This window comes from Arvicola amphibius, chromosome 8 (assembly GCF_903992535.2).
Source record: "Arvicola amphibius chromosome 8, mArvAmp1.2, whole genome shotgun sequence".
Classification (NCBI taxonomy): domain Eukaryota; kingdom Metazoa; phylum Chordata; class Mammalia; order Rodentia; family Cricetidae; genus Arvicola; species Arvicola amphibius.
The window spans coordinates 54,862,136-55,006,314 of record NC_052054.1 but is presented as its reverse complement, the minus strand read 5'-3'; the positions used below and the strand labels follow the sequence as shown (position 1 = coordinate 55,006,314).

Genomic DNA, 144,179 nt, shown 5'->3' with positions numbered 1-144,179 from the left:
TTTAAACATTTCCTCTATTGAAATATGTGGATTTTCCATTTGCCCTCTATTATTTAAAACGACAACTACAACAATAATTTCCCATAAAATGTTTTAACCTGCTTGTAATAATGAGAAAAATTAAATAAATATACATTATGGGGGTTCTAAAGCGACTGGCAAAGCTGCTTCAAATATATTTGTATAAGGGGGCAGAAGAATGGCTCAAAAGGTTTGAAAGTACTGGCTGCCCTCGTAGATGACCCGGGGTTCAATCCCTATCACCCAACCGGTGGTTCACAACCGTCTCTAACTCTAGTCCCAGGGGATCTCTTTCTGGCTCTGAGGCCCGGAAGCACATAAGGTACACAGACAGCATGTAGGAAAACACCCACACACACATAATAGACGGACAGTAATTTTCAAAAGATGTCTGTATGCGCTAGTCTGTAGCTCCAGTGACAAAGCATCTTAACACCATGCAGGAGGCCCTGGGTTAACCCAGCATCACCAAAAGGGACAAACAAAAGCAAGCGGAAAAAAGGGTATCTGTGTGATGAAAACAAAGACAAGGCAAGGACAGATGGAATGTTCTGGATTTAAGGAGACTAGAAAGATAATACAGTGAAGGATAATATATGATCCTCAATCTTGGCAGAGGAAAAAAACAACCTGTAACAGAACGACTGGCTAGCCAGGTGGTACAACACGTTTAATCCCAGCACATACGCTAGAGGGAGAGACAGGTGAATCTCTGATCTCTGTGAGTTTGAGGCCAACCTGATCTACAGAGTGAGTTCCAGGACAGCCAGGGCTATGCAGAAAAACCCCTGTCTTGAAAAACAAACAAACAAACAAAATGAACAACTTGTCTATACTTAGGAAAAGTGTAAAGTGTGTGTGTGTTTTTGCATGTGTGTGTGTGCATGCGTGCATTTGTGGTATAATATCCTATAGATGTCAAATATTACAGTATGGCAATGTGTTTATAGAACTGAATATTTTTGTTATTAAAATATGTATGCTTATTAATGGAAGATGGCTCAGTGGTTAAGAGCACTGGCTGCTCTTCCAAATGACCCAGATTCAATTCCCAGCACCCACATAGCAGCTCACACCTGTCTGTAACTCCCGTTCCAGGGGATCTGACACTGTCACACAGACATGCATGCAGGCAAAACACTAATGCATATGAAATTAAAACTAAATAAATGTAATAATAAAAAGATAGAATGCTGAAAGCATGAAACCCTGTGCTCCATTTCCAGAACTACATACAATGGTGTGTATGTAGCATATCACCATGACTACATAGCATAGTCATAAGGCCATCTTAGGACACATAAGACTCTTGTCTCAAAGAAAACAATGAAGAAGAGGAAAGGTTGATGAAAGGAGGAGGAAGGGAAAGAGGAGAGGAAAAGGAGAAGTTGGAGGAGAAGGAAGGGTGAGGCATGATAGTCCATAACTGGAATCCCAGGACCGTAAGACTGAGGTAGAAGACTAACACAAGTTTCAGGCTCTCCTGGGCTATATAATAAGTACTGGCTCAGCTAGGGCTCTATATCAAGTCTCACCCTGCAAAAAGTTGAGGATGGAGCTGGAGAGATGGCTCGAAAGTTAAAGCATGTACCTGCTCTCTTGAAGACCCTGATTCGTTCCCAGTACCACCGTCAATTAACAGGAAAACAAAAGAAATCTTTACAAGAAATTTGAAGTTGCACTGGTCGCAAGTGAGAGGTGCTGTTGAAGACAGTGCAATGTCAGATGGGGAGGTCAAACTTGAGGAAGAATAGTAGGCCAACCAGTTTATAATTAATGTAGGCCTCTGTGTGTTTCTTTGGGCTGAATTGGCTGCTAGGACCAGGCGGGACAGGACAACCTCTGTCAACAGAATAGGGTCTCTGGAAATGTGCCCTTGAAGAGTGTGTCTTGTTTCCAGACTTTTGTTGTCTGTCTCTTGCTTCCTGTCCACTGTGAGGTAAGCAGTCTTGCTGACCCTGGACTAACTAACTATACAGCTACATAAGTTCTCTCTCTCTCTCTATCTCTCTACTCTCTCTCGGCTCTCTCTTCGCTCGCTCTCTCTCTCGTCTCTCTCTCTCTCTCCAGGGTCTCACTATGCACCCTCACTGAATTTAAATTCTCTTTGTAGACCCTGCTGGCCTGGAATGCATAGGGAGTCCACCTGCAATCTGCCTCCAAGTGCTGGGATTAAAGGCATGAGCACCTAGTACCACAATTACTTTTTTAAAACCCAATTAACTGTGTGCTGTACATCATTTACACAACATATTTAGAAATGCCATTGCCCACGTGTATATGCATATGTATGTATATGTGTGCTTCTCTCTCAGTCACATACAGTAATGAGCAGATTGGTCCGGGCGGAGTCACAGTCACGCTCCTGCTGTATACCCCTCCACGTTTCCTCAGTCTTTTGTTGTTATATCTGTTTTGTTTTTTAAGGACAGTCTTACAGTGTAGCCCAGGACTCCCCACTGTCCTCACACCTCAGGTCCTCCAAAGTGTTTCCTCAGGCAGGTTATGGTTCAGGCTGCGTGGGACACAGGGCCCAACAAGGTTGAAGATGGGAAGGCAGAAGGGAGAAAGAATACCTTCCGTGTTAAGATGCGGGCCCAGAAGTAGAATACGCCACTTCCATTCCCTTCCCATTGGAAAGAACACAGTCGAGTATCCAGCCGGTGGTCAGCATAGCATTATGGCCCACAGATGAGGCAAGGGGATTTCAGCACATAACTATTCAGTTTTTCTCATTTATAGATGAAGAAATTGAAAATCAGTGATATAGCTCATGAAAACAAAGATAACTAACTTCATTTGCATAACGCTACAATTCCAAATGTTAGGGTTAATGAGTAAATGATTTAATGAGTAAATGATGTCTACCCACATCATGAGCATTCATCTACTTTATTCAAAATCAACTATTTAAATATAAATATCATAAAGAAAAAAATCACCTTCACAAAAATACCCTGAAAAATGCTTGACCAAATATCTGGGCATGGTGGCCCAGTCAAGCTGACATGCAAAATTAACATTTAACAATTGCATAGGTCTTAGATCGCCTCTTCCTCTTGCCCTCCTACAGGAAGTGTGCGCCTGGTATCTTTTACCACTTCTCTCAGTGACATTCTTGTTTCAGACCCACCAGCTCGCTCACACTGAGAGACCATCACAGTGGCCACTGGGGACTCTCCATGGATGAGGCAGCTTGCAGAGCAGCAAAGCTAAGTAAAAAAATTGAGTCTTGGTCCTCAGGACCCACATAAAAAGCCAGCATGGCTGTATCATGTCTGTAACCCCAGAAAATGTTGGGAACCCAGAGACAGAGGGTTTCTGGAATTTGGCTGGCTGTCAGCCTGGCTCCAGATTCAGGACACTGTCTCACGGAGATAGGATGGAGCGTGGCAGAGCAGAACACATGCCGACCTCTACATCAGCACACACGTGTGCACACAACACACACACACACACACACCGGAGAGGTTATCAACATTTCCTCACACTGAAAACACAACGGGAAGTATACATGTGTGGCTGTGTGTTGTTTAGCTCTTTTTGAGCTCCACCAGTGCACTATCTCCCACAGAAATAGCTTTAGAAGAAGGGAAGGAAAAGGGGTGAGGGAAGAATAGCAAAGGTAGAGCAGGGGCTCACTGGTTCCCTCCCTGGCAACACAGTCTCCTGCCCGCTTTTCAAACACTCCCGAGAAAGCCCTTCATACATTTGGCCCAGTATACGCTCATCACAAAAATTTACCAAGTCCCTTCAAGCTATCAGTTGCTGTATCCAGCTGAGCTGTGGACAAATCGACTAAGGCAGACTTGAAGTCGGAGCGCTTGAAGGCACTGGCTGCCAGGTGTTTTCACTAGCCAAGCAAACAGAATATTTGAAATCAATGTCAATAACTTGCAGTCATGTCCTAAAATACCACTTCCATCTGCACACATCATGGAGTCCTAGAAGTGGTGTGCCGTGTTCTAGCCTATTCTGCTGCGAAGGGCTAAAAGCTGCATGCTCATCTAGCAGGACTGTCTAGCTGTGATGTGACTATCTGTATGTCCTTGGCTTAGGTCCCTCTTCCAGCCTCCCTGCTCACCCCACCCCCAGAAGTTCTTGGTTCTTCTTCCACTACGGATTAGCGCCTTATAATTCACAAAATAATTTGAAGATGTCTAATCTGTTTTTTAAAACAAGTATATTATGACAAATGCATGGTGCTTACTTCACCTTTAAAAAAAACAATATATTTTATTTTATGTTCATGTATGCTAAGCCTGCATATATGTCTATGCACCTTTTGCATGCCTGGTGCTGGCAGAGACCAGAATTGGACATCAGATCCTCTGGGAACAGGAGTTATAGGCGGTTATGAGCCTGTCGTTTGGGTTCTGGGATTTGAATCAAGTCAGTTCTCTTAACTACTGAGGCATCTCTCCAGACCCATACTTCGTGTTATTGTCTCGAGTATTCCCTGGTTTGTGGTGACACATGTACCTGAACCAGGCCCGCCACAGGAAGCTCGACTGTCTGCTGAGGCAGCCCCACCATTCTCTACATCACACAGACTAATCTTTCTGTGTTTGTGCTGATTCATCAGGGAGCTGATTGTCCTACAGAGTCTCTGTCTACACAGAATAGAAAAGCTTTTCAATATTTCTGTTTACCAATTTACTATTAGCACAACACAAAATATTATAATATAATACCCCACAAATCTGAAAAGAGCAATGTGTGTATGTGATCAAGCTCTTTGAGTGATTGTTAGTTTTAATAGTTTAGTATCAAATGATTGAAAGCTAGAAAATAGCAAAAAAAACTCTATAATAACATTCATGCAATTTTTCCTTTCTACCATTTGAATGGGATGCCATGGTACTAGTTTTCTTGTGTGTCTTCAGAAGCTTTTCTACACAACATAAATGTATGTGGTGCCTTCTCTTTCTTAACAATTGAAAACATGCCATGCGCACACTCTGCGACCTTTTCCTAATGGTACATGGGGAAGATTCTTCCCTATAGAAAAACAAGGGCAGGGCTTTGTTTTCATTCCTCCTGGTTTTTCTTTATTCTGTCTTGATTTTGAGCAGGGTCTCACTGTGTAGACCAGGCTGCTGGAACTCACAGTGTGGACCAGGCGGGCTTGGGAATTCACTTTGCCACAGACAGACTGGCTTCTGCTTTCTGCATGCTAGGATTAAAGGCGTGTGCCCTCACACTCAGCCCTTTTTGGCCTTTCTTTATAGCTATATTGTATTCTATGGCACAGATATGCTATGAGACTTAGCACACTGTCTTTCCATTCTATTGCAATAACCAATACTGCATAGACATCACTTTGAGTTGCCCAGCTATATCTACCAACTAAACCTATAAAGTAGTTCTATGTCAAAAAAAGGTGTGCATTTAAAGCCAGCAAGAAGGGTCAGCAGTTAAAAGAGCTTGTCACTCAGTCCTACAACCTGCATTTTGATCTCTAGAACCCAGAGGGGAAGAAGAAAACTGATTCTGGAAAACTGTCCTATGACCTCCACAGGCACACGTTAGCATATGCTTGTGCATGCGTTTGCACACATGCACGCAGACACACACAGATACATTTTTTAAGCTATGCATTTAAATTTTGATAGGTTTTCCAAGTCATCCTCCATACACGTTTTACCAGAAAATATCTCACCAGCAAATTAAGGAGGTGCTTTACAACTCATTTTTTTTAATAAATATCTGATTTTTCCTATACCAAATGAGAAAAGTGATATTGAGTATTGTCTCAGTTTACCTATCTTCTATTATGAGTGGTATGGAGAAATGGCTTAGAAATTAAGAGCATGCACCACTCTTGCAGAAGACCAGAGTCTGATTTCCAGAACCCATATCAGGTAGTCTACAACTGCCTGCAGCTCCAGCTCCAGGGCATCTGAGGGCTCGCTCCTTCTCCGGTGCCTGTAGATCATATACCCCACACACAGGGACATATACAGATACCCACAATTTGAATAAACAAAGAAAAATACTTAACCTAAACCGTATAATGATAACCAAGTCCATGAGAAGATGCTCAATGTTATAGTCAGGAAATTGTAAGACAAAACCATGATAATATATCACCCTCACCTTGCTTAGAAGGACTTGTACCAAAAGATAAAAAAACTGGCAACTGCAGAGAGAGAGAGAGAGAGGAGAGAAGAGAGAGAGAGAGAGAACTCTTGTGCTGTTGAGGGGAGTAGGTGGCCCGCCCATTACGGGGCACAGTGAGGAAGAGGCTCAAAGGCTAAAGTGGAGCTGCCAATTCAAATACTCCGGTCCGGGCTGTAACCCCCAGGAAATGTGATCAAGCAGAAAGACACCACTGCACCGTCACGTTTACTGTGGCCCCATCCACAAACTAGGGTCACCAACAAATAAATGGGAAAGAAAATGTGCGTCTACACACTGGAATATATTCAGCAACACAATGAATTAAATTATGTAACTTTCAGAGACATGGTGGAACTGGAAGACACCGTGGTAAGTGAAACAAGCCAAGCTCAGAATGCTATATTTGTATCTTCTCACTGATATATAAAACAATTGACCTCAGTCCTAGTCACTATCCTACGGCTGTGAAGAGACACCATGACCAAGGCAACGCTTCCTCTAAGAGAAAGCTTCCCATTGGGCCTTTCTCACAGCGGCAGAGGTTTAGTTCATTATCATCATGGTGGGGAGCAGAGTGACAAGCAGGCCTGTTGTTTGAAAGTGGCTGAGGAATGCTGCACCCAGATACCCAAGCAACAGGAAGGACAGACTCTGGGCCTGACTGGGCTTCTGAAAACCTCAAAAACTCCCCCACCCCCAGTGACACACTCTTCCTCCAAAAAGGCCACACCTACTCCGACAGGCCCACACCTCCTAAGTCCTTCTAATGGTGCCACTCCCTGATGGACCCATCATTCAAGACTATGAGTCTATAAGGGCCACCATTCTTCCTCAAATCACCACAGTCTCACAGCAGATAACCAAATATAGACAACTACAAGCATGGGAAGACCAGAGGGAAAAGAGATAATCTCCTAGTTTAGTTTTCTACCGCTGGGGATAACCACTATGACCAAAAGCAACTTGGGGAGGAAGCGTTTATTTAGCTGACAGCTTACAGCCCTTCATGAAGGGAAGTTAGGTCAGGACTCTCAAGGCAGGAGCCAAAGCAGGAAGCGAGGCAGAGGCCATGGAGGTGTTGCTTCCTGGCTTTCTCCCCACAGTTTGCTCTGTGTCCTCTTTTATTATTTCCAGAACCACCAACCCAGAGGAGACATTCACCCACATTGGCCTAAGCCCTCCCACGTTAATTATTAATCAAGACCCTACCCCTACAGACTTGTCTATAGGGAATCTTATGAAGGTATTTTCTCAGTGGAGAATCCCTCTGCCCAGCTATGTCTATGGTTTGTGTCAAGTTGACAGTGCACCCTGCTTTGCTCATTACACCTGCTGTGCACATATTGACGTTAACATGTTCAACTCCATCAGTGTGTACAAATTCTGTGTATATAAGTAAAAGCTTTACATGGGAGACAATCAAAATTACCTGCGGTAAACATGATCAATTACTTTATGTATGCATATATACATATATGTACATGCATGAAAATGTCACAATGAAACCCACAATTATGTATAATTGATTGTGGTAGCGGATTGAATGACAGTGAGCCCCTAGGAATGTGTGTTTAATACTTGGTCCCCCAGTTGGTGGAACTGTTTGGAGGATTAGGAGGTGTGGTCTTGATGCAGGAGCTATGTCAAAGCCCCATGCCATTCCGGGTAGTGCCCTCTCTGCTTCCTGTTTGTGGATAGAGAGGAAGGCCTCAGCTAACAAACTCCATTGCTGTTGTTTGCCTGTCTGCTGCCATGCTCCCTAACATGTTCACGTTCATAGATGCCAACTCTCTGGAACTGAAGGTCCCCAATTAAAAGATATCTTTTATAAGTTGCATTGGGCATGGGTGTCTCTTCACAGCAGTAACTAAGGCATTGATATATGCTAATAATAATCATTTTACAGTTTTTAAGTATTTAATAACTGTGTATACTCTTTATGGTCTCTGATCATAATAATATTAGCATACCTTTCATCAATATGTCATTGTATATTGTATGAATGAGTAAATATTTTATAGTTTATTGTTTATCTTTTGTTTATAATTCAGTAGAGTAGGTCCTGTGCAAATGTTTGCCTTTAGTTAGGTTGGGGTTGAGGTGATGGCTTCATAGGTAAAAGCACTTGCCACCCAGCATGAAGATTGAGCTCGGATACCCAGCATGCAAGTGAAAGCGTGGGAGCCCCACTTAAGTCCTGTGCTGAAGACACAAGAGACAGGATATCCCTGGGGCTCACAGGAGAACCAACGTAGACTAACTGGCATGCCGCGGACCCCAGTGAGAGATCGCTGTCTCAAAAAAATAGGAGAATGGCTCCTTAGCAGGACACCACACAAGGGTGTCCTTTGTCACACACACAGACCAAACACACACACAGAGAGAGAGAGAGAGAGAGAGAGAGAGAGAGACGAGAGAGAGACGAGAGAGAGAAAGAGAGAATATGTAAGTTTAGTTAGTTTCGATCCTATTTTGAAGTGATCAAATAAATTCACTATTTTCTTTTCTGTTGTCATTATTGCTTTCTTTTCATCAATCTCTGAGTCTTTAAAAGTGTGAGATTTGCAGACTTCTAAAATATTACTTACTTTTGCCAGGCAGTGGTAGGTAGTACTTGGGAGGTAGAGGCAGGTTGATCTCTGTGTGAGTTCGAGGTCAGCCTGGTCTACAGAGCAAGTTCCAGGATAGCCAGAAAAAAACCCATCTCTAAAAAACAAAACAACAAGATATAGATAGATAGATTAGATAGATAGATAGATAGATAGATAGATAGATAGATAGATAGATAGATGATAGATAGAGATAGATAGATAGATAGATAGATAGATAGATAGATAGATAGATAGATAGATAGATAGATAGATATAGATATAGATACATATGTGTGTGTTATATGTGTGTATGTATATAGGTGTATGTATGTATGTATGTATGTATGTGTGTGTGTGTATGTATATTTATCTTACTTTCATGTTTACCATCATGGTCTGGTTTTGAAAATATAGTTCTTGGAATGTCACTGTTTCCACGTGTGTGAGCATGTTTTATACTGCCAGAGCAGAACAAAGACAGCTGGGCCCACAAACCCTAACATGTTTAGCTTTCTGCCCTCTTACAGAAAATGTTTGCTGTCTCCTAATATAGGAAAAAAAATTCATTGATTTCCCTTGGCATAAACAATACAGAGAAAAAAAACTTTGCTAGAGAAGAAAATATGACCAATATGGTGGGCTTGTTCCTTTAGTACAGTCTTCTCCCCTGGAGGGAGCTGGGTAGTGTGCTTCGTGCTTATGTTAATCACGCTAGTTCTCCTTCCTAAATACCACAACTCTCTCATCGTTTTCCTTCCAGGTTGGCCAGAAGCCTTGTGTCTCCCATTCGTTCAGTAATGAGGTGTGGAACTATCTCTGGGGAGCCCTGAGCTGTGGAGAGCTGCTGTTCTTTGTTTTAATCCAGTCCTTTGGAATCCTGGGTTCTAGCACCTTCCTTCCCCTAGGACTGAGAAGAGCCCCTTCTAAACTGGCATTTGTCATCTTTTTCAATGCATTGTAACAGGACCCTAAGGATTACCCCCCCCAGAATATTAAACAAAGGCATTTCTCCTCCAGGGTTTCCACGGGTTACTCCAGCTTTTTAATGCTCCAGCTGCTTGCCCTTGTTTCTCAGACGCTGCAATTTTCTCCACATTACTAATGAATCTCATCAGGCCCATTGCTGCCATTCAGAGACTGCTTCCCCGGCTTGCAAGGCAGCCATGAAATACTGAATATTAAAGGGGAAAACTTAAGAGATCCTCATGAAGGGAGAGAGGCAATAGGAAGTGTGGGATGAAACACTTCTAGTTGAGCTATATTACAAAGATAAACTCAAAACCACTTCACAGATGTTTAATTTATTTGTATTTTCATTATTTCAGCATACCATTTGGCCTTACATGACAAATTCATGAGGTACATGGAAAACCCGAGAACACGCATACACAACAGAATACTGTGTGGAAAGAGCAGTCACACTGCTCCAAGGAGTTTTACACAGAGTCCTGTTCAAGTCCCATGGCAGTCAAATGGGTAAGACGGTACAAAAGGGGATCATAGAAAATTGTTTTCATTCCTATTTAAATTCATTTATTCTCCTCTTTTCAGTGCTAGAGATGGAACCCAGGATCTTATGTATGCTATGCAGGAGACCACACACCTCTTAGTTATTCAGTTCTTACATAGATGAGTGCTTTACATTTTTCAATATTTTCAATATTCACACATGAAAAGCTTCATGACTATAGAGCAACACCCCTCCCCACCTCTCTCCCCCACCCACCCAGCGCCTCCTTCCTGTTTTCAGTACATCCTGTTGGAGATACCGTATGTGGGTCAGTACACGGATCTACATGTGACCTTCCTTCTTTTTACAAAAATAATTAGATTGATGTATTCATTATTTTGAACTGAAAGTTTTTCTCAGTGGTGTATCCAAGAGATCTTTCAAGTGGTATCTGACGAATTTCTTCTTTCTTATGGTTGATAGGAAATGCCCTTCTGTGTGAAGATGTTTTATTGCCATTGGCTAATAAAGAAGCTGATTTGGCCAATAGCCAGGCAAAATAAAGCCAAGTGGAAAATCCAGAGATACAGGGAGAAAAAGGGCAGAGTTGGGGAGATACTAGCAGCCGCCAAGAAGCAAGATATGAGGTAACAAGCCACAAGCCTCGTGATTAAATATAGAATAATAGAAATGGGTTAAAGTAAGTTGTAAGAGCTTGATAATAATAAGCCTGAGATAATAGGCCAAAAAGTTTGTAACTAATATTAAGCCTCAGAGTGGTTGTTTAGGAAATGATGGGTGGCAGAGAAAGCTCCAGTTACATATGGTTTCATAGCATTTTATGGATAAACTTTGATCTGTTATCATCACAATTCTTACAATTATTGCTATTTTCAGTGGAAGGTATTGAACTCGAGATCTTGGGCATACTCAGAAAGCACACATAGTCTTTCTCTCTCTCTCTCTCACTTTGTTTTATTTCATTTTATTTTATTTTATTGGTTTTTTTGAAACAGGGTTTCTCTGTGTAGCCCTGGCTGCCCTAGAACTCTCTCTGTAGAGCAGCCTGTTCTAGAACTCGGAGATCTGCCTGCCTCTGCCTCCCAAGTGCTGGGATTATAGGCATGCACCACTTCTAACCCAGCCTGATCATGTTTTCTAATAAGAAACCTCATACTTGGGTCCAAACTATGTATGTATTTTAAAAGTTCCCAAGTATTATGAATTTTCCTCCAAACAGTAAGACAGAGCTTTCAGATAACTGACATGAAACTGATCAGTTAATTTTTAAGGACCTAAACTTAGAATGAATATCCTTTAAAGCAGAAAACAGGAGGTGCACACATTGATGTATCTGTACATTACAGAAGCCACCAATCATTTGTGAAATATAACTGAAGCATCTGCCAGAAGAAGAGGAAGAGAAGTCATTGTTCTTGCTGACTCTGTCCTCCATGCTTCCTGTCCTTGTTCCCTGAGCCTGAGAGCCAAGTGATGGCTCTACAGCCAGACAGCATGGGTTTACATCTTGCCAACCTAAGTCTATGTTACTGAGATGTGGGTTCTTCTGCCTGCACTGAAAAGCTGAAGAAATTAATTCCATATTCCTAAAAATAGAAGGTTAGAGAATGTACTAGCTAGTTCATGTCAACTGGGCATAAGCTAGAAACATCTGAGGAGGGAACCTCAGTTGAGAAAATGACCCCATAAAATCAGGCTGTAGGCAAGCCTGTAGGGCATTTTCTTAATGATTGATGGGGGGCAGCACACTGTGGGTGGTGCCACCCCTGGACAGTGGTCTCACATTCTATAAGAAAGCAGCTGAGCAAGCCATGAGGAGCAAGACAGTAAGCAATTCCTTCATGACCTTGCATTGACTCCTGCCTCCAGCTTCCTGCTTTGACTTCCTTCAATGATAGACTTTAACCCTTGACTCCCCAACTTGATTTTTAGTCATAGTCTATCACTGTAACATAAATAACTCTAAGACAGAAATTGGTACCGGGAGAGTGGGGGTGTTGTTGTGACAGGCTGACCATGATGTTTTGGAGAAGACTGTGGAAGGATTTTGGAACTTGGAGTGGGAAAAGCCATTGAGTCTTGAGAGCTCAGCGAGCTGTTCTGTGGGAAATGGAAGATAACAATGTTAAAAGAAACGCAGAGGATGGAGGCCTGGCTTGTGAAGTTTCAGAGGGAAGCTTAAAGACTCTATCAGGGCCATTTATTGTTTTAAATTAAGATTCTGTGGTTATGGTCAGCTGGGGCTGAGGAATCAGACATGATTAATAAGAAACCAGAACTACTGAAGGAAAACCTTTTCGTTACTAGGACAATTGATGCTGATCAACTGGAACTAAGACATTAGTGGTGATTAAGAAGGAATTAAGAGCCAGGAAGTGGTGGTGCACACCTTTAATACCAGCATTTGGGAGGCAGAGGCAGGTGGATCTCTATGATTGCAAGACCAGTCTTGTCTACAAAGTAAGTTCCAGGAGCTAGGACTGTTAAATGGATGGCCGCTCATTCATTCCCAGTCCCCAGCCCTAAAATAATCACACAGAACTGTATTAATTAAAACATTGCTTGATCAATTTGCTCATGCATGTTTCTAACTAACTCTTACATCTTTTATTAACCCATTCCTATTCTTTTGTATTTTACCACAAGGCTCATGGTTTACCAGTAAGGTTCTCTGGAGTCTGTCTCCTTCGGCAGCTACATGGCATCTCCCTGACTCCACCTTCTTTTCTCCTCTATCTCTGCTTGGAATTTCTGCCTTGTTCTATTCTACACTGCAATAGACCCAAAGCAGCTTCTTTATTAACAAATGACCTACAGCATACAGAGGGGAATTCCACATCAAACATTGTTTAAAAAAACTAAAAAGAAAGAGAGATTAATAAGAGCTAGCCTACCACTGTGGCACTCAAGAAGTAGAAGCAGGCAGATTTCTAAATTTGAAGCCAGTCTGGTCTACAGAGCAAGTTACAAGATAGCCAGAACTATACAGAAAGACACTGTCTTAGGAAAAACAAAAGAGAGAGAGACCAGCATCAATGAGGTGAAATCTTCTGAAAAATGTTTCCTTGGAGTCAGGGCTTGCAAGCTGTGTTCAGAGGGGGCCAAGCTTGTATTTTGCACTGGCAGTCAGACTTGGTAATATGTAAGAGTCACCCAGGTACTGGTTTTGAAGGCATGAGAGGTTATGGAAAGCAGCTGAGGCTTGGCACTGTGAGAGGCTAGGAGAGCCCATTGAAGAAGATTCAGCCTAAGTAGCTTAAAGACCTGGGATAGAAGAACTCATGCAGAGAAGTTGATACTTGGCACTATGAAGGGAACCCAGAAGAAGCTATTGGTGAAAGTTCAACCCAGGTGGAGCAGGAGACCCTGGCATTTTGTAGATTCCAGCATCATGGGATGGCCACCAAGAATAAGAGCAGTAGTAGAGTGGACCCTGGTCCATCCTAGAAGATGAGCTGTGTGTGCTGCAGAGGACGGAACCAGATAAGTGGCTCAAGCCCCTTGAAGGAGCTCAGAAGATCATGAGTGGATCCAGTTATGTGGCATTGAGCTATTTTTACTGTTGGAGTTCGGTTTCGCTTTGTTCAGATTGTGACTGTGCCCTCGGTCTTCCCTTTTGAAGTAAGAAAGTATACTTCATTTATTTTTTTATTTTATAGGAGCCCACAATGGACTTTAAACATTTTTTTTAAGATTTTGGATTTTAAAAGAAGCTAAATAATTTAAAAGAGACAACTTTTAAAGTATTTGAAATTGTACGACTGTGGGACTTTTTAAGTTTATAAAATATTTTCAGGTGTGATGTCTTTATTAATATGTGATATTGGGGGTAAACAAGAAAGGAAAGATGTGCTTTTATGTCCAGTCTACAAGGGGTCAGTTGTGCTGACTAGTTTTATGCTTACTTGACATGAGCTATCGACCTCTGAGAGAAGGGAATCCCAACTGAGAAAACAGAGAAGGTAAAGGAGCTTAATGAAGACCTTCCAAGTAGTCAGGTCCTCAGCACCTCTTGACAAGTTGTATCCTCACCAAACACTAACTTTGACCCCAATGAGCCACTGTCCATGGTGCTGACAACAGCCCCACCAGCTGAAGCATAATTGCTTTTCCGATTCTTGGGTGCATAAAACAAACTACATATTAACATCCCAGGGATTATGTACCAAAGGAAAATAAGGGGAATGAAAGAGGCAAAATCTCCCCCAATCCCAGGGGGGAGCACTACTTAGAAAGGATCCAATGGTGAAGGGGAGGGATCGGTGTATGACGTGGTATTGTTTACACATTGTCACAGATAGTAAAAGATAATTCTCCACCTCCATGCTAGGCATGGGGAGCATAGGCATGCCGTCCTGTGCTCTTTGATACAGCATGAACGAGTCCCCTGAGGACTTAAAGAAAAGCGAGGCTATTGAACGTGGCTGTGGAAAGGGTTGTATCAAATTCCTTGAGCAGGCAATTTCAGAAGCAGGATGGATTGCCATCTGCTCGAGCTGGTTTCGCTGTAATCCTGCCAAAGGCTGGGAGTAGGCTGGATAACCTCTTGAGACCCTCGTGGCATTTGAAGTTAGAACTTCAATGAAAACGTTCATCCTGTTCTTGCTCTTTCGCCCTGAGCTTCGGGACACCTTGGAGTTAAGCTAAAGTCACATCACAGGTTATTCTGATCATTTTATCTTCTCCAAAGTCAGTTGTCTTCAAGTGTTGTTTTAATCAAAATGAGACGTTAACAACTTTCTCGCAACCTGTCCTTTATTTCCCTGCCCAGCATAGAAGTATAGTGCAGAATGCAAACCCAATAAATCCATTCCTGCCTCAGTACCACACTGGAATTGAACAATCTCCTTTTCACTCATATGATTATGTTTGAAAATTTTTATATTTCACTACACAAAAAGAAACATTTTGACTTATGCAAGATTCAAATATAAAACATGTTCATTTTTACTTGTCGATGCTTGGTTTCTTATTTTTAAAATGGCAGGTTTCAAACTGGAAAGAGAAAGCAATGTTGAGGAGTGGGACAGATATTCCGCAAATGCTAGGATACATTTTCCAGTCTTTTAAACGGCTTCACCGTCAATAGAGTTGGCTTTGCTTGCATGGTTGAGATAACAGTTATTGTTGCTACAGGAACAGACAGATTTTTAAGCCGTGTGGGCTCCAAGAGTCTTGCCAATGAGCAGTCAAAGCAGAATCCAATAGCAGGGCACTAGACAGTCCTCAGGGACTCCCATCAGTGTATCCTCATGGGGCGAAATTTCCCCACAGCCTCTGGAGAAAGCTCTTTCTCCCGGAGGGTCATCTGATTCTGCACATAAGTGCTGACTCATCTGATATTCCAGGCTTAGGGACCGTATGTAAGTTCTTCTCCAAGCCTCCACTTTGATTCATCTCCAATCTCAGATCCATTTTAGAAAAACTATTTAAGGGTATTAATACTGTCCTCTCTTCCAGATCGCTGCTTCCCATTGTCTTTCCCTATATGCAGGTAACACGTAATTGTTTCTAATGCCACTGTTGTGATCCTCTCTGCCAAAGCATGGGTGGCAAAGACAGGACAACATGTCCCTTTCAACTCTACCAAAGCTTATCAGACCTAAGGGAATGGTGAACCTCACAACGCTTTCCAGTTTTTCAGTAATCCTGTCTGAGTTAGGGTTTCTAATGCTGCAATGAACTACCATGACCAAGGAGCAAGTTGGGGAGGAAAAGGTTTGTTAGGCTTACACTTCAGCATTGCTGTTCATCACTAAAGGATGTCGGGAAAGGCTTGAAACAGGGCAGGATTCCAGAAGCAGGATCTGTGCACTCCACAGAGTGGAAGGAGATACTAACTCCTGCCAAGCCATCCTCTGGCCTCCAAATGTATAGACACACACACAAACACAAGCAGGCACACACATACACCATACACACAACGCACACACATATAGTGGCATTTCATTTGTATTTTAATAAATAAAGCTTGCCTGAAGATCAGAGAGTAAAACAACCCCAATGGTCAGCCTTACTAACAGGAAGTGATAATACACACCTTTAATCCTAGTAACCACACTAGTTTGCCATAGAAGGCATTTATGTGCATGCCTTTAATCCCAGCCCTAGAAAGGAATATAAAATAGGAGGAGACAGCTCACAGACACAGTCTCATTTTGAGATTACTGGAGGCAGGATTGCCATTTTTGGACTGAGGTGAAGGTAAGAGCCGGCCGCTGGCTACTTTGTTTTTCTGGTCTTAAGGTTGGACCCCAATATCTGTCCCTGAGTTTTATTATTTGTGCTTCCCATACGCATCACACACACACACACACACACACACACCACACACACACACACACACACACACACACACACTTTCCCTGCTGGGCCATCTCATCAGCCCAAGTTAATACCTTCTTCATGTAGTACTAATATTTTAAATTCTAAGCAACTCTTTGTTTTTGAATTGGTTTTCATAGCATTGTATTCTTATTTATCCAAGCTGTTTACCAGCTGAGCCATATCCCTGTCCACAAAAAGGAACTTTGAGTAGTCCTCAGAAAGTGATCACCTTCGCTTAGAACCAAAATAAAAATACAAAAATACAAAAGAAATAAAATCACATAGCCACGCCCTCACCTCTAAGACTAACAAGTTCTATGAGCATATGAAGACATAGGTGCTCTCATATAGGAGTATAAATTGATATGGAAATACAAATGAAGATACTTCCTAGTCATAAGCTTCACTTCTAAATATTGTCCCTTTAGATATGTTCTTGTCACTGCAATATTGTTTTAACAGATTAAAATGTCAAACAGCCTATTATAAAGCAGGTTAAATTCATCATAGAATGTGAACAGACTGCTGTGTTTTATAAGACCAAAAAAAAAAAAAAAAGAGTATCCAGGCATGTGTGGCACATACTTCAATTCCAGGACTCGGGAGACTGAGGCAGGAGGATTGCTAGCTCAAGGCTAGCCAGGGCTATATAGCATAATCCTGTCTCAAAATGGGAGAAGAAGGTAGAAGGAAAAGAAAAGGGGGCAGGGGATGGGAGCAGAGGGGAGAGGAGGGGAGGGGAGGAGTATGGGAAAAGAAGGGAGGAGAGGGGAAGGGGAGAGCTTGTATAGGAACTGAAATGAAAAACATGCTAGCTTGAGAAAGAATACAAAGAACAGAATTTGTAACATATATTTTGGTTACCTACTTCTATGCAATAAACCATTCCCCAAGCATAATAGACATCCATTTTATTCTGCTCTCAAGTTCTGCAGGGCAGGGTTTTCAGAAAAGGCACAGTGGGCAATTTGTTCTGCTATGTGTGCGTCTTCAACGGAAAAGATTGAAAGCTGACTTGACACCCAGAGACTGACTCTATCTGGAGTCTTCACACGTCTAGCAGTTAATTCTAGCTAAGACCTTAGATGGACCTACTGATCAGCTCACCCATCATATCTTTTGCTATGTGTCCTGGGCATTCCCAGAGCATGGCAGCTGGGTTTTAAGATTAAGTGTCCAAAGAGACAGGAAACTGGCAAAGGGTTGGCACCACCACATCCTACTTGCTGAGGCAGTCCCTCTATACAAGAGGAAGGTGCATAAGCCTCATTGCTTATTGTGAAAGCTATTGAAATAATAATCACAATAGATGGGATAGAATATATCATAGTAGCTATCTTTGAACAGTACTAACAGTGTAGTTTATGATTTGGATAAGTGTGTGTGTGTGTGTGTGTGTGTGTGTGTGTGTGTGTGTGGCTTTTATACATGGAACTCCTTTAAAATGCAGAGATAGCAAACACCAACTGCTTGGGGACCAGCATGGAAGCTCTCAGCTACTGCTCCAACCCCATGTCTGCCTGCCTGCTGCCGTGTCCCCACCATGATGGTCATGGACTCTAACCCTCTGAAGCTGTAAGCTCCAAATAATCCCTTTTATGAGTTGTTTTGATCATTGTGTTTTACACGGCCATAGAAAAGTAACTAAGGAGCATAGAGCTAGGACACTATCTTCTATAGACCCAGCATTCAAATATCAGGAAGCATCCCAGCAGGATGACTCACACAGTTAATTCTAGCATTTGGGAGCCAGAGGCAGACAGACCTCTGTGAGTTAGAGGCAAACCTAATCTACACAGTGAGTTCCAAGACAGCTAGGGCTACACAGTGAGACTCTGTCTCAAATACAAAGCAAACTAGCAAAATCCAGCGTCATTTGGAAATCTAGAAGACAATAGCAAAACTCAGCAACCTCAAATATTAAAAATGATTGTCTTTTTCTCAGAGAGTCTTATGTGCCCAAGGCTACCCTCACACCCACTAGTTATTAGCCAAGGATTACCTTGAACTTCTGATCCTCCTACCTCTGTCTCCTGAGTAAATCCCATGACCAAGTTATGCCATGCTAGGGTTCTTTGTCTCTTTCCTAGTGCTGTGATAAAACCCCATGAGGAAGGCAACTCAGAGAAGAAAGACTTAGTTTGGGTTTATGATTCCAGAGGAATAGGAGTCTATCACTGCAGGAAGTGTGGCTGCTGACAGCAGGAACAGCTGAGAGCTCACATCTTGATTCAAAAGCAGAAAGCAGAGAGAGAAAACAGAAAAAATTACAAATTCTGAAATCTCAAAGCCCATCCCCAGTGACACACTTCCTTCAGCAAGACCACACCCCCCTAAACTTACCCAAACAACACCAACATTTGGGGAGCCTAATAGGGACATTCTCATTCAAATTACCATAAGCTCCAACCAGGGTTGTTTGCCTTTTAATCTTAGGAGTAAGCAGGGGAAAGAAGAAACAACTTTATCTTTGTAATAAAACCTAGCAAGTTATTCAATGCGTGTGTGTGTGTGTGTGCGTACACATATACTTGTGTTCATCAATAACAAATATATTTAACTTTTCCAATTTAAAAAGCCTTTATTTTTATTTTTCAGTAACTTTTATTTTTCAGTAACATTTTTAGATGCGGCATTACTGTGTTAGTGTATGATGTGTGTCGGTGCACACATGCACACATACATGGTATAGCTCGTGTGTGGATGTCAGAGGACAACTTTGTGGAAGCAACTTCTCCTTCCACCTTTACATGGTGAGTTCTGGGGATCAAACCCAGGTCATCAGACTTGCACGGCAAGTGCTTTACCGGCTGAGCCATCTCACCAGGCCTAAATATAAACCAATGCCGGCATTCAGGATGGTGATGTAGCCCAATGGTTAGCTGCTTGCCTAGCATGCACAAGGTTCTAGTCTCAGAATTAAGAGGAAAATAAAAAAGGAGGCTATAAAAAGAAGAATAGCTATCCAGTAATGATTGCTATTGTCCTTTGTCATCAGAAATCGGACTCTGTTTCTGAAACTTTTGCAAAATCCAGCCTTCACCTAACCAAGCTGGTAACAAAAGGATGTTATCTATAAAGGAATCTACCCCACAGGAGCAGAGCCCATGAGGCAGGAATTTAAGGATCAGCAGTAAAACTGGTACTGTGCCAAAACCAGAGATGAGAAGAGGCAAGCAGGGGACTTCGGGCTGTGCGCACGTGTTACAAAGAGAAGTTATGAGTGTCCCCTCCCTGTGTTTTGACTCTCTGAAGCTCTGTTCACCACATACCCAATGAGCCACTCATGCCTCCAGTCCTCTTTAAGGTAGGAGCAAGTGGTCTAGGGACTGGAGGTTTATCCTTGGGCTGTGAACTCACTGGTACAGAATGGAAGGAGGTTGACCAAAAGCTGGCAGCAGAAGTCACACCCCTGTCCTTCAGTCTGCTTTCCGTAGGCCTGTTCTAGCCCCACTGTCTGCCCCCCCCCCCCCCCTGGCAACTAGAACACTAGTAACTAAGAAGACAATGTGGTTGTGACTCTCAGAGACAAGTCTCTGGAACTGTGGCCTCCTGCAGAGGGCTGCAGCTGCACAGCAGAGCCTCAGGGGCCAGTCAGGCCTGGCTTGGAACCTTGGTTCCAACGTTTGTTACTGGCAGAACCTCTTAAAGTTTACTCTGTTCAGCCCACCACGAGCATCAGCAAAGCTTGTGCTAAGTTCCTACCACAGTGCTGGACCCAGAGCTATTTTCCGTCTTTTCAGCCCCCATACGTATCCCAAGGGGATTGGTTCATCAAACGTTGTCCCTTGCTTCATTCTCTGGAAGGGAGGCACTGCTACTTGGCCATCTTTGTGCTTTGCTCTGCTTCATTTTAATTGCAAACTTCAGAAATAGTCTGAATTTTTATGGGATTGCTTTAAGGTCAGTAGTTTAAATTGCTAGTCATGGGTATGACTTTGAATGATTGAATTAATGATGCATAAATATATACATAATGACCTGCATTTGTTAATAGAAATTAAATAAAACATCCAGAATCCTAGTAGTCTAGGAGACTGCACAGCCTGAGGTTAGGGCCTTACCCCCTGAGTAAACTGAAGCCGGCTATCTCTGGGCCTAAGGAACACATCCTCCCGCAAGAGCTACATTCTCTCCTGGGGAGATGCTTCCAGAAGATTAAAAAGTAAGAGCAAGGGAGCTGGATGCCAGAGGTGCAGTCAGGTAAGGCCATGCCAGGATTACTCAGCCTTTTTCCCCCTCTAAGCAGAACAGAAGTGAGCTTCAAAGTTTCAATTGTGCTAGAAGGTCAGGACTGCATTTGCAAAACAAAATATTAAAATGAGTCATATATTCAAGCGGCCAGAGGACTGTTTACAGCCTTGGCTCTGGGGAGAGACAGCTGACTGACCTTAAGCAAACATCTTAACTCCAACGTGGGCACTGAGAGCAAGAGCTTGTGAATAGCAGGGGTGCCAGCTCGCCTTCCTTGCTCTCTGGGCATTTGCTCAACATAAGGTCAAGCTTCCATCTTCTGTGGCTTCCGTCTGATGGCTGCTTCTCAGTCCATCAGCTGGGTTTTCTAGACCACCAGGGTAGTGGAAGCTCTAGTAGCAATAAACACACAACAAACACATACTCCTTGCTGTGTGTGGTGTGTGTGTGTGTGTGTGTGTGTGTGTGTGTATGCACAGAGATGTGTGTATCATTGAGTTTTCAAAAGTGCACTGACATGAACGCTGTACTCGATACGTGTCTCCAGCCTTGATTTAAAAGCTTTATTTTCCCCAAACCTGGGATCCCTGATGTACCATGAGATATAATCATCAACAAAAGGAAATAAACAATTGGCTGAAAGTTCCAGGACAAGGTGCCTGGCTGACCTCATGTCTATTCTCACTCTGAAGGGTCTACCTCCGTGGTCTGATTAAATGCATCTTGAAGTCTCCTGCTACCATGCCTGGAAGACATTTTGATCTGAAGTCCTTGCCTATAAAGTGGAAGAGGGAAATCTAAGCCCTTAGGAGTATCAAGTGTAATATAAGCTCAGTCACAGACACAATTACAACAAGTCAGGTGGTGACATCATATTATAAATTACAAGTCACTTCTGGTGATATAACTTTTCGTATTGGAATTTTATTTCATTTGCTCAGAAGTTTCATCTCCCTGGCCCCAGAAGCAGCTCCTAAAGGAGCTAGCAGCCAACCTTGCATGCCAGGAACCAGAATCGGAGAGGACTCGCTTTGTCAAGCACTAACTCCCCTCAGAGGTACTCCAGTTGTTCCTTAAGACTTAGAATAGTAAAAATATTCCCATTCAAGTAGGAGCTTGAATCCCACATTCAATCCCATTCTTTGCTTTTTGTTTTTATTTGTTCATTTATTTTCTAAAACGAGGTCTTATTTTATAGTGTAGGCTGGCCTGGAACACATTATGTAGACCAGCCTGGCCTCAGCTCACGACAGTCCTCCCGCCTCAGCCTACGACAGTCCTCCCGCCTCAGCCTCTCATGTGCTGGGATTATAAGCATGATCCTCCATGCGCAGTCTCTTTTCTTTTATAGAGGGCTGCAAATGTGGTTCGTCGACACTTTCCTCAAGTGTTTAAAGTCCTGGGTTCAGCCACTAGCACTAAAAAAGAAATAAATAAATGAAAACGCAAGCATCGTTATGAATTAGTAGTTTAAATTATCTCTCAGTGTGGTCCTGGAAAAATGCTGCGGGATCTTTTTTAAAAATCTTAACTAGCATTGGGCATACAGCAAATACTTTATTTTGAAATGTTCTCCAGCACAAAGCCTGACCCAGACCATGACGGACACAGGGAAAGCAGCTCCAAACCTATCAATACTGAGCTATCGGAAAGCAGGAAACGGCTTTCCCTCTTGTCTGTTTAAATATGTACCTGGGGTTTACAGACACAAAGGTGCCATTGTGAATGACCTAGGGAACTAGCTGACTTTGACAAAGGTCCCCATTTACAGCCAGACTCAGTGAAGTTGTTCAAACACATCACCTAAAGAACGGGAAGGCTCTTAGCAATGAAAACACTCAGGGCTGCTGGCTCTCTGGCCAGGCATACTTCTGCCCTACTACAGAGTCCTTCTTAAAGCCTTTGTGCCATCTGCTTGGGGAGGTTGTTTAGACTAAGTGTGATGATCTCATGCCAAAAGTGCATGGAAGTGCTGCTTTACCCTGACATTTAGTGAGAGAATTCTTGAATAAATTAAAAGACCGCAACACATTCATTTGCAATACATACATTTGTGAATGTTTTTTGCTTTCAAATGCTGCACAGACATATCACATCGGAAAAATCTTAGCAAAGGTCAGCCTCGTCTCCCTGCAGGTGACTCTGCATTATTCACTCCAGTCCATGCCTATCATGGACGCTGGAATAAAGAACCATACTGAGCCTAATAAATTCCAATCCTCACTAAGAAGACCATCCAACAGCAATCTGGAAGCTCCGTGAAGGCAATGGCAATAAAGCAGCTGACTAATACAATCCGTTCTTGCCAGCTAGGAATGCTGCAAATGAGCTTGCTCCCATGATCCAGCAACCTCTTGTCGAAGTAGAAACTGAAAAATAGAGACACATTGAGATGAGCTAGAAGCATCAAGGCAACAGGACTGGAAAAAAAAAAAACCCAAAAGTCTGTCAGCGAGACATGAGACTCCAAATTGCTGTGTAATTAGAGAGTAGAGCCCTCAGAGCAGATAAATACTACCAGCCTAGAGCAGTCTCTCTGACAACTGCTTTTCGGGACAGAAAGATGAGGGAGACCAGAGAGAGGCCTGTGGGATGCTTCTAGCAACACCCTGATCTGGAGCAAATGCTGCAAGTGCTGATACCTTTACTCTGATTATGCAAATCTAAGACAGTCTACCAGCCGCTGTGCCTTCCTGGATTTACTTCCTCCTCTCCTCTCCAAAAGCAACCCAGCATTAAATCTCAGCTTTGTTTTTCCTCCCCTGGAAACAATAAATCTTATTTTTAAAACTCCTCAGCCCTGGGAGTGATGAATTTGTCTTTAAATCCCAGCCCTTAAGGGAAATAGGCAAGACCATCACATGTTCAAGGCTAGCTTACAGCTACTACAAGAGGTGTTCCAGGCCAGCCTCGGCTACAGTCCTAAAAAGAAAAAAAAATGAAGAAAGAAAGAAAAAGGAAACAGAAATGGAAAAGAACAACAATAATAATGAATTTCAAAATAAATAAGTAAAAATCCCTCCATGAGGTGCTGTGGTACATGCCTCTAATCCCAGAACTCAGAGGCTAAAACAGAAAAGTTATGAATTCAGCCTGTGCTGAAAAAAATCCCTCAGTACAAGCACAGTTATCTAAGGATCCAACTAAAAATCCCTGGCAACTACTCTTGATAACCTGACGTTTTTGTTTATTTCATTGTTTTTTTAGAAATTGATTTAAGAAGTCATGGTATAAATTTATGCTATAATTACCTTGAAAAACCTTTTTCGGATAATAAATCAAATTTGCATAAAAGCTGGTTTTCTTTTAAGTTAATTAAACTCCAACTCCATGACAAATTAGTAACCTGGCTTCTCAGGTCCAGATTTAAAGCTAGTGCAGTTTAGACAGATCTGCTACGGACCCACAGTTTGTGCATATATATATATATATATATATATTAGTCAGAATTCCTTTTGGTCTATAGCACTCCCAGAATAAACTTGGCAGGAGCCAGCTCTGGTTGTATTAGGCTCTGGGGACTCAATGTGGGATACTGAGGTTCACTGGGAGCCTAACCCCAAAAGGAAGCATTGCAGACATTCCAGAGACCCAGAGATGAGATACGACACTGTGCAAGGATCTACTGAGGAGCTTGTGATGGTCTCCACCTCTTGGGGTTAACTCTGATTTTCAAAATGAGCCAAATACATACCTCCTATAACAGGCTAGAAATGGATTGCACACTAAAGACTTCACTGAAGGCTGGGAGGAAAGAATTAGGGGAAGCCTGGTTCTCTAGACCAAGGAGCAGCAGTTGCCAGGGCAATGCTAACATCCAGAGTGAGCCGAATTGTGGAAGAAGGGCCCCCCACAGGAAGCTGAGCACACAGAGACAACCTTGGTTCATCTGAAGCCCAGTTGTTTGGGGGGTGATAGCCTAACCCTTTCCCTAAAACCCTCCTATCTGTTGCCAGTTCCCCCTATTACCTGACCAAGTCAGTAGCTAGATGTCAGGAGCATCGGGGAGATGCAGTCAGCAAGGTAGGACACAGAACGGGGCAGAGAAGAGTAGAGAATGGTTCTTGTGTGCCAAGGAGTGAATAAATACAACTTCCCTGGGAAAACGGGAAGGGAATGTTGCCCAAATGCCAATAGCATTGTTTCATAGCCAAAACATACAAGCGGCAGCGAAGGCATCTGACAGAACATCCCAAAACCTCAGATCTGTGTTTTGCAAGTGTTAATTGATGTTGATAGAGAACAGTTCATCTTGCCTGGTTACAGAAAATAATCGACATAACCTTAGCTCTAACGGGGCGCTGTGATGGAAGCTGTCTGTAAAGCCGCTTACCGTGTGCCCTGTTAGATTAGAAACGATGATAGCACCTGCCTGACCAAGTTTCTAAGCAAAACTTGGGGCACACTAAGGGGACTAGGAATGAGTATGAGCTTTCTCACAGACACGGAGGGATATTCATGTACACACACACACACAATTTAATGCATTAGAAAACCCCTTAACCACCCCTCAGAACTCCAGCACAGGCAGTGAGGAGCTGAGCTGAGGTCAGTCTCCAGCCAGGAGCCACTACCCTCTGAACACCCATCCCCTGGGAATAACTGCCCCCAGCCTCTCCCTGCTAAATTGAAGGCAACACCTTTCGAAGCCCACCTGAAGCAGAGCCTGTGGCCTCAACAGATGCTAGGAATCTCCACAATAGCCTGTGAGAAACCCAGGGCTGAGGAAGTCAGGCCCAGCTTCCCTGTACCCAGAAACTGTGAGATGATATTTGTTAACAGAAGGTGAGAAAGGTCTTGGTCTGAGGGGGCCTGTGTTGATATCTGTGGTTCCTTTCCCCACCGAGGGCCATGCAGAGGCCTGTAGCCACCTGGGGCCATATTGGTGTCCAAGGGCCACAAAGCCACAGGAACCTTGCTGATCTGAGTGGCCTGTGCTGCCACCTGGGACCATGGTGACATCTGGGCCTGCCTGCTGCTGAGGACCATGTCTGAGTCTGTGATCCTGCCATGGCTGGGGTCTGTACTGATGTTTGTGGCCCATGTTGCCACCAAAGACCACACAGATGTCCAAGGTCTAGGCTGCAGCCATGAGGGTGTCCAAAGGCAATGCTATTGCCAGAACCATGCTGATCAATGGCCTGTGCCGTCACCCAGAGCCATGGTGTCACCCACACCAGGGCTGCTGCAGTGGGTGATGTCTTGGTCCATGGCCCTACAGTAGCCAGGGTTTGACTTGATATCCGTAGCTCCTGTTACCATCAAGGATTATGCAGATGACCAGGGTCAGGTCAACCATGTGAAATCATGTTGGTATTCAAGGGTCATGTTGCTGCCATGCCATACTGATCTGGGTGAGCTATGTTGCCTCCCAGGGTCTTGGAGATATCTGCAGCAGCCAGGGTCTGGTGTGGTTGTCCATGGCTCATGTCAGTCCGGAGGGCTCTACAGACGTCCAGGGGTCTGGTCAGCCACCTGAGACCATGCTGGTGCCTGAGGGTCATGCTGCCACCAGGGCCATAGTGATCTAGGTGGCTCATGGTGACATCTGGCCTGAGATGCTGCTAAGGACCATGTTTAAGTCAATGGTCCTGCTGCAGTTGGGGGTCTGTCATGATGTCCATGTAATGAGTTAGCCTGGGAGGTCACTGGAACCATGCTGTGCTGAGCCAGCCCTGCCCTTCACTGGCCCTAGGATAGCTGGCCCTGCCTCTCACTGGATACTGCAGCAGGAGAGCTGGACCTGCTCCCCAGAAGAGAGTTGACCCCCAGACTTGGGAAAGATAGTCCCACCCATCACCATAGACATGCACCTCACCTGGGAAACACACTAGAGCTGATCCTGCTGTCTGGGGTACACGTGAGGCGACCCTGAGGGTACAAGAGCAAGAGAGCTGATCCTACCCCTGTCCTCCCTTGTATGGCCTCTACAGCAATCTGGAGAAAGGACCCTGCACCTCACCTGGGAAAAACAATAGAGTCGACCCTGGTGATGTGAGTGTGGGGGACCCAGATAGGTAGACCTGAGAGCAGGAAAACTGACCCAGCTCCTTGCTGCAGGCTGCATTGGGTGAGCTAGCCGAGGCAGCACAAGAGAGCTTGCCTGGGTGTGATAACAAGGGAAATCTATGGAGCTGACCAATCCAGCTACTGCCCAAGCCCAGAACCAAGGCTATGAGTTGGCCCACCCCAACATCCACTGACTTTGTGAACTGTTAGAGTATGTGAAGAACCTTCAGATCCAGAAGAGCAGGATCTCCGTGACACAGAGCAACTATAGGATATTCGAGAGGAGCCCTAGTGAGAGCCCATTGTTGATGGCATAGCAGAAACCAGAGGCCTTGAGCCAAACCAATGACTCATGGCAATGAACAGTTACAAGTAGAGATGAATGGACTAAAGGGTAAACTCAAAGGGTCACACTACAGCTTCCACAACAAGATTATTCTCATTTTTATGTTCTGTTTTGTTTGTTTGTTATGTTTGATCTTTGGATTTTCTTTTAAATTTTGTTTTGTTTTGACGGGAGTGGGGGTTGGATACATGTCCAGCATGCCCATGGTCCTGAAGATGGGGTGTAGCTCAGTGGTGGATACATGTCAGCATGCCCATGGTCCTGAAGATGGGGTGTAACTCAGTGGTGGATACATGTCCATCATGCCCATGGTCCTGAAGATGGGGTGTAGCTCAGTGATGGATACATGTCAGCATGCCCATGGTCCTGAAGATGGGGTGTTGCTCAGTGGTGGATACATGTCAGCATGCCCATGGTCCTGATTTGATCCTGGAGCCACCGAAACAAACAAACAACAACAACAAAAGCACTAAGTAGAATTTTAGAACTAGGTTTTGAAAGCAGCCTTTTGGGGAGGGGTATTGTTTGTTTTTAAAATCTGATCCTTTTCAAAGATTAACCATTCAGAGATTGCTAGCTACCCATTTGGGGACTGAGCAACAAGCTGCAGCATTGGAAGAAGGAGTACTTAGCAACAGGCTGAAGCACTCAGCATTGGAAGGAGTACTTAGCAACAGGCTGAAGCACTCAGCATTGGAAGAAGGAGTACTTAGCAACAGGCTGAAGCACTCAGCATCGGAAAAATACTTAGCATAGAGCAAGTATTCAGTAAGTATTTGATCACTAAACAGTTTTGGTTCCTTCTCCCTCATCTAAGATCCTAACCCACTATGACGAATGGAGAGTTTACTACTTAAATATCCCTCAGACCAATCCACCTCTCTACTTATCATCTACTTTGGGAGTGAAATTCCAAATCTGGATTGCAAATGATCTCTAGATTTACTCTGGCTACAACTCACAAATTCTCAGCTACAAGCAGGTCATTCTTCCAAATGAAGATGTGATCATGTCACCAACACCAACCCTTCTATGATCATGTCACCAACACCAACCCTTCTATGATCATGTCACCAACACCAACCCTTCTATGATCATGTCACCAACACCAACCCTTCTATGATCATGTCACCAACACCAACCCTTCTATGATCATGTCACCAATATCAACCAACCCTTCTATGATCATGTCACCAACACCAACCCTTCTATGATCATGTCACCAACACCAACCCTTCTATGATCATGTCACCAACACCAACCAACCCTTCCCTTCTATGATCATGTCACCAACACCAACCCTTCTATGATCATGTCACCAACACCAACCCTTCTATGATCATGTCACCAACACCAACCAACCCTTCTATGATCATGTCACCAACACCAACCCTTCTATGATCATGTCACCAACACCAACCCTTCTATAATCATGTCACCAATATCAACCAACCCTTCTATGATCATGTCACCAACACCAACCCTTCTATGATCATGTCACCAACACCAACCCTTCTATGATCATGTCACCAACACCAACCCTTCTATGATCATGTCACCAACACCAACCAACCCTTCTATGATCATGTCACCAACACCAACCCTTCTATGATCATGTCACCAACACCAACCCTTCTATGATCATGTCACCAACACCAACCCTTCTATGATCATGTCACCAACACCAACCCTTCTATGATCATGTCACCAACACCAACCCTTCTATGATCATGTCACCAACACCAACCCTTCTATGATCATGTCACCAACACCAACCCTTCTATGATCATGTCACCAACACCAACCCTTCTATGATCATGTCACCAACACCAACCCTTCTATGATCATGTCACCAACACCAACCCTTCTATGATCATGTCACCAATATCAACCCTTCTATGATCATGTCACCAACACCAACCAACCCTTCTATGATCATGTCACCAACACCAACCCTTCTATGATCATGTCACCAACACCAATCCTTCTATGATCATGTCACCAACACCAACCAACCCTTCTATGATCATGTCACCAACACCAACCCTTCTATGATCATGTCACCCAACACTATCCCTTCTATAATTTCCCATTTGTTTTAGTTGTCTAGATTTGCCATAAAAAATACCACAGGGTTTATACAGAAGAAATGTATTTTTTCACAGATCTGGGGGTTGAAAATCCAGTGAAGATCTGTTTGGGGGGAGGCTGGATAGATATCTTGGCAGTTAGGAATGAATACTGCTCTTATAGAGGACCTGAGTCGTAGCACCCACATGGATCAGCTCTCAACCACTTGTAACTTCAGCTCTAATGCCCTCTAACTTCAGCTCTGACACCCTCTTCTTGCCTCTGTGGATACCCACAGAAACATGAACACAGAAATGTACAAGAACACAAACACAAGCACACATACACACAAACTTCAAAATGAAAATAAAATCTTTTTTTAAAAAAAAAAAAAAGGTATCAGATATCCTGGAGCCAGAGTTACAGATGGCTGTGAGCTGCCATGTAGATACTGGGAACTGAACCGGGATCCTCTGGAAAGAGCAGCCAGTATCCTTTACCACTGAGCTGTCTCTCCATCTCCTCTCCTTAATTAGTTCAGGTTATTTTGATGGTGGTGTTTTGTTCTGTGTGTGTGTGTATGTGTATGTGTGTGTATGTGTGTATGTATGTGCGTGTGTGTGCGTATATGTGTATGTGTGTATATGTGTGTGTGCGTATGTGTGTATGTGTGTATATGTGTGTGTGTGTGCACGCATCTCCTCCACTTGCACACAGTCCTCTACTGAAGGCTGCGTCTGCCTTCAGAAGTCAGGTCTCCACCTTTCTGCAGCTATAACTTCTTACTCCTGTGAGCTTCAGTCATTGCCGGCTCCCTGTTGATGTCGTCTCTGATGCCTTTACTAAAGCACGGCTCTACCTACATAAACTGAGTCACCCAATTAGGCTTGCCCTCTGCTTCTTCGCAGGCCGCTGTTTTCACTGTGAACACCTGGTCCGGCACAGTCCAGCCCTTGCTGAGCTCTGCACCCTCACCTTGTTCTTTTCTCTCACCCTGCTATCTCCTGTGCACTCTCCAGCCTAGACTCAAAACAGAAACCGACCAATCGACATTACCATCCTGGTCTGGCTTATTTATTGGAAATAGTGCAGGGAGGTCGCTTGAATGTCCTGTCAGCAGCACCCTTGAGGAAGAAGGCAGCTAGGAGACATCTGACCGTGAGGCTGTGCCAGCCAAGGCCTCACCTAGCCCGTGAGAGCTGAAGCTGGGATCGCAGTGACTCAGTGCTTCAGTTTTTAAAAATGAGACAAAAATAAATAAGAAAATAAGCCATCGTAAATCGAGTATCCCCAATCCAAAAATCCCAAATCTAAAGTGCTTCAAAACCCCAAGCTTTCTGAGCACTGATGTAATGCCGTGGCACAGACGGAAACTTCCTTGGCTGATCTCATGCGACACATGTCAGTCAAAGCACAGGTACACTGAAAACACTTCACTGAATTACCCTCAGCCAGATGTGATAGCACACATCTATAACCCCAGCATTCCGAGAGTGGAGGCAAATGGATCAAACACTCAAGGCCAGTCTTGGCTAGATCCTGTATCAATAAAGTAATAAATGCAAATAAAGAAATAAAATTATCTTCAGGCTGTACGTAAAATGTATGTATGAAAAACAATTTCATGTGTAGACACTGGTTCAATCACCAAGATATCTAAGTGTATTCAAATATTCCAAAATATACAACACAACCCCAAAGGTTTTCAGATAAGGGATAGATAGCCTGTAGTAAGTAGATACAAAACCAAATACATACTGACAAACACGGTAGTAGCTGCGAGACTCTACAGGGAGGCCTTGCTTCCTGGTTGCATTTACACCCGTGTCTCAACAAGCGTTGAGACACTGGCTCTCTTTCGTAAGCTCTACCAATCTACCGTCGTTTTACTGTGTTTAAGAGGACAGCCGCTACTGCTTAGACAGTCAAGTGTGCTAACTCATCAGAAGAAGAAATGTTTCTCTAGTCCTCTCTAAACAGAGGACGATGTGAAACATGCCACCAAGTAAATATGATGGTGCCCCCCAAGATCAATACAACTGAGCTTATATCGATTTTTGTGGGCTCAACTTTGGAGCTCTAACCCCAATTCTTTTGTGAGTTCAGGAAAGCTCAGAGAAAGGAAACACCATTCTGATCCATGGAATTTCTAAGAAGAATGGAATCTTGTATTTAGAAACTGGAAGTACCTGGTCAAGCGCAATCGCCCAGAAGCTCAGAGCTGCTTTCATGGGCCGTGCACCAAGTTGAGCAATGCGGTACTGCGATCAGGATCTGCTGAATAGGATGTCTCCAGCACTGAACGTGGATGACTCTGCAAAACCCACACAGCCCCCAAACAAGCCCTACTGGGGTAGGACCATGTTTCCCAGGCAGAGGTCCCCTCCTGCTCATCTTTCAGTTAAAGAATGCTCTTGGGTTTTATTTAGTCACCAATTCCAGACAGCATAGCCCTCCATGGATCTCCATGCCTTTGGGGAAGACATTCCTGCACACAGAACGGAGCCAAGTCACCAGGGTGCCCATTGGGCGGAAGTCAAATGATGGGCTAGGAGAAGGCGGCCACCCTGCTTACATCTATGCAACCCCTGGTGAGAAGCACTTTGCTGGGCACAAAGATCTGACCCTGTCAGCACTTGGTCTGTCGGCAGAGTTGCACACACCCAGTCCGGAAGCTGCGTGTCTCAACTTAGCTGTGCTTTCGTCGTAAGAATAGCTAGTTCCTTGAAGCTCCCAAGGCCTGAGCTCCACCCAAACCAGTTTATCACAGTCTCCTGGGCAGAGAGAAGTAGGCATGTTTTAAAAAGTTTCTCAAGTGGTCCTGCTATGTGCTGACATTGAACACACTGCTCTAGATAGAAGAGGTTCCTCTCGTGCGGAGTAAGGGGAACAGTCCCATTGCTGGTGGGAGTGCAAACTTGTGCAGCCACTTTGGAAATCGGTATGGTGATTTCTCAGAAAAATTAGGAAACAATCTACCTCAAGACCCATCAATTCCACTTTGGGGTATATACCCAAAGGATGCTCAATCGTACCATAAGGATATGTGCACAACTATGTTCATAGCAGCATTACTCATAATAGCCAGAACTTGGAAACAACCTAGATGCCCCTAAACCAAAAAAATGGATAGAGAAAATGTGGTCCATTTATGCAATGGAATACTACTCAGAGGTAAAAATTAATGATATCTTGAAATTTGCAGGCAAATGGATGGATCAAAAAAAAACATATTGAGTGAGGTAACCCAGACCCAGAAAGACAAATATATTATGTACTCACTCATAAATGGCTTTTAGACATTAATACAAAGAAAGAATAGCCTATGTATAGTCCACAACCACAGAGAACCTAGACATCAAAGAGAACCCTAAGAGAGACATACATAGATCTACATAGAAAGGAGAAAAAGACGATCTCCTGAGTAAATTGGGAGCATGGGGGTCTCAGAGAGGGCAGAAGGGAAAAAGGGAAGAAAGGGGGAGCGGAGGAAAATGTATAGCTCAATAAAAAACAATAAAAATCGAAAAAGAAGAAGAGGCTCCTCTCTAATTCAAAGGAAGAGGTGCTGAGAGACCAGCCATTACGAAACAGTCCCAACTTCTCTTCAGACCGAGTAGGCTAGCAGAGGTCTGCCCTTCCTCCTCCGCCACACCCTCGTTAGAAAGTATTTCTGTCATCTACAGTGTTCGGATTCATCGCTCACCTACCCTCCGTCACAGACCAGGAACTCAGAAATGAATAAGACACATTCTTCCAGGGAGCAGGGATGTTGACAGAAAAGTCAAAACTTTCTTCTGCCCTAACAGGAAATAACGCCGCCAGTGTTTATCCAGCCCTTACAATGGGCTAGAGTCTGTACCGAGACCCTGCGGACTAACTTGCTCAGTTCTCTGCCCACCTTAGGAAACAGGTCACATTACTACCAAGTCATCTGGCATACAAGACTCCAGGGTAACAGAAACTCGGTGCCCTTTGGCTATACTATCCTTTAGTATTTGGTAGCATACAACAAGCCACGAGGCAACCGAGGAGGCCTGTCTCGTCTCTACCATCCTTGCCTTGGCTACACTAAATGCATGGATTAAAATATCACAGAAATGCAGCCAGACGTGGTGTCTAAGGTCTGAGCTCAAGGCCAATGTGGACTCAGAGCTGAGTTCCAGGACAGCTTAGGGACGGTGAAAACCTCTCTCAGAAAAATTGGGGTGCGCTGAGAAGTGAGGTGGTCCAGGCAGTAGGACCTGAATTTGCACATTTTAAAAATTTTTAAGCAGGGCAGTGGTGGCGCACGCCTTTCATCCCAGCACTCAGGAGGCAGAGGCAGGCAAAACTCTGTGAGTTTAAGGCCAACCTGGTCTACAAAGTGAGTTTCAGGACAGCCAGGGCTGTTACACAGAGAAGCCCTGTCTCAAAAAGAAAAAAAAGTGATTAAAAAAAAGCAACAAAACCTGATTACAATGGTTCATAACCCATCATGTTTGTATTCCCCATGCCAGGAAGGTGTACAGAGGTGAATCTCTAGGGAATATTGGCCAGCCCAGATTAACCTACTTGGCAGCTCCAGGTGAATAGTGCCTAAGGTTGTACCCCAGCCTCCACAAGCACACACACACATGCCTCACATGCATTTGCGCACGCGCGCGCACACACACACACACACACACACACACACACACACACCAGAAAGAAACTCAAGAGTAACACAGGTGCAATATGAAGGTACTGAAGGACGGTGGATGGTCCAATGTAGCTAAAAAGGGGGCTGGAACTTAGGACCGGGGTCAGGTTGGAAAGCGCCTCAAGTACGAGAAGTGGCAATCTCCATTTTTCAGCTCTTATAGGCAAAGGGCAGCTGTGGTTTTAAACTGGAGGAAATGGAAAGGATAGCTCCAAGGAGGAGGATGAGGCAGACACGCTGCTCCCAACTATCGTGCCAGCTAAGGGCAGTGAATGGGGACAGAGAGAGTGAGAAAATGCCTAGATGCCTCTGACTTAAATGTGACAGCTTGAAGACTGAGCCACAGGAGAAAGGCAGCTCTGGTCTATAATGAGAGAGACTTGGCAGGTGGCCGCCTGACTGGAAAAGCGAGGTCTGTGGAGAGGAGGTAATGAGTTCTGCATGTGTGCAGTTTCCTAAACCTTCCTCTCTGCCAATTGCCAAGAGGCATGACAGTTAAACCGCTTCCGACCCTTCTGGCTCTTGGAGATATTTCTCTTCAGAAGTCATAAATATGGAAACTTCCTCAAGTTTCTTAGAAATGCGCTGATTTGAGAATTGAGTTGTCACCTAAAGAAACACTGAGAGGCACCCCGGGATGGGGACTTTTGATCATCGTTCCAGAATTAGAATAACCCAACCCCAAATGAGGTCTAAAAAAAAAAAAATGACACACACACATTTTTCAGCCACCAAAATGGTTTAGGCTGCGTTTTCAGGACCGAGGTGGACCTAGGTGTGAGTTAGCATGTGTTTAATTGTAACTGCATCTTTTGCATCTTCATGACACATTGTCTCAACTCTCGTTTTGCCTTTGTAGTCTGATTTTATCTCCAAGTAAACTTGATCAAAGAAACACTCATGCAATGGTCATTCATTACTCGGCTTAGCTGCAGGTTACGTGACTAGATCTTAAGTGTGACTACATAAACTGTAGCCGTGAACAAGAACAGCCCAGGGTAGTTTAAAACAGCTTTCAGAAATTAGTTCTTCAACTATTGATCATTACTTTTATAAAAGAGTGTGTGTCCACACATGCATACTCATGGTGGGCTGTCTGTGGAGGCCAGAAGAGGACACTGGATCCCCTGGAATTGGAATTATGAGTGATTATGAACTGGGAATGCTGGGAATCTAGTCATCTGAAAGAGCCGTAAGAGCTCTTTTGGGGGGGGGGGTAATTTTTGTTTTTGTTTTTTGAGACAGGGTTTCTCTATATAACAGCCCTGACTATTCTGGAGCTCGCTCTGTAGACCAGGCTGGCCTCGAACTCATAGAGATCCGCCTATCTCTGCCTCCCAATTGCAGGGATTAAAGGTGTGCTCCTCCACAGCCAGATCAGCAGCAAGAGCCCTTAACTGCTCAGTCATTTCTTAGCCCCTGATCTTAATTCTTACTCCTACTGAAGATACAGTTCAGTGTTGTATGTTTTCTGTCATCTACGTGGCCCTGGCTTTGATCTCTAACTCTGCAAAACCTATATACTAAAATTAAGAGACACTTCCAATTTAAGTTCCTTTTTGATAACGTGTTTTGGGTCAAAGCTTGCTCTGATGGTCAGTGTTCAGATTTCAAAGCAAAACCTACTGCCCTGCACAGATAAAGACGTTTGTGGTCCTAGGAATGCAACCTAAGTCCTAGCACATGCTGAGCAGCTGCTCGACCCCTCGGCTATATCTTTAGACTCTTCTGCACTTTTGATTTTGAGACAGAGTCTCACTTAAGTTACCCATGCTGGCTTCGAACTCACTCTCTATACAGACAGAATTTGAACTCTCCAGCCTCAACTTGCCAAGTAGCTAGGATGATGGACCTGGCAAAATTCTGCCTCCCTTCCTCCGTCCCTCCCTCCATCCATCCCTCCCTCCATCCCTCCTTCCCTCCCTCCCTCCCTTCCTTCCTTCCTTCCTTTCTTCCTGCCTTCCTTCCTTTTAGGAACAGCTGCTGATTTGTTACTATGTCTTAGCAGGGCCTGCATTCTTAATCAAGGGCCACTATGCACACTGAGAGGCACACATGATGTTATGAGCTGGTGTCAGCTCTTACATTCGAAACACCTGTCAAAATCAACTCAAGGAAGGGAGGTTCCTGGTGTGGTGTACAGCCCACAATAATCGCACACCGCTTTTCTTCTTGACACTCAGGCGTGGTTCTATGTGTCGCTCACAGCATCCCACACCTGTCCCTAGGACTCTCATTTTTGTCTCGTAAGTCAGAATGCATTCAGCCCTTCTCAAACAGTACCACAGTCTTTAGCATTCCCACCACTATCCCAATGTCTCTTCTGAAACACAAGACAGAAATCTCTTAACTGTAGCCCCTAGAAAAATGTTTTAAAAAAAGTTTTTAAAAAACCCACAAGGTCCATCCTCACAATATACAATGGCATGGAGTGAACACTCCCATTCCAAAGAGAGAGTGGGAGCTTAGCAAGAAAAACTCAGACACACAAACCCAAAATATCTCGGGAAACACTAAATCCTGTAATTCCATGTCCAATGTAAGGGACTCATTATAGAATCATCTAGGCTCCAGAGGGTTTCAGTGACCTAGCTGTTATCTGCAACACTCATACAGCGCCACCCTCCCACCCACCCAACCTCAGGCAGCTCCGTTCAGTACCTACAGCTTTCCTAGATGGACATCTCATGGCCTTGATATCTCCAACATCCTGGGGTCTCCAATATAGCAGGGACCTCTCTGGGCCTGCTAGTAGGAAATCTGACACTGCCACACATTGCTTCCCTTCAGTTGCTTCCTGAAACCTTGACCCAAGATTCCTTTACTCCTGCATCTCTCACGCCTGCGTAAGACGCACTGCCCGGTTCTGTTGCCAGCTTGAGATGTAGCACCGAACCCCTTAAAGCAAGCTACAGTGACTTCTGTGTAGTGACCCTAGGGAAGCACTTCCCTGGTGGTTATTTTTGATCCGGGAACCCCTTTCGCTCCATTCATAATTCAGTCTCTTCCCTTTCGGATGAATTTGCATTTTCTTATATTATTGCAGCTTTCTTTCGGTGAGTGGGCTCTCGCCCTGTCATCCCAGTCAGTACACAGTACCAGGCTTCTTTTTCAAAGCGCTAATCTCTTTAACCATTACAGCTATCTGCAAACCTGCCTTGTCTACAGCCCTAAGCAGCTTTCTTAGCCAAACAGCACATTTTCCTGCCTTCCTGTCCCATTGGTTTCCCTATCTCACTGCTGTAACAATAGTGAACAGAAACACATAGACACACTGAATGCTATCCTGACCTGAGATCCTGCACTAAGCAAATTATTTTTCAGTTCTGTCTCCCTCATGTTCTCAGAACGCAGGCAGAACGTGAGCTGGGACTGCCAGGGTTTCCTTTAGCATTCTGGCTTTCCAAACTCTCCCCAGAAGAGCCCACAAAGGGCTGTCTATAGCATTCTAGGGCTTTTCTAGTTCCAACGTCTTCCTTATTCTGCAAACCAGCTCTGAAGACCTGTGACCACATGGTCAGGCTAACCTCGGCAACATCGCCCTGCTCTCGGTATCAACTTCCTGTCTTCGTTATTTTGTTTACTTCTCTGACAAAATATATGACACAAGCAACTTAAGCAAGGGTACATTTTGCCTGACAGTTTGAGAGTCCCGTCTACCACGGCCGGGAAGACTTGCCATCCAGAGCTTGAGGTGACTAGTTACTTTGTGTCCACAGTAAGGAAGCCAAGAAAGACAAATGCCGCTCCTCTGCTAGCTGTACGAGCAGTCCGAGATCCAGCCCCATGGGCTAGTATTACCCGAATCAAAGGAAATCTTCCCTCCTCAGCTAAACCTTTCAAGAAACATTCTCATAGGCACACCCAGAAGTATGTGTCCGTGATGATTTCCAATCTAGTAGAGTTGACAATGGAAGATTAGCCACACAGTTGTCTAACCCTCTAGGTAGTGAGGTCAGCAGTGGGCTGTAGCAGCCTTCAGCTGTCAAGCTGTACACAGACGGCCCTGGAGGCACAAATAAATTATGTGAAGAAAGAGCCAAGACACGTCCATGGCCCCTCCTCCAGCTGTATCCCCTCCTCTTTCCCAGCCTGCACCAACAGCCTCACGATCAGATGACCAAGACAGAGGACTTGGACCTGGCTCTGTGCAATATGCTGGCGTTACTCAAACATGGACAGAGACAGTTTTACAAATGTCTCTAAGACATTCCTGTTGGTCACTGGTGATTGAACTGTCCCCCCACCACCCCCTACAGAATTACAGGTAAAGGACCTATTGTTCATTTTGGTTTGGGAAAGAGTGATGACCAGACTATCAAGCCTTCCTGATTCATGGGCTGTGGCCAATACTGGAATGGATAGACTTGGAAGGGACATGAGTAGGAAAAATAGTGACAAAAAGTTCTGAGAAAGAGCTAGAGATACGAGAAAAATGTGATGATGTTTTTGTCCCGTGTGAATGCTCATCGAAAGGTGGCCTCAGAAATATGTAAACAACCAAGAAAGCAGGGTGGCCCATTTGTGTAGCCCAGACAGCTTCTTATACCATCCCTGGTGTTGACTGATAAGCTCATAACCAAAGTAGCCAAAGTGTCAGGAGCTCAGAAACATGGTCTTGTATGTATACACTGGCCAGAGCCATAGCTGGGTGCCCACTCTGCTGTAGCAAAAGCCAACACTCAATCCCTAATGGACAGTGTCCTGCAGGCTACTCAGCCCATCACCTGAGGAAGTTTAAATAAGTCTGGCCACTTCCATCACAGAATGGGCAACGGCATCTTGTTCGTAGTTGAATACACAGACTTCTTCCGGATGTGGGATGCCTTCAGGCAATGCTCTGACCAAACTCTCATCCATCCTTGTCCACGGCACTGCTTCTGACCAAAGAGCTCACTTCACTGCCGTGGATGTGTGGCAGTGGGCTCATGGTCAAGAATTCATTGATTTTATCATATTCCCTATAACCCTGAAGCAGCTGGCCTGACAGAGAAAAAAAATTCCTTTGAAAATTTGTTACCATGCCAGCAAAAGGCTAGAGCTTTCAGGACTGGGGTTGCATCCTCCAGGGACTTAACTATCCATGCTTGGATATGATGCCGTTTCTCCAACAGCTCACGGAACCGTGAATCAAACTGAAAATGGAGTAGGCACCACTATTACTCCTAGTGATTCATTCCTGAAATTCTTACTTCCATCTAAGACCTAAGCTCTGCTCATCTAGAGGTCTTGATCTTTAAAGAGAGTAATTCCAACAAAATGAGGGGCATAGCTCAGTGACCCAGCATTTTCTCAGCATCTGTGAGACCCTAGGTTCCGTTCCCAACTATGAAAGTGACAATAAACAGAAGAGGAGGAGGAGGAGGAGGAGGAGGAGGAGGAGGAGGAGGAGGAGGAGGAGGAGGAGGAAGTTTCCACCAGGAGACAATGATCCCATTAAACTAGAAGTTGAGATAGCCACCAGTCACTTAGGGACTGTATCAAAGTACGAATAAAGGACTTAATCTAATCATCATTGATCCTGCTCACCAAGGAGGAATTAGGTTGCTACTCTACAACAGAAGTTAAGGGAAAATGAGCTTGGAAAACACACCCTAAACCAAGCGTGGTTGCCTGCACCTTTAATCTACCACCCGGGGAAGCAGAGGCCCTGAGTTCCTGCTAGCCTGGGAAGTGAAGGAAGGGAAGAAAGGGGAAGGGGAGAGAGAAGAAAAAGGGAGGGAGGGCTGATCTTAGGGCTTCTCCCTTAGTGCTACTTTGTCCTGGGATTAAAATCAGCAGAAACCTACGACAAACTTCAAGTGACAGCATGGGTCACTCTGCCAGTCTAAGAACCACAATTAGATGAAATGCATACTGACAGAAAGGAGATATTGGCGTGGGAAGGAAGAAGGCAGCTATAAATACTAGACACAGCCAAGTGGACCCCAGTTTAACTCCTCCCTTGTATCTTCAGTTGACTTAAGGTTTATTAATAATTTGTAGTGATGGCTGGCATTGTGAGTTACAGGACCCTGAGGATGAACACAAGCCAGGCATGGTGACACACATCTGGAACTCTAGCACTCAGGAAGCAGAGGCAAATGAGTTCAAGGCCAGCCCAGGTTATATTGTTAAAGAGTGAAAGACCAGCCCAAGTCACATAGTAAGACCCTGTTGCAAACAAGAACAACAAAGGAAATGTGTGTGATGGCACCTGACTACCTTTCTAGGGCTCAGGAGACTGAGGCAAGGTCACCCTAAGTTTGAGACCAGCTTAAGTTACATATAAAATGAGGCAGTCTCCAAAACAAAAGAAAATGCTAAAACCAAAGTAGGGTGAGAATTAACACAACCAAGACTGTGTATCTTCCTCTGGGATGTTTCTGTTTGTGAGCAAAATACTTCTAGGTGAGGCACTACGGCTATTCTTCATCTGGAGACAAAGCATACTTCAGTGATCTGTGAGATGACTGATGATGATGTGTGTGTGTGTGTGTGTGTGTGTGTGTGTGTGTGAACTAACACTGGGAGGGGGGCTTTCTGACTCTTTTTACCTGTGCTTGGGACCCTTTTCCTCATGCTGGGTTGCTACATCCAGCCCCAATAGAAGGGTCTGTACCTAGTCTTATCGTATCTTGTGATGAACTGATATTCCCGGGAGGCCTGCTCTTTTCTAAAGGGAAATGGAGGGATGGATGGAAGGGCGGGCAGACACTGGGAAGTGGAGGAGAGGGAAGGGAAACTGCTGTCGGGATGTCTTAAAAAAATAGGCCACAGTTACTCCAACCTTAACCTAGTCAGTTACTCCAACACTAGCCTACTATGCTCCGTATTGCATGGAGTAACCTGTAGTTAAAACTGAAACGTGTTCTAGATCATCTAAGCCTAATGTTGCTCATGGAAGTCCACCTAAGGACAGCAGTTTCCAGCCTACCCCTTCTGCATGGTCCCAGAACCACAGTAAAAAAAAAAAAAATGTTAGGGGTATAGGAGTGCATTTGGTGTGTGGAAGAAGCAGGAGGGAGCAGGCAGCTTAGAAAACCAGAGGGATGTGCAGACCCCAGGCAGATGGGGAAAGTCGTCCTGACTTCATCCCATGGGATGGGATGATAAAGACTTCATCTTCAACCCACTAGATGTTCCCCCACAACCTCCTGTCATTCAGACATCAAACCCAATGTTCAAGGCCATCACGGTTTCTCGGCCCACAGTCCCTGAGCCCAGCCCTGCTGATGCTGTCCTCAGAGTGACAACATGTATCTTGCTGTCATCACATAGACTTCCTCCTCTCAAAGGCATCCGAGTTCATAGGTCATGGGTACCTTGACACAAAGCTGGCACTCAAACGACTGTTGAGTAAGGAGGTGTGCCTCATGAAAGGCTTACAGATGTCAACTTGGAGCCCTGCACTCGGGAGACAAAGAAGGTGGATGAAATTCTGTGGCCCAACCTGCTGTTAGCTGGCCTTTCAAACAGAATATTTCAGTTAAGATGAAGCCTCAATGGCTTATTGAACAGCCATGATCACTTATGCTTATTGTACAAGAAACACTTAAAATTTCAACAGACACAGCCAGGCAGTGGTGGTGCACACCTCCAATCCCAGCACTTGGTAGGCAGAGAGGCAGGAGGATCTCTGTGAGTTCAAGGCTAGCTTGGTTTACAAAGCAAGTTCCAGGACAGTCAGGGCTACACAGAGAAACCCTGTCTCAAAAAACAAAAGAGAACCAAAAAAAAAAAAAAAAAAAAAAAAAAAAAAAAAAAAAAAAATCAACAGACTACCCTTTCAGCCATTTCTTCACTTTATTTACAGTTTGTGTTCAATGCAAATCAATTCCATAACATGAGAAGTTACTATGAATCAAAGCATAAATACACAAACACAATATACAATCAAATAGATGTACAGCATTCAGGTACGAGGCGAGAAGGAGTGTTCATTCACACACACAGTAGCTTTGGGTCTGTGAGATCTCCTTGCTCCCAGGCAAGTTTCTAAAGGTGGAGAAAATGACTGGTTATCAAGACTACTGTGGCCATATTAGATCCCAGAATGTGTAAGCATCAGTGTGTGACCATGCGAACGAAAGATTTTTTTCAAGGAATGTCTGTGTTTCAGAAGGGATGTGTGTGTCAAGGCATTGGAAAAACTCATGGTAAAGCCAAGCTCCCTTTCAGGCACAGGACCAATGTCAAACTATCTAAAAATATGAACTGATAACCAAAGTATCCCAAATGTGGCTATTCTGATCCATTGTTTTGTTTCTCTGCTTTAAAAAAAAGTATTTACAGAAATTGTATAAAAGACTTTGTGAATTCAATGCAAGTTAGCTTCCAGGCTTCACGCCCCAAATGCTAGGTTTATGGTTTTGGCTCCTTTGTATATTTGCCTTTAGAATTTCAAGATTCATAATTTTGCCTTCCTAACAGACCACAATTTAAGTTATGAAAACCCCTCAACATATGCAGAAACAAAAAAGGAGCATTTTGAAATTGGCTGAGGTCAACATAATTCTGCTCTCTGGAACCAGTTTACATAAGGGAATCTGGCACACTTTGTGAAGAAAAGATGATGGAAATGCCTACCATTTGACTTTTGAAATAAGATGTATTTAATGATGGCCGGATTTGGGGGTGGATTCCAATCCGTTGTTGCCTGGCACATGTCAATTACTAATAAAGGTCAAATTTAATGTCAAACCTAAAGTCACTGGAGTGGGGAAAATGTTCAATTCCAAAGAGAACAGCTCAACAATGGAGAACTTTACCTAGAGCTTAGCATATTAAATTAGTAGTAAGGAAACAATACAATGAGGATTTAAAGTAACACCTGGTAGTTCCTTCCAACATATACATAAATAGCATCAGAGAAGCTTCTTAAGGTCACCTAACCGTGTTATGGCCTTAGAGGTTGAATGAGCCAATGAAAACTGAATCTCCGTCCCACATCCCATCATTATCTCTACATAAAACCTACGTTGATTTCAAGTTAAGAGTTTTAAGTGTCCACATTTCTTAAGCCACATTCAAGGAAATCATGTCAGCTCTGGCTGTTATCTTCGTCGTGATCATAAAACTCCAACAGAGTCAATATTGGCATTCACCAACTGTCATACCCTTCACATGAATTCTCAGTGTTTTCTGTTGAGGTGTGGTAGTAGCAAATTTGATGTGGACCTGTTTCTTCCGGGTCACACTGGACTTGTGGTTATCATCTGGGGTGGGTCTAGAAGACGGGGAAGTAGAGACGTTCCTTGGCCTGAGTCTCTAACAGTAGAGATGTAGAAGAGAAAGTGAGACAGCGAGGAGACCGGCTGTTGACTGCAGGGCACTGCCACCTGCTCTGGTGGTGGCATTAGTTGGGTTTGGGGCAGTAGAGATATTCTGGTTACTTGAAAACGGTGCAACAGATGTTTGGTTGCAGTAAATCTAAAATACATTAAAAAAAAAAAAAGATCACAGATGAACTTTTCAGAATCATTCATAGCTAGTTCCATTTACACTCTGTAATAACATTTAAGCAGATAATAGTCATTGTTGCTGCCGGAGAAGAAATCAAGTACAGGATTTGAGGGATAGCTCCACCCCTGATCTACACCTCCAGTCCCTGAGTCCCCCTAAATTTGCTCTTCCCAGCTGGGCAGTGGTGACACATGCCTTTAATCCTTTAATCTCAGCATTCAGGTGACAGAGGCAGATGGATCTCTGTAGGTTCGAGGCCAGCCTGGTCTACAAGAGCTAGTTCCAGGACAGGCTCCAAAGCTACAGAGAAACCTGTCTCAAAAAAAAAGTTTGTTCTTCCCCATTGTCCTCCTAGCCACGAAATTTTGAGTTCACTTGGTCCTACCTATCCAGATTTTAAAACCACCTCTATAGATACCAGAGAATATAAATAAAAATAAAAGTTCTTCAAGCCAGGTGTGGTGAGGCCCCATCTTAGCATTCGGGAGGCAGAGGCAAAGGGTCAGGAGTTCAAGGCCAGCCTTGGCTACATGAGACCCTATCTCAAAAAACAAAGAGATCTCCAGACTACATAAGCGCCAGGGTCAGGACTGCTTCTAACTCTGCATAATGTAATAAAAGATCTGATTAGTCTGGTTTCTGGTATTATATGGATTTGCTAGCATTGCAGCAAGGTTTCCTGTTTCCCTAGACAAGGGGACATTTTAAAGTTGGGCCAGGTTGTAGCTTAAATCTGTAACCCTAGCACCAGAGAATTTGAAACAGAGATCTAGAACTTAAGGCCAGCCTAGATTTTACAGGTAGACTCTGTCTCAAGAAAACAAAGCTTGTGTGTGGCCAAGAGTTGTGACACACACTTTGAATCCTGGCACTTAGAAGGAGGCAGAGGCAGGTGGGTCTCTCTAAATTCAAGACCTGCCTGGTCTAAAGATCAAATTCCAGGCCAATTAGGGGTTATTCAATAGGACTTGTCTCAAAAACAAGAACAAAAACAAAGAAAAAACTTGTGTGTAGTATGGGGGATCTGGGGGGTGTGCACACACTCCTGAGATGATTGAGGTCTGCGGTCCTAGTTTGTTGGGTCATGGTCTATCCTGGTGTGCTGAGTCTTTCTGGTTTCACACAGCCTGGCAACCATTACCTCAAGGAAATACCTTAACATTTAAAACTTAAAAGCACACGGGGTATCCTATCCGCTCTTTTGAAATCTTGAAATTATAACCCTGCCCAAAACTGGCCACAATATTTATCTTAAACTGAAAAATGGAAGCTAACCACCTAGGGATGGATAGCATTGGTAGAACACTTTCTAGCATCTGCAGGCTCTTGGATTTGATCACAAGCACTGGAGGTTAATAAAAACAATGATTACTCTCATCTAAATTTCAGAGATACTGAAGAGTCCTTGCTCTCAGGCAGAAGGACTTCAGTTAAAGCACCCTACCTTCACAAAAGGCAGGGTTTGAAGTTAAATCTCTCACTGTCTCGCTGCCTGGACACTAGCTCAGCGCTGTAGCCAGGAACCAAGGCTTCCTCTTGTGTCCCAGCATCCTAGTGGCATAGCCACCGCTGCTTTTGCGAGCCACGAAATGCACAGTCCAGCGAGGCACGTGATACTCTCCTTTGTCATGGAACAAAGGCTGATCCGAGTTTTCAGCCCTCACTGAAAGGGTTTGCCAGGGCTTGCAAGAGCTTCCGATTACAGGCAACAGGGAGGACGACGTGGCACCAAGTAACGAGTCGAGCCACCCGTACAGTCGGCAGCCCCTTGATCCAAAGATAAACCCTTCTAAATCAGCACTAGCGCCTTTTGTTCTACACGCGTAAGGCCATTAAGCAAATATTGACTAAAGAAACGTACAAATTGTATCCAAAGTAGACTGCTCACAACAAAATCCTGGTCCAGTCAATTATACTTACTGGGCGCCTACTGTGTGTAAGACAGAGCCCGTCCTATCAGGAACTAGCATTCCCACGAAAAGAACATTAATATGCTGAATTGTTTAAAAAAAAAAAAAAACACGGAGCCTGTCTGGGGCACCGGAAAATAACTGTTCTTTATTTATATAAAGAGCTTTTAGTACAGCAGGTGACAAAAAAAGAAGAAAAAAAAGAAAGGAAAAGAAAAGAAAAAAACCTAGTGCACCAATCTGAAAGTCTAGGGGTCCTCTCCAACACTATTAACAATTTTTAAATCTTAATTATTAAATTGGCATTAAACAGTTTCCTCCATCAAGCTGCCTTGATTTGCTTAATCAAAACCTCCGTAACATTTCGATAGGGATGGGGGACTGGGGAGAAGGAAATCTGGGTGAGTGAAACCAGCGGGTTCCTTGAGGCCGAGCCCCTCCTCCATGGGTGGCGGGTTGGGGGGCTGAGGAAGGCTCCCGGGCACACCCAACCCACAAGAAGACAATGGGGTACAGTTACCCTGCCCACGGTGGGGAAAATGAAGCGCGCTCCAAGCTCTTGGGCTGCTCTCCCAGGTGATCTCCCAGGTAAGCCCGGAGCCTATTTGTCTAGGGACCAACGATCCGGAGCACCCAACTTTTCAGGGGACGAAGCTCGAAGAGACACTCCTGAGCGAATCAAAGGCGATGGAAAGCCATCGGCTGCTTCTCCGAGTCCCTCCCTGATCTCCTAGGCTCAGGTCTTATTCTGGGCGCGGCGCCTTCAACCTCTCGCCAACGCAGCCAGAGCAGCGCCACCCTCGGTGTTGGGGGTGAGATCTGTACCCGGGACAGATCTAAAGAAAAAGCGGGGGTGGCTGGGACAAAGCCTGACGGAGACTCCGAACACTAAAGTCCTACCGCTCCGCCTCCCTAGAGCTAGCGGATCTAGACGGAGTTGGAGCCCAAGGTAGTCAGGGATGGAGGTGTGGGGTCGCACCGTGGGAGTTTGTAGCATTGGGAGGTCCCTAGCTAAGCTTCAGGTCGGAGGATTAGGGTGGGAGGTAGAACCTCAGCCAGGGCTTCTTGGGCAATCCACAAACCAGTTTGGACGATGGAGGATGGGCGTGTGCCACGCTCCCCGAGGGGGACCGTCCCCTCTCTCCTCTCTTTGTGTGGTTCGCTGGGAGCACGAAGACCCTCAGTGGGAGGGGAAGGGGCGCTCTCGAGAGAGAGTCCACATCGTGGATTCCTCAAGTCAGTCACACAAAATTCTCTCCCTACCCCAGTGCGTGGCCGGAGATAGGGACTTCATCCCTCCTACACACGCACACACCCCCAGGGCGCGGCCCTAGTGCCACACCAAGCGCAGGGCCTCACCTGCGTGGGTAGGAGCAGTGCCAGAAGCAGCAACCCCAGTCCCAGTCTAGCCACCATCGCTCTGCCCATGTCCGCTCCGTCGGCGCGCGGCGGGACTCTGTGGATACTCGCTGCGTGGAGGTCTGCTGGACTCGCGCGGGCGCAGGCAAGGTGGGGAGCGCGGCGGGCCGGCGGGACCTTATATACCGGGACAGCCACAATAGCCGTGACGTGCGGCGCCCGCCCACCCGAGCTCTCCTCCTCCCCGGCCGCCTCCCCGCCCCGCCACCCCCACCCCCCGCGCGCAGCTCTCGCGCCCCCTCCCCCGCCGCCTGCACCCAGCCCGGAACCACTTGGGATGTCCCGGGGCGGCCAGCGCGGCAGGTGGGCGGGAGCCGCGCGTTCTGGCTGGGCTAGGGTTCCCCGAGGCGGGCTGCGTGCACAGGCGCAGGCGACTCCCACACGGGACCCGGGGCGAGCACGCGAGCCACACACGCCGCCCGGCCCAAGTTTCCTTTGTTTCCCGGACCCTGCCATCTTACCCCCCAACACGAAAAGTCCGAGCCGCGGGCGCTGCGCGGGCTACGCGGAGCTCCGGGCTGGGTTTTCTCAAGGGTCGGTGGCAAGGGAGGAACTGGGCAGGATTGGCAGGACCCTTGGCTGCGGCGCGCGGGGTTAGCGAGGGAGACCCGGCGCCGCCTCGCGCTGGCCCTGGGCGGCTGCACGGCAGGGATCACAGGGACCCCTAGCCCCAGCCGTAAGTATGCTCCGCTGGGTGGCTGCCCCTGCAGCTGCTGGCTTTGTGTTTTGAGCTCCTCTAGTCCTGTATCCAACGGAGCGCACCCCGGCTACCCCGGCGGCATCCACCCCGACCTGGGGAGCAGCCGGTTGCGCACGGCCACGGGGCGGGACACCATGAGGGACTGGGAGTCGGTCCCAATGCTCTCCAGCCTGTCTGGGCTTAGGGACCAGGACTCAACGAGACTTCCCACCCTGAGGACACCCCTCCCCCAACTGCCGCGGCCGCGGGTCCCACCAGAACTCGGGATTCCTGGGGACGCGCTTTTTGTGGCTCTGTGGGACAGCACTTGCTCATGATTCGTTTAAAGAGCGAACGCTTTCAGGATCAAGCCAGTTCTTTTCCATAGTTGCCATTTAATAATATAAGTCGGTGGGGAAAAAAATTAGTCATCTGTCTGCACATTTTAATGGAATCTTTCAGCCCTTCTGTTGTGAAAACTTTAAAGCAAATTTTAAAAGTAATTTAATGGTAGATTTTTTAATTTTTAATCACAGGACTTAGACCTTTCGATTTGAAGTTTAGCCCACGTGTTTTACAGACCTTAAAACAAAACAGACCAAACCTAGCAACGATGGAAATTTGTTTAAATTTCAATTTTTGCAGAACAGCCTCGTAGAAAACAAGGTTGGTTTTATGGGAGCAAACTAAACAATGGAATCCATAGTCGTTGGTTTGTGACTGCTTTAGCCTGAGCCTCACCGGCCAGCCACATCCTCTCAGTAACTTTCCACGTGTAGATGTGCTTGGGAACACAGGAATTTTTGTCTAGCTCCAGTGGACTTTCCTGTTTAACAGTTACCACACTGTAGAGAAATGCTGTTCTGTGCAGAGTCCCAACACTCCTCTCCCAGGACGACTGACTCAATAGCTCCTAATCCCAAGCGCCCTGTCTTCAGAGATTCCCGAGGACAGGCCTGTGGAACTACTTACTATATGCTACTCATTCCTGGTATTAACTTAAGGAAGTGTGCTGGGGCCGTGGTTAACAATACAGCTTCTGGAGCCGGGCTTTCGGGGCTCAAATGCTGTGAGACATTGGTACTTGGGGCGGAAGGCAGCGTCTTCCTTGGTAAAATGTACTATAATTGATGGATTATTAAGCAATTATTGTGCGCCAGGTGTGGACGCCCATGCCTGGAATTGGAGCTCTCAGAAGGCGGTGGCAGGAAGATCACTCGCTGCAAGACCAGCCTGGTCTACAAGTTCCAGGCGACCTGGGCTACATAGTAAGACCCCTGACTCATAAAACAAACAACAAAAGAGTACTGTGTCTGAGAGTAAGTGCTCGCTCTCTCTTGGTGTTTGCTCCCTGCCTGCAGCTAGCAGGAAACCAAAGTGTTTATCTTCCTTCTATCTCCGTGATTCAAAAGAACAAGGAGCTGAGGCAGCGCCCACAATCGGTGAAGTGTAGGGGACCTCCACCTGAACCCACCTTCTCCACAGCGGAGGACTTGCAGAATTCCCAGCGGGCCCCTTGCTCATCTCCCCAGAAGCTCTCGTGGAACTTCATTGGGCCCAGAAGCATAGCCCTAAAGGGAACATGCTTCGCGCCCCTCCTGACCTACTGCTCTTAAAGCCAGAAGTAGAGCTCGGCTTTGAGCTTCTTGTTTGTGAGTCTGTTCTTCCTGCTTTTCCAGTCTGCCACAGTTTGCTTTTCCTCTTAGCCAAGGATAGCTCACACCACTGCACATGTCCAATTTACATTTCATAGAGAAAATACTGCATGGAGTGATTTTGAAACTCATTAGTTTTTGTATTGATACGTGTGTGAAAAAGTCAGAACTAAGATCAGTTTTCCTGAAATTGTCTCTGACCTACTTTCTTGTTGCTGTTTGACAGTCACCGTGTAGCTCTGGCTGACCTCAAACTCTAAATCCTTCTGCCTCAGCCTCCGGAATGCCGGGGACTACAGCTCTGTAGCCTGACATTCTGGGTAAAATTGCACGGGTAAGACACACTTCCTGCAGTGCACACCACCGAAAGGAATGCTGACCAGCTAGACTGATTGCCGCGCTCAGGAGAGTCCAGCCCGGATTTAAATCCTGCTCCACCAGTTCCCAGGAGCCTGTCTGCTTTCCAGCACCTCCGGGGACTGCACCTGTGACTGCACCTATGTACAGGGGACACAGCCCTAACTGAACGAATTCTGACATTTAGCAGGGTGCTTGCTCGCCCAAGAATGCATCAAGCTGCCTCTGCTGCTGCCGTGGGCATTATTCTGTGGCTTTTGAAATCCTTCGATCTCCTCACCCCCCCTCCCAAGTATCTTTGTACGTGGTGTTTCTTTTCTTTTTCCCTCCGTGTTCTGTTTATTTGGTGTTGAGGAGGAGGGGCTCTATGTGCCACAGCGCACAGGTGAAGGACAGAGGAGGACGTGCAGAAGTCAGTTCTCTTTCTACTATGCAACTTTTAGGATTCAAACTCGAGTCACTGGGCTCCGTGGTAAGCACCTTCCCCCACCAAGCCGTCTGGCCAGCCCTCATGTGGCATTTTATTTGTGTATCGGTGAGGTCAGCAGCACAAATGGCATGGGTGTCATTTTTACTCTGGGGCACAGAGATGTTAAGAAACCTGGTCACAGCCACCGAGTCAGTTATGATGCCACCACCCAAGTTACAAAGTTCCAAATTACTTCTGCTTTGCTGCAAAGAACAGGGACCTGGGTAGATGGTATATATAGCTCAGTGGTACAACTCACCCAGAATGTACAAGGCCCTCGGTTCAGTTCCTGCTATTGCCAAGAAAAAGAGAGAGAGAAGAAGAGAGGAGGGGCTACGGCAGGAGGATTGTGAGCACAATGCTAGCCTGGAAACCTACCAAGACCCTGTCTCAAAGTAGGAATAAAAGGACTGGGGATAGAGCTCAGCAGAGACCATTAGCCGTGCATGCAGCAAGGCCCGAGATTCAATTCCAGGGCCTGGGAGTGGGGAGTGGGGCCAAGGGTGCAGAGACTACGTCTTGACACACACACACACACACACACAAACTGTATCTTCTACACCGAGCACTCAATATCGGATAAACAGACTAATATTAAGAAAGGTTAATTTGCATTTTGATTTAAACAGTAAGTCTTATTTTTAGAGAAAGCCAAGATTAAATACAGAGCTAAATTATTTGATGTTTGTCAGTTTCTAGCAAAATGGATGTGAAATAAATAAGGTGTTAATGCAATAAAGCATGCCTTCTGTGCTTCATTATACAAACAGTGCCTGGAATTTAATTAAAATTCCCTTCTAGTCAATGATGTTTGTGCTCACAATACTCTTTCTTAATTCTGTGCTGCCCTGCACTTAGCTGGCATTCGATTCTTCATTTTGTCTTGGTCCTTTATGTAAGCTTTGTCCCTCACTCTCGCCAGACAGGGGAAGTGGCAAAGTGGCTTAGCATTCTACTGAAGCTAAGTCCCTACTGAAGCGGTTGAATCAGCCGGTCCCTTCTCTCAGACACTCTGTGGGGATGTGCTGCCCTCTGCTGGCCACAGGGATTATCAGCGTTCGCTGTCAACAAATAAAAGAAAAACCTTCCTTTGTGCTAATAAAAAAAAAAAAAGCCTGAATTTTTGATGCTCAAGAAGCTAATAAGCACTGTGAGTTTCTTTTGCAGTTAGGTCATTTTTTTTTCCTCTAGATTGTTTCAAATTCTCCCAGATCTCCAGCTTCACCCAACAAGAAAACAATTGTAAAAAGAAACAGTCCAGGCTACTTTTACATGCAAATGAACTACTTTTCCATGCAAATGAAGTAAGGTACCGCAGACTGAAAGCCCCAAGTGTATTGTTGTTGCTTTTGTTTAAGGGAATTAAAAGTATTAAAAGTAAAGAGGAGTTCTTAAAGTCTTTGGCCAAAATTTAAGTTCAAAGTTTTATGAGTTATTGTGTTGGCAAGGATGTGAGAAAAGCTCTTAGGTCCCGTAAGAAAGTATACATTTGTTAGTGTTAATATTCATGTCTGCCTCTGGCAATTGAGTCTCCAATATTAAATAATAATGTTAAATTTAGTTCAAAGATAAACTTGTATAGCTGGGCAGTAGTGGTGCACACCTTTAATCCCAGCACTCAGGAGTCAGAGGAAAGCTGATCTCGGTGAGTTTGAGGCCAGCCTGGTCTACAAAGTGAGTTCCAAGACATCCAGAGCTACACAGAGAAACCCTGTCTGGGGGAGGGGAGGGGAGTTCATCCAACTTGTAGGATGAAGGATTAATGTACAATAATTAGTTGCCATGTGTAACAGACTGAAACAAAATCACTTAATTATCCAGAAATTGAGGCTTGGCTAAAGAAATCATAATTTATTTATACTATAAAATATTACATTTAAGGCTGCAAAAAACATTAAATTCTTTTATATAGTATATGTATTAATGTGTGCACATACATATGTAACATATGTGTTACACGTCTGTATTGTATTATATGAAGAAATCTCTATGATAAATTCTTTTTTGGGCGTGGGCGTTTCAAGGCAGGGTTTCTCTGTGAAACGATCCAATTCATTGAGTATACTATGGTTTGTTGTTTTGTTTTGTTCTAAAGTCAAAGAAAAACCCTTTCCCAAGGAACATACATGATACTGGCAATCTTTGCCACTGAGGAGAGTTTGAGGCCAGGGCGCAGCAATGACATTTTATTGTAAACCAGCTGTACTATGAAATATTCACAAAACACAAAATAGTTTGGACAAATTAGCAAGAAGAGTATTGTGTGGCCTTGGCCTTCCCAACTCACACAAAGCATGTTTACAGGAAGCTGACTTTCTGTGCCCCATGGCCTCAGAATTGCTTTCCGGCCTGCTTTGGGAGCTCTTGGTTCATCACCCATGGGTTCTTGGACAGAAATTCCAGCTTTTCCTTATTTCATCCTCCTGTTCTGTAACAACTGTGAGACTACATTCCTTCAAGTCCAGGTGGTACATACACGTGGGGGGGGGGGGGGGGTGCGCGCATGCGCGCGCTCTCACACACACACACACACACACACACACACACACACACTGTTTATAGCAAAAATGAAGAAAAAACAGGGGGACTGTACTATAGAAAAAAAGCTCACATTGCAAACGGCAGTTACTCACCCCAGTTCCTGGAATTATGGGGGCTGTGGAGGGAGAAAAGCTTCAGGGGACAGGCTCAGCCTCCTGGGAAGGCCTGAGCTGGGTGGGCTCTTTCTGGTAAAAAAGGGCTCCTGCCCACCCGGGGGCAGGAGGCAGAGCCCAGGCCTAATGGGGATAATTAAGTTCTAGAAGAAACGAAATCCCACTTGCCCCTCACAAAAGAAGTCTGGACCACTGGTGTGTGCACCATGTGCCACTGGCAGGCTGAGTCCCACGACTCTCTCCTCCGGAGCAGTGAAATTGGAAGAATGCAAGAGTCTATGCATATTAACACTTGCATGACTTAGTCCCACTTCTGTGTCCCTCTGGTTTCATGAGGTTGGAGGCTCTTGTTTGAGGAGGTTGGTGCTGGGTGCATTTAACATATGTGCCTTGCCGCTGAGCTATGTTCAAGCTTGTTCTCAGATTTTAATATTTTGTTAGGGCTAAAGCTACAGGGACTCTTATGCTATGAGAGATTAATGAGGTTTTAAGTAGACTGGAAAGTTGGATAAAATATTTTTACAACTCAAAAGAACAATGGAATGTCAAAGGAAATGCTACCTGAAACAGGGCATTTCCCATCTTGGTAAAATCTGTTCTAAATCTGTTAACAGGGCTCTTCCATGCTCACACCCAGCGTATGGAAAGCAGATGAGGACTTACATCTTGTTCAATACAGTGTTAGGATGTCACTCTAAGGAAAAAGCATTTGTTCTTCTCATCCATTCAAAGAGGACCAGAGGGACTTAACTGTCTCTGCTGAAGAAGGGTGCCTGGGTTAAAATCAACGGAGCTCTGGTTTAAAAACAAAGGTTCTTCTTAATATTCATTTAAACCTTTCTCTGCAGGTTGAAGTGATGCAGAGGCTAAAGAGATGGCTCAGCAGTTAGGCTCACTTGTTGCTTCTGGAGAGGACCTGGATCCAAGTCCCAGCACCCACATAAAACTCGCAACTATCTGTAACTCCAGTCCCAGGAGATTCAACACCTTTTTCTGACATCCTTGGGCACTAGACACACAAGTGGTTACAAACATTTATGCAGACACACCAGTCATACACATAAAATAAAATGCCAGACATAGTAGTGCACACCTTTAATCTCAGCCCTTGGGAGGCAGAGGCAGTTGGATCTCTATGAGTTCAAGGCCAGCCAGATCCTACATAAAAGGTTCCAGGTCATCCAGGGCTATAGAAAGAGCTTGTCTCAAAATAAATAAATAATAGTTAGACAAATTACTATGTACAAGACCCAGAGTTCAATCGCTAACTTCCGGGTCTAGCCTTGGCTCAGGTTCAGGTCCCAAGCCAAGCAGGAAAAGGATGTCAGCACAAGGAAAATTTTAACCACCAAGTGGATTGCACTCAAGTGGCACTGAATAGCTCAGGCCATCTTTTATTTATTATATATGTTTAAACAGAATTTTTTCTCACCAAAGTCACATGAACAGCTTTATTACTTATTGCCAGAGGTTTTCTGTCCCACCCGGTCCCGCAGCCATTCAGTCCCAAAGAAACACACAGAGGCTTACAGTAATTATAAACTGGTTGGCCTATTAGCTCAGGCTTCTTATTAGTTAATTCTTATATCTTAACCCATAACTTTTGTCTGTGATAGCCACGTGGCTTGGTACCTTTTATCAGCAAGGCATTCTCATCTTGCTTCCTCTCTGTCTGGGTGATGACTGCAGACTGAGACTTTCCTCTTCCCAGAATTCTCCTGTTCTCGTTGCCAGGCCTCTACTTCATGCCTGGTTGCCCCACCTATACTTCCTGCCTGGCTACTGGCCAATCAGCATTTTATTAAAACAGTACAAGTAACAAATCTTTACAAAGTACAAGACCATTGTCCCACTGCAATTACTGGCTTCTATTTTTGACTTTAAGAAATACATCATAATGATGGAGGAGAGTTATCTGTCTATGTTACTTTCATTGGTTAATTAATAAAGAAAACTGCCTTGGCCCTTTAAGAGACAGAAAATTAGGTAGGTGGAGTAGACAGAACAGAATTCTGGGAAAGAGAAGGGAGACGCTTCAGGCAGTCGCCATGATTCTCCTCTCTGAGATGGACGCAGGTTAAGATCTCTCCTGGTAAGCCACACCTCGTGGTGCTACACGGATTACTAAATATGGGTTAAAGGAAGATGTGAGAATTAACCAATAAGAGGCTACAGATAATGGGCCAGGCAGTGTTTAAAAGAATACAGTTTCCGTGTAATTATTTTGGGTAAAGCTAGCCGGGTGGCGGGACACAGCCCCGCCGCTTCCTTCTACATCATAATTTAAGGAATATACCATGATCATTATGAAAGCCCCCATTGTTCCCTTTATGCTTCCCCAATTCACCTTCCTACCAGCTGCATTACCTTATTCTAGACATAGAGTTCAGCATTTTTGCAGGCTTTACCTAAATATCGAGCCAGACACACCCTGCTGTTACAGTGCTTGTGTCAGTGGTAGCTGCTTGCAGTTACAAAGTTAAAAGTAATAGACATGGGCACAATGCTTTAAGGACAATAATATTCAAACCCAGACAATTATTTTATGTCCATAAGATATATTTTTATAAATTCCCTTTTCTACAAAGAGGGTCCCATGTCTCCATCCCTTTGTAAAAGGCAGACCTCGACAAGTGAAGAGACTAGGCTGCGTGGCTTTCAACACCTAACATCTGGAAAGGATGTATGTAGTTAGGGGCCAGTGAAATGGCTCAGTGGTAAAGGGGTTTGCTACTGAGCTTGGTGACCTGAGTCTGATCTCCCCAGTTCACATGGTAATTTGCTGTTCTCCACCTGTATCCTGTGGCACAAGCTTGTGTGTGACCCACACACGTATATAAGTCAATGCAATAGCAGAACGTAGAAAAACTGTGTGCTTAGGAAGAGAGCCGGAGAATTGAGAGGGAAGTTACACAGTTCAGGTTTGGGAGCCGCTATGCACACGACTTCTGCCTCCCTTCTTTTCAATCAACAGAAAACAGTGACAGTCTGGTCACAAATGGGTAGCCATATTTCTGGGAGATTCGTGAAATAACTAGGGTAAATGGTGCAGTTGATCAGCCACGAATGCCACACAATCCAAAACCAGCCAGGCCCTGCTTCCAGCTGGGTGCCAGGCCACTGGTGTCGATGAGGCCAACCCTTGGCTGAGGACAGCATGACCTCCGGGCAGCAGCAGCAATTCCTGGGATCTCCTGGAGTCAGATAACATGAAGCAAACTCTTTCCCTCTTCCAAGAAAAGATGGCTGTTTTTCTTTCCATGTCTTGTTCTTTCTGCACTTCCCCACCGGGAAGATATGAACTGGAAGCCAGGCATGGCAGCATGCATTGACAGTGCCAGCACTTGAGAGTTTTAGGCAGGAGAATCATAAGTTGGATTGAGACAGCCTGGGCTACATAACCAATTCCAGGCCTGCCTGAGCTCCTAAGCAAGACATTGTCTCAAAGAAAAACAAACAAAGTACGTAAGGACTTCGGCACACCTGAGGATTGTTGGTGGCATCAGCCTTGGGTTTACATTACTTCAGGAAAGGGTCCTATCACAATGTATTGTATTGTCGTTGGGTATTTTTGTCAAAAACATCGTGATGACTGTACAGTAATCTTTCCGGTTGAACATTTTTCTCGTAGTATAAACAAACACCCTCATCTTAAAAACCCCTCTAAAACGCCAGGCGTGCCAGCACAAGCCTCTTATCCGAGAGTTAGGAAGCTGCAGCATGAGGTTTGTAGTGGATTCAGAATCAGCCAGGGCTACAGTGAGACACTGTCTCAGAAACAAAACAAAACAGAGCTGGTGAGATGGTTCAACCAACCAAGTCGCTTGCTGTCAAACCTAACAGCCTAAGTTCATTCCCAGGGACCCACATGGTGGATTGCTTACATGAACGTGGTCAGTGGTTATTTTTTGAGGAACGTGAGCATCTTTCTTTCTTCCTTCCTTCCTTCCTTCCTTCCTTCCTTCCTTCCTTTCTTTCTTTGTTTCTTTCTTTCTTTTTTCCTTCCTTCCTTCCTTTTTTTGTTTTTGTTTTTGTTTTCCAAGACAGGGTTTCTCTGTAGCTTTAGAGCCTGTCCTGGCATTTGCTCTTGTAGACCAGGCTGGCCTCAACCTCACAGAGATCTGCTTGCCTCTGCCTCCCTGGTGCTGGAATTAAAGGTGTGCACCACCACAACGCATCTCCCAGCATTTGTGAGTAGTGGTACTAGACCTGAATGTGCAAGGATCTCTGGGGGAGGATGCCCAGGAGTGTATAAGTGTGTAAGTGAAAGTACTAGAAAGAAGCCACGCTTTCAAACTGAAAGCTCTGAAAGGCAGATTAACTGGTTCGTACTTCAGCTATTGTGAGAGTCCAGAATGTGGCATTTTCAGAGCCTGTCTTATCTTTGGCTATCTTTAGCTCCTTTGTAGCTGTGTGTCAGACCTAAAACCCTATGATGAAACAGATCAACCCTTTTGAAATGTGTTAATTCAAACACAAACAAACAAAAGTCATCAGCTGGCACCTGAACATGGCTACTTCATGTCTCCACCAAAGTATTCAACAAGTGCCTGGATCCATTGATGTGGGAGTCCCCTCTGTGTACTGTGATTACCATTAATGAATAAAGAAACTGCTTTAGGAAAGCATATTTAACAAATGGTGCTGGCATAACTGGATATCAACATGTAGAAGGATGAAAATAGATTCATATCTATCACCAAGATATATATATATGTATATATATACATATATATACATATATATATACATATATATATATATATATATATATATATATATATATATATCACCTCAACATAAGGCCAGCCACACTGAACCTCATAGAAGAGAAAGCGGGAAGTACACTTGAACGCATTGGCACAGAGAACCACTTCCTAAATATAACCCCAGCATCACAGACACTGAGAGAAACAGTTAATAAATGGAATCTCCTGAAACTGAAAAGCTTCTGTAAAGCAAAGGACACCACCACCAAGACAAAACAACAGCCTACAGAATGGGAAAAGATCTTCACTAACCCCACATCAGACAGAGGTCTTATCTCCAAAATATACAAAGAACTCAAGAAATTGGACACCAAAAAAATTACATAATCCAATAAAAAATTTGGAGTACAGACCTAAACAGATAACTCTCAACTGAGGAATCTAAAATGGCTGAAAGACACTTAAGGAAATGTTCAGCCTCCTTAGTCATCAGAGAAATGCAAATCAAAACAACACCGAGACTCCATCTTACACCTGTAGAATGGCCAAGATCAAAAACACCGATGACAACTTATGCTGGAGAGGTTGTGGGGAAAAGGGAACACTTCTGCATTGCTGGTAGGAATGCAAGCTGGTAAAACCCCTTTGGATGTCAGTGTGGTGATTTCTCAGAAAATTAGGAAACAGTCTTCCTCAAGACCCAGTAATACCACTTTTGGGTATATACCCAAAGGATGCTCAAATCATGCCACAAGGACACGTGCTCAACTATGTTCATAGCAGCTTTGTTTGTCATAGCCAGAACCTGGAAACAACCTAAATGCCCTTTGACTGAAGAATGGATAAGGAAAATGTGGTACTGTTGGAACCTAGAGTCCAGTTACCGAGGAGGAATCACCCCAAGAAGAGACTCTCACACCACAGTTGATGTAAAAGCATTAGGATTTTAATTAATTAATTAATTCTGTCACGACAGGATCTTTCAGCATTCAAGAAGCCAGAAAGACCCTGAATAGCTGGTATAGGCTATTTTTAAAGCAAAAAGCCACAGAAACAAGGGGGGAAACTCGGGGCTTTTTTTTTTTTTTATCAACTATTGGGATTGGCTTATTCAAAAGGCTATTAACAACAATTGGTCCAAGCCAAGACTGGAGGACAGTTGCCAGATCAGGTGAGGTAATAGGAAACATTGTAGGGTTACTTTGACCCCTTACCAGGGACTGAGTCAAAACATCAGGAACTGAGTCAACATCTTAAGGGTTATCTTGCCCCAATTTCAACAACAGAGTTCTATCTGGAGAATATTCACAAAGACTTAGGGAGATGGAAAGTTTCCAACATTTCAGTAGTGTGTGGGTAATTGTTAGATTCCTGGTTCCCAGGGGAGGGGAGAAGCACTAAGACTGAGAGGCCTCAGAGTTATTTTAGAGTTCTACAGTACATTTACACAATGGAGTACCACACATCAGAAAAAAAAAAAACACGACAGCTTGAATTTTGCAAGAAAATGGATGGAGCTAGAAACATTATTTTGAGTGAGGTAACCCAGATACAGAGAGACAATTATCATGTTCTCATTCATAGGTAGTTTTTAAAGACAAGGAAAAAAAAAGTCAGCCTACAAACCACAATCCCAGAGAATTTAGACAACAATTAGGACACTTAAGAGAGACTTACATAGATCTAATCTACATGGGAAGTAGAAAAAGATAAGATCTCCCGAGTAAATTGGGAGCATGGGGACCTTGGGGGAGGATTGATGGGGGGGTGGGAAGGAGAGGCAGGGAGGGGAGCAGAGAAAAAACGTAGAGCTCAATAAATATCAATAAAAAAATTTTTAAAAAAGAAACTGCTTTGCACCTATAGCAAGGCAGAACTTAGGTAGGCAGGGAAAGCTAGGCTGAATGCTGGGAGGAAGAAGGGCGGAGTCAGAGAGATGCCATGAAGCCACTGCCAGAATCAGACATGCCGAAACTTTGCTAGTAAGTCACTGCCACCTGGTGATACACAGATTAACGGAGATGGGTTTAATTAATATGTAAGAGTTAGCCAATAAGAAGCTAGAGGTAATGTGCCAAGCAGTGATTTAATTAATATAGTTTCTGTGTGGTTATTTCAGGTCTAAACTAGCCAGGCAGATGAAAACCAAGAAGCAGCTCTCTCCCTCAACAATCCATGACTTTCTTTGCTCTGTTACTACAAAAGTAAATAAATAAATAAATAAATAAATAAATAAATAAATAAATAAATAAATCATGCCTAGTTTGGTGGCTTTCACCTTTAGCCCCAGCACCTGGGAGGCAGAGGCAGGTGGGCCTCTGTGATTTTGAGGCCAGCCTGGTCTACAAAATGAGTTCCAGGACTGCCAGGGCTTACATAACAAAGAGACCCCATCTCAAACAAACAAACAAGCAAACCATCACAAAAACTTCATAAAACTGCTTCCATGGTGGAACATGGACTTGGGAGCAACCAAATCTGTGTTCCCTAGCCATGGCCACTTATATTTGGCTCCAGAATAAACTATCTCTTATCCCCTATGCAGCTACAGTGTGTTTTTGAATTGTCATGTGGAAGCTCTATTTGGAACTTTCCAGAAACCCCAACACCAATTTTCATAGTGGCTGCCCCAGTCCATCCTCCTTTCAGTAGTGAATAAGGGTTTGTTCCGTTCCCCACATCCTCATGCGCATGAACATCTGCTGTTGTTCATTTCTTGGTGACAGCCATTCTGACTAACGAGAAATAGATCTCAAGGTAGTTTTAGTTTGTATTTATTTGGTGGCTAAGGTATAGGCCCATATTTCTGTATGGTGTGGCTACCAGGCACAAAAGCCATAGGTCTGATCTGAGGTGGTCACAAAGCTCTGCAGACAAGCTGTCTCAGCCTAACAATAGCTTAGATGGGCTGCTCCTTCCACTTTTGTTATTAATGTAGATCACCTGAGGAGAGGTGTTGGCTGAAGCTGATCAGGATGTTTGGTGCTCCTTCCTTTTGTAATTTGGAGGATGTCTTATAGAGATGCTAATTCAGGCCTACAGGCAAGTGACAAAAAGCCATTCACCTGGTTACCTAGGAGACAGCCTAATATATCCCCCCCCCCCCATTGATGTGATGATATATAAACTGTTTGGAGAATGAACAGGAGAGATCTTGCCTTTCAAGGATGACCGTGTAAGTTGTATCTGATTATTCCTCACGACTCTGTTCCAGTCTCATTAGGGAAAATAGTTATCTATGTTGGAGCCCACACGGGCTTCAACACTAAGGGCATTGAGCACTTTTAGGACACTTATTGACTGTGTCTTCTTGTGAGAACTCAGTTCAGTCCAAAACCCATTATTTCAATTGGTTCATCTGTTTTATTGTTTACCTTTTATTCTTTGTATATGCTAAATACTAATGCTCTGCCAGGTGTGTAGTGAGCAAAGATTTTCTCCCATTCTAGAAGCTGTCTCTACTCAATTATCTGTTCCCTTTGCAGAAGCTTTCTACTTCCACATGGTCCCATCTGTCAATTGTTGGCCTTGTTTCTCAACAACTGAAGTTCTATTCAGGAAGTCTTTTTCCTTTTGGGGGGGGGAGTTAGGGGGTGGAGGATCCGAGACAGGGTTTCTCTGTAGCTTAGGAGCCTGTCCTGGAAACTAGTTCTTGAGACCAGACTGGCCTTGAACTCACAGAGATCTGCCTGCCTTTGCCTCCTGAGTGCTGGGATTAAAGGCGTGCACCACCACTGCCTGGCATTCTTTTTTTGTTTTTTCTAGACAGGGTTTTCCTGTGCAATTCTGACTGGCCTTGAACTCACAGAACTCATCCTGCCTTGGCCTCCCAAATGCTATGTTTAAAGGCTTGTACCACCACATCCAGCCTTGATTTTAGGAATTTTTAATTCTCTTTTTTAATTTCTTCAATGATACATTTATCATCCAATAGTGTGTAGGGAGGGGTTGTTTGGTTTTTACTTTTTTCTTTTTTTTTTTTTTTTTTTTTTTTTTTTTTTGGTTTTTCAAGACAGGGTTTCTCTGCAGCTTTTTTAGAGCCTGTCCTGGACCTAGCACTTGTAGACCAGGCTGGCCTCGAACTCACAGAGATCCGCCTGCCTCTGCCTCCCGAGTGCTGGGATTAAAGGCGTGCGCCACCACCGCCCGGCTGGTTTTTACTTTTTAAGATTTATTTATTTGTCATTTTATGTATGTTTTGTTTACATAATGACTGTGTACGACATGCATGCAGTACTCACAGAGGCCAGAAGAGGGCATTGGATTCCCCAGGACTGAACAACCAGAGCAGCCAGTGTTCTTAACCACTGAACCATCACTTCAGTCCAGAGGTTGTACCTTAATCAGTACAGAGACCTTTATCGTTTCTAATTACTTTTGGCTTGATGTCTATTTTGCCAGGTACTTAAACAGTGGTAGTTGTTTTGTTTTTTCCTGGCTCCATTTACTTAGAATATCTCTTTCCATCTTTTCATTCTGAAGTAGTGTCTGTCTCTTACGGTTTCCTTAGTCGCCGCCGGGCAGTGTGTTCTCTAATCCGATCTCTTATCCAGAAGCATTTTGTTGCTGCTTGTTTGCTTGTTTGTCTGTTTGTTTTTTGTTTTTAAGACAAGTCTTCCCAGCAGTGGTGGCACATGCCTTTAATCCCAGCACTTGGGAGGTCACGTGGCAGTCCAGATCTCAGCCTATCAGTGCCCTCACATTTTGGCTGGACTTTTCCCTCCTCGGTCACATCTCTCAGGAAACACTCTGGAAGACAGCCCTGAGGTCTCCTAGAGGGTTCTAAATCCTCAAATCAACAGCAAAGCCTCAGTGAGATGGCTCATCCAATAAAAATCACTTGCCTGAAAACCCTGACCATATGGGTTCAATCCCCTGTACCCAAGCAGGCTAACCTAGAGTGTGTAGCATGAAAAAAAAGCAAAAAAGACCCTGCGTGTGGGGGTGGGGGAGGATATGTTAGAACCAACTCCTGACGTCCTCTGATTTCTAAACCTGTACACACAAACACACTCAAGTACACAGGCTAATTTTCTTTTTAAGTCCACCGCTCAGCAATAAGTGTGGCACTAAGGATATGGTGTCCAGCTGAGTACACTGGACAACATAAGCTACATGAAATGCTTGGAGACTAACATCAATATAATGTAAACCACTATTTTTAAATTCAAATTTCTCTATTAGGCACATAGGTAAAAATGATTGTGATAGCTATCGAATTTAACACAGTGGAATGGTTTAGATGTAATTTGTCCCTCAGCCACTGAGTCTCACTAAACGGGTTAAGATTTTTTTTTTTTCTTTTTAAGACAAGTCTCATGTAACCCAGGCAGGCCTCTAACTTGTTACGTAGCCAACAGTGGTCTTGAACTCTTGATCTTCCTGCCTTCAGTTCTCAAGTGCTGGAATTGCAAGTGTGCAGTGTCGTGCAGTGTTATGTGGTGCTTTGGAGCAAACCTGGGTGTTCCTGCGTCTTAGACAAGCACTCCACCAACTGAGCTCTATCCCCAGCTCCCATGAATCTGAAAGTCCTCCCATGTAGCCTAGATTGCTTTCAAACCCAAGGTCCCCGTGTGTCTGTCTTCTGAGGGCTGGGGTTACAAATGTGAACCACCACAGCACAAAGCAATGGGGTGTTAGAGTTAAGCTCAGTAGCATCCTTGAGGCTCTGGCTTCAATCTTTAGCACCACAAAACAGGGGGGAAACAACTGGTTAGCTTTCTCAGCTTGATCTCATTTCCTTTTTCACCGTATACCCCTACCATCATCTGCCTTTCATGAGGTTTCTCAGAGGGCTGAGCAAAAGCTGGCCAGAACTCTGAGTTATTTAAATCCTCTTCTGTTACCAAAGTACCAAGCCACAATCATGGCTGAAGTGGAAACACCTGAGGTACCCAAAATATTATATTATTTTATCATGTCATCAATATTCAAGCATTACTTACGAGACATCTAACACTCTTCCTTAGTACTTTCTGTGGTTGAGTATTATTTTAGTGTATTCCTTAGGTGTCATTTGTTGAACTTTTATCTCCTTATGAGATATTGAGGGGGTAGAATTTTAATTTGACTGTGGTGTTTAGAGTTGGGGGCCTAGCCTCAACAGTTAAGAGCACACTGCTCTTGCAGAGGACCCACGTTCTGTTCCCAGCACCTGTAAACAGACATTTCCTGTCCCAAATATCCAGCAGCCACTTACCAAATTACCACACAGAGGTATATATTAATTATAAATGCTCAGCCAATAGCTTAGGCTTATTACTAACTAGCTCTGTGTTTAAATTTACCTATATTTCTGTTTATGCTTAGCCAAGTGACTCATGGCTTGATACCTCATTTTTTATATGAGCAGTTGGCTGGTATCTCCCATAACTGCCCTGACTTAGCCCTTCTCTCCCAGCATTCTCTCTGTGTCAGGCTGTCTTGCCCAATCTCTTTCTGCCCTACTATCTGCCAATCAGCTTCATTATTACAATGAGCATACTCCCCAGCAAGTTCCCACTCCAGGCAGCTCACAACTGCCTATAATTCCAGCTCTAGGGAATCTAATGACTTATTCTGGACTCTGAGGGCACCAGCATAAGTATTTGTACATACCATTACACAGATATACACCTAGTTTAAAGACAGTAAATTAGGAGCTGGAGAGATGCTCAGTGGTTAAGCACTTGCTCTAGTAGATGACCTGGATTCAGTTCCCAGCACCCACATAGTGGCTCAGAATCATCTGAAACTCCAGCTCCTGTGGATCTGATGCCTCCTTTTGGCCTCTCAGGGAACCAGGCATGCACTTGGTGCACAGATGTGCATACAGGCAAAACACTCATGAACATAAAACTTAAAAAATGATCATCTTGCTAGTTTGTAGTAATGGGCGGCAGTGCAATGAACAACCAAGGCAGTTTTGAACTTATCTCATTTATTGCTTGAAAAGGGAAGTATTTGCTCGTAAGTTCAGATGGTTGTTGGCAGGGTTCATCTTTGTGGACCAGCAGACTGCACCCTTTCTTCCCTGCTGGTTGTCATCTGGAAGCCACTCCGAAGTCCTTTGCCATGTGGGCTTTCCAGATGCTGGGGTAACTCATTAAAGCAAGCAAGGCAATCGATAAAAAAAAAAATCAGGGGACAAAGTGCAAGTTACAGCTTTATGTGATGTGATCATGGAAATGACATTCGTGTTATATTCTCTGCTCTGAAGCAAGACAGAGGCCCCACCCACTCTCAAAGGGAGGAGAGCCTCGCAGGTGAGATTGTCACAGGCAGAAATTGTTGAGAGGCATTTTTGAGCCTGTCAACCACATATCTGTTTGTGATATCTATTGTGTATTTTATTTTTTTAATGTTGTTTTTTTAATATTTATTATTTTTCCCTCTTTCTTTTTTAATATTTATTTATTTATTTATATGTATACAATATATTGTCTGTGTGTATGTCTGCAGGCCAGAAGAGGGCGCCAGACCTCATTACAGATGGTTGTGAGCCACCATGTGGTTGCTGGGGATTGAACTCAGGACCTTTGGAAGAGCAGGCAATGCTCTTAACTGCTGAGCCATCTCTCCAACCCCTAATATTTATTTATTTATTATGTATACAATATCCTGCCTATGTGTATGCCTGTAGGCCAAAAGAGGGCACCAGACCCCATTACAGATGGTTGTGAGCCACCATGTGGTTGCTGGGAATTGAACTCAGGATCTTTGAAAGAGCAGGCAATGCCCTTAACCTCTGAGCCATCTCTCCAGCCCTATGTATTTTACACTCACAACTATCTCCTCAGACCAGCCACATTCAAGGGCTTCTAGCTAGTGGCTATAATATTGAGCTGTACTATCTCACAACACCAAGCCTAGAGCTCTGGGAATTGCAAGATACCCAAACACTGGTATAAAAAAGCCTGTGTTTATGGATAGAGAATTCAATCTCAAAAGAATTTGAAGTATGAAGATATAAAAGGTTAACAGCCTGCTGTTGGCCAGGTGTGCTGGCACATGCCTGTGGAGTAGAGGTCAGAGGATTGCAAGTCCAGACTGGCCTGGAACTCTTTTTTGTTTGTTTGTTTGTTTTGATTTTTGAGACAGGGTTTCTCTGTAGCTTTGGAGCCTGTCCTGGAACTAGCTCTTGTAGACCAGGCTGGCCTTGAACTCACAAAGATCCACCTGCCTCTGCCTCCCGAGTGCTGGGATTAAAGGCGTGCGCCACCACCGCCCGGCCCTGGCCTGGAATTCTTAGTCTCAGCCTGTTGAGTTCTGGGATGCTGGGGATCAAGTCTAGGACTTTGCACACCCAGACAAGTACTCTACCTCTGAAGTGTGCCTCTAAGCCAGCCACAATGGTTCTTACAAAGATTGCTGGGGACCGACCCCCCTCATGAATGTGACAAACACTTGACCCACCGTTGAAGAAAGGAGGGGTTTATTGTTGTCTTGCATTTCCAGGGTACAGTTCATCTCGCAGAGAAGGCATGATGGTTCCTGGTCACAGAGAGAGAAAGAGTGCCAGACTCGCTTTTTGCTTCTTATTCAGTTGGGGATTGTAGCCCATGGGTGCCACCCACATTTAGGGTGCATCTTCCCACTTCAGTTAACCCAATCTAGAAACTCCTTCCAGGCCTGCCCAGAGATGTCCTCAGTGTCACCTTGACAGTCTAGTGTAGCCAACACATCCATTAACTGTTCTTTGTACTGTTTTGTTTTTTGTTTTTGTTACAAGGTTTCCCTGGAGCATTGGAGCTTTCTTGGAACTCACTCTGTAGACCAGGCTGACCTAAAATTCACAAAGACCCAGCTGCCTTGGCTGAGATTAAGGCATGTACCACCACCACCCGGTTTGCTAACGGCTCTTTTGGTCTTCAGTTTTACTTCTGTTTGACGACATCCAATGAGTGGTTTTGAAATACAAATCTGATCTTTGCATTTCGTCATTTAAAATCTTGAGAAGGAATAGGAGTGTAAATTGGTAGTAAATTTAGCATACACACGATCATGTGTTCAAGCTCCAGCATGCTGGCATAGGCCTATAATCCTATCACTTGGGAGGCAGAAGCAGGAGAATTGACAAAAAGCTGAGCCCCTTTTGGATCACCCTGTTTAAGACAGGACCATGTCTTACACTAAACAAAACCTAGGCTTTTGCCTACTCCCTTCAGTTTGACCCCTACTTAAGATGGAAGTTTTATTCAAAATGAATTCAGCTTGGTTCCCCTTTACACTTGGGGGAAACAGAATGAGACAAACAGCTAAAGAAGCAGAAATGGGGAGCAAGGGAAGAGAGTGACGAAGCAGGACCGAGAAGTGGGGTTAGAGAAGTGGAGAGAGGAGGGGGAGGCAGGGGCAGGAGCACTCATCTGGAAATCGTGGGGTTTGGGAGCCTTGTTTGCTTTATGTTAGATAGCCCCAATTTAAAAAGATTTTTGTAAAGGGCCACCCAAGGGCATTTGAGTAATTTGGCTTGGAATCTCAAGGACCCGTCTAGAAACCCATTCCTATTGGGACTCAAGTCTATCACAGTGCATCCACTGAGACAACTCTTGAGTCAAAACAGGGTGCGTGAGAAATGAGTGGCAGACGTGTCCAAACACTCAGATCTCATCTCAGCTAAGCCTGGCTTAGCCACATGGGTCAGGCTTCTGGCACAGCCATGACTTTTTTGGAAAGCCTGAAAATCAACAAAGAATAAGCATGAATGGGTCCCCTAGCCCCACAGGCCATGTACTCCAAAAGGGGAACTCACTGAGTCAAAGCCAATCTTAGCCTGGTGGAGAGCATGCAAGAAAGGCGTTTTCCAATATGTAGCTGGGAGAAACAACCCCTCCCCCTGGTGAAGACCTCCATATATATATATATATATATTTCTTAAGATGAGCCTCTCCGAAAATGCAAATAATTCCAATCAGACCAAATTAGACCAAATAAAAGGTGTCCACATTTAAAGCAGTGCTCCCAGGTGGCCAGGAGCATGGCAAGGAAAAGAGAGAGGGGGGAGACCATGCAAAAACCAAGACCACATGTTCCTTTTTTGGGGCAACAGCCTAAATAGCCTGCGGGAGTGGTCCTGACCCTCCCTGGGGAGGAGTCAGTGGCAGGCTTTCCCAGAGGTGGAGTCTGGACCAAGGCAACTTGGGGGGGGGGCTTCCAAAGATGGATGCTGGGTAGTGGATGCCCGGTATTACACTGACAATGAACACAATGTGACAAGCTGTCTCAGTTTCCCCCGCTGTGGTAGTCTGGGTAAAAATGGCCCTCATGGGCTTAAAGATATGAATGCTCGGGGCCTAGTTGGTGGAACTCTCTAAGCAGGATTACGAGGTGTGACCTTATTGCCATAGGTGAGGCCTTGTAGGAGAAGGTGTGGCCTTGTTGGAGGAGAGGGTAGGCTTGTGAGGTGTCAAATGCCCATAGGAAGCCCAGTTCCTCCACCTCCAATTTTTTATAAGAGGTAAGCGCCTACCCAGCAGTTGTGGCAATCCCAGAACTCCAGAAGCAGAGGCAGGCAGATCTCTGAGCTCTAGGACTGCCAGGGCTACACAGAGAAACTCTGTCTTGAAAAACAGAAACAACACAAAACCAACCAACCAACCAACCAACAACAACAAAAAAGATGTAAGCTCTCAGCTACTTCTCCTGGTGCCATGCTTCCCACTACGATGATCATGTAGTAAACCTCTGAAACTGTAAGCAAGTACCCAATTAAAGTTGCCTTGGTCAGGGCTGGAAAGATGGCTCAGTGGTTAAGAGCACTGATAGCTCTTCCAGAGGTGCTGAGTTCAATTTCCAGCAACCACATGGTGGCTCACAACCATCTGTAATGAGATCTGGTACCCTCCTGGCCTGCAGGAATACATACAGGCAGAACACTGTATACATAATAAAAAAAAATAAAAGAAAGAAAGTTACCTTGATCTTCACAGCAATAGAACAGTAACTAAGACACCAACCATTATGTGTGATGACTGATCACGTGGGAATAGGGATCTTCAATTAAGGATTATCTTCATCAGACTGGCCTGTTGGCATATCTGTGGGGGCAATTTCTTGATTGATAATTGATATAGGATATTGGAGGGCCCATCCTGTTGGGTACGGGCATCACACAATGATGGGAAAAGACCACCGAAGTCTATTAAACCAGAAGAAACAAGAGACCATCAAAGTCTATTAAACCAGAAGCAAACTTTATCCAGAAAAGGAAAAAAAAAAAAACATGTGGGCACACAAAGCTTATCAGCTATAACTGTAACCACAGCCAGAGATCAGGCTTCTGTAGCTGTGGCAATGGAGCTGGTTTGGAGGCTTCCTCTTGTAAAATAAAGCACCAGGTGTGGGTAAAAAGAGCTTTTACAGCCTTGAAATCAGGCTTAAAGCCAGATGACATTTTAAGTTTTACAACTTTTGGTTACAGGACATTAGAATATTAACTTTAAGAGAGTTTGCGAAAGCCGGTGGCTGACTCAGCCACTTTTCGCTGTCCCTGAAAGAACGCCAGGCTGAGAGTGGAGTCCCATAGGGGGACAGTTAAAAATTAAGGGAACACAAACAGAAGGTCCCATAGAGCACTAGTTAGGAGCCAACCTTTGTCCGCTGTACCTGCCTAGCTGGGAAGCTGGGGCGGGAGACAACTGTTAAAAGTTTGCCTCTGTACACAGTGGCTGCCAGGATGTCTGCTCTTAAGGCAGAAAGTGTTTGTTAAAGGTTAACAACGGTTTGCCTGCTTTATTTTCTTTTTCCTCGCAAAATGGGTTTGGGATTACAACTTTATATTTCTATATTCCTGGACCGGACACCTTATTTCCATATGCTATTCCTGAACTCTTCACAGCCCATTGTGGATGTGGCTCCATCCCTACGTAGGTGGGCCTGGGGTATATAAAAAAGGTATCTGGGGACCTGGAGAGATGGCTCAGCAGTTAAGAGCATGTAGTACACTTCCAAAGTACCAGCATGTTAATTCAGAAAGTAAAGCCCCTTGGACTCATGTATTTGATAGGAACTAACACTACAAGGAGGTGTGGCCTTGTTGGAGTAGGTGTGGCCTTGTGAAGGAAGGGTGTCTTTGAGGTATCATATATGCTCAAGCTATGCTCAGCATGCATACTCCTTCTGCCGTTTGCAGACAAAATGTAGAACTCTCAGCTACCTCTCTAGCACCATGTCTACCTGCATGTCACCATGTCCTGCCACGATAACGGACTAAACCTCTGAAACTGTAAGCCACCCAATTGAATGTTATCCTTTATAAAAGTTGTTGTAGTCATGGTTTCTCTTCACAGCAAAAGAAACCTTAAGACAACCAGTTCCATAATTTTTGAGTCAAATTTGAAGAAAGCTTTAATTAAATACTGACCAGGATGATGGACTCTGGTCAGGTGCATTCTGGGATTCCCAGAAAAATGGTAAGAATCAAATTTTACAGAGGCTTGGGCTATGCCTTTCCCACCAGGTCCAATCAGGGGCAAGCTTATATCCTGATATACTTCCTACCTGCATGCCTTCCACCTACATCCAATCAGGGGCAAGCATACATCTGTAAAACTTTAAGACAATTCTAAAGCCATTTCTGACAATTCTAAACTCTCAGCCTCTGTGCCTTAGTGCTTCCCCTCCTCCCCTGGGAACCAAGGACCTAACAGCTACACATGCACATACTCAGTTCCTGAACAATTACCCATATACGTATGTTTTGATTCAGTCCCCTGGGAAACGGGGTCAAAATGACCTCTTACCTCATCTGATCTGGCAACAGCTCTCCAGCCAATAATTGGCAATAGCCCTTTCGAATAAGCCAATCACAACCCCCCTTGCTTCTATGGCCTTCTTCTTTAAAAGTAGCCTGTACCAGTTATTCAAGGTCTCTCAGCTTCCCGAATGCTGGGGGACCCTGTCATGACAGAATTAATAAAATCCTCATGCTTTTGCATCAGCTATGCTGTGAGAGATGGTCTCTGGGGGTGACTCCTCCTCAGTGTTTGGACTCTAGAGTCCAACACATCCTGATGTATTTCCTGTCTATGTACCTTCTTCCTACATATGATCAAGTACATCCAGTATAGTTGGGTCAAACACTTGTTTAGGGGAAAGAAAAGACGTGGCTTCCATAAACAACAGCCTCCAGCACTTCAGGAAGTATTTGTCCTTGGACAAGAGGCTTACAGATTAGAGACATTTTTGTTTAATTGATTTCTTTCTTTTTTGGGGGTGGGGAGGGGTTTTCAAGACAGGGTTTCTCTGTAGCTTTGGAGCCTGTCTCGGAACTAGCTCTTGTAGACCTTGAACTCACAGAGATCCGCCTGCCTCTGCCTCCCAAGTGCTGGGATTAAGGGCATGCGCCACCACCTCCTGGCGTTTAATTGATTTCTTAAGCACTGTCTTAGGGTTTCTACTGCTTTGATGAAACACCATGACCAAAAAGCAAGTTGGGGAGGAAAGGGTTTACACTTCAGCATTGCTGTTCATCACTAAAGGGTAGGACGCAGTTTTCCTGTACTGACCCCCACTCCCCGTCCTGGCAGCTGCTTCCAAATTACCACATGGAGACTTAATATTATTTATAAATGCTCAGCCAAATAGCTCAGGCATATTTCTAGCTAACTCTTACATTTAAATTAACCCATATTTCTGAGGCTGAGGCAGGCAGATCTCTGTGAGATCGAGGCCAATCTGGTCTACAAGAACTGGTTCCAGGACAGGCTCCAAAGCTACAGAGAAACTATGTCTCAAAAAAAATTAACCCATATTTCTATTTATGTTTTGATACATGGCTCATGGCTCGTTACCTCACTTTCTACACTTCCTTGCTCAGTGACTGGATGAAGGCTCCCTTGACTCTGCCCTTCTCCCCATCATTCTTAGTTTGACTTTCCCACTTAATTTAATCCTGTTCAGCTATTGGCCAGGCAGCTTGTTTAGTAAACCAATCACAGTGACATATATTCACATAGTGTAAAGGAATATTCCACAGCACTGAAGGAAGTCAACAGGACAGGATCCTGGAGGTTGGAACTGATGCAGATGTCATGGGCAGGAACTACTTACTGGTTTACTTCTCATGGTTTGCTCAGCCCACTTTATTCTAGAACCAAGACCACCAGTCCAAGGATGGCACCACCTACCATGGGCTGGTCACTAAATGAGAAAATGCCTTACAACTGGATCTCAAGAAGGCATTTTTTTTTCAACTGAGTTTCCTTTCTCTTTGATGACTCAACTTGTGTCAAGTTGACATACAAAACAAGCCAGTACAGGCACATTAATTAAAACCTAAAGCCTAACTTTGGCCTGCACACAGAACTCACTTCACAGAATCCACATTGGATGGCCCACTGTAACTCCAGCTTTGGGGGATATGACTCCTTTAACCTGTAAAGAAGTTTGCACTCAAGTGCACATACCCTATATACACATAATTAAAAATAAATTTTTTTAAAGGTAGCTGAGTGCCGGGAGGTGGTGGCGCAAGCCTTTAATCCCAGCACTCGGGAGGCAGAAGCAGGTGGATCTCTGTGAGTTCAAGGCCAGCCTGGTCTAGGAAGCAAGTTCCACGATAGTCAGAGCTGCTGTATAGAGAGACCCTGTCTCGAAAAACTGAAAAAAAGGCTAGGGAGTTGGCTCAGCAGATGAGAGCACTTGCTGTACATGTCTGAAGACCTCATTTCAAATCTCCAGAAACCATGTAAAAAGCAAAAGCAATGCATGGCCGAGTGCACTTGTAATCCCAGTACTGGTGAGGCCGGGAAGGTGAGGGGGTACAGGAGGGACTTGTTGGCCTCCAACTTAGCTCCACTCATTGAGAGACTCTTTGTTAGAGGAAGAAGGAAGTGACCTCCTCTGGCCACTGAATACATGTACATGTGTATATACCTGCACACACGTGTACATCCACTACACACAGGTACTACATTCACAAACATGCTTACACACACACACACACATACACACACACACACACACACATACTCACAAAAGGAGGAAGAAGGCTAGGAAGGAAAAATGATGGTGCTCACATGGTGTTATGTGACAAATAGGTAATTGGAGGGGGGGGGACTCTAATTGCTAATCTTTTGTCTCTTGGCCATCCCCCACCCACTCCACGCCCAGGAGACAGGGCTTCTCAGCTGTCCTGGAACAAGCTCTGTAGAACGGGTTGGCCTTGAACTCACAGCTGTCCACCTGCCTCTGCCTCCCAGGTGCTAGGATTAAAGGTGTGCACCACCACCGGGCTTGCCAAATATTCTTGAGGCAAAGATTTCACCTGATCTGAGGTCATACCTTTGTAACAAGACTAATTCCAGATGTAGGGTATAGGTCAATCCAGGCTGCCCTCAGTCTCAGGCACGTGTGGCTCTGCCCTGAGCCTGACATCATGTCTTGGGGGTTCTGAGGTCCCATTTTGTGACTGACTCAGGGAAGCTTTTTTCCATAGTTCTTGCTTCATGCCCTTAAGATAATAGCCCCTGACTACAAATATTGGGAAGATTGGTACAGTTGTACCAATGCCACAGTCAAAGATGGACATAGCTTGATATTGTAGCAAGGTTAAAGATGACAGAGAGAAAAGGAAAATGAAGTTGACTTCTTCTGTTAGGGATTCCACCTCCCCATTGAGTCATGTAATGCTTTCTTCTTCCCTTTCCTGTTTTTACTCAGGACTCTGGAAGTTGTCGAGAGTCTGCACACCTGCCCCTTGCGGATGAAGAAGGTCTTGCAATCTATTGTGTAATTCATGAAACCTGATCCTGGTTCTTCTCACTGGAAACAATGTATACTTGCAATGCCAGAATGAAGTCACTTGGCTTTCCTGAAACTGCTCACTAACATCTAATTAGGGGCCAAGGCTGCTGCTCAGCTGACAAAGTTCCACAGTCCAGAGACTTTGTCTCAAGATAATAAGGCAGAAAAATCATGGAACAGGACACCTCCCAACAAAAGGGAGTGGGTGTTAATTGAATTTTCAAAATGCAACTAATTCTTTCTTTCTTTCTTTCTTTCTTTCTTTCTTTCTTTCTTTCTTTCTTTCTTCCTTCCTTCCTTCCTTCCTTCCTTCCTTCCTTCTTTTCTTGCAGGGGTTTTATTTACTTTTATTTTATGTACATTGGTATTTTGCCTGCAAATATATCTAGATGAAGGTGTTAGGTCTTCTGGAACAGGAGTTAGAGGCAGTTGTTAGCTGCCACGTGGGTGCCAGGAATTGAACGCAGGTTCTGTGGAAGAGCAGTCAGTGCTCTTAACCACTGAGCCATCTCTCCAGCCCAATTCTTTCTTTTTAAATTTAAATTTTATTTATTATTTTATGGGTGTATTCAATAGCACATGTGTGGTGACTAGAGGAATATTTTATGGGGTCAGTTTTCTCTGTCCACCTCCACCTTTAGGTGGGGTCCAGGGAATTGAACTCAGATCTTCAGGTTTGCACCTTTACTCACTGAGACATGTTACCAGCCCTTGTTTCTTTCTTGAGACATGGCCTCATATAAACCAAGATGGCCTCAAACTTGATATGTACCAAAAGATGACCTTAAACCCCTGACCCTTGGGGCTGGAGTGATGGCTCAGCAGTAAAGAGCACTGTTTGCTCTTCCAAAGGTCCTGAGTTCAATTTCCAGCAACCACACGGTGGCTCACAGCTATCAGTAATGAGATCTGGTGCCCTCTTCTGGCCTTCAGGCATCCATGCAGGCAGAACACTAAAATAAATAAACAAACAAACAAATAAATAAATCTTTAAAAAACAAACAAACAAAAACTCCTGACCCTCCTTCCTGTGTAATGTTCTGCTCTGTCCCTTTAAGAGACAAGCCACGCCTACTCCCTCTCCCATCCTTGGAGGCAAGCTGATCTTCATCTTCCAACCTGAGTCGCTTCCTTTTCCTTCTCCCTCTTGAAGAGACAGCTTTTGTCTCTCCCCACGTTTCCCTTTCCCCCTTCTGTCCCCCCCCTCTCTGCCCCTCTCTCTGCTCTGCTCTTTTCCCTTTTCCCCTTCCCTTTCATAACCCACTAAATAAGTATCCGACCTTGTTGGGCCCTAAAGCCCCACCAAGGAGGAGGTCGCCCCAAGAGACACTCTCAGCACAGTTGATGCAATAGCAAGAGAAATTTTTATTCTGCCATGGCAGAGGTCCCTCAGCCTCGAGAGGAGAAGGACCCCCGCTTTGTCTATTACAAGCCCTTTTAAAGGAAAAGAAATACAAAATCAGGGAGGGGATAGGACAGAATCAAAGGGAAAGTCCAAAAATCATTTGTCAACTATTTTTTTGTTGTTGTTGTTTTTCGAGGCAGGGTTTCCCTGTAGTTTCTAGAGCCTGTCCTGGAACTAGCTCTTGTAGACCAGGCTGGCCTCGAACTCAGAGATCCGCCTGCCTCTGCCTCCCGAGTGCTGGGATTAAAGGCGTGCGCCACCACCACCCGGCTTTGTCATCTATTTTGACTAGTTCATTCAATGGTCCGCTAACTCTACTTGATCAATGCTATGACGATTACAAGGAAGAACACCTGCAGGTCGTCTCACCCCAGTTCCAGGGTCTGAGTCTCCTGAAGAAAGACTACAATGGGGATGGAAAGGACTCCAGTGTACGCGTGGTTGGTTACCATGGTCCTGGTTCCCAGGAAGGGGGGGGGGTGCAGTAATGCTAAGGTGCCCAAAGTCTTTCAACCTCACTCTGCATGGCGTGCCTATCCGTCTGTCTCTTGCCCACTGCATGGCTCCCTGCCTGGGACCAGCCACCTATGTGATCTCATGGCATGCCCATCTGTCTGTCCCTCCTCATGGGACTCGCTACCCCTCGTGGCCCACTGCAGGCACTTGGGGAACTACACTGTCCCTGCCTGGGACTGGCTGCTCTCAGGACCTGCTGCCTGCCCCCACTTGGGATCTGTGGCGCGGTCTCATGGCCCCCTGCCCATGGCAGCCACTTGGGATCCGGAGCATTTTACTTTTACCCTTACACTGTGCCTCTCAATTGCTGGGACTACAGGCCTGCACCACAATGCCTGGCTTTAAAATTTAACTTTAAAAGCTGGGCGATCCAGGAATGATAGTGCATGCCTATGAAGCTCAGCACTTTAGAGGAAGAGTCAGGAAAGTCGTGAGTTCAAAGCCTTGGTTAGATAGCAAGACCCTATTTCCAAAATCCAAATAAATAAATATATTAATTAGCTTACAATACATCTGTGTATTAGCCATTTTTCTGTTGCTACAATAAAATGTCTGTAATAAGAAATTCAAAAAGAGAAAAGGGCTGTTTTTGTCTCAAAGCTTTGACTGCTTTAGGGCCTAGGGAAAGGCAGCAGCACACGGCAGGAGCGTGGCAGAACAGAGGTCTAACTTCATGGCCAGAAACAAGAACGTGAGACAGTGACTTAGGTCCCAACATTCCCTTCGCAGCCCCTTCAAAGGCTTGGGCTCAACGGCCTTAAGAGCTCTCACAAGGCCTCATTTCATCTACTTAAAGAGTGTGTGTGCACCAGATGATGATGGCGCATGCCTTTAATCCCAGCACTCTGGAGGCAGAGGCAGGCTGATCTCTGTAAATTTCAGGCCAGCCTGGTCTACAAGAGCTAGTTCCAGGACAGGCTCCAAAGCTATAAAGAAACCCTGTCTCTAAAAACAAAACAAAACAAAGAAACAAACAAAAAAGAATTCCTAGCGGGGAATGAAAGGCCAGAAAAGATTCCATTTCTGTGCTGTGCCCTTTTGGGACCTTGAACTACACCCCAGCTCTCAGGATAAGCTGAAGGCCAACCTCCACCCCAGCCCCCAGGATAAGATGAAGGCCATAGGACCCCTCTTTAGGGGAAGTATTAACTAATGGAGAAACCTAAATTACATAAAGTTACTGCCTGCAGCCCATTTCCCCCACCCAACTTCCCCTATCAGCTAGGTGATATTTCAAGCAGCCCCTGCGGTTAGCACAGTGTCAGCAGATGTCTGGAGGAAGTAACAAGGGGAGGACCTGTTGCTATCCCTCTTAGATACTTATAGCCTATCAGGAACTAACAGCTGAGTTTTACCTCATCTTTAGCCAATGGTGATTTAGGATAAGTAATTTTGTATTTTGAGACTGTAACCTTGTAACTGCTTCATGGTTTTTGTCTTTATAGACCCCTGACAATAGTAAATGGGGTCCTTCTCCCTCCGTCTGCTGTGTCAGACTATGAGGCAGAGGACCCATGCATACTTAATAAGCAAAACCTTGCTTTTGCATCCGTAAGTGTGGCTCCATGGTGGTCTCCTTGGGGGTTTTTTGACTCAAGCACAACAATAGGCCTTTGAGACAAATTAAAAATCTAAACTGGGGCTAGAGAGATGGCCCAGTGTTTAAGAGCACTGGCTGCTCTTCCAGAGGACCTGGGTTCAATTCCCAGCATCCACATGGTGACTCACAACCATTTATAACTGCAGTTCAAGGGGCTCTGACACCCTATTTAGACACAGACATACATGCAAAAAACCACACATGCACTAAAATAAGTTAATAAATAACCCAAACTACCTGCTTATTGTCACCAACACTAAGAAGGCTGAAAAGGAAGATCACTTGAGCCCAGGAATTTGAGAGCAGCCAAGCTGGGGACAACATTAGCAAGACTCTGTCTCAACAAGTAGGGAAGGGAATTTTAAAGAATTTTGATATAGCCAAGTGGTTGTGGTACATGCCTTTAATCCCAGCACTTGGGAGGCAGAGGCAGGTTGATCTCTGTGAGTTTGAGGCATACCTGGTCTACAGGGCAAGTTACAGTACAGGCTCCAAAAATACACAGAGAAACCCTGTCTTGAAAAACAAAACAAAACAACAACAACAATTTTGATCTAAAATGTTAATATTCTCTCTCTCTCTCACTCACACACACACATACTACACTTACACACCACACACACACTCACACACACTCACACACACACATGCACACACCACACATACACTCATATACATACCACACCCCCAGGGTTCAAACTCAGGGCCTACCATAAATACAGTAAGTTCTTAGTCACTGACTATGTCCCAGATTTACTTTCTAATTTAATAAATTTTTCTTTTAGTTTTAGACAGGGTCTTGGTCTGGAACTCTCTGTATAAACTAGACTTGACTCCCAGGGATCTACACCACCACACTTGACTTTCTCAGGGAGGGGGATCCTAGAGTATGAACACAGGGCCTCTTGCACACTAAGCAAGCACTGTAATGATCTGTCCTGTCCCTTTAAGAGACAAGCCCCGCCCCTCCCTTTCCCCATCCACTGAGACAGGAAGATCACCCTTCCTGCTTGCAGCCTGAGTCTCTTTTCCATCTTCCTCTTGAAGAGGCAGCTTCTGCTGTCTCTCTCCACTTCTCCCTTTCCTCCTTCAGTCTCTCTCTCTCTCTCTCTCTCTCTCTCTCTCTCTCTCTCTCTCTCTCCTTTTCTCCCTTCTCTCCTTTCCCCTCCATAACCCACTAAATAAATATCCAACCTCGCTCTGCATGGTGTGTATATCCATGTCTCTGTCTCTCACCTACCTGCTGTGTGGCTCCTTGCCTGGGACCAGCCACCTTTGGAGACCTGCGGCATGGTCTCATGGCTTGCCCATCTATCTGTCTCTCCTCGTGAGATCCCTTGTGGCCTACTGCAGCCACTTGGGAACTGTGCCATCCCTGCCTGGGACTGACTGCTCTCGGGACCTGCTGCCACTGCTGCTGCTTGGGGACCTGCAGCATTTCTGCCAGTGAGTCCCCTTGGGGATCCACAGCATTTTCACTTAATCTATTACATATTTTTACTTAACCTATTACAAGCACTCTACTACGTCCCCAACCCTCAGTAATAATTTTGAATTTTGAATAGAATTAGAAGAAAAATATCTTTTTGAAAGATTATATACTAAGTAATTTCAATTTGTTTGTATTTATTTTCATGTCTATTTATTTCTTTTTAAGTACAAACTCATGACTGCAGTCTACATAACAAAATCAGCTTAAATGCTTACACGTCTGGCTAGACAGCCTTCTCTTAGACCTCAGCTGGGCTCACTAGGCTCGAGTCTCCACACAACCTTTGCTGTACTTTTAGCCTTTTGGGGAAAACAGACTCAGTCTGCCCAGCACAGGACTGTTTCCTGTCAGAAGGCCTTTTGGCTTGCACATACAAAGAATCCTTGTCCTGTACTGTGTCACTTTGTAGGGCTGGCGCTTGCCACATTTCTTGCATAAAGCCTGGTGGGTCTTAGGAGCATTTACCATGTTCAGGGAAATGATATTGGCACAGAAAGGTATTTATTTATTTTAAAAGATTTGTTTAAAAACTATGCAAATAGCCTGGTTGTGGGGGCCCACAGAAGTGGGTCTGTTCCACCTTGACTGAAGATCAGAGTTTAAAGCCTTATTCTCACTCCTTTGGGGCTCTTGACAAGAGGTCATAAAGACTTAAGGTGTGGCCACTGGTGTTTTAAATATTAAGATGGTAATCACTTTGTTCCTTGTAACACGACAAAAAAAAATCTTTTGCTTTCTTCCCCTTTTTTGGATTGGGGTTTTTAAAGATCCTAAGAAGTAAACACAGGCTTATTCAGCATTCACTGGATGTCCCTCCCGATACTGCCCATAGGCGATGGTGGCACAAGCCTTTATTTTCAGCACTTGTGGGGCAGAGGCAGGTAGATCTTTATGAGATAAAAGCCAGCCTGGTCTACAGGAGGTAGTTCAAGGACAGCCAATCCTATGCAAAGAAGTGCTGTTTTGAAAACACACACACACACAACAAACAAAATATCAAAAACAAAAAGCCCAAAACTATGTGTATTAGTATCTTGGTGACCCTGAGAACCTGCACAGTCACCCCCTCTCTCTGTGTATGGCAAGTAAATCCTAATCTCTCTCTCTCTCTCTCTCTCTCTCTCTCTCTCTCTCTCTCTCTCCTCTCTCTCTTCCCTTCCCCTCCCTCTCCCTCTCCCTCTCCCTCTCTCCTTTAATAAAGCTTTATGTCTATTTTCTGTGTCTGTGCCATTAACCTGCCGCTGCACCGCCTGTTCACCCGCCGCCCTGGTCACACGTGTTCCGCGAGTCTCCGGGCAGCTGCGCGCAGCCGCCCAGCTACTAAGTTTTTAAGAACAAAAGTCAGGCTACATGAGACTCTCTTCAAATGACTGAACAGGGCTGGAGGCATGCTTCAGCAGTGAAGACCACATACTACTCTTGCAGACGACTAAAGTTTGGCTCCCATCATGCATGTAGGGCAACTTACAACTGTAACTCCAGCTCCTCTGAAGGCACGACACTCATGTGCACACACACACACACGTGCACACACATACACAGATGTACACCATACACACACATCCTTAAGATATGGTGTGAAGCTGGGCAGTGGTGGCGCATGCCTTTAATCCCAGCACTCGGGAGGCAGAAGCAGGCGGATCTCTGTGAGTTAGAGACCAGCCTGGTCTACAGAGCTAGTTCCAGGACAGGCTCCAAAGCCACAGAGAAACCCTGTCTCGAAAAACCAAAAAAAAAAAAAAAAAAAAAAAAAAAAAAAGCCAGAAGGGGGATTGATCTTCTGGAACTGGAGCTACAGATGGTTGTGAGCCCCTATGGGGGGGGGGTGCTGGGGATCAAATCCACATCCTCTGGAACAGCAGTCAGTGCTTCTAACTGTTAAGTCATCTCTCCAGGGCCTCTATACACCATTTTAAAAAAGATTTCACCCTGGAGAGATGGTTCAGTGTGTAAAGGTGTTTGCTAGAAAGCCGGGTAACACAAGTTTGACCTCTGGGACCTACAAGGTGGAGAAAATGATTCCTGCAAGTTGTCCTCTGACACACCACACACACACACACACACACACACACACCACACACCCACACACACATACACACCACACACACACACCACACACACACACCACACACACACACCACACACACCACACACACACACACCAGACACACCATACACACCACACACACACCACACACACCACACACCCACACATACCATACACACCACACACACACACACCACACACACCACACACACCACACACACACACCTCACACCACACACACCACACACACACACACCTCACACCACACACACCACACACACCACACACACACACACCATACACACACCACACCCACCACACACCATACACACCACACACACACCACACACACACCACACACACACACATACCATACACACCACACACACACCACACAACCACACCACACACACCCCACACCCACCCACCCCACACCCACACACACACACACCACACACCACACACACACACACACTCACGCTTTACATTTCACCCAAGGGTTGGTGAACTGGCTCAGAGGGTAAAGGCCCCTGATGACAAACTTAAACACTTGAGTTCAATTCTGAGGTCCAGCATTTTGGCAGTCGTTAACCAACAAGTAAATGCAACTGTGTATCCCTCGCAATTCCAACAGTGTAAATGTATCATCACAGCACTTGAAACAATTTTTGATTGCTATTTCCTCTTGCACAAACACAACCATAAACCACTTTGTAATCAGAGGAGAGATTTGCTGAGACAGGGTTTCAGGTAACCCAGACTGGCCTCCAAGTTGCCATGTAGCCACGGCAGGCCCAGCAGCAAGATCTTCTTCCTGCCTCCACTTCCCCAGGATGGGCTGACATGGAACATCTGGTGTTGTAGTCCTATTTATATTTATTTATTTGTAGCTTAATCCGGCCTCAAATTTTCTAGTCTTGTACCCAGGAAAAACCTTGAACCCCTGCCCTTCCTACCTCCATCCCCGAGTGCTAGAATTACAGGGGTACACCCGCATCCTGGGTTGGGATTGGAAAAGATGTTCTAAACGCTAACACTCTAAATTCTGGGATGCTGTGTACAGTTTTCTGGAGACAACATCTGTAATTCACAAAAACGTCCAAGGCTTTGACTACTCCAGAGAAAGAACTTCGACTTTCAAACCAAGTTCTTCTGGAATTGGCTGCCGAGCTCAGCCGACCTGCGATGGTTCTCCCACGCTCCCACTCCTCACCCCCCAATCCCACACCTTCCCACAGTTCGACAGCGCGGTCATCCAAGGCGCCGCGTCCAGCAGGGGTCGCTGTGACCGCGCCACTAAGTTCGCACGCGAGTCGGGGGTCTACTCTTGCGGCGTGGGCTTGGGCGGAAGAGGCGGGGCAGGGACAGAGGTGGCCCCCAGGCCTGCGGTCGGCGCGGTCCGGGGAGGGACCAGCGGACTTCGCAGGTGAGTGCGCCCCTACTGGCTCGCCAGCCCAGCCCCTCGGCGGGTCATTCGCGGGCGACCCGCCTCTGCCCTGCATCGCTGCGGTCGAATCTGCGAGCACGTCCGGTTCCGTAGGGTCGGGCTTGCCTAGGGACGCCTCCCGAAACCCGGGATCTTGGGGGATCTTGGGAATTGAGCGGACCCAGGCTGTGCGTCCCGGCGCTTGGCCGCCACTGGCTGCAGACACTGACCCGGGGCCGGCGGCGTGGGTGTCCAGTTTCCTTTGACCTTGGGGGAATCTGGGGAGGTGCGGGATGGGAGGGTTCCAGGGGAACCCGTCCTCGTCTAGAAGTCAGCCTCCGATGTCCCCAGAAGGGAAGGTTTTCGTAACTGCAGTAGACCTTCCCGACTGGAGGCCAGGCTCCCGGTCACACCGAGCGGTGACAAGCTGGGGAACACGGATCCGTTCTCATCATCGTGCAGTCAAGGGCAGCGTTGCCTTTGCATCCTGAACACAACGCTCCAGGCAGTCTTAGCCTTTGTTAGCACATTCTATAGCTTCATAAAAATCGAACCCCAAACAAACCTTTCTCCCCGAGTCATCCCTAGTGCAAACCACCGCCAAGGAGACCCTGTAAGACGAACTCCTGCCAGGTCACTTTCCTACTAAAACTCTTTCTGGAGAACTCATGCAGCCAGGGCCACTTTAGGTACCTAAAACTTTTGGAGATTTAGTGTCAGTTCAGATACACTCTGTTCTTTTCTGATCTCGTTCTAATGCCGCAGTCCTCTGGTCGTACTGTCATCCTAAAGGCTTGGTTTGTTTTTTTGAAGACGGTCCACTTTGTAGTGGAGATGTCCTTGAAACCCCCAACCTCTGGCCTCCTTCCCAGATGCTTGAAATACAGGTTCATACTACCGTTCCCAGATTCCACAAGTTTTTAACTACTAGACACTATTCTGTGCATTTGAGATTAAGTGAAGGAAAATAAAATCGGGATGAAAAGGAGCTCTACTGTTGGGAGTGTAAACAGGCAGACAAATAACATCCAGTAAATTCTGTGTGATAAGCTCTGGGGGTGGAGTAAGTGTTAAAAGGGATGGTTGGCCAGAAGTGAATAGCTTTGGAATGGGTAGGCCCCACTGAGAGGTTTTGAGTTTAGACTTGAAGATGAGGTCACCTAGCACTTATCTATGCAAAAGTGTTCTAGACCCGTGTGGAACAAGGACCCCCTAGTTTGGCTAGAATGTGTCCCCTAAGTTTCGTGTGTTGGGAATTTGGTGCAGTGCCATTAGGAATAGCAGGGTCATGGGGGTTCTTGGGCAAGTCTGTTCATGGACTACTGGGTCATCAGGAGCTTTTATGAAAACAAACTCTAGCTGGCCTGCTTACACTTTCTTCCCTCTCTGGCCTCTACCCTGTGGTGCAGCAAGAAGGCCTTCCCGGAGGTGTCCACTGCTGAATGAAGTGTGAGGGAGGGAAAGGTGGGGGGAGGGGGAAGTAGATGCCGTTGACCTTGAACTTCCCAGGCTCTAGAGCCAAGTGGTAAATCTTTATTCTTTTTTTGTTTGTTTTTTTGTTTTGGATTTTCTCTCCTCTTTCCCCCCGCCCCCCCCTCCCCCCCAGGTTTATCTGTAGCTTTGGTGACTGGCAGAGGCAGGTGGATCTCTGTGAGTTCGAGGGCAGCCTGGTCTACAGAGCAAGTTCCAGGACAGGCTCGAAAGCTACACAGAGAAGCCCTGAAAAAACGGACGAAAAGAAAAAGTCTCATTTAGGGCTGAGCAGATAACAGGCATTTAGTCTCCACACTTCGATTAGTTTCCACTTTGATGGATACCCACTGCAAAACTTTGCTAACTCATTTGTGGGTATAAATGTAAGTATTTAGAAGGCAGTTTGATACCATATCGATGTAACAAAACAACAGGTTCATCCCAGGACCTTCCTAACCATGGGCTTTTTGACCAGGCTTACAGTAACAACTTACTAAATTCTCTTGATTTTTAAGGCAGGCTCTCATTAAGTTACCTAGGCTAGCCATGAATACACTCATTGGTCTAGGCAAGTGTCGAACTTCACACCTTCCCACCCCACCAGGCCCAGAAGAGTCTTTTCTCTGGAGTGTTTTTGAGGAATTTGGTTTTGTAGACAGTCTTGCTTTGTAGTTCATGCTGGCCTGAACTTTGTGCCAAGCCTTAAGACCTAGTCACTCCCTGGAACCCACGCAGAAAGGCCAGGTGTGTAGTGTGTGTCTGTAGTCCCGGTATTCTGTTGCCAAGATGAAAGACAAGAGAATTAGTGGCCTGGAGAACACATGGTGGGAACAAGAGAGACCCTACCTGAGAAGTAAGGTGGAAAGAAGAGTCCTGACTCCTGAGATGCCCTCTGGCCGCCACATGCATGCCTTATGCACATCATATACACATTCAACAGTAGCTGACGTGATAACAAAACTATCCAACCATATAGTCCCAGCCAGCACTTGGGAAGTGGAAGTAGAAGCGTTCAAGGCCAGTCTGAGCTACCTGAGGCCCTGTCTCAAAACAAGGAGGGGGAAAGTCACTAGAAGCTGGATATGGCAGGACATACTTGTCATCCCAGCATGTAGCAGCCTCAGGCAGGACCCCGGTAACTCCCACCATCCCTCCTAAGTCCCTCATTCCCCCCTTCCCGAAGTAAAGGACAACTGGCCTTGAAAAAAAAAACCTGCTAGCTTGTTTTAATTCTCCAGAAGGGTGCTGCTATGTTAACAGAAATAAAGAAGGCTCTGAGCGGAGCAGGTCTGAGGTCAGGGGGTTGGCCCTGGACGACCTGTGAGGTGCCTTTGGTCATCCATGTGGTCATGTCAGACATGCAACTGGACATTGTATCTGCTGATTGACAACGAAGAGGCCTGGGCCTCAGCACGTGAGCACACCTGTGGCTGTGTTTATCACAGCAAGGGTTTATGAAGCAAAGGAAGGAAGGGGCGAGGCCTGGGGCAGAGTGAAGGAAGCTGGGCATGATGGTGTCTACCGATCTTCAGTGACATCGCAGTGTGATTCCTCCAACAACTACGGCGGGCTTCCAGAAGAGAAATTAGGGGTCAGTGTAAATCAGATTGCAGCTTCAGTACAGCGAGTCACTCCTCCAAGTTTGGGGGATTTGGGGGACTCTGTTGAAGTTCAGGTTCCCAGATACAAGCTTGGCAGCCAGCCTTCCTGTAAATAGCAGTCATAGGTCTTTTATACTAACTCTGCTCATGTGTACAAGTTTGGAATTTGGAAGAATTTAAGGCCACTGAAGCCAGGTATAGTAATCCTTGTCTGTAATTCTAGTACTCTACAGGCTGAGGCAGGAGAATCAAAAATTCAAGGGTAGCCTTTGCTACATGGTGAATTTGAAGCAGCCTAGAGTACGTGAAATCTTATCTCAAAGGTTTCCAGGAATGGCAAAGGCCGTATTGGTGCTACCAGAGTCTGGAAAGGGACAAATGGCAGGGGATGGCAGAGGAGTTGGGACACTCAGGGGCCGTACCAAAGGAAAAGAGACTTTTTTTAGTCATAGAATTCTTCTTCAGGGGTGTGTGCATGTGTAAGAGAGAGAGAGAGATGTGGGAGTTATGTCAGGCCATCCAATGTCTTCCTCTCTACCTCATTGTCTGGAGAGTGGGCTCCTCACTGAACTGGAAGCTCACCATTATGACTAGGCTGCCTGGCTGATTAGTGAGCTAATGTCTTTGCTTCCCAAAGTTTGGGGATTGCAGGTGCACACAGATGTGCCCGGCCTTTTACATGGGTGGGAGGGTTCGGACTCAGATTCTTATGTTGGTAGAGCAAGTGCCATTAGCACCAAGTCATCCCCACAGCCCCCAGAATCCTTTTATGTCTGCTTACTTAGTTTGAGATAGGTTCTCCTGTGCAGACCCAGTCAGCCTAGAACTTGCAGTGGAGACCAGCCTGGCCTCAGAAGTACAGCTGTCCTGGCTTGTCCTTGCTTTGTCTCCTTTACGTGCTGGGATCATTGGCAAGTGCCATCTACCCCAGATGGGTTTTTTGTTTGGTTGGTTGGTTTTCTTACTGTTTTTGTATCCCTGGCTGACCTTGAACTCCTGATTCTGTTTCCAAGTACACATTCGAACTCACCCACCATCCTGCTTCTTTAATGGGATGTAAGAACCCAACATTCACTGCTTTGATTTAAGAGGAGCTCCAGAGCCGGTCAGTGTTGGCACTCACCTTTAATCCCAGCACTCGGGAGGCAGAGGCAGGCGAATCTCTGTGAATTTGAGGCCAGCCTGGTCTACAAGAAATAGTTCCAGGACAGCCAAGCAGCCAAAGCTAAACAGAGAAAGCCTGTCATGAGAAAAGAAAGAGCTCCAGAATCTGGCTAGTCGCCTTTTCAGATACCCCAGGACTCTCCTGATCAGTTCTGCATTCCCAGGTTCCTCCCGTAGGGCCTGCTCACTGTTGCATCTACAAATGGTCACCATCTCTAGCAAAAACTAGAATAATGCCTTCCTTCAATTTTTATCTAGATTTCCATCACTTGGGATGTTTTCCTGCTGGAAGGTGAAGGAGATCACGGACAGAGAGTGAGTAGCTAATAAAGGTACCATTTGGCTTAATGCTTTGAAACATTTGTTAGATTTACACATGAACAAGTTGATATCTTCAGCTAGAAGCTTTCCTAATATTGGGAAATATGCTTCCTGTGGGGCTGGAGAGATGGCTCAGCAGTTAAGAGCACTGGCTGCTCTTCCAGAAGATTTGGGTTTGATTCCCAGCACCCAGATAGTGGCTCATAGTCACTTGTAATTCCAGCAACAACCTCTATGACCTCTGTGGACACCACATGTACATAGGGCACAAACACGTATGCAGGCAACACACATACAAATAAAAGCAAAGTAAATAAACCTCTAAAAATGCTGCCAGTGATGGGTACAAGAAGAAACCCTTCCAGACATCCTGAAAGGATACAGGAGCGTACTGTGAAGCAAGGGCTTTTCAATGTTTATCCCTTAATATTTGTGCTCACGAGTGCGTATGGAGCCAGAGGACAGTCTGAAGGAGTCAATTCTGCCCTTCGAACACACAGGCTCTCGGGGTTGAACTCGGGCTGAGTTGGTGGTAAGCACCCCTGACTCCTGAGCCATCTCACTGGGATTTATGATGAATGTAGATACCCAGGGATTGACCCCAAGACTGCCTTCTCCCTGACCCAGGTGCTGCTGGGGATTTCTTCTAAGTTGGATGGCAGTTCCTCCTACCATGCCCGCTATGCTTTCTGCTCGTGTTGGAGTGACCACGGACCATGTAGAATTTAAAACTCCTGAAATAAGCTGTTTTCTTTTCCTTTATTCTGCAGTGCTGGGATCAAATAGAGCCATGTGCATGGTAGGCAAATGGTCTACAACTGTACTACTCCCCAGCGTAGAAATATGATCTTCTATTTCCTTCTTTTTTCTTTTCTTTTTTTTTCTGGCTTTTCAAGACAGGGTTTCTCTGTGTAGCTTTGGAGCCCATACTGGTACTCACTCTGTAGACCAGGCTGGCCTCAAACTCACAGAGTTCGCCTGTCTCTGCCTCCAGAGTGCTGGGATTAAAGGTGTGCGCCACCACCACCTGGCTAGCTGTTGTCTTTATCCTAATTCTATAAAATTAAAAATCTTTCTTTGGGTGGGTTGGAATACACTGAACTATAGTTTCTTGCCAGACGTGGTGACCCATGTCTGTAATCTCAGCATTTTGGGGTTGAGGCAGGAAGATTACTCATCAGCTGGAGGAAAATCTGGGCTACATAGTGAGTTTCAGACTGGCTGAGTATAGTATGAGACCCTGTCTCAAACAAAGTAAGAGTGGACAATGGTTCAGTTGTTGATCTTGCATTATATGTGTATGACCAATTGATGACTGTTTTGCCTGCATGTGTATCTGTGCACCAATTGATACCTGGTACCTATGGTAGTGAGCCATCATGGGGGTGTGGGAATCGAACCTACACTGTAAGAATAACAAGTGTTCTCAACCACTGAACCACTTTTTGATCTTGTAGAAGACCAGGATTGTAGGTTCCCAGCATGCACATGGTAGCTTACAACCATCTATAACTCCAGTTCCAGGAGATCCAATACCCTCTTCTGACCACTGTACTAGGCACACACATGATACACTTACATACATGCAGGCAAAACACTCATACACGTGACACAAGTAAATCTACAAAAGAAAATTAAAAGACAACAACAACAAACTTGACTGGTTCTGCTTAGCAGCTCCTTCAACAGTCCATCGAAAACCAGAAGCTCTACAATCCCTGAACTTCCACCCGCTTCTTGTCACTTAGGATTTAGATTGGGACTCCAAGAATAGTAGTTGAGCCTGTGCTGTTTGCTTGTTCTTCCTTCCCGGTCTTACCTGTAGGTTGGAAGTAGCAGCTGCCTGTGTAGACAGTAGTTGTTAGTAGCTTTGTAATTAATGGAAATTAGGAAGGAAAATCGTGAGGCTCAATATCAAAGAAATCAGTCCTGAAGTAGAGCCTTGAGAGCCGGAAGCCGGAAGCCGTCTCAGACTTGAAATGTGAGACTTCCGGACTAAGAGTTCTGTAGTGGCGTTTCATTTGTATTGTCATAAGTAGAGCAGCCACACTGGCCAGCCTTACAGACCAGGCAGCAGTGACGCACACCTTTAATCACACTAGCATATCATAGAAACCAGGCAGTAGTGGTGCACTCCTTTAATCCCAGCGCTGGAGAGAAATATAAGACGGGAGGAGACGGCTCTCAGTCACAGTCTCATTCTGAGATTCCTGGAGGCAGGATCGCCATTTTGGACTGAGGTAGAGATAAGAGCCAGTGACTGTTTTACTTTTCTGACCTTCGGGTTGAACATCAATTTCTGTCTCTCAGTTTTTATTAATCGTGCTTCAGAGTTGGTCACGTTTATGTATGCATGCATTTAACCTTGTGAAATCCTTTTTCTTATCAGCAAAGCATGGTCTTTAAAACCCCAAGTGTGCTGGGTCTCAGCCCCAGTGGACCGATGGGCCTTGCACAGGGCACGGGAAACGAAGCACTAGTTGTCCAGTGCTTGTTGTTGGTGCTTGTGTGCTAAGCTCAGCTGCGCAGCGTTGCACCCGGGAAGTAACGCCCAGCTGTTCTCTATTTCAGGGCACGTGCAGCATGGCTGTAACTGGGCTCAGACTGCTCACTGGTGCTCTAAGAAAGCCAGACGCCTGGCTTGGACTCTGGGGTGTGCTTCAAGGAACCTCTCCACACAAACTCTGTACTTCCTGGAATCGATACTTATATTTTTCTAGTTCCAAGTTAAACGCATCAAATTATAAAACACTTTTCCGTAGCATTTTCCCTCTGCGGCTCCCAGGGCTTTTAGTAGCTCCCAAATGTACTTTTCCATTTTCCATACGACTCAAAAGCAATATAAGCTCCAAAAAATCCACTAGAAAGACTTTGCAAAAAGATGCAGACGAAGAGGACTCCGATGAGGAGCTCCATCACCCCGAGAGGAGTGAGCAGGAAGAAGAGCTTGAGGATGACCCTGGCGTAGTCAAGGACTACAAAGACCTGGAGAAAGTGGTCCAGTCTTTCCGGTATGATGTCATCCTGAAGACAGGCCTCGATATTGGGAGAAAGTGAGTACGATGGACCGCCCATCTTGTTAGCGTCGGGCCACACTAACTCGGCCTCTTCTGTGGGGGATAATAACCATAGATGTGAAAGGTAACCTATTCCATAGTCACTCTGCAGATGGAAGGACTGACTCCCCAGGAAGTCACCTGACTACCTTTAAATCCTTTGTGACGTGTTTCCTCGATGGTAACACAATTGGTGTGCTCTGAGTCATTGACTTGATGACATATTTCTCCTTTTTTCTCTACAGTGTATCCTTGTACATGGTAGGCAAGTGTTCTGCTACTGAACCATGCCTCTGCCCCTACTAACAACCTCTAAAAGAGAAAGACATCATTTTATTAGAGATGCATAGCTGCAAACCCCCACTGATTTCCCATATACTACAGTATGAGGAAGTACATTCCAGAATCAGTGGGAGGAGTAGGAGGTGATGGTTTAGAACACAGGCTTTTGGCGCTAGCGGGTTAGCTCAGCGGGTCAGTGTCCTTGTTAGCCTGATGACCTGAGTTCAGTCCCTGGAATCCACAGAGTATAAGGAAAAAGCTGACTCCCACAGGTTGTCCACAGACCTCCACATATGTGCCATGGTACACATGTGCCCACAGCATTCACACACACACACACACACACACACAATAATTAAAAGAAAAAAAAGAATGCAGTTTCTGGCCAGTGAGATGGCTCAGTGGGTAAAGGTGCGTGCATATAGTCTGCCCATCTGCGCTCTAGTCCCTGATCCCAGGAGACAGCAGAGGCCTGGCTCCCAAGAGTGTCCTGACCTTCCACAGACTCGCTGTGGCACACATTCCCTCTCACACACAAAAGGATACAGCGTCTTGAGCTAGATAGAGTGCTGGGTCAGGCCTGTGATCCGAGCACCGAGGCTAAGTGTTGGAAGCAGCCAAGCTACATACTGCGGTACTACAGGTGATCTCTGTGAGTTCGAGACCAAACTCAGAGCTGCTCTGAGAAGTCCTGGCTCAAACAAACAAACACAAGAAAAACAAGAAACAAAAAAACAAAAATTGGGTTCTTGGGCCAAACTACTAGTATGTGACCTTAAGCATGTTAGGAATTTTGTTGTTGTTGTTCCTTTTTAAAAACTGTTTGGATGACAGGCAGCGGTGTGCGTTTTGTATCACACGTAGCCAGAAGACTCGTTTGTAAGGCTGGTTCTGTCCTTGCAGCTTTGGTTCCAGCTTCTGAGTCTCATCTCACAAGCCCCCGTTCACCTTTTAAAGCCACAGGATCACTCAATAGCTCATGCTGGCCTAGAACTTACAATTTAGTTCCTGACAGCCTCAGCCTCGCTGAAATCCTGCTCTAGCCCCCAAATGCAGGACTGCAGGGACGAGCCAACAGGATTACAATCTGTAGACACTGTGGCTGGGCCTGGTGTGAGCCGGCACCCCATGCAGTTTAGCTGTTGTAAACCCTGAGTCACATGCAGTGTACAGAAGTGGGAATTTGAGATTTCGTCAGCATAGTGATTCTCTCTGCTGATGTTATGTTCTGCTGGTGCCCTTGCTGCTTGTTCATTCCTTTAGCAGTCGTGGATGGTGTGCAGACAAGGGAAGAATTGTGACAGGCTATTGCTTTTATTGAGCTGAGCCCTGATGTCAGTCATTCTGAGTCAGGTCATCAGAAGGGAGGCTTTGTTTGTGTCTGTGTCTTGTCTGGTCTGTCACCAGAGATTCAGGCTGAAGCGACTGGCTGCCAGATTGGAATTACTCAACCTCAGAGCACACAGGCGGGTTCCTTAATGGCATCTCTGTATGTGTGGCGCCTGGTTTTTCTGTCCCTGTGCAGAGCAGGAAGCCGAGGACAGGAAGGACCCACTCATTCTGACCACTGTGACTCACTGAGCTGCTGCCATGTGGTCACTTCTGAAATGGCCCACAAGGCCCCATGCAGCAGTCGCCTGCCTGTGTGCGGGGGCCTCTCGGCATTAGAAATGCCCTTTGGGCTCCCTGTTGGAGATGTGTGTAGATGGTGCCCACTTTCACTTGGCATCTCACGGTTTTCACTGGAAATGCAGGGTTTTTTGTTCTGTGGGGATTCACTGGGTGGATACTGACAGCTGGTGTTTTCCTCAAAACTGTGTGGTCGTTGAATTTATTTACATTTCAAATCTTTTTTTCTTTTTAATAGCAAAGTAGAAGATGCATTCTACAAAGGTGAACTCAGACTGAATGGAGAAAAATTATGGAAGAAGAGCAGAACGGTGAGCCGTGCAGCCTGTAATGACATGGTCCTGTCTGTTGCCCTGCTAGTCAGTGCTGTCCCTAACTCCCCCTTGGGCCCTGGTGCCCTCTCTAAGGTCTTCCGTCCTGGTCGCGCTGGTGGGAATTGTCTATGGGTCACTGTTTCTCCTCAGTCTTCGTGACTTTGAGTCAGAAGAATTGGAATAAGCCAGTGCTAGCCCCATGGAGTCATGGAGATAGATTACAAAGAAGGGTCTGCCTGAGAAGGTGCTGCCTGAGCGGGTGGACAGTCCTGTTCACTTCAGCAGTGCTGCCTGAGCAGATGGATAGTCCTGTTCACTTCGGCAGTCCTTGCTGGAGCTCTGCTCTCTGAAGGGCAGCTGACACAATGGTGTTTTGTAATTCTGACAAGTTCATGTTGATACTGTTAATTGAAAGAAGTCAAGTCAGGGTCACGATGCTTCCTTGATATACCAGCACTGGCTGGGGCCAGAACATCACGAGTCCCAGGGCAGCCAGGGGTACATACTGAGACCTAATTTCAAAATAAACAAAACCAAACAAAAATGATTCATAAGAGAATGTACTTCAATATCTGCTTTCTAACAACAGATCTCTCTGTTTGTCAGATACACACACATAGGTAAAAGTAAAATTCTATTAAAAATAGTCTTTGTTATATTATGTGTATACCAGCACATGGGAAATGGAGAAAGGATCAGGAGTTATAGGCCAGATTGTGCTATGTGAGACCCTGTCTCCAAAATATATTCATACATGCATATACACAGTCTGTGTATAGCGATAGACACGGTGACACACCATGGAAGGCAGAATCAGACTCAGCCAGTTAAGTCTACTTGCCTAGTTCCAGGCTAGCCAAAACTACATCTCAACAAAACAAACAATGTGTGCATGCATGTTTATAGATATTACATATTTTTTTGTTGTTGTTGTTGTTGTTGTTTGAGACAGAGTTTCTCTATGTAACAGCCCTAGCTGTCTTGGAACTCACTTTGTAGACCAGGCTGGCCTTGAGCTATCAGAGATCCACCTACCCCTGCCTTCCGAGTGCTAGGATTAAAGGTGTGCGCCACCACTGCCTGGCTATGTTACATATATTCTTAATTAAAAATTACTAGTACTTAGAATAGATTGTTATGGAATATATTAAGGTTTTAAATCTCTTGTTCTTTGTGTATGTGTATTCTCGTGTGTGCATATGCATGCAGTTCCTGGGGAGGTCATTAGGTCCCCTGGCATTGAAGCTGCAGATGACTGTGAGCCTCTTGAGCCCTGGTAACCAAACCAGGGTCTCTCCAGCCCCGTATTCATTTTCTTCATGCATTTTATATTTCGAAAATTAAATGCTTTTTAGATTTATGTATATATGTGTTTTGCCTGCATATATGTATATGCACGATATATGTGCCTGGTGCCCACAGAGACCAGAAGAGTATCAGGTCTCCCAGAACATAGGTTGTGAGCCACTGTGTGAGTACAGGGAACCAAACCCATAGTTCTGCGAGAGCAACAAGTGCTCCTAGCTGCTGAGCCAACTCTCCAGCTCGCCTGCATTCATTTTCTTCATGTCTTCTATTTTTTGGCTTTTTAAAACATGTATTTAGTTGTGGGAGCAGGGAATGTGGGTTCATGAATGTTGGATGCAGAGGTGGAGGACAACTTGAAGGAGTGGATTCTTTCTTCCTCCTTGTGTTCAGGGATCAAACCCAGGTCATCAGGCCTTGCTGCAAGTGCTGAGCCATCCTGCCCTCACTCTGAGATATAAATAATGAGTGTTTGATTGATTGAGACAGAGTCTCACTATTGTCGCCCGGGCTGACCTGGAACTCATCTCTCTGTAGATCTGCCTGCCTCTTGAGTGCTGGCATTAAAGAATGTTTGACCTTGCTTTTTAACCATGAGATTATATCACTTAGCAAAACTCAATAAAGGAGATATAAAATCTTTAATTAAAAGCTAGAAAGCAGCACTCAGGCTGTATGTAGCTTGGCTGATAGAATGCTTGCCTAGCGTGTAAAGAAGCCCCGGGTTCAACCCCTCAGTGTCACATAAACCTTAACCCCATCAAGACGAAAGGTCAGAACTTCAAGGTCATCCCCCTCTACAGAGTGGGTTTGAGGCCAACCTGAAAACTGTCTCTTGGGGTCATGCTTAGAAACATAACCTGTTAGTAGTGAGGGTGATGAAGAGACAGAGTTTGGAAGAAGGGTTTTTATTTTCCTTCCTTTCACATTCCCAAAGTCTGCTAGGCAGGATCTGCTCCCTCGCTTTGCCCTGGGATGTAGAACAGTGAGCGTGTCATCTCTTTGCATTGGTGAACCTTGAGGCTCCTCCAGTCCTTGTCCCTGGGGCTCATGCAATCATTACTGCTGCCTCTGCCCACAGAAAGAGGGGCAGCTTCTTCCATTCTGGTCTCAACTCCTAGTCAAGGCCAAAGAGCTCTGATAACCTTGGGCTGGCAGGTGCAGAATCATCTGTCAGCCATTGTTCAGTGACCTGCTCAAAAGCCAGTGCTCCAGACGGGCCCTTCTCCAGCCCTCTGCTGCTGTCTTGACTGTAGCCGAACTGCCTTCTCTGCTGCATTACCTTCTGAACACCCCTCTGCTGGAGCCCCGTGCAAACTCCATAGCCTGTTCTTCCCTGCTTTGAGGTATTGTTAACCACAGCCTAATTACTGGGCTTCATTCTGCCTTGGGTGTTCTGTCCTTTCGGCTGCTTTCCAGATTTCTCCTGAGGGTCAGTAAAGGCAGAGGCCAGTATTAACACTCGGCTGCCTTGTTACTAGGAGGCCTGGTAGTCATAGAAACTGCAGCTAAGGGGAGATTTGAAATGTAGATATTTGAAACAGCCACTAATCCTAGCCAGTTTTGCTTTGTGTCTGAGAGGACCAGGCCTCGGATGGGACTAAATAAAGCATGCCTGCTTCCCCAGCCTGCTCCATGGAACCAGTGCCTGGCTATAGGCCCTGAGGGTCCAGCTTGCCTGTCACTGTAGCTCAGCTCCCCTGAGTCATCACCTGTCACTGAGCAGGTTTTCTGTGTTCCGCAAACTAGGTGGTCCAGAATGCACCAGGCTGTGCAAGCCTGCTCTGACAGTGGCTTAAGAAACCCAAGATGGGACTGATGCTGTCCTGACTTACCTTTTATTACTACATATTAATTATTCATAATATTTCATTGTGGCATTTTCACGCATGCATATGATGTATTTTGAGTGTATTTCCCTCCCCATTGTCTTCTCGTGCCCCCCACCTCCTTGCCCTTCCCAGCTACTCACCCTTGTGTTTGCATGGAGCTTTTCTTCTTCCTCCTCCTCCAACCTCCACACAGGCCTTGGTACACATGCGCTTCACCCCCAAAATGAAGAAACTGTTTCCAAAAACTAAGTAGGGGGCTCGAGAGATGGCTTTAGCAACTAAGAGCACTTGCTGCTCTTCCAGAGGACCTGGGCTCATCCCAGCACCTGCGACTCCAATTCCAAGGGGATCCATTCCATGTCTGACTTCCAAGGGCACCAGGCATGCATGTGGCACACAGACATGCAGGCAAAATACCCACACATAAAATAAATCATAAAACATTTAAGTTTTAATAGGCCAGTTTCTAAGCTGTGTATTTGTTTCTTTATGGGAGTGGAGGCTTGGTTTCTTGTTTGTTTTGTTATACTTACTTTTTAAAGATTTTTTTTAAATTAATTTTTATTTTATGTGAATGGGTGTTTTGCCTATGTGTATGTCTGTATGCTATGTGTATGCCTGGTACCCATGGAGGCCAGACAAGGGTGTCAGGTCCCCTGGAAATGCAGTTCAAGGTGGCAAGAGTATTGATCACTGTCAACCACTGAGGCAGGCCCCTCAGTAGAGGCAGTGGCCCACATATGAGTTGCTTTAAGCCAAGAGAAGCAGTTGTTGGTCCTGGCTTATATATTGTTAAGCCCCTCTTGAGTTCCTGGTTGGATTCTCTAATGTTCCGAGCTGTTTGGACCCCCTACCTACCTGCCAAGTGTTTCCCTTGTGTCCAACACAGACTAGGCCCTTGCTATTGGTCCCTGGAGGTAACATGGCTGCTCCAGAGTGTGGGTTGACAAGCTCTAGTCACAAGTCCTCTGGCAAGATTAGTTTGGCCTCAGCCCCTCTAGCCAACTCTTGTTCTTTCTGTGCAGTCCTCTTTGTGGGCCAGCACTGCCCTCTCCCTGAGTATATTGCTCCATGGTGACAGATGTTTAACAAACTGTCCCATCCCCATTTTAGGAAGGTTACCTCGGTTAGAAATCAGTGCCAATATTCTTCCTGGTTCATCTAGTACTTTCTTTTACACTCTTGCCAAGTGTGCCCCACTCTTCTGTGTTTTACAGTGTTCCTCAGACAGGCGGGTCTATTCAGTACTCCTTCAGTTCCCTGACTGACAGGCTTTTCAACCTTGATCATCCACCTGCCAGCCATCTCTGTCAGGAAAGTACTGCCTGGATCCAGCCCCGTGCTTGAAGCTCCCTCATATGCCTACCCACAATGCAATTTAGACCTGGGGTGACTGTCAGAGAAGTCAGGGCTCTTCTCACTTGTTCTTCCTGTGTGACAACCACATTAAAACAAAGTGGGGGGGGGGCCGGGCGGTGGTGGTGCACGCCTTTAATTCCAGCACTCGGGAGGCAGAGGCAGGCGGATCTCTGTGAGTTCGAGGCCAGCCTGGTCTACAAGAGCTAGTTCCAGGACAGGCTCTAAAAAAAGCTACAGAGAAACCCTGTCTTGAAAAACCAAAAAAAAAAGAAAAAAAAAAAAAGAAAAAAAAACAAAGTGGGGGGGGGGGGGCTGGAGAGACGGCTCAGTGGTTAAGAGCACTGACTGCGCTCAGAGGACCCGGGTGCAGTTCCCAGCATTCATGTGGCAGCTCACAATTATCTGCGTCTCAGTTACAGGATTATTTTTTTCTGAGACAGGGTTTCTCTGTGTAGCTCTGGCTGTCCTGGAACTCGCTCTGTAGACCAGGCTGGCCTTGAACTCACCGAGATCCACCTGCCTCTGCCTCCCGAGTGCTGGGGTTAAAGGCTGGCTCAGTTCCAGGAGTCTTGACACCTTAACACAGACACACACACAGGGAAGACATCAGTGCACATGAAATGGAAACAACAAAGCGGGGCTGTTTGAACTGGAGTAAGGTGGCTTCCCTCTGTCCACAGGTGAAGGTGGGAGACACCCTGGATCTCCTCATTGGAGAGGACAGAGAGACGGGGACAGAAGTGGTGATGCGGATTCTCCTGAAAGCCGTCCATGATGAGAAGACAGAAAGCGACAAGCACCGAGTGCTGTTGCGACGGTGGAAGAGCTTGAAGCTGCCAAAGACTACGTCCAAATGACCGCGACGTCTCCCCACGGCTGCGTCCTGCTGTCAGGGGCCGCCGCGCAAAAGGGCGTTTTTACTGAAATAAAGTTCTTTGTGGGATCACTGGAGCATTTTGTGGAAGCTGGGATCTGGGTTTCCTCCTCCTGCACTTCCGTAGCCCCGGCACTCTGAGAGCTCCCTTGTCCTGCAGAGACCAGTGCAGGAGCCCAGGCCAGAGAGGACGTCATGACCTGCCTGCCATTTTCCACACTAACTACCTCAGGAGTCATTGTCAAATAAATTGGCCTTGTTTCTTTGTGGGTTTTATTTATGGAATTTGTTTTATTTTGTTAGACAGGGTCTCCCTGTGTAGCCGAGTAGCCTCAAAATCAGGATCCACTGCCTCTGCCTCCTGAGTACTAGGACAGAGAGGCAGCTCTCCCGCACCTGGCTTGTTTTATTTCTTTTTTCATTCTGTGAAAACCTAGGCTGGCCTTGAATTCCTGCTTTTCCTGCCTCTAACTCCCAAGAGCAAGGACTATAGAATAGACGTGTGACACCCTCCCTGCTTCTTAGTGTTTATTTAAATACTTGCTGCCTAGGGACTGCGTCCCATATTCAGGTTTTTTGTGGCTAAAATTAACAGAGTCAAGATTGCCTTTCAGATTATGATTGGACAGACTTGGAGAGAACCTTTTACCACTGTTAAACTAGTTTTCACTTGTTTTCGGTTTGTCTTCTGCAGTCCAGAGGAGTGAAGCTGCCCCTCCAATTCCGACTGGTCTGCTTAGAGTCCATTTGGAATGGTTTATTTAGGGCTCATAGGTAAACCAGTGTAGCCAGACGCTGGCTTCATAATGACCTTCAAACTAAAATGGCTTCAACATTTTAATGTTCAGGCTTAAGAGCTCTGCTCTTCAGACGACTCAGGTTCAGTTCCCAGCACCCACATGACAGCTCACAATCGTCTGCAACCCCAGTCCTAGGGGATTCGATGTCCTCTTCTATCCACTGTCAGTACCAAGCACATGTGTGGTTCACAGGGAGATAAAACACCCATACATGTAAAATACAATTTTTACTTTAAAAATTTTAACCTTATAAACTTGTATGTATACGTACACACACATATAAGACAGTTGCTATGACCTTTAAAGCCAAAAAGTTTGCTATCTGACCCTTAGAACAATAGACTAGTTGTTGTAACCCTCACAAGAACGTTACACAAAGGACTAAAACTAAAGGAGGAGTAGAACCGGCAGGGCAGCGGTGGTGACGCCTTTGATCCCAGCACTCAGAAGGCAGAGGCAGGTGGATCTATCTGAAGAGTGTGAGGCTAGCCTGGCCTAGAAGAGCTAGTTCAGGACATCTAGGGCTGTTATGCAGAGAAAACCTGTCTTGAAAAACTGAAAGAAAAAAGTAGAGCTGAGCACACGCGCACACGACATGACATCCATGGCATGTAGACTCAGGGGAGCCAAGTCTAAGGAAGGAGCCGTTCACAAACTTGGTTCTGTCCTCGTTTGTCCACAACTTTGAGATCGCAGAAGTCTGAGAGCGAAGGGAGCTTCCAGAGAGTCCAAAGCACTTAAATTGGGGCTCATGAGTCAAGTTTTGCTCATCTTGTTTTGGAGAACTCAAGAAAAATTTGTCTTTATTTGAAAATTTAAACTCTTAGCCGGGCAGTGGTGGCACACGCCTTTAATCTCAGCACTTGGGAAGAAAATTTAAACTCTTAAGGACCAGTGAGATGGCTTGATGGGTAAAGGCACTTGCCTGGTGACCTGAATTCATTCCCTCAGACCCGCATGGTAGGAGAGAACCAACTCCCAAAGTTTGTCCTCTGGCCTCCACACACATGCTAAGGTACACCCCGAATTAGTTAATTTTTAAAAGGTTTTAAAGCTGGGTGTATGCACACATTTAATCCCAGCCCTAGCAGGGCAGGTGGATTTCTATGAGCTCTAGGTCAGCTCAAATTTTTGTTTTAAAATGTTTTAAAAACTTAAACTCTTTAGGAAGGAATAATAAATACTGTGTAAAAGTACAACATGGGCTGGGTGCTGATGGCGCACACCTTTAATCCCAGGACTCGGGAGGCAGAGGCAGGCAGATCTGTGAGTTCGAGGCCAGCCTGGTCTACAAGAGCTAGTTCCAGGACAGGCTCCAAAGCTACAGAGAAACCCTGTCTCGAAAACAACAACAACAACAAAAAGTACAACATAGAATTTCTGTTTTCATTACTTGTTATTTTGGCTTTTCTGAGTTATCAGTTAAAAATATAGTACTTTAATTTCCATGTAACAAAGTTATAATTAATTATATAGCCATTATTTATCTCCTCCTATCTCTCTCTCCCTTCCCTCTTCCTCAGCTTCTCTTTACGAAGCCAGTAGGAAACTCGAGAAGCCTTGGATGGTGGAGCATGTGATTCAGCAGCAGGTTTCCTGAAAAGAGCGCACTCTGTTGGCAGGTGAGCTGTGACCAGGACTTTATCTCAGTATCTCCTGGTCCTTACTGGACAAACAAGGATCAGAACAGGAGAAAGCAGAGCAGGAAAAGCCTTTTAAGGCTTCAGTATGTAACTGGGCCGGCATTCGGTCTTGGCTGTCTACCTGCTGGATTCCAGGTGGACACAGCCACCGCTGGCTCAGAGGCAGCCACTCAAAAGGGCATTAGTAATTTCTACCTGGCTTAACCCCTTAGCAGATTGGACCCATCCCCAACTACAGTTTTTAAAAATCAAACTATCAGCCAGGTGTAGTTACACACGCCTTTAACCCCAGCACTCAGGAGGCAGAGGCAGATGAATTCAAGGCCAGCCTGGTCTACATAGTTCCAGAGCAACCAAAGCTACATAATGAGACCCTGTCTCAGGTGGAAAAAAAAAAAAAAGAAAGCAAAACAAAACAAAATAATCAAACTAAGGGCTCACTGGCCAAAAGCCTGTACTACTCTTGGGGAAGACCAGAGTTTAGTTTCTGGCACCCACATCAGGTGGCTCAAAAGCCACTGTAACACCAGTTCCAGAGGATACAATGTTTCAGCAGGCACCCAGACTCCCATACACACAAAGACACATAATTAAAAATAAAGTAACTCTTACAGTGTTCTCAAAACCAAACTGACATCTGATTACGAATTATGTGAGCCTGGTCATAGCATGCGGCAGGAGACTGATCTCTCGGGGGTCGCCTCCAGCGTGAGGGCCTGGAACATATTTATGAAAACTAGCAGTAACGTAAGAGCAATCCATAATGATTCATGGCTGTCTGACAACTCACTCATTACTGAAGCTGAACTACAGCTGCCTTTTAATGTGGTCCTGGCAAGACATCCCCAGTAAAAATGTGACCAACATAATGAGTCGATCAAAGAGCCCCTGGATACAGTCCAAGCAGTGGTTCTCAACTTGGGGCAACTTGCCCACTTTCCCTGGGGCATTTGGCAATAATTGTGTTTTTAGTCATCACGATGGACAGGATACTGGGGACACCAAGAAATCAGAGCCCAAAGATGATGCTGAACATCCCATAATGTCCCAAACAGTGTCCAACAGAGCAGCATGTTAGCAGTGCTGAGGTTGGAAAATCCTGTTCTAATAGGATGATAACAGGGGGACCCTAAACAGTTAAAATAAATACATCCTGCTCTTCCAGGGCAGTGCTTGCAGGATACAGTTGCTGTGTTCAAGGCATGCATGGTTTAAGGTTAGGACTGTTAGGTTCATCTGACCTTTTTACCAAAATGACAACCCCACTTAGAGAAGACTCTAGGGAATAGGTTGTCAACTGAAATCCCTGCAATCTATGCTCTACTTAGATAGGGAGGAGATTAGATCTCACTATGATGTCCTGAGCTTCAAATGACTGGTGCTTGCTATGAAGAACAAACCTGCCTTGACCTCACAGAGACCCACCTGCCTAGGCCTCTCAATGCTGGGATTAAAGGCATGCAGCACCATCTTGGAAATCTGTTTTTCAAGAAACTAAAAACAGCTGGGGAATGGTGGCGCACGCCTTTAATCCCAGCACTCAGGAGGCAGAGGCAGGCAGATCTCTCTGAGTTCGAGGCCAGCCTGGTCTACAAGAGCTAGTTCCAGGACAGGCTCCAAAGCTACAAAGAAACCCTGTCTCAAAAAACAACAACAACAACAACAAAAAAGGAACTAAAAAACATTTCAGTGCCTGGCAGTGGTGGCTCACGCCTTTAAGCACAGCAATCCGGAGGCAGAGGCAGGTGGATCTCTGTAGTTTGAGGCCAGCCTGGTCTATAGTGCAAGTTCTAAGACAGCCAAGGCAGTTAGGAGAAACACTGTCACAAAAACAAATTCAGTTCAGTGAATGTTCATGAACCTACCTCAAGGGAAAAGGAGGATCTCTGTCTTACCTTGGCTCTGTGAAGGCTGGCTTTACTGAGAATCCCCAGCCCACACCTGCAGGATGGTCTCCAGAGAGCTCTGACAGGAAGGTGATGCTGGCAGCAGAGCAGGGCTCGAGCACCTCCAGGACTGCTCTAGAGCCACACGGCTAGCTCGCCATGGCAGACACTAAAGACCAGGGTTTGTTATGTCTCACCCCCCAAACCCCCACTGTCCAAGCAGCAGCTGTCAAACAGCACCCAACGCCCATGAGAGATTTTCCTTAGGTAGCACCTTGGCACCGCTGGCCTCTCCCCGTTCTTCCGAGGTCTTCCCTCTTTGATCGCATTTTCCCCTCTTCCTCTCCCACTTGGGCAAACATTTCACTTGTGTTTAATGGGCATCATTTTGCTTGTGTGCATCTTTGCGGAATGATTTCACTGTTCCACTTTCCGAAGTTTCATGAAGGCTTTATTGTATCTCTCGTTTCATATTTTCCTTCCTGTACGTGTCCTACACGCCATTCACGGCACAGCCCACGTACTCCACTACTTCACACAGCTGCCCCGAAGGGAGAGCATCTGCTTGTTGCCAGCTTACCTTCAGAGGGACACTGTCCCAGACTGTACCCACTTCCCTGCGTTAGCACATCGCTGGCTTTCCTGACTAGAATGGCTGTTGGCTGCCTTCTTGGGAGCACCACAACAAGGTGTCTGTGCACACCTCGCTCAGCCCCTGGCAGTAGCTAGCCTTCTCACTTCTTGCCAGTATAATCTCTCTGGCTCCTGCCGACTTTCTAATTCATGATCCTCTGCCTCAGCCTCCCGGGTGCTGGGATAACAGGCACTACCAACACGGAGACTTTAAATCTGCCCAAAAGAGACGAGCGAGGCTCAAAGACTTCATCCAGGGCAAACAATATTTATCTAAATGAACACTTGTTCTTTAGGGGTTCCCATAGGTAATGCTTGTTTCTATGATCTAAGTCACTATTAAACAATGTAGATTCTATTATTTTGGCTGGGTGTGGTAGTGCACACCTTTAATCCCATTTCCTGTGAAGCTGAGGCAGGTGCATCTCTGTGAGTCAGAGGCCAGCTTGGCTTTCATAGCAAGTTCCAGTCTAGTCAGAACAATATAAGATGCAAGTCCTTGGGGGGAAAAATGCTGCTGGGTGGTGGTGGTGCACACCTCTAGTCCCAGCACTCGGGAGACAGAGGCAGGCAGATCTCTGATTTCGAGGCTACCAAGGATACACAGAAAAACCCTGTCTTAAAAAAAAAAAAACCAAAAGCCAACCAAACAAAAAAAGCTTTGGGACCTCGCTCTTGATTCTGAAGCAGAGAAAGGAAAGGCTAAAATGTAGAGGTCAACTTGGAGTCATGCAATTGTATCAACACTTGAAGAGAAGCGCCGGTGGCCACAGGCCTTATTCACACTAAAGTGTGTCTCCCCTACACACTTAGCAGTTCAGCACCAAGGTTTCAGTTTTAGCTTGTCAAAGCCAAGGATGGCAACTCCTCACGCCTTGCAGCAGAAATAGCACAAGCGGAATATCTGTCAGCTCTAACGGCATGCTTACCAACGTGGCTTCAGCCTGTGAGAAACAGGTCGGAAGAGCATGTAGTTCTGCAGTGGTGCCTCAGGCCAGGGGCTAGCTTCATGACACCTGCAGTGGCCTGGCTGTCTTCTGTAGAGAGAGCAAGGCCCAGTCTGCTCATACCCACGCACGTCTTACAAATCAGCTTCAGGGCAGACCTGTTAGGTGCTGTGCTGTTAACTACCAGGTCCTTCCAGCCAGGCTTGAATGGGCGGCTTAACTAGTCACACATAGGGGGCGGGACTAGCTAGTTAGGGAGCAGGCGCAGTAGCTGGCTGGCCCTCCCAAGACATTTACTGAATGGATGAACCTCCTCTAGAGGCATTGAGGCCTTACTGCATTCCTTTCTCTCTTGAGGACGTGAACTCTCGGGAGGACGTCAGTCTTTGCTTCAAAGGCCACCACATCAAGCTCCTTGTTCTTGTGTGCTTCTTCCGACTTCTGCTTCCTTCAGCCCTTCCCTGACTATAAAACCCACTTCCTCTGCTCAACTGCTCAGAACAGTCATCCTATTTTATGGAACAAATTTCCAAATCTAGAAATCAAAATTAAGCCAATTAAGAGTTTTCAATTGAGCCAGGCACAGTGTCGCAAGCCTGTAATCCCGCACTCTGGAGGTGTAGAGAGGTCAGGTCAGTCAAGCGATTACCTGAGAGCCCATCTCAATAAAAGCAGTAGGCTGTGGTAGTGCACCCCTTAATCCCGAGCTCAGGCAGGAGAAGCTCTGAGTTTGGTCTAGTACATTCCAGGCCAGGTGATCCCTGCCTCAAAAACAAAAAACCCCAAATCCAAAGTCATCGTAACTGTGACGTACATGGAAATATGGAACCCTGCCTCCTCCCACCTCCCAAGATAAGCTTTCTACATAAGGCTGTTCCAAAGTAGTTTAACATGTATGCAGTTGGAGACCACTTAATTCAACTCTTCTTCCCCCCCTGGTATGACAGAGTATACCTTGTTATTTTTTATGTATGAGTGTTTTGCCTGTATGTATGTCTGTGGTCCATGTGCGTACTTGTTAGCCAAACAAGAAAAGGATGTTGGATCCCCTGGAACTGGAATTACAGACCACTGTGAATTGCTATGTGGGTGTTGGGGGATCGAACCTGGGTCCTCTGGAAGTACAGCCAGTGATCTTAATCGCTGAGCCATCTCTTCAGTCTGACACATGCTCATTTTTACCCAGTTAAAGAGGGAAAGCATGCGTCTGTTATCAGGTTAGCTTTGAGGAACTACACCCCCATATGATGCACAGTGGAAAAATGGGGTTAAAGGGAAGTTAAGCTCTGCTGGGATAGGCAGGGCAGGCACCAGGTCAGAAAGGTGAAGAAGTTCAGATGAGTGTCTCATTTTGTGGTCTGTGTACAAGTTGGACTGGAGGATTTATCTGGTGGGCTCTGTCACTGGTGGTCAGACGGAAACCCCGTGAGCTGCACCTGACGCCCAAGCACCGAGCTCCCCAGACACTCATGTTCTCCCTGCGGACTGGAGGTGCACACACAGACCCAGACACACTAAGTGGCGAGGGACCTACAGAAATGAAGTGTTAAGAGACCACAGTTTTTCTATTTTTATATTTTATATAATTAATAAAACAGTGCTTGTATAAAAATCCACACAAAGTTGCTAGAGATCATACAGTTTCCAAAGATGTCCTGGGTTTGTGTTACATTCAGTTTTCTAAGGGCGCACTCAGATCAATGGTAACAGGCAGACATGATGTGGTGTCTCATTCTCTTTGGTAAAACTGTCCGCATTATTGACTCCTCACAGTAGAAACTCTGACATCCACTTTGTGCAGGGTCTGCTCATGCTAGGATGTCAGACATTAAGGCTGGATCTACAAGAGGCAAGGACTTCCCACAGCAGTACCAGGCCCTGGGCCCTCACCCCCACTTCAAAATGACCCAGTGACTTCCAACCAGGAGTCTCTAGGACCTCCCAGTCAGGCAAGAAGCAATCGCTGGGGGAATGGTAGAAACAGGACATCTCTCCAAGAACCCAAGAGGCCGGCCACACTGTGGTGTGATCAGGCCAAATCCGGTCACCACAAAGTAGATCCCATTGGTCGGTTGATGATTGCTGCTGATATAAACCCCTTACCCCCTAACTTAAAAGGAAAGGAAGGCTTGGGGCTCAACACTGAAGGGGAAGGGCACTGAGCGCTAATGACACTAGACACTTTATTCCCTGACAAACATTTGTCATCATACAGACACGGCCACATGAACTAAGAGCAGGATTCGAACACTATACATTCATGACTATCTTCATACATTCTTTAACAACTTCCTAACAGAGAAAAGCAAGACCTCTACCACCGACACACCACTACCTTACTCAACGTCAGAATGTCTGTGCTAATCTTTAGTCCTCTGTATACAAGGCAAAAAGAATCCAAAACACAAAGAGTTAGATGGGGAAGACGGGGAACAAGGAAAGCAGTCGCCAACAGATTTCATGAAACCCATTAAATTCTGAAAAAATAAGTATTTAATATTTATATTGCTTCATGACAAAAAAAATGCCCACTGGATCCACCTGTATGGATGGGTAAGTGAGGATACCATACAGTCCAGGGGTAGGAAACAGCTCCCAGAGCGTCTGCCTCTTTTCACTGAAAGGGACAATGAGATGGGGGGGGGGGGGGGTGGGGGGTGAAGCCCTACATAGTTAAAGTGTTAAGGAAACCAAATAGTTTCCCAGAATTAACACGCTCTGGGTTACACAAAGTCACGCTTAATTCCTAGAACTCGCCGTTTCTCCGCTGTGAGGAAACAGGACTTCTAAAAACTTGCTAACCGATTGTGCTTCTGACGTCGCAGGGCCACACCCCACTCTAGAGCTCAGGACAACTTTCACATGGCTTGGAATCCTCTCGATTACATCCTCAAGACCAGAACAAATCCCATGGAATTCTCTCAAGCTAGCAGAAGCAGTGAGAGAACACCACAGCCATCTTTGGGGTAGGTGTGTGCATGCATGCATGCGTGTGTGTGTGTGTGTGAGAGAGAGACTAAGGCATAAGAGAGGCCCAAGTGAGGGGGAAAGGGAGTCTTCTGGCTGCCCCCATACCTTCTTTCTGGGCACAAAGAAGGTTGATTTGTTTGCGGAGCCACCATCTCACTTTCTAGTAAGGAGAAATGCTTGCAGGTGTGGTCATGTGACAGAGAGCCATGAGGTCCCTGTGCACTTCTCAACAACAATAATTTAGGTTTACAGTTACAGCATAAATAATCTGAAAATGACAGTGAATAGAAGCTTTATAGTATTCAAAATTATGTTATTTTTTTAAATGCCCATTGGGTACATGCAAAATTATATTGTCTACTAGAACTAAAGTTCTTATCTGTATGAGAAAATTCATAGATTATTTCTATCATTTCTGCATATTAAGGTAGCAAAATAGTAAGCCATTAAGTTATCACATTGTAATGTCCACAAGGGTCTTATGACCACCCAGGCAACTGAATTAATTCTCGAGGTCAATGGTAAGATGGATTCAGTTTGGGGAACACTGTCTCCTGCCTTTCTTAGGCATCTGGCCCCAGTGTAGAAGGGTGGAAGACATGTGCACCTCCATGTTAGGGGTGGGCCAGGAGAGGACGGCAGAACTTCCTAGAAGGTTTGAGGGGAAAGGTCTGAGTGGGGCTGGGAAGGGTCATGGGTGCTCCACTTAAGACGGTCTGGGTCCTTCCAACACCTACAAGAGCCTAGGCTCGTAGAGGTCCAAGGCCATGCTGCTCATGGGAGGAGCTAACACTGAGGTCTGGGGATAGGGACTCTACAAATACATGGAAAGTAAACAGTTCTTGGTGAACCCAAAAGAAGCCCACCCATAAATCACACAAAACTGTGCCTAACACATTGTGTCCCTTCCAATGTGTCTGTCCCTCTGATCTAGCACCTGTGTGCGGAGAGGGAGTGGGGCTGTGGAAGGACACAGCTCACCTGAAGACACGTGAACTGTGCCTCCAGTCTATCTACATTCATATCATCTTCCAGTGTTCTTGTCTACACAGTGAGCACCAGTGGCAGTGGCAGACAGGCTGGGCCACAGCAGTAGGGAAACTCACATACAGGATCAAGGGGCTACCCACTACTTATATTCCACCTGCTGAATCCGAGGGGCCTCGGACTCTCTGAAACCAGATGTGAAACACAGGATTAGTAAAACCAGTCACCGTGCCACCTGAAGCTAGTTACACATAATGCCGGAATATGGCATTTCTTTAAAAAAAAAAACAAAAACAAAAACAAAAACAGAGAAAACATAAGTCTAAAATCATCTTTAAAAATCCCAGCAATTTAAGTAATCGTACAGTATCTCATCTCAAATATTTTTTAAGATATCTTTTCCTAAGTAAAATGGCTCCCAAAGAGCCAAAGATTTTCTTTAAAAGGGTTTCATTTTAATTAAAAAAAAAAGGGGGGGGGGATGTAAAACATGGGGGAAGAGAAACAAGCTTGCTGAATTTGTATTTTGGTGTTTTTGAGACAGGGTCTCATTATGTAGCCCTGGGCTGGTCTGGAATTCATTACGTAGACTGGCCTTGAACTCACAATGGCCTCTGTCTAGGTGTGGGTCACCACAGCTAGCCTAAATTTGTATTTTGGATTGTGAGGGTCTGGGAGGGACTCTATCAATTCTCTCATTTCACAGCTTGGCTACTCCCAAACTCCAGCTGTGCCAGCAGGGAACACAGAACAAAGTCATGAATACAAGAGACCAAATTCAAGGCTTCTTTCTTGTGGCTGGATAGGTGTTGTGTGCAAATGTAGGAAACCACTCCCCACTGACATAAGGTGCCTGTCTGTGGATACCATACACGAGCTCCGGAGAAACGCTCAGTCCCAAGGGCACCCATTGCTCAGTCCGTGGTGACCCAAGTCCCTGGGCATCCCCAGACCTGTCACTTCTCCACTTTCTTGGCTTTCTTGAGGATGTCGCACTTTTTCCTGTTGGGGCGGCGACACCGCTCATCAATGCTGGGTATACATTCATAATGCCACACCTCCTCCATCTTCTCCACCGGGTAGACAGCTTCCACGTAATGGCGGATGAGTCTCAGGCGTGTGGGGTCCAGCTGCTTCTTATTGCAAGCCCCGGAGTGGTTGTACTGCAGGCGAAGGTTCTCAGCTGTGAAGAGTTCTGGGAAGAGCCTGACCAGGAGTCGAGCAGCAAAGTTGCCCACCGACAGGCTCTGCTGGACGATCTCACGAACCTCCTTGTCCGACAGCAGGTAGGGAGAAGGCACCGGAAAGTCGGGCGAGGGGACCACCAACTCGTCCAAGGGGATTTTGCAAAAGTCTTTGCTGCTCCTTTCAGGAGGCAGCGGGGGCCCCTCAAACTCCTCTCGGAACCTCTCGGGGTTGATTGCATAACTTGCTAGGTCCCGGCACTCAGGGCCAGGCATGTGGACCTTGCGCTGCTGCTGGTAAGAGCGCCTCTGCTCCGTGTCCCTGCGCCGACAGCGCTCATCCAGCTTGCCCACAAACTCCAGAGTCCACACCCGGTCGTTCTTGGCCCGAGGGTAGAGCAGCTGCACGTAGTGGCGGATCAGCCTGATGCGGGCTGGGTCCAGCTGCTTCTTGCCCAGGGAGCCGCTGCAGTTGTACTGCTTGCGCAGGTTCTCGTGGGTGAAGAGCTCCGGGAACAGGTGCACTAGCAGGCGGGAGGCAAAGTTGCCAATGGACAGGCTGCTCTCATAGATGCTACGCAGCTGCTCCTTGCTCAGCAGGCAATCTGAGCCTGGCATCTCGAAGTCTGGCTGTGGGATCTCCAACTTGTCAAAGTCAATGGGCACCAGCCAGATCTTCTTGGAGCGCCGGCCAGGCCGCTCGCCCTCGAAGTTGTCCTCTACCTTGACCACCGAGATGTCATCTGGCAGGCTGGAGGAGTCGTAGCAGTCGTCCCGTGGGGCATCCCCTTCGCTGCCCCCCTCCAGCCCCAGGCCCTCCAGCTCATCATTGATGCGCTGGGCACACTGCTGCAGCCAGGCCTCCTCCTCCTGCATATCCGGGAAGTAGATCTCTGTGTAGTTGCGGATGATCTGCAGCCTTTGGGGATCCAGCTCTTGCTTGCCACCGTCGCCGTAGCAGCTGTGCTGTTCACCCAGCCTGCGGTGGTCAAACAGCTCTGGGAAGAGCCGGTGCAGGAGGAACACAGCAAACTCACCTGGGGAGGAGGCTTCATCTAGGAACTCAGTGAGGTCCTGTGTGTCTACCACATGGTCCGAGGCGATGGTGCTGCTGCGGTCCAGAGACAGAGCTTCTTCTTGGTCCTTGTTGTCTAGAAAGTGGCCGGCATCCACTTGGTCTGCTTCAAAGAAGTTGGTGACCTGGCTGCCTGGCTGGCTATCCTCCATTTCTCGCTGGGCCCAGAAGCGGCTGAAGAAGTCATTCAGCTGTGGCAAGCACTCAGCCTGCCACACAGCTGTGTCCTTCACAGAGGGGTAGTAGACCTCCACGTAGTTGCGGATGAGCTGGAGGTGCAGCGACTCTAGCTTCCGCTTGGCGGCAAAGCCGCAGGCACTGCAGCTGCGGGAGAAATCTACCTCTCCAAAGAGCTCCGGGAAAAGCTGCACCAGCAGGCGGCAGGCCAGGTCCCCGCAGGACAGGCTTTGCTCTGCTATCTGCTTCAGCTCAGCACTGGTGAGCTGGTACTCAGGGGGAGGCTGGAACTTAGCCACCAGCTCAGAAGGGCTCACCTGCTTCTTGATGCGGCTCACCTCGAGGGAGAGCAGGTCCACCTTGCTGTGAAGCTGGGACATGTTAGAGGTGAGCGTGTTGAGCATGTAGAACATCTTCTGGATCAGGAAGTAGATATTAGGGTCCCCATCAGTGGCCACCCCAGCACCACATTCCCGTTTCTGAGATTCATTCAGCAGGCGCAGAGGAGAGGGGCTGTTACTGGAGTTCGCCTTCTCAAAGAGCTCATAGGGGCTGAGCAGGTCTCCGGAGGGAGGGTTCTTCTTCTCCATGATCTTGTGGGAGATGCCATACAGAGGCTTCTTGTAGGAAGGAGTTGTGGCCTCATTGGAAGGCTCGTCCTCCGCAGGCCACACACAGCTCCCACTCCTGCCCCTGCTCGCTGACTCTCCATTTCCCTGGCAGGGGGAGCTGTTCTCACGGTTGCGCATGCCTGCCAGGAGTGCCTAAGAAACAAACCATTTTGCAGAGTTAGGTGTGTGTTCTGTTTCAATGCATTAGAGACTGGGCTGGGACAGCAAAAAGGACCCAAGGTCAATGCTTCTTGTCCAAACCAATCTGTCCATCCAGGAATGCACCACAAATACACAGTAGCATCTGAGGGCCAACCTGTTCCATCTCCTACTCCTTGAGAAAGGGCTCAGACTAGACCCAGGAAGGCTCCTGCTTCTGTAGAATACTTGTGCCAGGCTTCCTGCTCATACGGCTAAGAGGCCAAGCTGGTAAGACTGGGTAAAAACTTCTAGGAACTCGGAGGGGAGCTGTGGTGCAAGCCTTAATCCCAGCACTCAGGAGGTGGGGGTGGAAGCGGATCTCTGTGAGTTCGAGGCCAGTCTGGTCTACAAGAGCTAGTTCCAGGACAGGTTCCAAAACTACAGAAAAACCCTGTCTTGAAAATCCAAAGAAAGAGGTAAGGTTTACCCAGGCAGCAAGCACTTAAGACACCCAGAAAAGCAGGCCCCGGCAATACTGACTGTGCCTCCAGTGCTTTCCACATACTGATTAGTGAAGTTCCTGGACCCTCTTTAAAGATAAAGCAGCCGGGCGGTGGTGGCGCACGCCTTTAATCCCAGCACTGAGGAGGCAGAGGCAGGCGGATCTCTGAGTTCGAGGCCAGCCTGGTCTACAAGAGCTAGTTCCAGGACAGGCTCTAGAAACTACAGGGAAACCCTGTCTCGAAAAACCATAAAAAAAAAAAAAAAAAAGAAAAGAAAAACAAAACAAAACAAAAAATAAAATAAAGATAAAGCAAAGCCCCTGACTCACACCTGGATGGACATAAAGATTCTTGTGCTGCCAGCATTGAAGCTAGGGATGTTCGCTCTACTGTGAGCAACACTACACCATCTGTTGGGAGCAGTGAGACCCCAGATCCTGAATTTCTTGTAATTCCCTGATCTAAGTGCCTACAGCTGCTCTGAGCACGAGACATTCATGAGTTCCTGATGGCGAGAGAGTGGTTTCTGGTGGGTTTGGCTGGGGCGTGGCAATTTAGTATTATTTACAAGCTCTAGCAGCTGCTGGACTGATTATTGCACTACATCCTATTAGAGAGAAAAATCCTGATCTTTATATAATTCATTATATGGATGATATTCTATTGGCTGCTAAATGTCTGGAAAAGGTGTGTGATGCAGCTGATATGCAACAAGCTCTAGCAGCTGCTGGATTATTACACCAGAAAAGGTTCAAACCATGCCTCTGTATTATCTAGGATATATTTTGCAAAAAGGAGAAATTAAACCACAGAAGTTGCAGTTTGATTGTGCTCATCTTAAGACCTTACATGATTGGCAATGTTTTTTGGGTGATGTATCAGTTTTGTCCTTAAAATATCGGCCAAAGACATGGCCCTTGAAAGAAGGTACTGTAAGGCTGCAGGGAAGGCTGCAGGAATTGGTCAAACAACTTCTCAAAAAAGTTCAAAGATATTGAAATGGCGTAATGAAGGACATGAAGGTTTTTTCCAGCCATATGTTTTTCCTGGCCTGCCTGTCAATCTATGGGGACGTGATCTCTTAGCAGAGATGGGGGCAGTCTTAACACAACCTACAAAGGTGTCCCTCCGGAAAGCCACCTCAGAGATGAAAGCTATGGGATGGCGACCTGACCAGGGCCTAGGCACCTTGCATCAGGGCTGGACATTAACGCCTGATGACCAGGTTACTCGTATTCCAGGGGACCGCACATTTTTAGTATGGGTCACTGTCACACCGCCTGCACCCATACCTATTACATGGTTGTCAGATGACCCCGTATTGGGTGGAACAGTGGCCCCTAACGGAAGAAAAATTGCGGGCAGCCCATGTCTCTGTCTATTTTAACCTCCAGCCCCCTTGCCGGAATCTCGGTAACAGGGTTCAGCGCACCGAACAGACACGGGGGCGCGGTGCGCGGAAACACTCCACCTGGGATCCTTTCCATATTTTTGGGGGTGATGTCTTTTTGTTTTGGTTTTAAAGATGGGGTGCCCCTCTCGTCCTGAGTGCTAGAGTCATGGAGACAGATCTTTGATGATATTCTGATTCCATGAAGGTGGCTCTGTAAAAAATAACACAGGGACAGTGGCTTCTGACCGTCCTAGCTATTCTAAAACCCATCTTCACTTTTTGAGAGCAGGTCCCACCCACTCTCCGGCCCTGCTCCTTCCTGATGACTCCTCCTATCTTGTCGCTCTGAATGTCACAGACATTTCTGATCTATCCCACAACTGAGCAAAGTGGCCGGAACAGAAGAGAGTCCCCTGCTAATCACACTGTCCCATCTCTGCCTAAGGACAGGACCCCTGGGAGTTGGGGGTGACAAAACAAAACCCACTGACTTTATGAAAGCACGAGGACAGAGGTGTAAGTGCACAGGCGCTCAGCCACCCATCAGGGCCTCTCTGTGTGACCCTTGAAGCCTTAAGATCATCTTGAGAGCGATGAGATAATACACACCAAGCACAGGGTCAAATATTTACTGCAGCAGGATTACACTAAACAAGACTATTCTTAGGCACAGAAGTAATGGTGTGGGCCTTTTATTACGTTGTCATGCTTGCTCGCACAGCAGCGCAAGGCACTCTGGAGGGCTTCTCAGGGTCTACCAAAGGAGCACCATGAAGAGACTGAGCTGAAGGGGATTACAAACGCTTTAGAGAGTTTGGCTATTCGCCAGAAAGAGGAAGAACTCTTTTTCCATAATAGGTACTGCGTCCAGGGCCTCATGCATGCTAGGCCTCAAGCACTGAGCTACCGCAATGTGCTACCACAGAACTAAACCCTGACCTTTTAAATTTTAAATATACTTATTTTTAGGAGACATAGCTCAGTGGTTAAGGGGTGAAGCTACTCTTCCGGAAGTCCCAGTTTTGATTCTGAGCACCCACATGATGGCTCGTAACCATCGGAAACTCCAATTCTGGGGGATCTGACACCCTCTACTGATCTCCCCGGGCACCAGACATGTGGTACACATACCTGCACGCTGAACAACACTTTTACACACAGAATAAAATGAAGAAACATTCTAACTTATTTTTCAATTATGTGTGTGTCTGTGTACGGGTATGAACGTGTGAATCCTGGTGCCTGCAGAACTTAGGGAACTGCTGGAGCTACACACAGTTCTAAGCTGCTTGGTGTAAGTGCTGAGGATTGAACCTGGGTCCTCTGGAAAAGCAGCATGTGCTCTTAACCACTAGGCCATCTCTCCAGTCATACCCCCATTTTTTTAAGACAAGATTTTGTTTCATATTATAGTAAGAACCAAACACAGGGCCCTGCACATGCCTTTAATCCTCATGACCTGACTTCCCATAGTGCTGAGACTACAGGTGTGTGTGTGTGGGGGGGGGGGGGGGCTACCACACCCAGTTTAGAAGGTTACTTTAAGGAAAAATTTTATTCACTAATCAAATTTGACACAGCTAGAAGCAGGGACAGCTTTTTAAAGAATGAGAATATGCAAATGTAGCATGCCATTTTATTTAGAATCTCAAATTAGTTTCTTTTTAAAAAATAGATGAAGCCAGGCAGTGGTGGAGCACGCCTTTAATCCCAGCACTCAGGAGGCAGAGGCAGGCGATCTCTGTGAATTCAAGGCCAGCCTGGTCTACAAGAGCTAGCTACATACAGGGCAGGCTCCAAAGCTACAGAGAAACCCTGTCCCGAAAAAGCAAAACAAAAACAAAAAACAAAAATACAATAAAAAAAATAGATGAGAAAAGAAAGTACCCAACCGCCTGCATTCTGGAGAAATGGAGAACTGACAACTTCTGAACCCTGGAGTGAGATGCCATAGCCTGCTGGTTCTGGAGACCAGAGGTCTTCAGTGAGGCTGGAAAATTTGGCAGCCTGCTCCTTCCTATCTGTGTGTTCTCATATCTTCTTCCAAAGTAAGCTGGGCGATACAGTCTGTGGTAGTGCTTGTCTGTCTTCCCATCTACTCAGAGGCTAAAGTAGGAAGATCACTTGAGCACAGTGGATCTAGACTAACCCAGGCAACAAAGAAAACAAACGTTGTTGTAGCTCACATTTATTGACACACACACACACACACACACACACACACACACAGAGAGAGAGAGAGAGAGAGAGAGAGAGAGAGAGAGAATATGTACACATGCAACTGTTTTATTTTATTGTGAGACAGGGTCATTCTACAAAGCCCTGGCTGTCCTGGAACTCACTAAGTACAATAGCTAGCCTTGAACTCAGAGATCTACTGGCCTCTGCCTCCCAAGCGCTGAGATTAAATGTGGGCAAGCAGGACATGAGTGAACACCTGACTGGAAACCCCCTCCATGATTCTCAACCCAGCTATTAACACAAACATTGCCATTCCTACCGAGCATGCTAGAAACTCTTAGATCACTTTTTTACTAAACTGCCTGATAAAAAAAAATGAAGAGTCCCAGTAGAGGGCAATGTTCTTCACTCACAGAAACCCTGGATAACAATTCAACATAAAACTCAAGCACCAAAGGGAAAGCTCTTAGATATCTCGACAATGGTGTCCTGTCAACTCAGTGCTCAACTAATTCCACAAACACTGCCAGGGCAATGATGTGCTGGCTGCATTTACTGCTGATGATAAAATCTCTGCTCAGCTGTCTAGGAATATCAAGAAATCTTTAAATCTGTGCTACTTGGCACAGGGTGTCGGGCTGACAGTTCCCAGTTCTCCAAGGTATATCTTCCAACCATATGGGACTCTGTGGCACAACTCTGGCTCTGATGCTGACATCTAGCCTAGATCATGATGGACATTCCATTCACGAGCACCTGCAGACTCACAGGGAAGACCTGAAGGCCTCAGCTGGAGAATGGGATTGAGGCACCACCATGCAGGTGAGGGGCAGCAGACATCCTGGGAGATACCAGGGGTATGGCCACTAGTGCTCTAAGGACTAGTCATCACCCTCAGACACTAGATCCTACAGAAGTTACTGAATTCAGTTCAGTGAATGAGTGGCTAACAGTATCCCGTGAGTCAGCAATGGAAGACAAGCAAGAAGCATGTCTATGGGAAGCAGGAGTGGAAAACTACTGTGAAATCAAGTGTACGACATGTGATGTGGCACCAGGGCGCTAGTACCACTATTCTGGAATAATGGCAGTGACGGCAATGCTTACCCTGGGCACACTAGGAGAGACTCACACACAGGCTTTCCCTTACGGCCTTCCTGGTGCTGCCATAGAACCTGGAAGCAGCCTGCATCCCACACGCATCCCTCCAGCCCTTACTCCATCAGCTCCCAGGTAAGTGCACAGCCCCTGACAGAGCAGTCTTGGTAGCACCAAGCTCTCAGCCTGCTTTTCAATGGGGAACCTGTCATTAGGAACCCAGCTTTTTCAACACTTACACACCTAGAAGACACTGAGTGTAGCATAAATGAATAAGATGACATTTCTGCTATCTGACTTAAAACCAACCACAGCAGATTTTTTTATGTCTTGGTTTTTTGAGACAGGGTTTCACTGTGTAGCCCCGGCTGTCCTGGAACTCACTCTGTAGATAGATCAGGCTGACCTCGAACTCAGAGAGATCCACCTGCCTCTGCTCTGAGTGCTAGGATTAAAGGTGTGCACCACCACTGTTCAGCAACAGCGGAACAGGAGTCACACAGACAAAAGCCCCAGGAGAAGAGTTAACCTTGGCCTGGTACAGCTCTTGAGCATTGCCTCCACTTCTGTGAACAAAGGTGACCACTCAGATGACAAGGTGGCTCAGCAGGACTGCCACCAAGCCTGACCACCACAGGAGAGGGGGGGAGGGGGAGAGGGGGAGAAAGAGAGAGAGAGAGAGAGAGAGAGAGAGAGAGAGAGAGAGAGAGAATGAGAATCAGGGGCTAGAGACATAGCTGCTCTTCCAGGGGACCTTGGTTCAATTTCCAGCACCCACATAGAAGCTTGCAACTGTTCATAACCCCATTTCCAGGGGATCTGACAAGGGCCTCTTCTGACCTCCATGGGCATCAAGCATGCACATGATGAATATACATTCAGGCTAAAGATCCATATATACAAAACATATATATGTATGTATTTTTTTCAAGACAGGGTTCTCTGTGTAATAGCCTTAGTAGTCCTGGAACTAGCTCTTGTAGACCAGGCTGGCCTCGATCGCACAGAGATCCACCTGCCTCTGCTGGGGATTAAAGGTGTACACCACCACCTGACTTATATATCTTTAAATTTAAATAATTAAATCAAGAGGTGGTGGCATACACCTTTAATCCCAGCACTCAGAGCAAGGCGGATCTCTGTGAGTTCAAGGTCAACCTGGTCTACAGAGCAAGTTCCAGGATGGCAAGAGCTGCAGAGAAACCCTGTCTTGAAAAAAAGAAAAAAAAAAAAAGAAAAAGAAAAAAAAAGGGGGGGGGGGGGGGAGAGGAGATTTGATTTTTTTTTTTTAAAGATTCTTTTTACATACTTTTTATCTTCTGGTTATGAGTATTTTGCCTGCATGTATGTGTGTGCACTGTGTGCTTGCCTGGTTTTCTCCATGGCCACAGAGTGACAGACAACCATGAGTCAGCACTTGGGGGCTGGGAACTGCTCTTACTCACTGAACTATCTCTCCCCAGTAGTGTTTTCATGTTTCTCTCCGAAGTTCTACATAAACAATCCTGGCACCTGCAAAAGTTTTAATCTCTTCCTTCCAAAACACTGTTACCTCGACTATTCTATTATTTTCACTGTATTGTTATCAGGCCCAGGACTGTACACATACTAGGACAAGCACTCTACCAATGAACTATATGCCAGCTTCCCTTTAAAACGATTTTATTATGTTCATTTTGTGTGTGCCACACATACACAGGTCACGGCGTACACATGGAAGCCAGAGACCCTCCCACCAAGGGAGTTCAACAGGGAAAACTCTGGTCTGCAGGCTTCCTTGCCTGCACCTTTCTGAGGTGAGCTTTTGCCCTGCCAAACAAGGGTGTGCTTTGCAGCTCAGGCTGGCCTTGAACTCATTGCACAGTCCAAACTACTCTCAAACTCTGTCCTCTGCTGAGCACTGGAATTAGAAGCTCTACACAACACACTGGGCTTGTTATTTAATTCTTGTGATTCTGAGGACTGAGGCAAGTTGTCTCAGCTCTGTCACAGGCCTGATGACTGCTGGTGGGCTCCCCTCTACTCATCTTGATGCACCTGCTATGTCCAAGGTCCCCATTCACCAGGTGAAGTATTGAGAGAGCCTATGCTCCCTGCCTGGAGCCACCATCACATCCAGAAGGCTCAGGATCTCTAGAAAAGGGGCAAGTGTCAACCCTATCTGAACTAGACCAGTGTTATTTTGGAAATTCAACCCATATTCTAACCTTGAAAATATATACAGGTGTTCTCAAATCTCTATGGCTCTGAGAACACTGATTTACTGATAAAGTTACACCAACTTCCTAGGAAACAAGTACTAGACACCCATGGACCTATACTGAGTTCAGGACCAGCCTGGTCTACAAGAGCTAGTTCCAGGACAGATTCCAAAGCTATAGAAAAACCCGGTCTCACAACAACAACAACAAAAACAACAACAACAACAACAACAACAACAACAACAACAGAGGCTGATGTAGGAATTCCAGGCTGGCCTGGGCTACAGGATGAGAACCTGCCTCAAGAGACTGAGGGGACGGGGACTACACACCTGGAATACTGACATGGGGAGGTAGAGATAGAATAGTTCTGGGACACCCTTGACTAAGAAAAGTGGCATACACCTTTCATCCTAGCACTATGTATGACATATTTCTAACCAATCTCCAAACCTCCTAGAACTCTAGTCTGTACATAAACTCACACGGTGATTAGACTTATGTACAAAGATGGTCACTCTAGCATTATTCACAGCACCATAAAAATAGAAAACACCTATCATTAGGAAAAAGGGCAGGAAATGATTATCTAAAAGATTTAAGAACGATGGGGGTATAGCTCAGTCAGAGAGAGTAGTACGCACCAAGCTGTGGGTCCATTCACCACCACGTGAAGCAAATATAGTATGACAAACCTACAATTCCAGTACCGGAAAATGGAATCAGGAGGGTCAGGAGTTCAAGGTCATCCTCAGCTATCTAGGAGTTTAAAGACAGTCTGGCTACATAAGACGTAAGACAAGGGCCAGGGACAGCTCAGTTGTCAAACTCCTGCTTAGCATCACGAAGCCTTGGGTTCAAGCCCTAGCACCAACAGTGCACAGACAAAAGAAAGCCAACGGCAAGCTTTAGATTCTAATGCTCCCAGTCATGCTGTTATCATTCCTCCTGCCCAGCTCCTGCTGTGTCTTAGCCACGCCTGCCCGATGTGCTCTGGAGCAGTGAGGGACATTTTGTGAACTGCTGGGGACAGAGAACAAATGGTTAACCACCTTTCAGACAAGCCCTTCCACTAACCACTGTGGATTTTACCAGCCTCAACACACACCAGCAGCAGCCAGGCACTACAGTCTGGCACTACCCTGGGAACTTCCGATATACATGAAGCCCTTCCCCAGATCAGGGTTAGAAAAAGGAAAGGTGGTAAATTTCTAAATATTCCTTTATAAAAATGTTTAAAGGTGTGAAAAAATTCAATTCTTTTCCATGGGGATTTTTTTTTTTAAATGTGTCACTTAAGCTGGGTAGACAGCTCAGTGTGCCAGTGCTAAGACCTAAGTTGGAAACCCCAGCACCCATAAGAGCTAAACATAGTAGCAGACATCTAAAATGCCATCACTGACTCCTGAGACAAGATGGGAAGTACACACAGGTCAGCCGGCCTGTATATGGAGGTGAGCCACAAAGACTCAGCCCAGGTGAAAGGCAAACACGAACACAACACCCGGTTACCTGCCCTCCTCCAACACAGAAACCCTCTACTTAGACATACACACAGATTTTTTTTTTCCTTTTGGTTTTTTGAGACAGGTTTTCTCTGTGTAACAGCCCAAGCTGTCTGGGAGCTAGCTCTGTACCAGGCTGGCCTCAAACTCACCGAGATCCTCCTGCCTCTGCCTCCTCAGTGCTGGGATTATGGCATTCACCAACACTGCCCGCGAGATTTTTTAAAATTGTCTTATTTAAGTATTACTTATGACAGTCACAAAGTGGGAACAAGTCTAATGTCTTATCAGTTGATGAGTGAATAAACAAGTGAGAGCCAGCCACATAATGGACTATTTAGTATTTGGTCATAAAAAGTAACAGAGTGCTTCTAGCATCCTGGTTCTCTATGTGAAGAGCCTGGAAGGCTCTGACCCATTTTAACAAGTAAACAGCTCAAACAAACTAAAACCAAATAACTTTCCTAGCATCCAAACAACAGAGGGCACAGACCAACAGCCACCCCTGAAACTAGCGTGGACACAAGATCACAGCCACCCAGAGGAGAGTCCAGAGCAGAGATCTCCAGGGGAAACAGGACCGGGAGGAGAAAACAGAGACTGTGGTGATGAGTCAGGGAGAAAGGCCTCAGAGTTAACTCCAACATTCTCAGTCAGAGGGCACCTGCATTTTGTGGGTTTTACCTTCAAAGTTCTAGGTCTTCAGTAAATGTCAGAGGGAAATTCCTTCACGATCATGGCAGAGGAATTAAAAACAGAACAACTTTGGAATGTTCTGGAGCACCGTGTATTTGTCTGTACAGGTTTTAGCAGAGCCTTTGAGACCTGAGGGAAGGGAGACTTCAGCTGTGCAGGGAGGGGGGAAGGAGAGGAATGACATACGACAGGACAATAGGACAGAGAAGCACAGGTCTGTTAAATAGCCCAAAGCAAAGTAGGGTGCAGGGCGCAGGCCTGGCAATGTAGTGATCAGAATACACATGACGGAAGGATAGAGCCAATTCCTGCAAGCTGTCCTCTGACCTCCAAAATAACGTAGGCTGCCGAGCATGCTCATACACAAATAAATGTAACAAAATTTATTCTTATCTACCTAACAGACAATAGTCCATATTTGCATGTATGTTTGCTCTATATGCGCTTGTACTTCTGTTACCGAAATTGAATATTTAAATTTTAAGTGTATACTGTGTTCTAGGGTACCATTGGAAGGTTAGGTAAAAAGAAGGAACCGATATCACAAAATAGAGAAAACTGAATCCTACAAATGCTCAGTTAAAACCTAAAAAGAAAGCCCCACCAGAGGCAAGGGGATCTCTGAGTTTGAGTCCAGCCTGGTTTACATAATGAATTCCAGGATAGCCAGGGACATGTAGACAGAACCTGTCTCAAAATAAAACAAAGCAAACAAACAAACAAACCTAACAAGATCCAGGTATGTTGGTTCATCTCATACCTGTAATTTCAGCACTTGGGGGCAGAGGCAGGCTGAACTCTGATTTTTAAGCTAGTCTGAGCTACATAGTGAACACATACCAGCAGGGCTACAGATGCCAACAGGGCGGTAAGACCATGCTTCAAAATTAATAATAATAATAATAACCCCCCACAAAACCTAAAAAGAGCAGCTACACTGACAAACGTCTATTCCAATACTCTGAGGGCTGAGGCAGGAGCACTGTATATTAAGCTGCTCTGTATAGAACAAGTTCAAGACCATCGTGGGCCACACTGTACGACCCCGTGTAAGAGCCAAAGTTACATTTTAAGTGAGTATAGATCATATCAAGTTGATAATTAAAACTACTCAAGAGACAGAGGCAGGTGGATGCCTGTGAGTTCCAGGACAGCCAGGGCTATTAGACAGAGAAAACCTGTCTGGGAATGGACAACACTGACAAACAAACAGAAAAACAGCTAACCACCATGCAACCCAATAACAGACTTAGGCTGGGGATGCATGTAGAGTGATTACTTGGTACACACAGGCGTTATGACCTACCCTCAGTGCTGGGAATAAAGAACAGCAGGGAGCCATCACTAAAGCTCTCAAGGCCAACAAAAGGATAATAAAAATAATACTGCTCTACACTGAAATTTTGGGAGAGACAATCTGATAACTCAGATTAAATGGACCAATTCATTAAGACACAATTTGTTAAAATTTATATAAGAAACAGACAACCTGAATATAGCTGGATATACTAGAAAATTGAATCACTAATTAATAGTTTTCTACGACTGAACTCAATTGTCCCAGATGACTTCAAAGATATACTCCATAAACACTTGAGGAAGAGATGGTGTCACGCTCTGCAGTGGGGACTGATACAGGAGGATTGTCATGAATTCAAGGTCAGCCTGGGCTATGCAGTAAGTTCCAGGCCAGCCTAAGGTGCACAGCATAGAAAGTCTTTGTCTCAAAACAAACCAACTTAGGATCTAAGAATGTAGCCCAGCTGGTGCTTGCCTAGAATGCACAAGGCCTTGAGTTCGAGCACCAGCACCAAGTAAAGCAAGTTTGCTGGCTTAGACCTATAATCCTATCACTTAGGGAGCAGCAGCAACAGGAGAGCCTGGGTTACACAGGGCCATATCTTTAAATATTTATTTATTTATTATGAGACAGAGTCTTTTTTTTTGAGACAGGGTTTCTCTGCAGCTTTAGAGCCTGTCCTGGAGCTAGCTCTTGTAGACCAGGCTGGCCTCGAACTCATAGAGATCCACCTGCCTCTGCCTCCCAAGTGCTGGGATTAAAGGCGTGCACCACCACTGCCCGAATTTATTTATTATGTATACAATATTCTGTCTGTGTGCATGTCTGAAGAGGGGACCTCATTACAGATGGCTATGAGCCACCATGTGGTTGCTGGGAATTGAACTCAGGACCTTTGGAAGAGCAGGCAATGCTCCTAACCACTGAGCCACCTCTTCAGCCCCAGGGCCATATCTTTAAAAAGTAAATACATAAAGCCAGGAGGTGATGGTGCATGCATTCAATCCCAGCACTTCAGAGGCAGAAGCAGACAGATTTCTGTGGGTTCGAGGCCAGCCTGGTCTACAGAGTGAGTTCCAGAAAAGGTTCCAAAGCTACACAAAGAAACCCTGTCTCGACAAACAAAAAGGAAATAAGTAAATAAATGAATAAACACATAAAATGAATTAAAATAAATGATAAGACACCCCACCCAGGGTCACATGTGTTCTAGGCTGACTCAATAGCGCTATGTAGTTACACAGCTGAGAAGCACCCTGATGTAGTGATGGAGTGATGTAAAGCTAGCCGGGGGACGGGACACAGCCCGTCACCTCAGCCTTGTATTGGCTAACTCTCACATCTTGACTAACCCATTTCTAATAATGTGTGTAGCACCACGAGCTGGTGGCTTACCGGGAAGATTCTTAACCTGTGTCCATCTCGGAGAGGAGAGTTATGGCAACTGCCTGAGGCGTCTGCCTGACTCGGCTTTCTTTCTCCCACAATTCTGTTCTGTCTACTCCGCCTACCTAATTTTCTGTCCTATTAAAGGGCCAAGGCAGTTTCTTTATTAAACAATGAAAGTAACACATAGACAGATGACCCTCCTCCATCACCCTGACCTAGGTCTGACCATCCTGGCCGTCCTCCAGAGTGCACTGCTGTACTCACTTCATGTGGTTAGAGGCTGAACCAGAATTCCTGCATCCTAGGCAAGCAACTTACCAGGCAAGTCACATCTCCAGCCTGACAGCACTGCTCTACAGCATCCTCTGGAAGACAGACCTTCTATCTGTACAACTTCAGTGAGGCCAGGATACTTTCGTATTAAAGCAGATGACACCAAAAGGAGACTCCACAACAGTATCCCCATGAATACAGACACAAGAATGCTCATGATAGCACTGTCAGATTTAATATTAACAATGAATAAAAGAATAACTGACAGGTGTGGTGATGCACACACACCTTATAGGGCAGAGGTAGGCAAATTCTTGAGTTTGAGGCCAAGCAGGGCTACAGAGAAACCCTATCTCAAAAAATAAAAATGGAAAAAAAATGTGTGTGTGTGTGTGAGCACGCGAGTGCATTGTGTGTATACACTATGATCCAGGCCAGACCAATTAATATAATCTATCACAACAACAAAGGAGAAAAAGTCATGTGATTGGATTGATAGACAGCAAAATCTGACATCATTCATAACAAAACTTCTCAGGAACCTGGGGCTCAACTTGTAAAGGAGGATCTGGGAATGGGGTTGAGGGTGAGATGGCTCAGCAAATGAAGGCACTTTGTCACTAAACTAAGGACCTGAGAACAATTCCTGGGTCCCATACGTTGGTTGGAGAAAACCAACTACCAGCACAAGCCTTTAATTCCAGAACTCCAGAGACAGAGGCTTCTGTGAGCTGAGGCCAGCCTGTTCCAGGACAGCCAGGGCTATACAAAATACCCTGTCTGAAGAAAGAAAACAAGAAGTGCCATAAATTGACCCCTGACCTACACACACACACACACACACACACACACACACACCCTGTGCATGATTAGATTAGAAAATTAAAAAATATCTTCCATAACCCTACTCTAACCTAATAGTCCCTAGTAAGAAACTAGAAACCTTCTCGCTAATATCAATTGAAACAAAACACCAAGTCTCCTCTCATTATTTCTGTTCAACATTGTACTAAAGCTTACACAATAAGGAAGGTAAGTTGAAGTTGCAGTGTTTTGGAAGAAATTAAAAACTTTTCATGTACTAAAGAGACAGCTCAATGGTTAAGAGCAATTCACTGGCTGCTTTTCCAGAGGACTAATGGTTTGGTTTCCAGCTCACAACCATCTGCAGTTTCAGTTCAAGGAGATGCAATGTCCTTTTCAGGCCTCTGGGAGTAGAAGGTGACCACTACATGGTACGCAGACACACATTTGGGCAAAACAGTGGTACACATAAAATATAAAAAAATCTAAAAGTACTTGCCTTCAAGACTAATGGCCTGAGCTCCATTTCTAGAACACGGTGAAGGAGAGAAACAATTCCTACAAGTTGTTCTCTGACCTCCACATGCACATCAGGACACACGGACACACACACACACTACACTACACTTAAGCTATTGGCCAAGCAGTGATTCAGATAATATAGTTTCTGAGTGATTATTTCAGGTCTAAGCACCCAGAAATGAAAGAACAGCATCCAACAACAGCTATGCATGCCTTTAATCCCAGTACTCGGGAGGCAGAGGCAGACAGATCTCTGTGAATTTGAAGCCAGCATGGTTTACAAAGCAAGTACTAGGACAACCAGGGTTACACAGAGAAACCCTGTTTCATAAAACTAAAACGAAGAGTTGGCTTGTCATGGTATCTCTTCGCAGCAATAGAATAGTGACTGAGACGGCTGGGAATGTAGCTCAGTTGGTACAGTGTTTGCCTAGCATGCACAAAGGCCTGGGTTCCATCCCCAGCATCATATAAACCAGGCATGATGGTGCACACCTGTAAATCCAGCACTCCAAAGGTAAAAAGGGGATCAGACCATCCGCTGCTGCCCAGTGTTCAGGGCTAACCTAGGCAGCATGAGACCCTGAAGCGGGGGTGGGGGTGGGGTGTTTAAATGGAGAAAGCTGGATCCCTGGTGCTCTGAGCACTAGAAATTCCAGGCTGTGTGCACATACAGAATGCTTACCTGGGCGCCCAGAGAGCAAGAATGACAAGGAGATGGGTGCTAATGGCAGATCTGGAGCTACGCTTAGGAGTCTGTGAAATGCTTTTCTAGGAACTGAAGGTGTATCTGCAGAACCACAGGAGACTCTACCCTAGGCTAGACACCACCTCATTCCTCGGTCCCTACTTTATGTGGTATGTTACTTCCCACCTGACCCGCAACTGTGAAGAGGCAGATGTGGCCTTTTCCATTCCCTTCCTTCATCAGCCCTTAAGGTCAAGTTAATATAACAAGCAAACGGTAACTGTAGCATCTGGGGGCATGGTGGTGTAAAAGCCCAGCATGGCAAGCAGAGGCAGACAAGTTCGAAGCCAACCTGGTCTATACAGGGAGTATACAGCCAGCTAAAGCAGTGGGACTCTGTCAAGAAGGAGGAAGAAGAGGGGAATGTAGCAAATTCAGCCTGGTGGCACCGACCTATAATGCTAGCCACTCAGGCTGAGGCATGAGAATGGCAAATTCAAGGCCTGCTGGACACCAAAATTAAAGCTCAAAGCAGGCAACTTGACGAGACTCAGTCTCAAATAAAACACAAAGTACAAAAGGATCTGGGTGTAAGTCAGTGATAAATGATTGCCCAGCACAATTTCTAGTACAAAAAAAAAGAAAGAAAAAAGTCTTGAGGGGCTTGGAGAGATGGCGCAGCAGTTAAGTAAGAGGTCCTGAGTTCAATTCCCAGCAACCACATGGTGGCTCACAACCATCTGTAGTAAGATCTGGCACCCTCTTCTGGCCTTCAGGCATACATGCAGACAGAACACTGTATACATAACAGATAAACAAATTTTTTCTTTGTTTGTTTGAGACAGAATTTCTCTGTAGTTTTACAGGCTGTCCTGGTACTCCCTCTGTAGCCCAGGCTGACCTTAAACTCACAGAGATCCGCCTCCTAAATGCTGGGACTAAAGGTATGTGCCACCATTGCTCGGCAAATACATCTTTAAAAAGAAAAAAGCCTTGTAACCCAGCACTCCTAAAGCAGAAGCAAGTGGATCTCTGTAAGGTAGAGGCCAATCAGGGCTATGTAGAGAGCCTGTCTCAAATAACTAAATAAAACAGAGAGAGAGAGAGAGAGAGAGAGAGAGAGAGAGAGAGAGAGAGAGAGAGAGAGAGAGAGAAGAGCGGGAGGGAAGAAGAGAGAGAGGGAGGGAGGAAGGAGAGAGAGAGAGATTTGCGAGAGAGAGTAAGATGAGAGAGAGCGATGAGAGAGAGAGAGAGAAATGATGGGCTTAATTTGGAAAAGATCTGCTACTCCAACTTTCCCAGGACCAGTCTTCCACATAAAGCCACAGAGGCATCTACAATTTTTGCCATTACCTAACACTTGCCCCCACATCCCTAAAGGCAGAGCAAACCAAAGAGCACTAAAGCGGTTGTATTATGAAGACTCCACTCTCCCCATGAAGACATCGGGAAATGTTTCAGCTGAAGGTACCTTCTAATAACTGAAGCTAGAAGTAAGACAGCTTAAATGAAACCCTTCTCACGCCCAAGAATTCAAGTTTGCCAGAGGTCCTTGAGTACAGAGATTCATCTGGGACAAGAGGGAATCAGGTCCTCACCTCTGGTATCAGCCGTCTCCTCTTCACACTGGGGACGGAGTCTGCTTGGCCGTCGCTGCCCAGCTGCTTCCGCTTGCTGGACTCCTGGAGGGCAGTGAGGACGCTGTCCAGGGGTTGCTTCTCAGAGGACCTGGGGTTCCGGGAGCAGTCCAGCGCGGCGGCATCGTCACCCTCCACCTTCACAGTGTTATTTTTCACAACTATGGCAGAGGAGAAGACATGGGGCTCAGCAGGAAAGACCAAGGCTGCTGAGAAAGCAGCAGGGCTCTCTGAGTGACAAGTGTTTGTGGGCCACCCTCTAGCACTGTCACCCAAGGATGCTGACTAGCACTTCCCATCAACACGATCCCTTTCCTATGCTTGCCAACACCATACAGTAAGGTCACGGTTCAATTCCAAGAGGATTTAAAAGTCTTTTGCAGGGAGGAGGTAAACGGGGAAAATATACATTTTATGTGTGTGGTGGTGCTAGGCAGTAACCCAGAGCCAAGGACTCTAAAACTGAATTACATCCCTACCCCTTGATAGCATCTTTCTACACTTTTAAAAAGCAGTTTAAGATACGTATATAGATAGAGGGATTGCCAACAATGGGTAGTAAGGCTTCTCATAAATACTTTTTAAAATGTGGGGCTATATGATATATAACCTATTCAAAAATATCCAATTAAAAACTTTTCTTTTTACCTTCTTCTACATCTTCACTGAATTCAGTTGAGTTCATCTTCTATTCCACTAAATGAAAAGATAAAGACAAGGTCTTCATTTATTGATTATTTCTTAATGTTTCTCACCCACAGAGAGACCCCCCTCCATCCCCCAGCTTTGCCACAGATCGTAAACAAGCATACCCCTCTCTTTCTTTCTTCTTTCCTTCATTCCTTCCTTTTAAAAGATCTGGGGTCTCACTCTGTAGCTAGCTGGCCTAGAACTCCCTATGTAGATTCACTTCCTCTGTCTCCACTGCTGGGATTAAAGGCATACAGCACCATTTGCCACCCAAGCAAGCTCTCTGTCTGCACGGACAGCCAGGTCTTTCACCTGCTCGACCCACTACCAGACCACATGAACAGAGTGCTAGCCGGGCAGAGGTGGCACATGCTTTTAATCCCCAAATTTGGGAGGCAGAGGCAGGCAGATCTCTGTGAGTTCGAGGCCAGCCTGGGCTACGAAGCAAGTTCCAGGACAGGCTCTAAAACTACAGAGAAACCCTGTCTCAAAAGAAAAACAAAAACAACTACAAAAAAGCTGGCTGAGAGCCGTTTACTGACTCCAACACTGACGACCTCTTCTTCATCCCTGCTTACAAATTCTGCCCAGGAAATAAATAAAAGCTGCCGGAGGGAGGCTGAGTCTCAATAAACAGAGCTAAGGAGCTAGCACTCCAGGTGCTAAGACAGATAATGGCAACCACATATTTAGTATGCAAGTCAGTCCAAATGGAGACGCACCAGAGCACCGATGCAAATGGATTCGGAGAGCCTAACAAAAGCAGCACACAACATCTCATTAACAATTGTTTTTACTGGGGCTGGAGGCGGCTCAGCAGCTAAGAGCTCCTGCTGTTCTTGCAGAGGACCCAAGTTCAGTTCCCAGCACCTTGGTTGGGTGATTCATTATCTCCTAAAATACCAAGAGATCCAATAACACCCTCTTCTGGCCTGAGGGCACCTTCAAGCACCTGTGCATAAGCACACACTTACACATAAATAAAAAAACAAAAAATCGTACTTATCAGCTGGGCAGTGAAAGCGAACACATTTAATCCCAGCATTCAGGAGACTGAGGCTGGTAGATCTGTGAGTTGAGGAGGACAGCCTGGGCTACAAAGTGAGTTCCAGAACAGCCAGGGCTAAACAGCGAAACCCTGTCTCAAAAACCAAAACCAAAATGAAACAAAAGTATTTATCACATGCTAAAATGATATTTTAGACTTGCTGAGCTAAAGAAAATAATTTGTTAATTTTACTTTTTTTTTGTTTTTTTGTTTTGTTTTGTGAGTTTTTTAAATTTGTTTGTTTTTGGCTTTTTGAGACAGGGATTCTCTGAGTAGCCCTGATTATCCAAACTCACTTTGTAGACCAGACTGGCTTCGAACTCAGAGAACCGTCTGCCTCTGCCTCCCGAGCGCTGGGATTAGAGGCATGCACCACCACCACCCGGCCTCTCACAATTTTAAAGAAGGCTATTAAACAATTTAAAACTACACGAGATCCCATGAGTGCACACCATCACTGGAACCAGGGAGTCCTGGTCTCCCCAAATTTTACAGACCATACAAATGCAAGTGACTTTAATGTTGGTACTGGGGACTTGTGATTCCAACAACTGATTCAAGTCATTACAAGCAGAGTTTTTGTTTTGGTCACGGACCAGAGGAAGTGGGAACAGGGAGGTATCTTGTTGGGACATTTCTACAACAGAGATGTTACTACAGCATCCTGTACATGGGGCAGCCACGGCCTGGCATATGTCCAATATACTGTCCTGTTTTAGAGGGGATAAATGGAAAGGAGAGGACAAGAGAGATGGCATCTAGCTGATCTAGCAACATAATTACTTCACAGTTGGTTAACAGGCTGGGCATGGTTGTACACGCCTATCATTCCAGAACTCTGAAGGCAGAGGCAGGCAAGATCTCTGTGAATTCAGAGCCCTGCCAGCCTGGTCTACGCATCAAGAATGGCCAGGGATACAGAGAGACCGTGTATTTAATAAAAACAAAGCAAAAAAAGCCAGCCAAACAAACTGGCTAACGGCAGCATCATTTGCACAGAAGTACGACTCTAAAGAGCGTCGGGGCTGCGCTCTGAGTCGGGACCAGTCTTTCCTCCCTGCATTACTACTGCAGAGGAGTAAAATTAAGATTTATCTGGTTAAAAATAAGCCCCATTCACAAAGCTAACTCACACTTGAAGAACATAAAGTGATACAGAAAACAAAACATCAATCTCCACTCGTTATTTCTGCCAGACAAGTAAACCTTGCATCTAAACTGGGAGTTCCCTTAGCAGTCAGGAAGGTTGGCAGGGCTCAGGTATTATTCCCAGCCCAGCCAGGGAACTGATCAGAAAACACACTTCAGGTCACTGGAGTACCCAAGCCTGCCTACTGCCCCTGGAAACACTGGCATACAGTCACATAACCCATTCCCTCCAACTGAAGACAAACTCGTGACAGACTGTCAGAAGCAAGTACCATCTACAAATCAGGATCTTGCTATACAGCCCAAGTTGGCCCTGAACTTCAGGTAGCCTGGCCTGGCCTTGAACTCCATCCTTCCGTTTATGCCCGTGTGCTGGGATTACAAGCTTACACTATCAGTTATACATTATGTTCTTGGGAGGAAAAGGAGAAATGGAAGGAGGCAGATGGTTTAAGTGATTAAACAGTGATGGCGCTAGCTAAGCAGAAGTGTTAAAGATGGACCAACTCAGGCAAGGGGGGAGGTGTTCATCCACCACTCTACCTGTCCACCTACTATGTGCTAGTCACACAGGGAGCACCATGGAGCTGAGAGGCAGTGAGTGGAAGTCCCAGTTGCTGGTGGAATCTGTTGTAAAGAGTCTTGGTGAGCCAGATGTTCTGAACCTCGTGAACCACACCAGAATATTCAACACATATTGTGAAGCCCAGAAACTGACAATGGAGGAGCAGCATGTGAGCCACCTGTAGGAAGGGGAAACTGAAGGACCCAAGAAGGCTTTAGCAAGAGGTGAATGGGCTATGCAGCTTCTGGGCATTTACCCAGAGTCCTTCTGCTCCAGGATGCATCTCCATTCCTATGCGGATTAACAGCAGAGGCTAGGCCAGTGCAGGAGGAACTCAGTGAATCTCCCACTTGCAAGGCCACGGGAGTTCCTGGTTGCTCTGCATACCAGCACGGCCTTAGCCTGGGGTAACTTCAGTCCCAAATCTACCACCACAGAATCCTGAGGCTCAGCATCCCACCACAAATGAGAGGCAGAACCAGGATTGAAACCGAGTTTGTACCTCCCACCCAGGCAGAGCAGGAGGCAGGGTCACTAGATGCCCTCTAGGAAGTGCTTTTGAGGAACACAATCCCAGCTCCAGACTTTGGTCTTAGTCCAGCAGCAATTGAGGAACCCAAATCTCCTCTGTAAGAAAGCTATCCGGAAAGCCAGGTGGATAGATACAGGCTTGGAAAATGACACTTCCCTACCCCCACAGTGAAGGAAGCTTCCAAGGAGAGGTCAGGCAGGTCACTCCCTGCATCCCCAGGCTAGTAGAAAGGAGATGCATATCACACAGCTACCTCCACTTCCTGGTCATCTGCTTAGTGAGGGTCACATGCTCTCTGTGGGTGGACACAGAAGACCCAGATGCCTAGCATGCCACACACATTCCTTCCAATTGCACAGAGGGTTCTGGAGGAGCAGGAGCTCCCACCACACTCTTCTGCAGCCTTGAACTGAGCAGCCTCACACTCCTTTTCAAAACCTTGTTTCTCAGCAGGCCTTAAATTTAGAACACACACATACAGCAATGCACATGCCCAAAACAACTTTCTCCCGAAGGGGCAGCTAGTCCATGTACTTCAGAAATGTCTGAACAAGTAGGTAATGCTGTGGGAACTCCTTCAGTCAATAACCTTTAAGAGACCTCGCCAACTGCAAGGCAAGGGAAAAATTCACAGAGATACTTCTTTCTGGTTAAAATGTCAAGTTGAACCGAAGGTACAGATCTGTAATCCCAGGATCCTGAGTTCAAGGGCAGCCTGACTAAAAACAGTGTTTCTGTTTCCAAAAACAGTGGAGGGGAGGGGATGTCAGTCAGTATAGTGCATGCCCAGGAGTCGTAAGTCCTAAATTGGTAGTCCAAGCACCACATAACCCTGGCATGTGATGGGGGCCAGCCTGGTCTACACAGCGAGTGCCAGGACAGCTAAAGATACACAGAGAAACCCTGCCTCGAAAACAAAACAAAACAAAACGAAGAGCCAGGCGGCGGTGGTGCTCTGCACACCTTTAAGCCCAGCACTAGGAAGGTAGAGACAGGTGGATCTCAGTGAGTTTGAGGCCTGCCTGGTCTACCAAGTGAGCTCCAGGACAGGCTCCAAAAGCTACAGAGAAACTTTGTCTCAAAAAACAACAAAACAAATAATAATAATAATAATAATAAATAAAAAAGTAAAATAAAGCAGCAGACACAGGTGGAAGAAAGGCTGGGCCATCTACACACAGGGATTTTGAGACAATTCTGTTACAGGTACACAGACATACACACACACACACACACACAACACATTGTGAAAATGTTTCTTATATTACCTTGTAATGACTTTAGTTTTTGTCCCACCACTTCTGATTTATTGGAGAGGGGATGTGACTTCAACTTTCAAAATCCTCCTGTCTCCTTATGCTGGTTAGTTTCATGTCAGCTTGACACAGCTAGCATTATCTGAAAGGAAGGAAACTTAACTGAGAAAATCCTCAGTAAAATCCAGCAATGGGGCATTTTTTAATTAGTAACCGACCAGGGAGGGTTCAGGCCATGGCAGGTGGTGCTATCCCTGGGCACGTGGTCCTAGGTTCTCTAAGAAAGCAGGCAGAGCATGCCATGGGGAACAAGCCAGTAAGCAGCACCCATCCAGGGCTCTGCAACCACTCCTGCCTCCAGGGTCCTTCCCTGACTTCCTTCAATGGACTACAATGTGGAAGCGTAAGCCAAGCAAAACCTTTCAAGGTGGTTCATCACAGCAGCGGTCACCCAACTAGAATAATCAGCTTCCCAAATCCTGGGACTTCGGGTTTGGATCAACACATGCAGTCCCCCACCTGCTTTCTTTCTTTCTCTTTTTCTTTGAAACAAAATCTTTGAAAGCAAAAACTGTAGCCTAGACTGACCTAAAATTTGCTGAGGTCAAGCCTGGCCTTGATTTTGGGATAATCCTTCTGCCTTGGTTTCTCCATGATCATGGACCTCTTCACCACCATGACCAAATATTTTATTTATTTGAGACTAACTATAAGTCTCAAATGCTGAGACAAAGAATATAGGTATGTCACCACACCCAACTGCAAATGATTTTTTTTACATTTTTATATATATTTACATATACTGAGTGTATGTGGGGGGTCAGAGGTCAACTTGGGGGAACTGGTTCTCTCCTTTCACCATGTGGGTCCCAGAAATAGAACTCAGATGATCAAGCTTGATAGCAAAAAAATACCTTTAAGCACTGGCCATCAGCAAACCTTCAACAGGCTTTGTGTAGCCCTGATTGTCCTGGAAGTCACTACATCAACCAGGTTGGCTTCAAACTCAGGAATCCACCTGCTCTGCCTCCCAAGTGCTGGGTTTAAAGGCGTATGCCAAGCCGCCAAGCCGGGTGGATGAGGTAGGTGGATCTCTATGAGTTTGAGGCCAGCTTGGGCTAACAGGCTCCAAAGCTACACAGAAAAACTGTCTTGAAGGGGGAAAGAAAAAGGTGTGCACCACCACTATCTAGACATCAGTAAACTCTTAACACAGACCCATGAGATCTTTTCCTTTCAGAGGAGAGTATTAGCCAAAACTACTACTAAAAGCGGGGAAATCCACCTAGGAAGTTACTATGCCAGTGTCCATCAAGATGTGACAATCTCTCCTATCATACCGGCGCTCTAAAGACCTTGGACTAGACACTTCTATCAGTCACAGGGCCTCAAACACTTGAAACCTCTGAGCTCTACACAGACCAACAAAGCAAAGGTCACAAGCAGAGAACTGGCAGGAGGGGTGAGCACACACGTGAGCACACACGCACGCACGCAGGCCTGTTCTCGCTTCAGTCCATCTGCCGAGTGCCCCACCAGCCTGCTAATCACAGGCAAACTGTACTGAAAGCTGAGTGGGACACGTAAAAGAACAAATGTGCCCGGACCGAGTGGCCTTTGATCACTGTTGTTTTTTCCACTGTACAAAGCGAGGAAGTCAAGGTCTACACGTTTCCTAAACAGAAAACGTCCAATCTGAAATTGGCAGGAAGAGATGGGCATTAAATTATGTGTAGAATTCAAAATCAATTGTTCATTATAAAGCTACCCAATTAATAGAAACAGACTTCAAAGTTCACTGGGGATATCCCAACTACGTAATTTTAAAAGGCCATAAAGCAGCTGGAGGGAAATATGACAAAATGCTAATTACCTCCAATTAGCGGGATTATGGATGATTCTTCAGATTGTTCCTCTACTTTTCAACATCCTACAGTTAGTATGAAACTCTTTGATACATAAAGTTATTGTTTGGGCGCTCTTTTTGTTTTGTTTCTGTTTTTGAGATGGGGTCTCACTACATAGTCCTGGTTGGCCTGGAATTATGTTGACCACCAAAGTCTTAGAGATCTGGCTCTCCTCAGTGCTAGGATTAAAGGTGGGAGCCACCCCTCTGCACTACATTGTTCAAAATGAGCTAAATTTCTGGAGAGGAACAAGCCTGCTGGATGTAGAGTAGGCCAGAGCTCAGCTAGTCCTTCACAGGGCTGGATAAGGAAATAGTTCAGCAGAGACATCCAGCTGTGGCCCATGGGTCATGATGTGAATGTGGCTCAACAAAATAATTTGCAAACTTAAGATATCTGATTTTTTTCTAAAGATTAATTCATATATACAGTGGTCTGCCTGCAGGCCAGACATCTCATTACCGATGGTGTGAGTCACCATGTGGTTGCTGGGAACTGAACTCAGGAACTCTGGAAAAACAGTCAGTGCTCTTAACCAGTAAGCCATCTCTCCAGCTCCTGAATATATTTTCTTTTTGTAACTTGATTGTGCCTGTCTTCATCATGAACTTCATAAATGTTAATATCATGTCACAATATCAAAAGGCTGGATATGCTTGGATGAAGTGAGCAATTCCCTGGGTGAAAACGTCCTATTGCTGGGAATCTTGGGAGTGATGGAACCGTTAGGTGTGTGTGGTCCTTTCTTTGGACCTCCCTGGGAGCTGAGCACCTGGAAGAAGGTGAGGTGGGACCTAAGCAAAAAGTGAGTAAAAAGAAAGCTATGCAGGAATCTGACTAGGGAAACGGTCCTTAAGAAACAGGATGCAAGATGACGCAAAGCAGGGACACCTCATGTGGCAGTCCTCTGCCCTCACAGGACCATTGTCTGTTTCCTAGTTGGTCACCAGGTTCCCAAAGAACATTTTCCAGTGCTGCCAAGGGGGTATCACAGCACCCATACTTTATCTGAAGACTGTCTGCCAAAAAAGGACAGATGAGACCCTGTCTGCCAGTCACACAGGACAAGCAGCAGGCCCAGAAGTGGGAAGAACTTGGGGGCTTTGTAAAACATAAAAGGTTCAATCCCAGCCAGCTGACTCCGGGTTCCACCCCATTAAATCAGAAACTGCCACGAAGGCTGCCAGTAGGCTACAGTGCAGGTCAAGCTGTCCTTACCTCAGGTCAACCAGACACAAATCCTCCTCACCTCAAGGTCTGTTTCCAGATGTCGAGCTATGTACGCACTCACTACCAGATGGGTTACCCTGACAAGAAGTAACTGGAACTCAGTTACCTGTGAATGTGGCTTGATAGTCCCTCATACACGAAAGGCAAAGCAGCGAGAATGCACCACAATCATTTTAAAGATGATATTACTAAAACAAACTCAAGGATTTGAAAGGCTTAATGAAAACTAGAAGCTTCCTTCCACCCTTTCACAGCTGCCACACTGTAAGAACTGGCTTCATGACAGCGCTCTTCTACAAATCAGAACTCATACAGGACAGCTCGAGCAGCGAGCAGTGTTTGTGTAGCTGGCTTCACATTCCAAGGGTTTTACACACAATCCCCACACCAATCTCTACCGTGTAAATGGAGACGAAAGGGTCGCCCTCTGGACCTCACTTGGGAGGATGCGACAGACTAGGAGTTAAGAAGGGTTGGGTAGACTTCCAGGTTGACAGACTCATTCCAGCCTTCCTGAGGGACTGAATCGAAGCCTGGTGGTCACAGTCCCTAATCCAATAGGCTCAGATGCCTAAACTTGTCAACCAGCCAGAGGAGCCCCCGATGACCAAAGGAGGGACCAATGAATCTGCCCATAAGAAAATGACATCTGGCCAGGTATGGTGGTACATGCCTTTAGTCCCAGAAGTAGGGAAGCAGAGACAGGGGGATCTCTTTGAGTGCAAAACCAACCAGCGCTACAGTCAAGACCCTGACTCAAAAAAGACAAGAAATTGGGCTGGCGAAACGGCTCAGAAGTCTGAGGTCAGAAGAAGTCTCAAATTGAAGTTACAGACAGCTGTGTGATGCCATTGGGTCCTAAGAACCAAACCTGGGTCCTCTACGAGAGCCATTATCACTCTTGACTGCTGAGCCATCTCTTCAGCCCTGTTAGAACATTTAATACCCAAACAGTTGCTTACCTGCCTTACACTTAATTCTCTCTCTGTGAAACTGAACACACCTACCTACCTCACCTCAGAACTGTACAAAGTATAACAAGAATAACGGGCATGGCAAGGATACAGAGCTGTTTTGAGTTTGAGGATAGCCCAGTCTATAGTCAGAGGCCAGCCAAGAATACACAGCGAGATCCCGTCTCAGTAAACAAATGAGAGAGTGCCTGGAATATTACATTCAATACAATGCCTTACAAAGTTTAAGGCCAGTGAGATTGCTCTGTGGGTAAAGATGCTTAGCATCCAAACGGAGTTCAATTCACGAGACCCTCATGATGAAGAGAGAGGACCAACCCCTTGAAAGTTATCCTCACCTCCACACATGCATCATGGCATTCAGGCACCTGCAGTCACATAGACAACACACACATACACACATACATACATATACACACATAAAATAAACAAATTTTAAAGTAACCATAATGTTTTTTTTAAAAAAAATCGCATTACGTAGCCCAACTGTCCTCAAATTCATAATTCTTTTGCTTCCAGTTCCATAGGACTGATTTAAAAAGCATGTACCACACTTTACAGCCTTTAGTGATAATTTTTGAGTTTTTTTATTTTGGGTTGTTTTCTTTTTTCTTTTTTTTTTTTTTAAAGAACTGCAAAGTTAAAACAAACGTCTTAAAGTTTTACAAAGTTTATTAATTTTCTCCCAAACGAAGGAAACAAGCTGGAGCAAAACGAAATCCAATGTCTTCCCCAAGGACTGGGAGCCGGTTCCCATGCCATCTGCCCCCATGGGGTTTGTCCTGGGTTCACAGGTCGGCTGAGAGCCTCTGCGCTCTCAGAGCCAGCACTCTTGGCAGCAGAGTCCAACCCATGGGATCTGCAGGACATGTTTGCAATCTCTTCTATTTTTAGTCACATCTGCAAATGCAGTTTGAGAAACACCAGTTCTTAGAAAACCAGAGCAATTGCCCCTGCGCTGTCCTGAGGCTGTAATGTCCCCGCCTTCCTTATGTAGTCAGCACACACCTCATCTTCCAGCAGACAAGGAAGCGCAGTCACACGCTTGCTCCTGCTTGCTCCTGCTTGCGGCCCACATGCCTGAGGGGCACTGTAACCCGGACGGACCCTGAGCTTTCTGGATCCACCTAAATCTTTCTAACAGGCTCTCTTTAGCCTCAGGAGAACTCGCCCTCAGACCTGGCATCCAGAAGCTGGCTCACGGAAGAAAGGACAGAATGCTCCAGCATCCACTTTAGGGCTGGACAAAGGGGCCTCACTTTCCTAAGGGACAGAGGCAGAGTCTTCTTTGTGTTGCCCACTTTTTCAAGTGTCCTGTCTTGGGAGCACATGAGCTAATTAGTGTTCTGGGCACAGCCTGGCTGCTCCAGGCAAGCTTCGGTCCAGACCTTTACGAGCTCCATGCTCAAACCAACAGCCCTTGCACACGAGTGCTCTATGCAGCTGGCTTAGTGATCTCTGACAAACAAAATCAGATGGGCAAAGGAGAAAGGGCCATTGGCAAAACCCAAAAAAACCCTAAGAGTATGGCTAGACTGGATATCTGGGGTAGGAGTCCAAGACCAGCTTGGCTACCAGCACAGGTCTGTGCTGGTGGACTGGGACGGCTGGTGGTCACTGACCGTCATCCCAGCACTGAGTAAGCAGAGGCAGGAGAATCATGGGTTCTCATACAGCCTGGCCTACATAGAAAGACCCTGAAAGAGAGGATCTGGGGGCAGACCTGTCCAGCTGGGCTACATGACAAGACTCCGTCTCTAACCTCCAAATAAAAACAAGTGAGACGGATGTTATCAAAGAGCTGCTGAGTAAACTTCAGTTCTAAAACAAGCCTGTCGAGACTGCTTTTCAGACAGAATTCTAACTAACATGCCATGCACGAAGCACCACTCTAGAAAACACAGGGCCCTGCTTAACACACTAGAGATAGAGCGCTAAAACGCAGCACTCTTGGCTTGGCTTGTGTGCGCCTCGGCCCAGAACTCACAAGCTTTGGGCAGAGATGATGTTCGGAGATACTATATTGTAATCTCAAGAAGGGAAGGAAGGCACTTGTCACCTCTGGAAAAGGGCTGAAAACGAGGTGATGCTCACAAAAACCAAAAATATTTGTTTCTGTCAATATACATTGGGTGGGAAGGGGGGAAATTTATCATCTAGGATAGGAGAGATGTGCTTGCCAGCAACACCTGATGACCTGAACCCACATGGTGGAAAGCCATTCCTGTAACCAGTCCTCTAACCTCCCAATCTGCACCTTCAGAGTTCATGGGCAGGAGCACACATAAATGCATATTGAAGTATTTTATCATCTAGAAGTGAGGGCACTCACGCCTATAATCCCAGCATTTGGAAGGTAAGTTGGATCAAGAGTTCAAGGTTATATTTGGCTATATAGTGGTTTCAAGGCCAGCTTGGACTACCTGAAACCCAGTCTCAATAAACAGAAACACTCAAACAGGGGTGGCAGCACACTTAAATAATCTCAGCATTCAGGAAGTAGTGATAGGAGAAATGGCACAAAATCCAGGCAGTTGGTTTATAGAGCAAGTTCCAGGCCAGCCAAGGGCTAGAAAAGATAGCATGAGTACGTCCCTCTAAACACAACAGAAAAGTTCAACTGCTCAAAAACCAGCGCCCAGTTATGTTTGTCAGTAATAGGTATAGTTTGATTAGAGTGGCATCCATGGCAGGGTCTCACTTATCCCCCCCAAAAAACAACAATAACAAAAAAAAAAAGACCTTAAATAAATCATTATTCTCTGAACAAATTATTGCTGGTTGGCTACCAACCTTCATGTAACTTGCCTGACATATTTGAAACGTTGGTGCCAATACAATTCATGAAAGCCTGCTGTTGCCTTCCTATCACTTCAGGGATTTTTTTCAGGCAATTCTAAAAATCAGTAGACAGGACACTCAAACAAGATCTTAAACTTTCACCCAATCAAACTTCTGTCAGGGCTGAGTCCAATTTTCCTCTTCCTAAGTAACATTTTGCCAGCACCTTTCCTTTTGTGCCAAAGGGTCCTCAGATAGATAATGTGTCTATCTCTAACAGACTGGTGGAAACCAGTTATTCTCTCCAGGGTCCTAACTGCTCTTTCATCTTGTGTGTGTGGAGAGAAAAGAACAGTAAGCTTTCCTGTTAACTAACTTCAAGAGATGGCATATCTGACATGGGCATGGTGCATTATGAGCATATATCCCAGCCCTAGGAAGGCAGAGAGAGGTCCACGGGGCATGGTGGCCCACACCTTCAGTCCAAGCATGGAAGTAGGGGGAAGGGTTGACACCAGTCAGACAGGTGAATCTCTGAAGAAGAGGCTAGCCTGGTCTACAAAGCAAGTTCCAGGACAGCCTGGGATACAGTGAAACCTTGTCTTGCAAAACAAAACAACTAAACAAAAAGGCAGGAAGACCAACCCAGTCTGGGATGCATAGTGAGACCTAGTCTCAGGAGATAACAAAAACCAGGCAGTGGCGGGGCACACCTCTACTTCCAGCACTTGGGGGGGGGAGGGGCAGAGGCAGGTAGACCTCTGAGTTCAAGGCCAGCCTGGTCTATGGAGCAGTTCAAGAACAATCAGAGCTGCGAGATACTGTTTCAAAAAGACCACCGAACAACAACAAAAATGCTAGGCACGGTGGAACTCACCTTTAATCCTAACATTTGGGAGGACTAGGCAGGAGGATCTGATCCATCAGTTCAAGGCCAGCCTGGTTAAGTAAGCTCCAGGCTTGTCAAAGTTACTTAGTGAGACCCTGTCTCTAAAATGCAAATAGTAAAATAAGCAAAAAGGAAAAGAAAAAACATCTCTGGGTAAAACCCATAATGGGTGACCAGTATTAATGAGACTGGCAGAAACTTTGATAATATTTATTTATTTATTTAGGTTTGTTGACAAGAGCCTTCATTTGCTGAGCCACTTACCTGGTCAGCTAACAGATTTTTCAAGTCCTGGTGCTACTTGTTGACTTCAATGCCCAGGAGCTCCTCAACTATACAACCAGCAGGAACTGACAGCTCTGACCCCATCTTTTTCCCACCTCCATTTCAAAAGAAGTGCTCCATTCATTTAGACATTTAATAATCACCTGCAAAGTTACCAGTCCTGATTTGGTTTGATATATAGTATATAAAATTTGAATATAAAAGTTTGAATCCCCTCCCCAGAGACAGGGTTTTTCCGTGTAACAGTCTTAGCTGCCCTGAAACTTATAGATCAGGCTGGCCCAAACTCAGAGATCCATTCACCTGCCTCTGCCTCCTGAGTGCTGGGATTAAAGGTGTGCACCACCACCACCGGGTATCGGATTTTTTTAAATTTTAATATACTAATTTGGGGGCTGGGGATGTAGCTTAGTTGGTAGGGTGTTTGCCTGGCATAACTGAGGCCCTGGTTTCCATTGAGTACCACAAAAATTGGGTCCGGCACTGTATACTTGTAATCCCAATTTAACAAGTGAAGTAAAATCCGGAGTTCACCACCATGGTCTACAGAAATTTGAGGCAGCATGGATCACAAGACTGTCTCAAAAAGGAAAAAAATTCCTGCCAAAATCCTAGCTACTCAGGGAAGTCGAGGTCCTGTGAGTGGTATAAAACTGTAAATTAGGGGCAGAAGAGATGGTTCAGCGATTTAGAGCGCTTGCTTATTTTTGTTTGTTTGGTTGGTTGGTAGCTTTCGTGGGCCAGGCTGGTCTCGAACGCACAGAGATCCATATACCTCTGCTTCCCAAGTGCTGGAATTAAAGGTGTGCTCTACAAACGCCTGGCCGCACTTGCTGCATGGGTTGGGTTCCCAGCACCCATGTGGCGGCTCACGACCATCTGTAACTCCAGTTCCATGGGATAACGACCTCCTCTGACCTCCGGGAATACGAGATGTGCATGTGGTGCACACATATATACATACATACATACAAGCAGTAAAAACACATAAGCAGAAAATATAACTCTTAAAAAAAAAAACCCTAAAAATTAAGGGTGGATAGTCACAGAAAGAGAGAAACTGCAGGTATGGAACTGGACAGGACAACCAAGAACCCTGTCTTACTATCTTGGACATACCAAGCTTGCCACAAAAACTCCACTCGCCTCCGTTTCCTTAAGTCTTTAGATTTCTGGCACCCTACCCTCTAACTCGTGACGTGTTATTTGTAGGAAAACACTCAAAAGTAGTTACTTTGAAAAGTTAAGTTTTCTGACTCCCAAATACTTAACCCTAATTCTGAGCATCTTTGGTTGGCCTCCGCCTCCAAAATTCTCCCAAGTGGGCCACCTGAGTGATCAAACTTCTACTCCAGTGAAAACTTAAAAAAAAAAAAAAAAAAAAAAAAAAAAAACCCAAACCCCGCATAACTCTGTCGCGCCCGTGCCGGCACCCAGGGCCCTCCACAACCCGGCCCCGCACAGCTCCGATCGCAGGCAGAGCCAAGTCCGCGTGGGTAACCTCCTCGATCGGAGCGAGGGAGAAGTCACGAGGAGGGCGAGCGCCCAGGGCCGGCTCTGCCGCCCTCCAGGAAGGCCTCACGCCAGCCGGGGTGCACACCCAGGGCGCCGCTGGGCCCGCCTCCAGCCGGGCAGCGGGAACCACGGAGTGCCGTGGAAAGGCCCGGGAGGGCGCCGCGCCCCCTAGCGGCGGGGCTCACCCCACCCCGCGGCCGCCCGGCGGCCGGGGGCCTCGCTCCCTCCGCAGCCTCCCCGGGGCAGCGTCCCTTGGAGCCGCGGCTCCCGGGCCTCCCGCTCCCCGCCCCCCTGCTCCCTGCGCCCGACACGCCGCACGGTCCCCGCCACAGGCCGGCCGAGCGCGAGCGCCCCGGCGTCGCGCAGCTTCCCGGCGACCCTGGCCGCTCCATCGCGGGCCCGGCGGGGGTGGAGAGCCGGCGCGCGGCGCGAGTGGGGCCGGCCTGGCGGCGGCGGCGCGGACCGTTCCACCGCGCGTGCCCCCTCCTTCCGCGCCCGCCCGCCCTCCCTCCCTCCCCGGCCGCGGCGCGCGTGCTCCCGGAACGCCATGGAGTCGCGGCGTTCCGAGCGGGCACAAAGGGGCGCGCGGCACAATGGGCGCGGCGAGCCCGTGGGCGCCCGCTCCCCCAGCCCGGCACACACACACACAGACACACATACACAGCCGCACCGAGACGGCGAGCCGCTCGCAGGCGGCCCGCGCCGGCCCACACTCACCTGGGACGAGAGTTGTTACTTTGCGGAGCGGGTCCGCGCCGAGTTCGGGCGCCACGTGCGGGGGGCGGGCGCGCGGGCCGCAGTGGGGGCCGAGCGCGCAGGGCCTGGCCGGGGCGGCCCCGCCGACTGGCTGGGGGCGGCGGGCGGGCGGGCGCCGTGTATTTTCCCCTCTCTTTGTGTGTGTCCGTGCGCTGCGCTCTCGCGTGACGTGACGGGACTCCGTGTGTCATTTCCGCACAAGGACACAGGAGCCCCCGCTGCAGTGGAACCTCAAGCCCTCCGCCCCCACCGCGCCGCCCCTCCCCCTCAGCGGGGCACACGCGGGACCGGCGGCGGCGGCGGCGGCGCTCGGGCGTGAGCGACCGCGGCGGGGAGCTGGGGCGCGCTGCGGGGCGGGCGGGCGCGCTCGGCCTGCTCCGTGCGGCTCCACGTGGGCCCGCGCCGGCTGCCGGGCGAGCACGGCGGCCCGCACCCACGGGAGAGCGGCCCGCGGCATTCTCGGCTACGTGTTTGCCCGGCCCGAGCGTGGCCCCGGTACCTCTTTCTCTACTTTTTCTTCCTCCCCCCCCCCCCAACTCCGGGGAGGGCGGGCGGAGGGGGGGAGCGGACGGCGCAGCGCGGCGTGTCTTCTCCGCCCGCGCCTCCCGCATTTGGGGCAGGCGGCGGCGGCGCTGCGCTCGCGCGGACCTTCCCGCGCCGCTCCGGGCACAAAGACTTCGGGGCGCGCTGCTCCCCCGACCCCCATCCGCGTGGAGTCGGGGGGGGGGGCCCACGCTGGAGAGCGACCCCCGCTCTGGGGCTTGCTGGTCCTGGCCACTCCCCCGGCAGGGTGGCCGCCCGAGCTCGGAAAGCCCAAGTTGTGCGACTTGAGGCTGCGGAGCGAAGCACGCGCTCGCGGACCCTCACGCCACACACTCAGCCCCACGGGAAAAGCAGAAAAACTTCGGGCGCCAACTCGATGTGCTCCGACCGTCTATTAGTCTCCCCGGCTGTGGATTCCAAGTTGATAAAACATGAAACCGACCCCTCGCTTTCCCAACTTTAGGGTGGGTGGGTGGGGGTGGGTGAGAGAGAAGCCCAAGTTAACATATAAACCGTGTGCGTAGTTTAGGTCAACAATTTAGAGTAAGAAATAGTTTTGTATCCCTTTAATTTGCCGATGGAAAAAATGTATAAAAAGACATGCAAATGACCCCATCTGTTGCCCACAGCTGACTGGCTGCGAGAGAGGACCATGTGGCCCGGCCGGCGCGGTCAGTGAATAGGTAGAATGGATTTGAAAAGGACGCACATGCTGGCTCCTAGCTACCCAGTCGCCGCGAGGGTTGGAATTAACGTGTAGTCGGGATTACCCTGTCTGCCAGACCACACCAATTGGGAATTTAGTCGCTATGCAAGTTGCTCCCCTTCTGGTTTGAAATCTAATGGCAGAGAGTTGAGTTCTCGAAGACCTTTGAGGAACGTTCAGGAGCTGTGTTTGGGCTGCAGCCCGAAGAAGTCAGTGCTAATTGCTATGCAAAATTAGCTAGCAGCCTGGAGAAAGGAGCCCAGCATCCTAGGGGTGCTTTTTTATTAGAGAATCTATACGTGCTCGGTGTCATTCACAACAGGATGATGAAAAGAATGGGGCCGAGATAGCAGCTCTTCAAATTCAAAAGGCTTGGGTCGCCCTATCTACATTTAAAATAGGGCGGAGGGTGGAGGGGAGGGGGAATGGTTAATTTATACATCCCCGGGAGACAAAGTGGAAGCCCTTGGATTTCCGTAGGGAACTTGACTTTTGCACTTGCGCATTAAATAACACGTAGGATACAGCGCTTCACTCGACTGCGTTAACAGAGGCAGCAGTTGATTCTCACCTTCAATTTAATGTGACAGAATTGGAATTGTAAAAGGAGATGTTGTGTCTCATTAGTTCAGTTTTCTAGGATTTCCCAGGAGTCAGGAACAGTTGAAAGTAGCATTTAAGCCCTCTTTGCATTTAAACTACTTGGTGGTGTTGCTTTAAGAATGTAAAATCACCATGCTCAGTTTTTAGAAAAACAGGATATATCTTTGGCTAGTCACTATGAGAACTCGGATATCTAAGGAAAATTCAATAGAAATCATTTCTTTGTTCATAGTGTGAGACACCTCAGCTTTTGTCAAATACAACTGTTGTTCTGTTGTTAGTAAATAGATCTCGAGGTAAATGGCCATCCTTAACTTAATCTGAGTTCGAAATACATTGACAGTGCTTCTGCAGTATTGTGTTGACAGTACATTCTTACAGTAGGTGGTTTGTCCCAAATTACCAGCAGAACTGTCATGGTGGTGTGCACACCTGTGACCTGGCCCTTTGGAGACGGCGGTGCTAGAATGGTTCTTTAGAAAGCGCCAGGCCAGACTTCACTACATGGCAAGATCTTGTCTCAAAAAACAAAAGGTAATGTCTTAGAAGAGGGTGTGGGAAAAAAATGAACAGAAATGGAATTCATTACTGTCTAAGGATGAAACTTAGTTCGTGTCTTTATGACCAGTTTTTGTTTGAGATTTTTTTTTCTCATGTGTATGTGTTTGTAGGGTGCCTGAGGTCAGAAGAGCTTGAAGTACATGCAGTTTTCAGTCATTGTTTTGTGAACATTTTGTGTTTGGGATTTTTTTTATTGTTATTCATGGATATGTGTATGCCACATGTGTGGGGGTGCTTGAGGAGGCCCGGAGAGCTGGAGTTTTAAGCCATGGAATGTAGGTGCTAGAATAACTCTGGTCCTCTTGAAGAACAGGAAATGCCCATATGTACCAAGCCATTTTTCCAACCCTGTATATCCATGTGCATGCATGTGTGTATGAAAGAAAAACAGTACAAA

The 144,179-nt window shown here is 46.0% G+C and overlaps 3 protein-coding genes across 7 annotated transcripts; 1 reads left to right on the top strand and 2 right to left on the bottom strand.

Moving 5' to 3' along the window:
* Window positions 1-41,599: 41,599 nt before the first annotated feature.
* On the bottom strand, window positions 41,600-46,681 carry Cd24 (CD24 molecule). Its single transcript, XM_038339842.1, has 2 exons — window positions 46,547-46,681; window positions 41,600-43,244 (listed from the first exon to the last, which is right to left on the bottom strand). The coding sequence occupies exons 1-2, from the start codon at window positions 46,613-46,615 to the stop codon at window positions 43,083-43,085; spliced, it is 231 nt and encodes a 76-aa protein (XP_038195770.1). The 5' UTR covers window positions 46,616-46,681; the 3' UTR covers window positions 41,600-43,082.
* A 34,571-nt stretch (window positions 46,682-81,252) lies between these two features.
* Mtres1 (mitochondrial transcription rescue factor 1) lies at window positions 81,253-96,617 on the top strand. 4 transcript variants are annotated; one of them, XM_038339900.2, is made up of 5 exons: window positions 81,253-81,338; window positions 85,835-85,891; window positions 88,469-88,950; window positions 91,103-91,175; window positions 96,355-96,617. In XM_038339900.2, exons 3-5 carry the CDS (start codon window positions 88,481-88,483, stop codon window positions 96,529-96,531), a joined length of 720 nt encoding a protein of 239 aa, XP_038195828.1. In that variant the 5' UTR covers window positions 81,253-81,338; window positions 85,835-85,891; window positions 88,469-88,480; the 3' UTR covers window positions 96,532-96,617. The 4 variants fall into 4 exon arrangements, with proteins under 4 accessions (XP_038195828.1, XP_038195831.1, XP_038195830.1 ...); XM_038339903.2 differs by having other exon boundaries at window positions 81,265-81,338; window positions 85,835-85,908; XM_038339902.2 differs by lacking the exon at window positions 81,253-81,338 and adding an exon at window positions 81,382-81,582.
* An 8,310-nt stretch (window positions 96,618-104,927) lies between these two features.
* On the bottom strand, window positions 104,928-141,441 carry Bend3 (BEN domain containing 3). Of its 2 annotated transcripts, XM_038340336.1 has the most exons (4): window positions 141,331-141,441; window positions 126,441-126,488; window positions 125,754-125,953; window positions 104,928-109,614 (listed from the first exon to the last, which is right to left on the bottom strand). In XM_038340336.1, the coding sequence occupies exons 2-4, from the start codon at window positions 126,475-126,477 to the stop codon at window positions 107,371-107,373; spliced, it is 2,481 nt and encodes an 826-aa protein (XP_038196264.1). In that variant the 5' UTR covers window positions 126,478-126,488; window positions 141,331-141,441; the 3' UTR covers window positions 104,928-107,370. The 2 variants fall into 2 exon arrangements, with proteins under 2 accessions (XP_038196264.1, XP_041911485.1); XM_042055551.1 differs by lacking the exon at window positions 141,331-141,441 and having other exon boundaries at window positions 126,441-126,922.
* Between the last annotated feature and the right edge of the window lie 2,738 nt (window positions 141,442-144,179).

What these genes read in the sequence shown, in the direction of transcription:
- Cd24 (XM_038339842.1), bottom strand. Translation starts at nt 46,615, where the DNA reads ATGGGCAGAGCGATGGTGGCTAGACTGGGACTGGGGTTGCTGCTTCTG. An exon ending in CACTGCTCCTACCCACGCAG is followed by an intron (nt 43,245 to 46,546) that starts GTGAGGCCCTGC and finishes AATGTATTTTAG; the next exon opens with ATTTACTGCAACCAAACATC.
- Mtres1 (XM_038339900.2), top strand. Translation starts at nt 88,481, where the DNA reads ATGGCTGTAACTGGGCTCAGACTGCTCACTGGTGCTCTAAGAAAGCCA. An exon ending in GGCCTCGATATTGGGAGAAA is followed by an intron (nt 88,951 to 91,102) that starts GTGAGTACGATG and finishes TCTTTTTAATAG; the next exon opens with CAAAGTAGAAGATGCATTCT. An exon ending in TATGGAAGAAGAGCAGAACG is followed by an intron (nt 91,176 to 96,354) that starts GTGAGCCGTGCA and finishes CTCTGTCCACAG; the next exon opens with GTGAAGGTGGGAGACACCCT.
- Bend3 (XM_038340336.1), bottom strand. Translation starts at nt 126,477, where the DNA reads ATGAACTCAACTGAATTCAGTGAAGATGTAGAAGAAG. An exon ending in CAGTGAAGATGTAGAAGAAG is followed by an intron (nt 125,954 to 126,440) that starts GTAAAAAGAAAA and finishes CCTCTGCCATAG; the next exon opens with TTGTGAAAAATAACACTGTG. An exon ending in GGAGACGGCTGATACCAGAG is followed by an intron (nt 109,615 to 125,753) that starts GTGAGGACCTGA and finishes TTTGTTTCTTAG; the next exon opens with GCACTCCTGGCAGGCATGCG.